We start from the raw sequence: 144,179 nt of genomic DNA on the forward strand, positions 1-144,179 counted from the left end.
GGCTGTCTTGTGCATCACAGGATTCTTAGCAAGATCTCTGGCCTCTACTCAGTAGATACTACTTCCTTGTAGCAGCCCCCCTACCCTCCCAGAAGTGACACTAAGAAATGTCTCCAGATATTGCCAAATGTTGCCAGAGGAGCAAAATGGCCCTCCATTGAGAACTGCTGCCCTATGGGTAGCCCTGTTTTGGTCAGGATGATTAAGAGTCTAAATGGTGAGCATGAGACCCAAGTGTGGCAAACAGAGTCTTTCCATGTGATCTCCATGAGGGGGCATTGCTTTTCTTCTGAACTGTCACCTGCAAAGATACAGTCCTGGGCAGTATCTTCCTGCCACTTGGAGAGAGTCTGCTTATAGCAGGAGATGATGCCATCAATATACAAACAGAAGTAGATTCAAGAAGAACTGAAAGGTGGAGAGAGTGCTATGACTACATTATTAAAGCCCATCAGTCAGATACTGTGCTAAAACAGTCACATTCTCATACACTCTCTCTCTCTTTCTTTAAGCTAGTTTGAATTGCTTCTGTCAGGACTCAGAGTCCTAATGTGGCATCCTTCAATAACTAGTTCAAATCTCTCCTCTTTCGTGGAAAACTCTCAGCACAGAACAGTAAGAATAAAATGCTTGCTTTGAATTCTTAACTGGTGGCTTGCTGGATCCCAGCAGACAATTCCATGATTCTCTTCCCAACTCTGAGTTTAGTGATGTCATATTGGTAGTTTGAAAAGGTAACAGTTGGAATGATTATACAATGAAAATCAGCAAACACTACAGATCAGGGCTCCCTTCCCTCCACCTCTTCTCCCAGCCTGTTTACCAGCACCAGCACACCCATATCTAAATACGTTCTCAATTATACCGCCCATTTGGATAGTAATCAGGTACTGATTGTGACATCTCTTGTTTTTGAAAATGGTGAGATTTGGAAGAAAAGTGCCCCTAACCATCTGAACTTCAGAATCCCAAAGGAGGGAAGATTCTGAGAAATAATTTGGTTCGTGGTCCTCATTTCACACATGAAGACAAAGAGGTCCAGAGACCTCCAGTGACTTGATAGTTGTGGAGCCAAGATAAAGAAAGTCCAAAATATTTGGACTTACACCCATTATTAAAATGTAGACCTTTCAGGCTTCCGGTCAAGATGGCAGAATAGACAGTCACCAGCATCACTCTCTCCCACAAATCAACCAATTTACAACTATTAAGAAGCAACTACAGCCAAGCTGGGGCCGCTAGAGCTCAGGGGAAGGGGAGAAGAGATCTGTGGAGTTCATGAAGGCAGGAGAAGCCACAATGAGAGAAAGAAAGGATTGCTCCCACCATTTTGAATCCCAGCTGCTTCAAGGGCTGGAGCTGGTGAGCACAAAGAGCAAGAGCTGGCAAAAGTTGCTGCTGTGCCCTTCCTATGAAGTTGCTTGGAGGCAGCAGGGGAGAAGAGGGCCTTGGTGGCCCTCAGGTCAGCAGGACCACTAACAGGGTTCCCACGGACCCACACAGGAGTGAGGAGACACAACAATTGAAAACAGGAGCCACTCAGAGGCCCGTGAGTCATCACAAGGGACTGGCGCATGGCCCATCCCATGGAAAGTGTTTGCAGTACAGGTGGTGGGGGAAAAGGGCCCACCAGGAGAACAATGGAGCACAGCAAGGACACCAGATCTGCCCCCCAATCACCACAGGCCCACTCAGTGGAGACTGGTCAGGAGTATAGAACTGCAGGGGGTGCAGTTTGCTGAAAAGACTCAGGCCTAGACCATAGTTTCTATACAACCCAGGTGTACTGGATCTCATGAGACCCAGAAGCACATACAAAGTCAACCATTAAAACCTGAGCTGCACAAAAAGCCTTCCCCCGGGAATCAGCGGCAAAGCAGCAATTTAGTTCAACCACAGGACTCAAGTGATGGTCCCCACAGGAAGTTCCCCCATTTTAGAAGTAAGCAAAGGACAACAAATTAGTTCCAGTGCAGAGTTTAAGTGGTAGGAACAGTGAATAACCCAACACAGAACTGAAAGAAAAAACAAAATATCTACAGAACAGAGACACAGTTTGATATAAACTAGTAAAGGACTCACTTCACCAAAGAACACCTATAAAACCTAGAAGGACTGGAAGCCCCCTGAGCCCCCAAGCCAGGGAGCAGGGAGGGCCAGGGGCCTAAGCCATGCCCCCCAACACCCACAGCCAGCCCAGTGATGACCACTGAGCTGCTGCAGGAAGCATTCTGGGCTCCTGAGCTAGGGCAGTGGGGAGCCGAGGACCTTGGCCACACCCCCCAACATCTGCTACCAGCCCAGCAATAACCACTGAACCATCACTGGAAACCCCATGGTCTCCCAAGCCAGGGAAGTGAGGGGTTGAGGGATTCAGCCACACACCCCTGACATCTGCATTCAGCCCAGCCACAACCAAGCCACGACTGGAAGCCCCCTGGTCTCCCCTGCAGGAATTAGGGGGTGCCAGGGGCCTCAACCATGCCCCCCTCCTTCCTCCTCTTACCCTATTTGCTTCCCCATTCCCCTTTCTCCTTTCCACTCAACTGCTCCACAACTTAGAATGTAAAAACAGATGGAGTCGGGTACTGACCCCTTCTCCTGCAGTCAGATACACCACCATTGCCATGGGGTACGCCCAGGGTCCTGAGGCTTGAAGCTGGGGACTGACTCTTCCTCCTACATCCAGGTACACTGCTGCTGCCACAGGGCCCACCCAGGGTCCCAAGGCTTGAAGTTAGGGACTAACCCCTCCTCCCACAGCCAGTGAGGCTGCCGCTGCCATGGGCCATGGGCCGTTACTCTTTCAAAAGGAGAGAAGAAATCTAGGATTATCAGAGGTGGGAGGTGGGGAGGGAGAGGGAGATGGGGAGAGATTGGATAAGGGACTTAAAGAATAAGTACAATTTGTAAAAATATATATGCTAATAATATTGATTTGATCAACATGTTAACATTGAACCCCCAAAATATGTCTAATCAATTATGATTCAATAAAAAAAAAATGTAGACCTTTCTCTTTGCCTCTTTTCAACTTTCCTTTATCCAATTTTTGTCGAGTGTTTAAAAACTATTGTTGAATCATTTCAAACAGCTGATGGCCAAGATTCAAGTTTTCAGATGCTTACTCTCAACAAGAGGCTTTGGGGCTGTGAAGTTCTTCAGAACGAGTTCATTCCAGATGGGGGTCTCACTAATATGGCAGTACTGGGGAATGAGCTGTTCATAGAAAGGACTTGCTGCCATTCCACAGACTTCTAAGCCAGCAAGGCTAGAGAATTGTTATGTCACTTGAAGGAAAAGATCAAAATAGCATCAGATTAAAAGACCATGATGTTGAAATGAATGTTGGCTGCTCTGTGAATTATGTCACTTAGAAAGAAACAAGATGCTAGTTCAACCCAAGGAAAGCCTGCAGATTTATAAAAATTAAAAATATACAACAGTTTATTTTTTGATAGAACATAAGTTCTGTTTCTAGGAACTTATTTTGGAAGTGTACATATAGATATTCACAGCAACACTGTTTAAACTAATAAAAGATTGGAAAACATCTAAATGCCCAGCAAGAGAGAACTGATTACATAAATCATTACACATATAAAATTAAGGTACTTCAAAAAGTTCATGGAAAGATTCGTATTATCTTTAATTCTGTATTTCCACAAACTTTTTGAAGTACTCTCGTATACAGAGGCAGAACTCTGTCCTACATGGAATTATCTCCAATATATATCATTTAGTGAGAAAAATAAGGAGCAGAACAGTGTGTATAATTTGTTACCATTCAAGTTTTTAAAAGGTGAGGAAAACACAAATATACATGGCTATAAAAGCATAATCTATTTTTAGAAGGATACTTATGAAATTGTAACACTTAAAATTGCCTCTGGGGAGGAGAACTGGAAAACAGTGGTGATAGGGAGACTTATTTTTCACTGTATGTCTTTTGGAATGATTTGATTTTTAAAAGCATGGAAATGTGTTACTTATTCAACACCTCTTCCTTCAATACAATAAAAAATAAAGTAATACTGTGTTGCAGTTCTTTGAAATTCTTCCTTTGCTCTTATGGATGGGTTGGATCTGGAGATGTGGCAGAGAGTTTAGAGTTAACAATAGTAAACCCCCTACAACAATAACTTTAAAAATTTTTTAAATAGCATTTCATTTTACCTTCTAAATTTGGGATAAGTATTTCCTCCATTACACAGCTGAAAGAACTGAAGCACAGTGGCAGGCCATCTTCCCAAGGTTACACATTGAGTGAGGGACAGAGTTGGGATAACTCAGATCTTGGCACCCAGTCATAAGTTCCTTCTACTAGACCACACTTAACTGGACAGAGTGCTTCAACAAGCACAGTACTTTTCATGGGAAAAAAAAGAAGAATCACAGTTCTGAGAGGCTCTTCTGGCCTAAGGTTTCAGGAAAGCTAAAGCCCTGAGGCAGTCCTAGCACAAATGAAATCAGACCAAAATAGAGGCCATTAACATTCAACAGGAAATGACCCAGAAAAGCTCCAACTGTTTCCAGATGAAACTAGAAGGCAGTTGGCTGGAGAGACTTCATTTTGGAATCTGATGCAAAAAGCTCTTGATGAGGTTTTTCAACTCAAGTGTGTGGATCAGAAATAAACAGATACTTGATTTGAGGAAATGCCCTGCTAAAGTCTAGAGCCTTCTGCTTTGTAGAATCAAGCTTTGAGAAAGTAGCCTACAAATGAGTCTAGAAACAGGCTTTGTCACATTTTGCCAGCATAATTTTGGGAGGAAATATGAGAAATAAAGGACCCATCTCTGCCTTTTGGCTGGGAAGAAAAGTAGAAATCCCACATTGAGGAAATGAAATGAGATATGATTAAACTGCATAAAGGAGATTTAGCTAGTGGCTAGAAAGAGATATTTTATTTGTTAGCTGTTGTGAAGTAGAAGGAGACTAATTTCTCCATATCTTGTATATCAAAAACCTCTATTGAGTTCTTTCAGATAACATTCAGAAGACACTTAGCTCTACATGTCTTATCCACTTGATTTACATTCACTAAATTTAATTTATTTTACCTACAGTAAATTAAAAACTTTAAAGCATATGAATATGTCTAGTATGCTATCACTATGAAGAAATAAAGGTTATACATACACATACTTGTTTATCTCTTTAAGACACATAACCTAGTAACAGTGGCTGCCTCTTTGGAGAACTGAAGACCTGAGAGATGGAATGAGAGTCAGCTTTTTTTTTTTTCACTCTATGTTGTAATTTACTGTATGTTTGCATTACATATTAAAAATAAAACACACTCTAAAAGAATCTCAAAGGGAAAAACATAACTTTATAATGAAAAGATTTGGTGGCACCTCTTAACCAAGTAAGCAAATTTAGCATTACTGAGGGTATAACAACCTGACATACTTGCTAATATGATACTAACCTGAATCTAATCAAGCCTTTAGACCTAACTTCTAATTAGCAGAAAACATATGGAATATGAGAAACTAGTTAAATGGTATACAATAAAACAATCAATTCAGAAAGCGAAACATTCTTCAAAATGTTAATATCATGCCAAAATAGAAAGGTGGTTCGAAAAATCAAGAATTAAAGATATTTGGGGGGCAATTAGAAGAACTCTGAATATAGTCTGAGTATTAGGCAATATTAAGGAATTATTAATTTTCTTATGTGTGAATAATGGTTTTGTGGGATAATGGGATAATGTCCTTATTTTTAGTAGATTCATGCTGAAGTATGTAGGGGTAGAGTCATGATGTTGGGAATTCACAGTAAAATGGCTCAAAAAATACACATAACACCATTGGTTACTATGCTATAATTTCTCAGTTTCAAATTCAGCTGTGTGATGCCAGGGCTGGGACTTGGCAAATCACATTTCTCCTTTGCCAGCTGGCCTTCTGTTAGGCTGCAAATGGGGGCACTAGAAGACCAGAAGTCTAGAGGAGTGGCAAGGAACTTGGTCCTTTCTGTTTTGCTCCTGTTGCTGTCAGTGTCACCAAGCAACAGTTCTTCACCCTGGCAATGACAAAGTTATTTCTCTTAAAAGCAGCTCATTCAAGTTTACCTTTTTTTCCACAATCCCCAAATCAGCCTCCTTATATTTCTTCAGACAACCTGTATCAGTTGGCAGATGCCCTCTCTGCCCCAACTCTGTGGGGCCCTTCATCAAAGCTTCTATGTTTAAATAATCCCAAATTATTTTCCATGTTCTCCCAGCCATAGGGATGGTAGCTGTTTTGTGCATTTACTGCCCTATTCCTTTTGCCCTTCCAGTTCTTTGATATCTGGTTAACATTTCTTTATATTAAATTCTCTCTGTGAAAGTAACTGATGTAGTTTGTGCCTGACTGAGCTCTGACTGGTGAAGAAATTGGTATCAGGAGTCCCAGGAAGCAGATCCTCAAAGACAGAATTTTTGAGGTGTTTGGGTTTGTTTTTAGACTTGAACGCAATGTTGTGCTCCTCGTCATGGAAATATGATGCTGGTAACCCACAACATGGAGTGGCGCTGATTATTCAAATTGTCAGCTGTAGATTATTATGATTTCCCTGAAGCTGGTACCTTGGGGCCCAGGTGGCTTCTGGGAATAATGATGACAATATGGTCTGTGAGGTGGGATGCTTCTTCTGAGTGCACTGGAGTGCTTACAGAAAGAAAACGTCACACTCAGCTCTTTAAAATCTCAGCTTAAGTCTCAATCAGAGAGCTAGAGTTTCTACAGCAGTCTTGAAAGTATCTCAAATCCCTTGTAGGAGCAAGAGCAATCTTGCTGAAATTCAGACACAATATTTAATTGTGATGGTTGCAGAATTAAATGTAAGCTGAATTTGTAGCCTACATCTCTCAGTGAAAGTTAGGGTGAGGACTGAAAAGAGTATCCCTGAGACTTGGAATGAGAACATCTGTGTGCCTGTGGATGTAAAATTCTTAGCCCCTAAATCACTCCAAGTCTTCCTTGCCTTCACCTTTCATGTCTGAGATTAGCCCTCCTTTGCTTGAAGACCCTGTAATACTCTCACCTGAGTCAGCTGCCTTTCGAGGAGATGCCTGTATGTATTTTTCAAGGTGTAGCCCAACTACTCCTTGTTGTCACTAGACCCATAACTAGGGTCAGATCCAGCATATTCCAAGGGAACAAGTACAAAGTCTGATCCTGAAGGAAAGATTTTATAATCAAAAGAACTGCAAGAGTTTTCTAATTTACATAGGAAGAAACCTGGTAAATACGTATGGGAATGGGATTTTAAGAGCATTAGACCAAAGAAGGCAGAATATAGCAAGCCAAATTTATGGGTGTACTTATCAAGGATTCTGGATTTAATATGCTAGCTTGTTTAAAGAATTTACTTACCTGGGATGACAAAAGCCTGGACTAAACAGGGACCCATATCTAATACAATTTGAGATTCCAGAACTTCCTGGCATAATGTAGAAAAAGGAATCCAAAGACCTAGAGAGTTTCAGTTAGTGATCAGGCAAAACCTTTTTTTCCTCTCTATATACCAATTTACAATGACTACCAGAAGCAGTTTGTTTTTATCTGGCAGAGCCAAGAGACCACTTCCACAGACTTGCCTTAGGGCTACGTCAACTTAGTCTGCTATAATATAGTCTGCAGAGATCCTGATCATCTTTACATTTCACAGAGCATCATACTGGTCAACTTCACTGACGACATCATGCAGAGTAGGTTTGATAAGAAGGTAGTAGTAGCAAGTACTTTAGATAGTCTTAGTAAAATGCATGTGAGGCAGAGTGGGAGATAAAAACAAAAATTCAGGGGCTCACGACCTTGGTGAAGTTTCTGATGTGCTAACAGTTGGGAGCATGTTGCAATATCCCTACAACATGAAAGACAAATTCTGTACCTTACATTACCTTCACTTAATCATATCTGCAAAGTCCCTTTTGCCATGCAAAGTAACATATTCATGGATTTCAGGGATTAGGACATGGATACCTTTGGGGGATTATTATTCTGCCTACCACAGGCCCTGACACAGGGACGACAATAAGAGTTCACAACCGTGCTCTCCAGACCTCTGATGTGAGGTAGCCTTTGGCTATGATGCATATCCTTATTTTAATGCTGTTACTATACTGCATCATTTCCTAAGATAAAATATAGATTTGTTAGCTTCGTCGTTTTGGATCCTGTTCTTTAGCAATTGAACTTTGTTATCATTAGTGCTGGGCTCCTCATGTCACTGAGTCAACAGGCAAAGAAGGGGGGCACTTTACTGGCTGGGGTAACTTTGATTACCAAGCAGAAATTGAGTTGCTACTACACAATGAGAGCAAGAAAGACTATGTCTGGGACACCAGTGGATGCTCCGAGGATACCTTTCAGAACTTCTATGTCCAATAGCAAACGTTAACAAAAAACAATTCTTTTCCAATGTCGATGTCTTTTATTTCATTTTCTTGCCTAACTGCCTTGGCCAGAACCTCCAAGTACAATGTTGTATACAAGTTGTGAGCGTGGACATCCTTATCTTTTCCTAATCTTGTGGGGAAGGTACTATGGTCTGAACATTTGTTCCCTCCAAAGCTCATGTGGAAGCTTGATCTCTAATGTGGCGGGTTGAAAGGTAGGGCCTTTGGGAGGTGATTGAATCCATTCATGGATTAACAGGTTAATGAACAAGTAGACTATCATGGGAGTGGCACTTGGGGCTTCATGAGAGGAAACAGCATGTTAGCTCACTTTTGCTCTTTGTACCATGTGATTCCCTGTGCCACTTTTGGACTCTGCAGAGTTCCCACCAAGAAGAAGGCCCTCACCAGATATGTTCCCCAACCTTGGACTTCCCAGCCTCCAAAACTGTAAAAACTAAATTTCTTTATAAATTATCCAGTTATAGATATTGTTATAAGTAACAGAAAACTGACTAATACAGAAGGCTTTATTTCACCACTATATATGACATTAGCTGTGGTGGGTTTTTCATAGATGCTCCTTAAGTTTCCTATATAAAATACTAATTTAAGTATTTTTTTCATTAAAGGATATTGAATTTTGTGAAGCACTTTTTCTCTGTCTATTGAGATGATCATGTAGTTTCTTTTGTTTTATTAATATGGTATATTACACTGATTGATTTTCATGTTGAACCAACTTTGCATTCCTGGGGTAAATCCCACTTGGTCATGGTATATAACCTTTTCTATATGTTGCTGGATTTGGTTTGCTAGTGTTTTGTTGAGGATTTTTATGAATATATTCATAAGGATTATTGGTCTGTAGTTTTCTCTTCATATGATGCTATTTGTCTGGTTTGGTATCATAGAATGAGTTAAGTGTTTCTCTTCAATTCTTTGGAAAAGTTTGTGAAGGACTAGTGTTCTTTAAACATTTGGTAGAATTCACCAGATGACAGTGTAGCCATCTTGTTCTGGGCTTTTGATTACTGAGCTTTTTTGGATTATAGATTCAATCCCTTTTATTTGTTATAGGTCTACTCAGATTTTCTATTTCTTCTTGAGTCAGTTTTGGGAGTTTGTGCCTTTGTAGGAATTTTCCCATTTCATCTAAGTTATATAACTTGCTGCTATTCAATTGTTCATAATATTTCCTTATAAGCCTTGTTTCTGAGGTTGGCAGTAATGTCCCTTCTTTTCATTCCTGATTTTGAGTCTTTTTTTCTTTCTTCTAGGTCAGTCTAGCTAAACATTTGTCAATTTTGCCAACCTTTTCAAAGGACCAAGTCTTGATTTCATTGATTGTCTCTATTGTTTCTCTATTTCATTTATTTTTCACTCTCATCTTTAATATTTCCTTCCTTTTACTTGCTTTGGGTTTAGTTTGCTCTTACTTTTCTAGTTTCTTAAGGCAGAAGTTTAGATTTACTGATTTGATGTTTCTCTTCTTCTTAATGTAAGCATTTACAGCTATATATTTCCCTTTGAGCACTACCTTTCCTGCCTCCGTATGTTCTGGTATGGAGTATTTTTGTTTTCATTTATTTCAAAGTATTTTCTATTTTCTCTTGTGGCTTATTCTTTGACCTATTGGCTATCTATGAATGATTTTAAAATTTTATGCAATGATTATTAAGGGTAGTTAACTTCACAATTTAGTTTTTAGGCAACAGAATACTTAATGAGACTGCTACTAAATTTGAGGAGTTGGGACTTGGTGTCTCCTCATTTTGGGAAATGACAGCATCTTTGTACAAAGGATAGTTACATCTTAACAGAACTACAAAACTATGTTTACTGTATAGAAATTCAAATATGCATAGAAGGGTATGAACAGATGTTGAATTAGCCAGAGGGGTGAAAAGTGCTGGTTATTAAGCTAAAGTCTTTTAGCTTCAAACCCACCCTCTCATACTCTACTTTATGATGCTGGGACTGGAACCCCACAAAACTCATTTCTTTATCACCTAGCTTTCTATTAGACTCTGCAAATAAGGGGTTAAAGAAAGATAGTGGAAATATATGCATAGAAGGGTATGAACAGATGTTGAATTAGCCAGAGGGGTGAAAAGTGCTGGTTATTAAGCTAAAGTCTTTTAGCTTCAAACCCACCCTCTCATACTCTACTTTATGATGCTGGGACTGGAACCCCACAAAACTCATTTCTTTATCACCTAGCTTTCTATTAGACTCTGCAAATAAGGGGTTAAAGAAAGATAGTGGAAATATAGAGGAAGGACAAGTGACTTGCTTCTTCCTCTTTTGCTTTCTATTGTATCATCTCTGTAATGGTTCTTCACCGTGGCAGTAAATTAATTCCAGTAGCAGTTGACTTAAGTTTTCAGTTTTTTCACACTGTCAAAATCAGCCTTATCATATTTTCTCAGAGATGGCAGCACCAGCAGGCTGGCACCTGTTCTTCACCCTTTTGAGCTCCTAACAATAGCACCAGTCAAGCAGGGCCCCCTTCTCAGACAAATGAATTTCATTTCCAAGAGATCCTTCATCCAAGTTTCCACGTTTTAATTACCCCAACTTCCTTTCATGTTTACCCAGCCCTTGTGATGCTAGCTGTATCCTGCATTTATTGTCTATGATACCTCAGTATCTCCTTTTGCCTTCCCAGTTCTCTGATATCTGGTAATTTTTTGAAAATAGTAGATTCTATTTGTTTAGAATCTGGTATGATTTCTGTTTCTTGACTGAATCCTGTTTGATATACGGATACCTATATATTTATATAGACAGACAGCTATGGCAAAATGTAATTTTCAAATCTAGAAAATAGGCATTTGGATGTTCATTATAGTACTCTTCCTACTTTTTGGTATGCTTAAAATCTTTTGTAATAAAATATTGGGGATAAAGGTCTCCTGAATATTTGAATAGGGCTTTTATTAGAAGAAAATGATAAATAGGAATTATGTTGCTCCATAAATCAAGCTGATGTCACTACAAAAACCCCCCAAAACCAAAACCAACAAAAGACTCCCCAAAAGTCTAGTTTTCTATTAAGTTCTTCATACTGATGTCAGTGTCACCAAAGTTCCAAAATTTAAGCAAATAAAATATGGCCTCTTGGAAAGAAATGAAAAGGTTCTGTAGGAAAAAACTGTCCAACTGTTTCATATTATAAGGGAGAAAATTGGGGCCCAGGACTGGTAAAAGCTGTCCAAAATCACATAATAAAATTAATGGAATCAAAACTTTCCCATTACTCATTCATAAAAAGATTGGAAACCAAGTACATGAGGCAGGTCTCTTGGTTGTATGTGTCAGGAAACAGGCTTCAGCAAAAAGGGAAATTTGTTAGCTCATGTAACTTTGAAAGGAAAAAGAAAGTATGACTACATTTAGGGGCTGAAGCGATGTCATGAAGAATCTTTTTCCTTTTCTTAGATTCTCTGTTGGTTTCATCCTCTGGCAGTTTCTCTGTATAAGGTAGCAAAATTGACCATTGGCAGCTCGAGGCATATCCTGCTAGGTTAGCATGTGTAGCATCTTTCCTATTAATTCCAGCAAAAAATACTGGAGCTGACTCTAATTAGCCAGCATGGGGCCATATGGATTGACAGTGGGGGAAGGATAGTTCCTCAAAGTAAAATCAGGGTGCTACTATTAAAAGAAGCAAGTAAATGAATAAATACCAAGCAGGTCAAAATGAGATGATCAGTCTGCCAGACCTCCTGATTCCCATATGCTGAGAGCTACAGAGTGTACACAGCCAGTAAGTAGCTGAGCCAGGAATCAAATCCATTTCTGAATTACAGTAAGATTTGTAGCAAATCTATACTATGAATATCCAGAGGCTATTTTTAAGAAACTGAGATATAATTCAAGTATGATAAAGTTTACCCTTCAAAAGTCTTATGTCTTTCAGATCCCCATACTGACCAGCTGCTCCAAAAATAAAAGTGTGTGTCTATTTGTTTTTGATTCTGACTGGATCATGTCTGAAAATGCTGACTATTTACCAACTTTTTAAAGCTTTTGGTGGCTTAAAAAAGCAACTGATAGGTCAAAAATCCACATGCTCAAGTCAGTTTCATAGAAAACGCTACTTATATCTTGTCTTTCCCACCCTTGTTTCCCAGCGTTTTCTTGCAGTCTTGTGGTTACTGGCTCCACCAGAGTTCTGTCTGCTAATTTTGAGCCAGGAGAGGCTCAGATGTGGCATTTTTAGTCTGAGTCAGTAATACCTTCTAGAGATGTTTAAAATCAGATATTTGGCAAAATCTGTAATGCAAGTAAGTTCGCATTCAACCAACCTGCACAGAGAGTGACATCTGCTGGTCATAAAGATTACATCTTTATACTGACTTAATTCCTTTACAAAATGTATCAATGATCTTCATCATAATAATGAAAATACAAAAAAAAAAAAAGAAAGAAAAAAAGAAAAACAAATGATCTCTTTCTTGGAAAAAAAAGACACTAACACGTATGTACCAATATATGTACCATTGTGGGAGATTATTTTTACTAAAAGAAAAAAAATCTAAGTTTCTTTATTTTATCAAACATTGCAGACTCTTTTTTTTTTTTTGATGAGGAGAAAATAAACTGTAGAATTTGAAAATGAATTAAAAACCCTAGTCAGCCATTTCCTTAAAAGTCTCCTTTGAGTTTTTCATAGCAGGAATTAATTAATTCAATGTAAGAGAAAATTCTAGTAGACTTAATGAAATACTGTCTATGAAAGGTTATTTCACCCTAGCCCTACAATTGTAATATTAGGTCCCAGGCTACGTACACGCCCTCATTCCCATCCCTACTTCTTTCCTATCTTTAGAACTGCATACCAATTAAATTTTATACATACACATCTAGATTTATTCCTGCATTAGCTTTGGAAATTTTTCCACTGCTTTTGATGTTAGATTATAATAGGAAAAATTAGGACCTATATTCTATAACTACATTTTTAAATGAAAGAAGGAATGTATTTCAATTTACTGATGAAAGCATTTTGATGGACGGTGATAAAGCTGAGTTTTCTGTAGAAAATATAAACTCCAATTTGCAGTACTCAAGTGGCATCTAAATTGGTAGTCAGGTTCCATTACCATTTAGACTTTTTTGATTTTTCCCTACTATACAAATACTGTGATTATCCAACTTAAAAATAAAACTTTGTGGCCATCCCTGATTCTTTCCACATGATAAATTTCTAGGGGGAAAAGTCCTCAATCAAAGAGCTACGAATAACCAATAAAGGAACTAAAATTAGTGCTATAATAATAAAAATTGAGAGGAGTAGCAGAAAAGAAAATAGGTGTTTTATAAATTCAATTCTTATCTATTATCTAGAGGAGTCAATATATAGCTTCTAAAGCTGATAAATCAGTTGGTAGAGTGTGGTGCTGATATCACACCAAGGTCAAGGGATTGGATCCCCTTACTGGCCAGCCCCCCACCCCCAAAAAGCTGATATATCAAAATTGCCACATGAACTTGATATGAACATATTATTTAGAGATATGGGTGAAACCACAAGGAGTTAAAGCAGAAATGGTTAAGGTAACTGGGCAGAAAGGGGATTGTGGCTTTTCCTGATAGGACTCTTATACCATTTTTTCCACAGCCTTGAGCATGTAGTAACTTTGGAAAAACATTAAAGTTTTAAAATACAAATGTAAATTTACTTAAATTTTAACATACATATGCTTCCAAATCATCTAGAAAAAGTATACTAATTTATATTCCCATGGAGAATTTTTTGATGGCCCTGAATTACTCAAATGATTTCATGTCAATTTATTTATGATTTATACTGTGGTCCACTCAAAAATTTTGAACTATCTTAGAAAAATAAATATAGAAGGCAACAGAAGTGAGAAAATTAGGGTAAAAGAAAATTAAGTGTAGGAAAAATAAGAGGAGGCCAGAGGACCAAAGAATACATTGGAACCATCTGGAAAACTGGTTAAGAATGAGGATCCTTGACCTTATGGCAGACCTGCTAAATCAGAGTCTCTAGGGTAAGCCTTGAGAATCTCCTTTTCAGCAGCCTTGATAACCTGGAGTCCTGAAGTAATTTAAAAGAAGACAAAGAGTGATTAATATGATATCAGGATATTTATTAATATAGTATTTAAAGCACGGGAGCTAGGGGAGTGGACATTGTGAGATCAGCTCCAAAGAGTACAGTTAAAAATGAGTCTTACATAAGCTAGATCATCCCTTCTTCCACTGTTATATTTCATAATCCTCTAATTTCATTAACCTCCCCATAACAACCCTTACAAAGACAGGTGGACTCACTGTCATTTTGTCCTTTGACTTCTGGGAGGTCTTCTCTCTTTCTCTTGGCTCAATTCCTAGCCTATTGTACCATTAGCTGGATATTCTAGTGCTTGGGTATCTTTTTAATGTATTGCATCAAAAGGTTAAACAGATACTCAGAATTAGAAAAATGCTACGTATCAACTAGCAGTGGTATTTAATCTTTTCTATTTGTATCCTTCTTAAAACATATTTTCACATGCCTCATTAAAAGTTAAAATTGCTGAATTTTTTAAGCACAGAATTCAGTATACCATAAATATAAAAGAAAAGAAACAGAATTACAGCTTAATTTTATGATGGTAGTAAGAATATATTAAAAATTACACATTAAAAAAGTATATCAGCTTATAGCGACTTCTGCTGTAGTTTTTGTTCAATGATGTCTGAAAAACGAGGTACTTTTTTTGAAATAGCCACACGAATGTCATCACTAACATTAAAGCAGCTTCTGGACTTTGTTTTAAAATGTAAAAGTGATGAAAATCCCAACTCACAAAGATATGTAGTTGCAAATGGCATAAGGATTTCTAGAGCTGTCTTTGCTAGGTTTGGAAACACTGTGAATTGAGCACACCAAAAATCCTCAAGCTTCATTGTTTCAAATTCCATTAGGATTTGGCCACTAGCTCGTAATTCAGCAAGATCATTTTTCATTAAATAACCATCATCAACAAAATCAAGATTAAAAAGAAATGGATCCAGTACCCATTTACTTGCCTCATCAAGATCTCCAACAGAAAAATACCCATGGAAGAAGTTGCTCAACTGTTGGAGATGCAGTGTTATTTCAGCTGCAATGCATATTCCTTCATTATCTGAAACAATTACTTCTTCGAGAAAAGGAAAGTTGGTAAAATTTCTTTTCTCAATTCGTTTTTGCCAAAATGGAAACTTCCTAACAAAAGCGGATAACTTCTCTCTGGCTGATACTGTGTTCATCCCAGTCCTTTGCAGAGAGGCACTAAGTTCATTTAGGTGTTTGAATAAATCTGCAAGGTATGCTAGGTGAATTTTAAACTCTTTATTTTCAAAGTCATCAACTAAATTACTGCTTTGGTGATGAAGAAATTGATTTATTTCTTCATACATTTCAAAAATATGAGTAAGTATTTGGCCTCGGGAAAGCCACCTCATTTCAGTATGGAAAAGGAGGACACTATATTCTATACCAATTTCTTCAAAGAAAGCCTGAAAAAGGCGATGATTTGGAGCTCGCCCTTTGATGAAATTTATTACCCTCACCACAGTAAACAGAGCATCCTTCAGCTTTGCAGGTAATGTCTTTGTGACAAGTGCATGAGGGTTCAACAAACAATGTGTGATCACAATATGAGGTACCTCTTTTTTCACACAGGCAACAAATTCTGAATTTTCTCCTAGCATAGAGGAGGCACCATCAGTACAAACAGAGCCACAAACATCAAGTGCTATCTTATGCTTCAAAAAGAAGTCTCTGAAGAGACTGAACACATCTATTCCTTTCATGGTTAACTGCAATGGTTCACAGAATAGGAATTCTTCTATGATCTCTCTTTCTTTTACATATCGCACAAATGCCATTAGCTGACTGCAGTCATCCATGTCAGTTGTCTCAGCAAGCTGAATACCCACTCTAAGAGGACTGGCTTTGATATCTTCTAGAACTTGCTGTAAGATATCCTGGCTCATTTCGTCAATTCTAGAATGGATCACATCATCTGATAAGGGTACTTGCTGAAGCTTCTTTTGGGCATCTGGTCCCAAAACTATTTGAGCTATTTCCAGTGCACAAGGTTTCACTAATTTTTCAGCTATTGTATGAGGATTCTTCTCCTTAGCACATAAATATGCAAACTGATATGATGCTTGTAATAAGGCATCCTCATTAGATGGAACTCCAAATGTTTTCAAGGTTTCACTCTGATCAGATGGTGTTGGCATATGCTTCAGGCTATTGAGATCATGTCCAGCTATACCACCATGCTGTCTGTTAAAATGGTCTGACAGTTTTGATGGTCTGAGGTCAGCATTTGAAAATACCGACTTACACAATACACATTGTGGGCGCTGAGTTCCATCAACTTCCGTTGTACAGGTGAACCAGTAACGAACATAGTCATCTTCCCATTTGCGTTTCTTCGACATGACACACAAAATTTCTCAGGTAGTAATCCAGAGATGCCACAGAACTTTGCTTTGGGAGTAAAATATAACCCACAAATTAAAAATCACCTAACAATCAAATTATAACAAAGTCATATTACATGCTATCCTGTACATGTCAAGACATACCCTGCAACATGTCAGTTTGAAGTAAGCCATGACAGCATGACAGTCTACTTTAATACCAGCAATACATAACTGGTGCCCTGCAATAAATGATTTGCAAGCAAGTCATAAGTGAGAGATTTGGGCTTAGGCAAGTTATGAATATCCATAGGTCCTTTATTGGCAAATTGCAATTATGGTTTAACTTGTTTTCAATCATGTATGTTACAAACAAATCTGGTACATTTTGTATCCCCAGAAAGGGCATCTCACTAACACCCCCTCCTTCCATCCTGCCCCAAAGATGTATGCACACCCTTGGTTAAGAATGACAGAATAGAGAAAGAAGTTATTTACTAAATACTTTAAGGAAGGGCAGATTTTGACATGGTGGCTAGTTCTTTTTAATAGTTAAGAATTGAACAGGTCTGAAAAACTATTTGATCCTTGAGCTGTTTTAACTCCAACGTAAGCAGAGAATTTCAAATAGGTCTTTTAAGTCTAATTAAGCTACCAACGACACAAAGTTAAATTACAAATTTGATCCAGAGTATCCTTGCTGCTATGTAAAGTATAACACACTATCACTCCATAACTCACATTGTCCGTGTATAAGCAAAGTAACTTGATCAGGAGAAACACAATGATTCTTGTTACCGAGACTTCAGAAAAATTCCTCTCATATGAGAGGAACCCATAAGTACAATAAAGAATTTCACAATGCTTTTTCATGACTACCCCTCAATAAAAACAATCAAGAAAGAAGCAAAATGATTTTGTTTTGTAATGTTGAATATGCTAATTATCCTGATTTGATCATTACACATTGTACACAGGTATTGATATTCAACTTTGTACCCCACAAATATGTATAATCAATTACATTTCAATAAAAAAATTGCTTTCTGAAACACAGAAAAGAAAGAAAGAAAGAAAGGAAAAAAGAAGCTAAAAACAACATAATGAACACAAGCAGCATTCCTAATTTGGCTTAACCCACGGACAGGATGTGGAAGGCAGTGGTTCCCTAGTTTAGTAAATGGAGGAATCATCTGAGCAGATTCTTCTCCCTGACTCCCCTGAGATTCTGATTCTTACCTCTGAAGTAGGGGACTAGAATCTGTATTCTGAATAAGTATTTTAGATAATTCTTATGAATAGTAACTAGAACAGTTATCTGTAATAAAAGATGACCATCACAATCACCGGGAGGTATACATGTCCCATGCACTACCTAATAAATCTTCTCCAGAGGTAGGACAAAAGAATGTGAAATAAAGATGTCCAGGTAATCCTGATACACATCCTAGTAAGTAGTCAGTTTTAAAAGAATGAAAACATATCCTCCAAGCCAATCTCTAGCTTACAGATATTCTAGATTGCCAAATGAACAATCCAAATGCTTTAATAGGCATTTAAGTTTTCTAAGTTTTCTGAGTTGATGACAATCTCCTATGAAAGCTGACGGACCTAAAAAAGAAAGCCATGCCCTTTTTTTGTCTCTCATTAGCAATGAGCAAAGGTATAATCCACAGGTAGACTCAAATATACCTTAGAAAACAATTCTATCTTCAAGATAAATAAGTGATCCCTAAAGTTCTATGCCACAGAATGTGGCTAAAATAATTTAACCAGAGACACATTTAAATCTAAATGTCCATTTTGGCCATTAAAAAAACCCACAATAAGTAAGCCAAGAATATTTACTTAATGCACTAGTTTTCTAGTCGTTCTGCCAAAACTCACTAGTTGTAAAATGTATGTCTATGTAACTAATATGTTGACCCATTATGTGGTTGTTATGAGCCAGTTAACAATTGGAGGATATCTGCCAATCAAAAAAGACGAGCTGAAGTTTAAAAAGTTGATTTTAAGTCTTCTTTTGTCAAGTAATGGGACTATTTGGAGTTTAGAGCCACTCCTAATTAATGACAATAAAATTATTACATTAGCATAAAAAATGCCCATCTTTCTATATTCTATTATATTTACCATAAATATTTAGGGAGGCAGAGGGAACAAAGGAAAAAGCTTTGCTTTAGTCTCATTAGAAATCAGTACAGGACCTGTTAAGAGTCCATTTGTATTCACACTGACTATGCTACTCAAGTATATTTTTATTTAACTGTTTTGAACAAAAGAATTTTTAAAAATCCACTTATAGTATTCTTCTCCATTTCCCTCAAAAAGGGAGAACAGGTAGCAAGAATTTTCAAGATCCTCAAAGATGAACTTACCGCCCAAGAGGCTTTCTTGTATTTTAGAACTTCACAATTTCCACTTCCCTTGTGGGACTTAGGATTACAGTACCCTAAAAAAAGTAAACATTAAAAAGGCATCATCATAATAAGGAATTACTATTAATTTAAGCAGGTGTGATAATGGAATTGCAGCTGTGTTTTAAAATGTCCTCATTTGTTAGATTATTTACAAGTAAAATGATGTCTGGGATTTCTTTTACAATATTGTACCTCAGTACACACACAAAGTGGGATGGCCATAAAAGAAATAAGACTGGCTTTGAAATGGTAACTCTTGAAGCTGGATGATGGCTACACATCATTACACCATTCTCACTATTTTTATATACACTGGAAATTTTCCATAACAAAAAGATAAACCAACAAAAAGCATTATCTTTAAATATCATTAATTTTAAGAATGATTATTTTGAGAGTCTTTTGAAAGATATCTTAAGATGCTGAATGAAAGATTTGATGTTACAAAGTAAAATTTTTTTGCAAGTTTATGAAGTACAGGTAGATAAGAAAAAATATCACAACTGAAAGAAAAATCAGTTAAAAGTGAACATTCACATAATAGGATTATTTAGGGAATGCTAAATACATATATTTCAGCAGTGAAAACACCAAGTGCAGCTGTAAACCTAAATACAATTCAACTTCTACCTAGCCACCGCCTACGCAAGTTCATGGCAGGCACAGAGAGAGGCAGAGGACTTAACCCTTACATTTTACAGTTAAAATCAATAGCCAAAAGAAAAGGGGCGGGAACGTGGTACTTGAGCACACGGTCCAGAGGCAAACGTCTGGGATCTTAAGTCGGCTTCGTCACTTACAGGCTGGGAGCTTTCCAAACTCAGTTCCTCAAGTGGGGACGATAACAGTACCTACCTTATAGGGTTGCTGGCAGGTTTAATTGTATGCATGCAAAGAACACGCGGCTCTTAACTGATAGGGCCTGAGGGTGTTATTAAGGACGGAGACTTTTGGAGCCGGCCGGGGCATGATAAGGGCGCCGGCGGCGAGGAAGGACCAAGTTCGGTCTCCGCCCGCTCGTCTCAGAGCCTGAGCCTCAGGCCCAGGGGATGCTCGGGATTCTTTTAGGCGCCCATTTCAGGCTCCAGTTCCGATCTCCGCTCAGCCTGGGGCCCAGCCTCTGGGCGTCGGAACCAGTCTAGGCCACCGTTCCTCAGGTCCGACCCCGGAGCAGGAACCTGCAGAGCGCGGAGAGAGAGACGCGCTCACAGTAACTTCCACCCCAGCCCGGCCAGGCTTCCATCCGGGTTCTCCGGATTGCTTCCCGCCTGCAGACTGGGTAAGAGGTCTCCCCGCACGCAGGCGCAGTAGCAGCTGGCTGAGGGAGCATGCCAGCTGCTACCCGGCTGGCTTGAGTAGGGAGCATGCGCGCTGGTCGTCCCCATTTTTTTTAAGGTTGTGTACGTGGAGCTGGAGGATTTTTTTTTTGTATCTGCCAGAAAGGATGAATCGTAGAATCTCAGGAATGGAAGACACCGAAAAGTCCACATAGTTCTACTTTTTAACATTCAGAGCACTGCAAATAAAATTTTATACTGTCAGGCCTTGAACTTGGAGATGAAAAAACTCCAATAACTACCATGTTCCATGTGGAGTCAATGAGGAAAAAGGGAAGGACGCTCATTGAACTCCCAAATCAAACGTTCAGGCAAATGAGGCAGGCTTTAAATTTCATTATGATACTCACAGTGGAGGATAAACTACCACCGCTTGTGTCCTGTTGCCCATGCAAGTCGCCCTCATCCTATAAGTTAAAGCATGTGGATCAATTTCCTAAGAATTATCAATCCATCTCAGAGAATAGATTTTAATTTTATATAAAATTCTTTTTAATAACGTAATTTAAAAGTAACAAACCCACATTAGAGAAGTTTTAGAGGAAAAAATCTCAAAATAGAAACTAGAAAACATTGAAAGAAACAAATCCAAATATAGCCCTCTTTCCTAATTTTGGAGTATTTCTGGAATTCTTTTAAAGTTAATGAAATGTTTATTCATTTTCGTATAGTAAGTCTTTACTTTGAAGCATTCCACAAGGCTGGTGCATGCTAGGGGGAAGTTTTAGAAGGAGTTGTCAAAGAACGTGGGACATGTGCATCATTTTCAGGTGTTGAGGGTGAACCCCGTAAACCCTGAGGGCCTGCTTAAGGTTTCTGTCAATGGAAGAAACTGCAAAGGACCAGCCATCTTGGTCCAGAAACCAGGGCCATAAATAATGAGAAAAGGGTAGGTTTTAGAATCAGAGACACTTGGTTTCATGTTCTGGCTGTAACACTATTAACTATTAGGAATCCAGCGAGCTACTTTAGTCATTAAGCCCATGTACTTATTGTAAAATAGGGATATCATCCATTATTCACCCCATGAAGTTCTGCTGAAGAATGAGAAAACATACAAATATTATAGCACACAGTTCCAGCACTTAAAAGGCAGCTATTATTAAGATAAAATCAAAGTTCTTCTCTGAATAATGTTCTGTTACCTTTTTTCCAAAAGGAAACAGAAATAAGACATGACTTTGATTATAGAAATCTTCCTAAAATCAGAGTAAATTAGGCCTCTCAGAAGAGGGAACAGAGGCCGAGAAAAGTTAGGTGAAACATTTTTTGAGTTAAAGGATGCATTTTCTAATACAAACTCACAGAAGCTAACCCAGGATCCCTGCCAGTCCTATACCACTTTTCTGCCAAATATTTGAAATAACACTAAAAACTACTCACAGTTAAGTATTCTCAAGTACATATCTTTATTAACAAAAGATAAAATACAAAATAAATACCAATGTCAGATATTATGTTGAACCATCCTATGTTAAGGAATATGAAAACAAATTTTTGATATTCTTAAAGCAGGTAAGAATTAGATCTACTTGCATTGCTGTTTTAATTTCATACTAGTCTGAATCTAGACACCAAGTATATCCACAGTATTTGATAAGTTGACTGAGTTACTCTCCTATCACCACTACCTCTGAGAAAGCCATTAAAAGTCTGCGTACTCATGTCAGGGGTTAACCGCCTGTATTCACTGATCTTGCTGTCAGTATTCTCTTCACAGCTTTCTTAGAAGAGGCTTGAGGATCATGACAATCTCAGTTACCAATAACCCTACAACCACTATAACTCTGTAAAGAAACCTGCAACTTCAGGTTTTGTGCTCAACATGTTTTACAAAGTGACACTTGCTGCTATGAAGATTAGGTATGCCAGATACTCTATAGTCTTTTAAAAATCTAATTTAATATTCATGATTGCTACATAAAGGCAATTAAACCAACAAATAATATCACAAATCATATCCTCTATGATAAAGGGTTTCTATGTCTAAAGGCTCATGTCCAGAATGGTAAAAGACCTAGTACTGATCAGTCAATACTGATTCAAGAATGAAAAAACAGTTGTTTTTCCATTCAAAGGCTAACACATTACTTCTGGATGTAAGGTACAAGGAATGTATTAAACACCAAATTGAATAAATAAATGAAAAACAGATTTATTACTACACAGATTGACATGTGGGGGAGATTCTTTACATTTTCTATAGATTTCCTTTCAGTGACCCAAAGCCACTGAAATAATTTTTTTTAACTTAAGTCCAGGAAAACCATAGAAGGCAAACACAATTGATTATAAAATAACTGCAATTATAGAGTTACCAGAAGTTTTTTAAAAATAAGGCTCTGGTTTCGAGAAAGAATAATTAATTTACCTTCAAAATGTGTACTAACACTAAATAAAGGGCCATAAAAATTGTGAAAATAAAGTTTGAGATTTAATAACTGTTGAGTAGAAGAAACTCTTGACAGGTAGAGAGCCAAGGCCTCTTTCCACATCACCAGTATAAAACTGAAATTAAAATCTTAATCCACACTTAATGTATCTCCTCTTTGTTTTTCTTCTTTGTTTTGTTTCTTCAGTGTGGAAAGGAATGAATTTACTTTGAGCCTTCTGAAAGCTTTATTAAAGTCAGGCAGCAAGACGACTATACAGGATTTTTCTATCTACAATCATCAGCAAGAAGCTGAAAAGAACATATTAGTTGTGTCTATCTTAGATGATCTTTTACGGTTAGTTACTACTGTCCAAGGAAAGAGGCCATGGGGTCATCTGGCCTCTGACGTTTCATTCTATAGGCCTCCATTTCCTCTTCAGTGGGTTCCCGAGTTTCATATATGATATTGTAAGGCCGCTTCCTCTCATCAATCTGCATGATCTCCTTGACATGAAGAAGGCGGGCCTCCTCTGCATTCAGTGCCTATAGTGAGGGGGAAAAAATGAGCATCACAGCTCCACATTAGATCTCTTTTGTTCAAAAGTGGCAGAGTATCAAAAGATTCCACTGAATATGAAGTGCTGCATCAAAAATCTAGACTGCCAAAAGAGCTTGAGTCAGCTCTTCCACTGTCAAGGTACAACTAATCACTATTTGGCTCATATGACATTTTCATAGAGCACAAAACATTCTATGACACTGAGTGTTAAAGGAATTGTATTTAATAACAATTTAACAAGGTTAATTTTACTGATACACGCTTGCAACTGATGCTTCTGGTGGAGACTGCAATTTTGACTATTCCCAAGGACTAGCTGAAATTTACAAATTATGGAGGTAGAAGGCAATTCTTTGTGGGAAACCTGTCAATAACTCTAAAAAACAGCTTTACAAAGCACATTTCTTCAATGCATAGTGATATTTATCAAATATTACAAGTTCCTACACCCACAACATCTTCATTAATGTGACCTGGACATATCACCCAGACTCAGCTCATTTCCTCATTTTTAAAATGAGCCTTTAAAGGGCTGGCTGGTTAGCTCAGTTGGTTAGGGTGCGATTTTTTAACAACAAGGTCAAGGATTTGGATCCCCATACTGGCCAGCCAACTAAAAAAACCCAAAAAATGCCTAAAATGAACGTACAGACAAAACTAGATCATTTCCTAAAGTCTCTACAAATAAAGAATACTGTTTTTGTTATTTTTACTATTTAGACTTTACAAAGTACCTTTTTCAATTTGTCATGTTTCTTTTCTTCATCATCACTATCTGAACTGCTCTTTCGGTGCTTCTTCTTCTTCTTTTTCTTCTTCTTTCTCTCCTCTTTTAGTTTTTCCTGATGCATCTGAGAGGGAGGATTGAAATACAGTGTTATTAATGTGAAAACAAAACTCCAGAGCAAGTTTTAAAGTCCTCCCTCCAGGACATTTGTTGTCCCTCAGGACAAATGATTATAGACTTACTTCCATGAGGGTTTGTGGTTTCTTCACAGATTCTTCTCCAGTCACATCATTTATAACACATTCCTCTGAATTCTGTGGGAAAGTATATATAATTTGAGTCAGGTGTCATAGTAACCGATCAACTAAGAAAAAGTTAACATTTGAAACATGAGAAGATATGTTTTATACAGAGTTTGATTTAAGAGCTTTGTTTGTTTTATGCCTTTAAGAACCAGGGGACAAATACTTACAACAATCTCCTTCCCAGCTTCTCCAGTACAATAGGAATACTTGACAAAAGAGTGACAGCATTTGTATCCCCATCGGCCATCTTTCCAGTAAGATCCCCAGATATGCTGCAAAGAGAGAGGTTACTTAAACAGGAACCTGAAATTAGGGACTTTCATACATTGTTGATAGGAATACAAAACAATATAGTGCCTTTATAGGTAATCTGGGAGAAAAATTATGGGGATTCTAGAGTTGGCTAACTGGGAGAGAGTCACCTGACCTCAAGTGTGAGAAGCAAGCATTGCAGTTACAATGGTCTGAAATTTGATCCCCAAAAGCCTAGGAAAAAATTCAGGATATCTGACTTCTCTTTCACATTTTTGCTATTTTTGGAAAAATTCCATAAAACAAAGTTAAAATGTTGAACTAAAAAAAAAAGGCATAGCAATGATTAGCTAATGAAGCTGTAATAGAATAATGTAATCCAGAGCCAAACTAATAAGGACACAAAACGATTATAGTTTAACACATACTGTGTGATTGTGGATCTTCACATCCTCCTCATACTTAGAGCAGGCAACAGCCCGCTCCTGTCCTTTGATGACTGTTCCATGTCTTGAGTACTCCACATAGTCTTCAGTTTGGGCTAAAAGCAATTCAGCTGGAGGGGCATCCAAGTGTTCTTGGCCACCATACTAAAAGGATATTGGACATTATTAAATACATTTTACAACAAAGCTTTGCATTTAAATCTCTATGAAAGAGTTCATTTCCAATCGAAAGATTAAGGGAACATTCTTTACTGTGCTTTGTTATAGAAACACAGTGAAAAAAAATAATACCAAATTTTCATAGGCAAAAAAGGATGTCTTAGTCACTATTTACTTGTGAACTGTGATAAATTACAAGATGGCCATAAATTCCTCTCATCCTTGTATGCATGTCCTTTTGTCACATGACTTTGCTTCCTTTTCCATCAAGAGATGAAGTCTGTTTCTCTATCCCTTGAATCTGGGCTTGGCCATTTACTTGCTCTGGCCAATGGGAAGTTGGCAAATGTGATGCAAGCAAGAGCACTTGTGCACTGGGGCATACTTTTTGTTGCTATTCTCTGGAACCCTGAGAATACCATGTAAAAAAGGTGGGCTAGCATACTAGAGGGTGAGCGACCATGATGGATGGGGATAAGGTATCCCAGATGAGGACCCCTTAGACAATCAGCCTGCTAACTACTCAATAATAGAGTGAGGCCATCTTTGATCCTCCAGCCTCAGCTGAGAGGGCCAAGACCAGGAGACCCAGCTGACACAGGATTGTGAAAAATAATAAATGTTTATTTTAAGCTCCTATGTTTTGAGGTGGCTTGTTTTGCTGCAAAGGCTCACTGATAAAAAAAAAAAGGTCATATCAATTGACTAAGTCAATGGAAGGAAAGGACAATCCTCCATGGATTAAAAAGGACTCTCTTTGTGTTGTATTCTAAACGTAAAATGAATGCTTATTAATTAGTGACTTCTCTTTAAGGAAAGCTCTTCTTTAGCATTTTAGTAAAAATTACCTTTTCTAGGATGCTTTCTTTCTGCTGTTCTTTGAAATCTTCTTTTTTGACTTTGAAGGACTTATACAAAAGCTCTAGTTTTGTAGGATCTGCCTGCAGATGCACTTCAGATCCCTTGTCATAGGCTTCCCAAGCAAACACTAGAGTAATTAAAAACATCATAGTAAGTTGCCAGCTACATATATTGCAAGCTTCTTAAAAACAAACTTTAAAAAACAATCCCCAATTTCCTATGAGCTGATGAAAAATGTCTTGACATCGAGTAAGCACTTACATTGTGTCTGAGCCATTGAAATGGTATCTCCTGTATATCTAACGAAGTTATCTCCTGCATAACTCACTCTGTAAATACAAATTTTAAAAAACTGTTTCAGAGATTGATTTAAGTAAAGTTAATTCGTAAAGCTGAATCTACTTAAAATGAAGACCACCTATGGCTGGGTCAGAAAAGAATTAACTTTCCCTCATCTTGAAATCTGTAAACATAATACTTACTCATCTGGATTCTTTCCTGCATTGGCATAAGGATTCTCTCTCATTGCTCTAGTTTTTGGATCATAGTAGGCAGAATTTGGATCTAAGTTCCTCAAATACTAGAAGAAAAAATAAAATGTTTAAAGAATAAATAAAATGTTTAAAGAAAGTTTACTTACAGCAAAAAAGATTTCAGCAGACTAGGAGGAGGAGTTGATCATGATCAATTAAACATGTGTGTGCATTTCTGGGGTATAGGTGAAGAGAAAAAACTGAATAGAGTGACTTTGACTATATTACCCACATACTACCCAGATATGAGTAAATAAAATCTAGGCTAGGAAGACAAATATTTTTTGTGTACGTTAACTTGGCAAGACTTACTTTTGCAATATCTTCCCGAATCCTGAGATTCCGGACAGTAATTCTTCTCTTAGAGTCAAAATTCTGTCCAGGCATGTCAATATCATCTGCATATTTATCTTCATCCTCGTCTTCACTATTATGATCTTTTTCCTGAAAGAAGGGAAAAAAATAAGAAAAAAGAGAGGTTCTTGTTTTCCTTTCCTTTTCCTTTAACCAAATCCTTATTCACTTGTGTTCTTTAAAAGCTATTATAAATTGTTATTTATTATTATTAGCCATTAGAAATTGAAAAATTTAATGTATACCCAGAGAGGGTATTTATTACCATCTGAGAATTTGGTTCCTCTTCTCCCCACTGGTGTTTTGGAGAATTCTGCATTATGAAAGAAGGAAAAGAATTTTTAATTTTATTCCACTTAGTTTAATACTTTAAAAACACAGTTAAGATAATATAACTTAATTCTAACTGAACAAATTCTCACATTACTCACTTGTAACAAGCACAGTTCTGAATACAAGTATGCCATTGTGACAATTTAATTTTATTATACTGTCTACAAAGGCAGAAAATTTCTAGAGAATTCTCGCGGATAGGATTATATCACACAATGGTAACAGGAAGATTAAGATGAACAGAGTACGCAATAAACATTAATTTCCAAATGTTTTTATTTTTAGACATACCATGTTCATTAAACCTCATTAATTTTCTATCTAGTCCGAAAAGAAAATGTTACTAGGATCACATAATAAGTATCTCTGGAGCCAAAACAGCCTTTGTAAAGTTTGGGCAACGAAGAAACCTACTCAGGTGACACAATACTGTGATTTAAGGAGACCCTCATTGTCACACAGACACTATTTTCTTCACTAGCAATTGATCAGAATATTTTCTAACTCCACAAAATGATTATAGTAAAGTGGTCAGTATTTCACCATGTCCCTTTAAAAAGGCTTCAAAGACTAACAGCATTAGTAAGGGGATATGGAAACAGTTGTGCATGTATACATAGTATACTGATGTGAACATAAATCTGTATAGCTTTCTGGAATGCTAGCTAATATGTCAACAAAATTTTAAATATACATATTCACTGCATCAAAAAGTATACTTCTAGGAATTTATCCTAAGGAGATAATATGTCAATTATATAAAAGTATATGTATAAGAATGATTTGCAGTGTTGTGTATAATACCAAAAAAATGGGGGGAAAAAAAAAACTAACAATGGATGACTATATAATTTACTGTTTTCAATGGAATATTCAACAACCATTAAAAATGATTCTACTCAAGGTGCAGGAAAATATGTACAATCTGCTAAATTTTTTGTAAAAGAAAGGAGGGAAAAGGGGGATATGAGAATAAGATTATATATTTGTATTTGTTTGTATTTACACAAGAAACTCTAAAAGGAACCACAAAATTTTTTTTAAAAAAGGTTATAGGGCAATGAGGGTTAGCGATACCATGGGTAGAAACAGGGGTAGAAGACTTTTTGCGCAAACTTTCTTATATCGTTTTGATTTTTGAACCATGAGAATTTATGTAAAAATAAATAATGCTATAGATCTATAAATATAGACAGAATAATCTAAAAAGAAGAGCAGGTTAAAAACGAGTATGTACAGATGAATCCATTTTAAAAACATGTATTATTATTATTTTTTTTTTTGGTGGCTGGCCAGTACAGGGATCCAAACTCTTGACCTTGGTGTTATCAGCACCTTGCTCTAGTCAACTGAACTAACCCGCCAGCCCAAAAACATGTTGTATTGTAACTGTGCACATAAATAGATATATGTGGGGGAGGGGGAAAAGACCTATTTTAAAATATTAACAGTTGACACAGGGGATATTTTCTTCTTTATAATTTTCTAAATTTTTTTTACTTAATATGTATTTCTTTCAAAATCAGAAGTACATTTTTAAAAAGTAATTTTTTTGGAGTTTCTGCTAGTTGCTGTTTCAAAAGAGGACATTTACATTGCTATAACAGCAGCTAAGTCTCTATACTAGAGACTACTCTACTATATGTGATTCATATTAACGTTTAAGCATCCAAATGGGCAAAAATCATCAGTCCCCTAACATGCATTTAAGTAACGTTACTGGGGAAATGAATTATATTATGCTTACAAAAAACAACAAAGAATGTTAATTAGAACAAAAGAAACAGGGCTTTTTTCTTTTTCCAGAGTTGGTAATAATCAACAATAATCACAATAATAGCTACTAATTACCAAGTGTTTACTATGTGATATGTATATAGCTTCCCAGGGGTAGGTGTGGTCACCTCTATTTTAGATACAATAAACTGAGGTTGAAAGAAATTAATTTTCTAAGAGCACATAGCTAACCAGGTACAGAGTTGGATTTTAAACTAACTAGTACTTATGCTGTTAACTTGCCTAACTTGTAAGGTTGCCTAAGTAACTGCTTACTTGGTAATTACCTCTTGAGTTTTGTTTGCTCTGTAACTCATACATGCTAAGAGTCCCTTTTAGAAATTTAAACTCGAAAACTCTAAATATTTATTATTTATTTATGGCAAGAATTTGTTAACAAAAACTTTAACAACTCTAATATGTATATTTATTCTATTAAGAATTTTTTTTTAAAAAAAGAAAAAACGGCTACAACACACATTTTATTCATATGAAAAATTTTTTGCCCACCTGTAAAATTAACACATATTCATTACAGAAAAAGTGGAAAATATTAAAGAAAAAGGACAAAAAGAAAAAGTCACTACAGGAAAATCTGAAATCCAAAATGCTCCAGTGAACATTTCCTTTGAGTATCATGTTGGCAGTCAAAAAGTTTCAGATTTTGGAGCACTTCAAATTTTAGATTAGGGATACTTAACCTGTAATTCTATGTTAAACGAAAATTGGTGTTCTGGTCTTTTTTTTTTTCCTGTGTGATAATATTATAGCATTTTTTTTCATGTGTCATTAAAATACAAGTGTTGTCCAATATTGTTAACTAAGTCCTGATAAATGCCATTTTAAGAGCTATGCAACATTCTACATTCTCCCACTCTCACCACTCCTATTTAACATAGTGTTGGAAGTACTAGCCAGAGCAATCAGAGAAGAGAAGGAAATAAAGGGCATCCAGATTGGAAAAGATGAAGTCAAACTGTCCCTGTTTGCAGATGACATGATCCTATATATCGAACAGCCTAAAACCTCTACAAAAAAACTGCTGGAATTGATAAACGATTTCAGCACAGTAGCAGGATAAAAAATCAACACACAAAAATCAGTAGCATTTCTTTTCTCCAATAGTCAACATGCAGAACAAGAAATCAAGAAAGCCTGCCCGTTTACAATAGCCACCAAAAAAATAAAATACTTAGGAATTGAGTTAACCAAGGAGGTGAAAAATCTCTATAATGAGAACTACAAACCACTGCTGAGAGAAATTAGAGAGGATACAAGAAGATGGAAAGATATCCCATGCTCTTGGATTGGAAGAATCAACATAGTGAAAATGTCCATACTACCCAAAGTGATATACAAATTTAATGCAATCCCCATCAAAATTCCAATGACATTTTTCTCAGAAATGGAAAGAACTATGCAGACATTTATATGGAATAATAAAAGACCACACATAGCCAAAGCAATGCTGAGCAAAAAAATAAAGCTGGAGGCATAACACTACCTGACTTTAAGCTATACTACAAAGCTATAATAACCAAAACAGTATGGTACTGGCATAAAAACAGACACACTGACCAATGGAATACAATAGAGAATCCAGAAATCAACCCACACACTTACTGCCATCTGATCTTTGACAAAGGCACCAAGCCTATTCACTGGGGAAGGGACTGCCTCTTCAGCAAATGGTGCTGGGATAACTGGATATCCATATGCAGGAGAATGAAACTAGATCCATACCTCTCACCGTATACTAAAATCTACTCAAAATGGATTAAGGATTTAAATATACACCCTGAAACAATAAAACTTCTTAAAGAAAACATACGAGAAACACTTCAGGAAATAGGTCTGGACACAGACTTCATGAATACGACCCCAAAAGCACGGGCAACCAAAGGAAAAATAAACAAATGGGATTATATCAAATTAAAAAGCTTCTGCACAGCAAAAGAAACAATTAACAGAGTTAAAAGATAACCAACAGAGTGGGAGAAAATATTTGCAAAATATACATCTGACAAAGGATTAATATCCAGAATATATAAGGAACTCAAACAACTTTACAAGAAGAAAACAAGCAACCCAATTAAAAAATGGGCAAAAGAGCTAAGTAGGCATTTCTCTAAGGAAGATATACAAATGGCCAACAGACATATGAAAAAATGCTCAACATCACTCAGCATCCGGGAAATGCAAATCAAAACCACACTGAGATACAATCTCACCCCAGTTAGGATGGCTAAAATCCAAAAGACTCTGAACGATAAATGCTGGCGAGGTTGCGGAGAAAAAGGAACTCTCATACATTGTTGGTGGGACTGCAAAATGGTGCAGCCTCTATGGAAAATGGTATGGAGGTTCCTCAAACAATTGCAGATAGATCTACCATATGACCCAGCTATCCCACTGTTGGGAATATACCCAGAGGAATGGAAATCATCAAGTTGAAGGTATACCTGTGCCCCAATGTTCATCGCAGCACTCTTTACAATAGCCAAGAGTTGGGACCAGCCCAAATGTCCATCATCAGATGAGTGGATACGGAAAATGTGGTACATCTACACAATGGAATACTACTCAGCTATAAAAACGAATGAAATACTGCCATTTGCAACAACATGGATGGACCTCGAGAGAATTATATTAAGTGAAACAAGTCAGGCACAGAAAGAGAAATACCACATGTTCTCACTTATTGGTGGGAGCTAAAAATTAATATATAAATTCACACACACACACACACACACACACACACACACACACACACACACACACACACACAACCAGAGGGGGGGGGAGATTAATATATAAATTCACACACACACACACACACACACACACACACACACACACAACCAGAGGGGGGGGGAAGAAGATATAACAACCACAATTACTTGAAGTTGATACGACAAGCAAACAGAAAGGACATTGTTGGGGGGAGGGGGGGAGGGAGAAGGGAGGGAGGTTTTGGTGATGGGGAGCAATAATCAGCCACAATGTATATCGACAAAATAAAATTTAAAAAAAATAAAAATAAAAAAAATAAAACTCATCCATGGAAAAAAAAAAAAAAAATTCTACCATGCAAATGCACAATAACCAATTCCCTGTTCCTGGACGTTTAAACTATTTCAATTTCTTACTATTGCAAAAAGTTCTGCAATAAGTATCTTTGTACATAATAATTTTTTCTGAAGTCTAGAAAATTCTTTAGGATGGATGAATCCACTAATTTAAATCCAGAAAAGGTATGTTGTATGTGTGTATATATACACACACATATAAATACATATATATTTATTTTATGGCAACATTCTTCCCAAAATGATTGCATCAATTTATATTCCCACGAGCCATATAAAAAGTGTCAGTTTTACTCTTTTCCCTCAGTAATATTTCTCTCTCCATTTTCTAACTGGAGAGACAGAAAATAAACTCTTTTTTCAATTTTCATTTCTTTGTTTAAAAGAGTTTGAACTTTTTTTTTTTTAAATCATTTTTATTACTTACAGCCTGTTCCACTAATTTTCCTGAAGCTAATTCTTCTTGGAGTTTCTGGGCTTTCAATGTTCGTTTTGCCTAAAAAAACAGAAGCATTTAAATTTTACTTACAACATTCAAATGGCCACTTAATTTTTATATATTTAAAATGAAAAATTTTATTGTTTTCAGAAAAGGTCACTGAACAAGGTTTCTCTTTGAGATTCTTTGTAGCCCTAGACCTTTGCCTCTAAAGAACAGGAATTATGAACTCCTGTTTGAACCAGGCCTTAACGTAAACTGAGCCAGATGGCACTAATCGTAAACTTCACAGAGCAAGCCCTGACAAAAAAAAGACAGTTGCCAGATATTACAATGTTGAAGAGAAGATGAAATCCAGATTTAAAGATGAAATCCAGATTTTTATATGAAATCTTGTGATTTAAAAAAAAAAAAAGGCACTATGACTAGGGCTTTAAAGAAATGGGGATGAGTAGGTAAAAGTCATAACAGTAAAAATTAAAGTTGAATTAAAATAAAATAAAAGTTTCTGAAATAAATTATCTATTCCCATTCTATCACCTCCAAATGCTATGTAAGGCAACCATAAAATAAATCCGTGAGTAAGCTACAGGTTGGGGGCCATAAATATATAACCACAAAAAGTCAAAAGTTTTAGATACTAGTTTGTTCTGATGCTTCCAGTATCTCTTGCTTCCTACATCAGGGAAAAAAGGACAATACAAGAATCAAAGAAGAAACTGCTGCCAATAGGGCTAGCATACTGTTTATTTCCACTAATCAATTAGGCCTACTACTACTAACTGTAAGTGCCACATTTTTCTTTTTGGCATCTGGCCAGTTTGGGGATCCGAACCCTTGACTCTGGTGTTATAATACCATGCTCTAACCAACTGAGCTAACCAGCTAGCCCCCGAATGCTACCATTTTTAAAGTGGTTCAAGACTCAAAAAATGGAGTTGCTAAATTAGAGATATGGCAAAATTTACATTCTTTAAGGACAGTAGAAAAATAGAGAATTTTGGTTACCAGATCAACTTTGGCATATTCTTCTACAATTTTCATGTGTTCTTCTGGATTGTAGCCATTCCACCGATCCCTCTTCCCATCATAGTCAAACATCAGTTGAGGCTGGACATGTTCATCTGGAGCTATATTAGTACCTGTAAATTTGGCACCAACTCGCCTAGGTCTCTAGAAAATAGAATGAGATTTAAGTTTTTCCTAAGTATCTGTAGCCCAGAGGAAAATTTCACATAACCTTTACAGAGTGTGTATGAACATATATATGACTTTGTGGTATATTCAATTATCAGTTATCTTCCAGCAGAAAATTTTTATGGTGCTGAACCCACTTGTTTTTTTATTTAACTTGTACAGTAGTTCCCCCTTAACCACAGAAGATACATTCAAAGACCCCCAGTGAATACCTGAAACCATGGCTAGTACTGAACCCTATATATACTATGTGTTTTTCTATACCTACATATCTATCATAAAGTTTAATTTATAAATTAGGCACAGTAAGAGATTAACAACAATAAATATTAATAAAATAATTATAACAATATACTGTAATAAAAATTATATGAATGTGGTCTCCCTCTCTCAAATTATCTTATTGTACTGTACTCACCCTTGTTACCTATCTGATAACCAAGATGGCTATTAATTGACTAATGGGCAGGCTGGACAAAGGGATGATTTATTTCTCGGGTGAAACAGAGCGGGAATGCACATGATTTCATCATGTTACTCAGAACAGAGAGCAATTTAAAACTTATGAATTGTTCATTTCTGGAATTTTTCAGTTTACATTTTCAGATCACAGTTGACTGTAGGTAAGTGAAATGGCAGACAATAGGGACTACTGTATCTAAATATAGGCAATTTTAGAAAGACAGAAGCAAGCTCTCTGATAAGGAAAAAACACAGACTCTGACAATAGTTCCCACAATTTTCAAAGGTGAGTTTACCTCAAAGCAGTCTTTCTTTTTGTGTGTCATGGCCCCACAATTTTCACAGGCTCCTTTGCGGTACTTGGTAATTATACAATTCTATAAATGGATATAAAGGAAAACAAAGAAAATGTTTTATCTACCTGAATAAGTTAGAAATAACCTTGGCTCTCATTATTATTTTGTCTAGTGAAATGATTTGTTAGGAGGAAAACCAGTTAGAGTCTCAATACATTTATAAATGAGAAAGTTGGGTCGGTTTCAAGATGGCGGCGGCTGCGGCGGCTGGCGCGGAGTAGCTGAGGTGGAGAAGGTGGCCACTGGGCCTCAGGCAGCCGGGAAACTTGTGGACCTTCCTCTCGCCATCTCTTAAGGGAGGACTGCTGCTGCTGGCCGGTCGTGGGGGCTCAACGCCACTTTGCCCCCGGCAGGAGAGGCTGCCTCATTTACAGGCAACAGCTTTGAAGTGTGGAGCAGGAAAAGAACTGATTCTTAGCTGCAAAAGCGAGTCTTGAAACAGGGAACACGGCGCCAGGGCTGCTGTGGATGCAGCCAGTATCCCGGAGGCTGGGGCCGCACTGAAGGCGGCCAGCTGCCCTATTCAGGATTCGAGGTTTCAGGCCGGCATTAAAGAAGACTCCTGGGAGCGCCCGAGCGGCGCCGCGACTGAACAGCCCGAGGCGGCAGCGCCGAGAACACGGAAGGCAACAAACCAGAGACAGAGCGAGCGCCCGACCTGGCACAGCACTGTGAGTGATCCCTGGCACAGCTCTGTTCGGGGGGAGGATGCCCACGCGGCTCTCCGCCTGCACCACCAGGCCACTCACTGCCCCGGTGCTGCCTCCATTTTCCCAGGTGCGGGCAGCTCCGCCCTGCTCGGCCATCACTGAGCCCATTTGCTTGGCCTGGCGCGGGGCTTTCCGGACCCTGCGGGCCGACCTCCTCTCCCACTCCCTCCACGGTTCTCTGGCAGGGCTGGGGGTGTGGGGCGTCCCGACCAGTTTTGGGAGGGCTAGGAAGTACGGGCGGGCCGACTGTCACTCCACCACACCCTGGACTCCGGCCCCGGTAAACTTCCTGTTACTGGGAGGCAGATACCATCTCTGCGACCACCAGTTTGGAAAAAAGCCTAACGAATTTCTGGTTGGGAATAGTGTGGTAGGAGAGTTCCCAGGTCTGCTTGAACCTGCCGGAGAGCAGGCTGCAGGCGGGCACTAGACTCGGTTTATACCGGGGGGATACAAAGGTGAACAAGACCCGAGAAAGATCTACACAGTGCTACAAAGGCACCCAGAGAGACCGGTTGTCTGTGCCTAGCAGAAACCTGGTAGACTTCCTGGGCGAGGCGGTGCTGAGCAGGGTCTTGAAGGCCCAGCTGATAGACGAGGGGTGCAGAAGACACGCCCCAACCCAGCACAGTGTGCACAGAGGGGGGAGACGTGCGGCCAGGGAGGCAGAGACTCGACAGAAACCATACACCCGGTGGGGTCGCCACTGCACGATCTAACAGCCTGGGCCAGAGCACACGGAACGGGGAGAAGTCCTGTACAGAAAGTGAAAGCTCAACAGAGATCACACACCCTGTGGTACGTGATCCACCAGCCCAGCAGAGTACAAGCTGACCAGAAAGGTGGATCCCCGGAGAAGCCCAAGACCCGAGGCAACCACACACACAAGACACTGAGGCCAACTGAGCAATCACGGCGGGAGCCATACCAAATTGGCAACCACAGCAACATCCTAGTTAGTCATTAGTCTTAAACCGGTGGACTGTGAAACCCCCTGCCACAATGAATAAACACCAAAAAAAAGACACCAGAAATACAAAAAATCAAGAAAGTACACCACCAAAAGTTAATAAATCTCATACTCTAGATCCTATAGAACAAGAAGCCCTTGAAATAACTGACAAGGAATTTCGAGTGATAATTCTAAGGAAACTGAATGAGATACAAGAAAACTCAGCTAGACATCATGATGATATGAGGAAAAGTATACAGGATCTGAAAGAGGAAATATACAAGGAAATCAATGTCCTGAAAAAAAATGTAGCAGAACTTGCTGAACTGAAGAAGTTATTCAGCGAAATAAAAAACACAACGGAGAGTTTAACCAGCAGGCTTGTCGAAGTTGAAGAGAGAACCTCTGAACTTGAAGATGGGCTGTTTGAAATAACACAAGCAGACAAAAAGAAAGAAAAAAGAATCAAGGACATGGAAGAAAATCTGAGAGAGATATCAGACAACCTCAAACGCTCAAATATCCGAGTCATGGGTATTCCAGAAGGGGAGGAAAATGGAGATTCCATTGAAAACATATTCAACAAAATAGTGGCAGAAAACTTCCCAGGTATAGGAAAAATCACAGATCTTCAGATCCAGGAAGCTCAACGATCTCCAAACGTATTCAACCCAAAAAGGCCTTCTCCAAGACATGTCATAGTCAAATTGGCAAAACTCAGAGACAAAGAGAGAATCTTAAAAGCTGCAAGAGAGAAGCGTCAAATCACCTATAAGGGAGCCCCAATCAGGTTAACATCAGACTTTTCATCACAAACCCTAAAAGCTAGAAAGGAATGGGATGATATTTTCAAAATACTAAAAGACAAAGATTGCCAGCCAAGAATACTCTACCCTGCAAGGCTATCCTTCCGAAATGAAGGGCAAATAGTATATTTCTCAGACAAACAAAAACTGCGGGAGTTCACTACCACAAGACCACCCTTACAAGAAATCCTCAAGGGAGTACTGGGTTTGGTTCCTGAAAAATAACTACCACTGCCATAAAAACCTAAGAAAAATCTAAACCCGCTAGTACAATAAAAATGGCATTCATGAAGAGAAAACAAGCTAACAAAAACACTATCTACAACCTAAGGAACCAACAAACAAAGAAACCAAACAGTAAATCAGAAAGCAAGGAACAAAAGACACCTAAGACAACCAAACAACCAATAAAATGCTAAGAATAAATCAACACCTTTCAATAACAACTCTTAATGTTAAAGGCTTAAATTCCCCAATTAAAAGACACAGACTGGCTGACTGGATCAAAAAGCAGGACCCAACTATATGCTGCCTACAAGAGACCCACCTCACCCATAAAGATTCACACAGACTAAGAGTGAAAGGATGGAAAAAGATTTACCATGCAAACAGAAAAGAAAAACGAGCTGGAGTGGCTATTCTTATATCTGACAAAATAGACTTTAAACTAAAAACCATAAAAAGAGACAATGAGGGACACTACTTAATGATAAAAGGACTGATCCATCAAGAAGACATAACAATCATAAATATGTACGCACCCAATGTTGGAGCAGCCAGATTTATAAAACAAACTCTATTAGACCTAAAGAAGGAAATAGACACTAATACCATAATAGCAGGGGACCTGAACACTCCACTGTCAATATTAGACAGATCATCTAGGCAAAGAATCAGTAGAGAAACACAAGATCTAAACAAGACTCTAGACCAATTGGAATTGGCAGATATCTACAGAACATTCCACCCAACAACCTCAGAATATTCATTCTTCTCATCAGCACATGGATCATTCTCCAAGATAGATCACATATTAGGTCACAAATCAAGTCTCAATAAATTCAAAAAAATTGGAATTATCCCATGTATCTTCTCAGACCACAATGGATTAAAACTAGAAATTAATAACAAACAAAACTCTGGAAACTATACAAACACATGGAAATTAAACAGCATTCTACTTAATGACATATGGGTCCAAGAAGAAATCAAGCAGGAAATCAAAAAGTTTATTGAAACTAATGAAAACAATGATACATCATACCAAAACCTGTGGGATACTGCAAAAGCAGTATTGAGGGGAAAATTTATTGCATTAAATGCTCACTTCAGAAGAATGGAAAGATGGCAAGTGAACAACCTAACACTTCACCTTAAAGAACTAGAAAAACAAGAACAATCCAATCCTAAAGTTAGCAGACGGAAAGAAATCATTAAGATCAGAGCAGAACTGAATGAAATTGAAAACCAAAAAACAATTCAAAAGATCAACGAATCAAAAAGTTGGTTTTTTGAAAAGATAAATAAAATTGACAAACCATTAGCATGGCTAACAAAAAAAAGAAGAGAGAAGACTCAAATAACAAAAATTAGAAATGAAAAAGGCGATATTACAACTGATTCATCTGAAATACAAGGAATCATTCGAGACTACTATAAACAACTATACGCCAACAAATTTGAAAATCTGGAGGAAATGGATAAATTTCTGGACACACACAAGCTCCCAAAACTGAACCGTGAAGACGTAGAAAATTTGAACAGACCAATAACAATAAAGGAGATTGAAGCTGTTATCAGAAGGCTCCCAACAAAGAAAAGCCCAGGACCAGATGGATTCACAGCAGAATTTTACCAAACATTCAAAGAGGAATTGACACCGATTCTTTACAGACTATTCCAAAAGATTGAAACGGACGCAAATCTCCCAAACTCATTCTATGAAGCAAACATCATCCTGATACCAAAACCAGGTAAAGATATAACCAAAAAAGAAAACTACAGGCCAATATCCTTGATGAATATAGATGCAAAAATCCTCACTAAAATACTAGCAAACAGAATACAGCAACACATACGAAAAATTATTCATCACGATCAAGTGGGATTCATCCCAGGGATGCAAGGTTGGTTCAACATACGCAAATCAATAAATGTGATACACCATATTAATAAACTCAAACACAAGGACCATATGATCATCTCTATAGATGCTGAAAAAGCATTTGATAAAGTTCAGCACTCATTCATGACAAAGACCCTCTATAAGTTAGGTATAGAGGGAAAGTATCTCAACATAATTAAAGCCATATATGCCAAACCCACTGCCAATATCATCCTGAATGGGGAAAAGCTGAAAGCTTTTCCTTTAAGAACAGGCACTAGACAAGGATGCCCACTCTCACCACTCCTATTCAACATAGTGTTGGAAGTACTAGCCAGAGCAATCAGAGAAGAGAAGGAAATAAAGGGCATCCAGATTGGAAAAGATGAAGTCAAACTGTCCCTGTTTGCAGATGACATGATCCTATATATCGAACAGCCTAAAACCTCTACAAAAAAACTGTTGGAATTGATAAATGATTTCAGCACAGTAGCAGGATACAAAATCAACACACAAAAATCAGTAGCATTTCTTTTCTCCAATAGTGAACATGCAGAACGAGAAATCAAGAAAGCCTGCCCATTTACAATAGCCACCAAAAAAATAAAATACTTAGGAATTGAGTTAACCAAGGAGGTGAAAAATCTCTATAATGAGAACTACAAACCACTGCTGAGAGAAATTAGAGAGGATACAAGAAGATGGAAAGATATTTCATGCTCTTGGATTGGAAGAATCAACATAGTGAAAATGTCCATACTACCCAAAGTGATATACAAATTCAATGCAATCCCCATCAAAATTCCAAAGACATTTTTCTCAGAAATGGAAAAAACTATTCAGACATTTATATGGAACAATAAAAGACCACGAATAGCCAAAGCAATGCTCAGCAAAAAAAATAAAGCTGGAGGCATAACACTACCTGACTTTAAGCTATACTACAAAGCTATAATAACCAAAACAGTATGGTACTGGCATAAAAACAGACACACTGACCAATGGAATAGAATAGAGAATCCAGAAATCAACCCTCACACTTACTGCCATCTGATCTTTGACAAAGGCACCAAGCCTATTCACTGGGGAAGGGACTGCCTCTTCAGCAAGTGGTGCTGGGATAACTGGATATCGATATGCAGGAGAATGAAACTAGATCCATACCTCTCACCGTATACTAAAATCAACTCAAAATGGATTAAGGATTTAAATATACACCCTGAAACAATAAAACTTCTTAAAGAAAACATAGGGGAAACACTTCAGGAAATAGGACTGGGCACAGACTTCATGAATACGACCCCAAAAGCACGGGCAACCAAAGGAAAAATAAACAAATGGGATTATATCAAACTAAAAAGCTTCTGCACAGCAAAAGAAACAATTAAAAGAGTTAAAAGACAACCAACAGAGTGGGAGAAAATATTTGCAAAATATACATCTGACAAAGGATTAATATCCAGAATATATAAGGAACTCAAACAACTTTACAAGAAGAAAATAAGCAACCCAATTAAAAAATGGGCAAAAGAGCTAAGTAGGCATCTCTCTAAGGAAGATATCCAAATGGCCAACAGACATATGAAAAAATGTTCAACATCACTCAGCATCCGGGAAATGCAAATCAAAACCACATTGAGATACCATCTAACCCCAGTTAGGATGGCTAAAATCCAAAAGACTATGAACGATAAATGCTGGCGAGGCTGCGGAGAAAAAGGAACTCTCATACATTGTTGGTGGGACTGCAAAATGGTGCAGCCTCTATGGAAAATGGTATGGAGGTTCCTTAAACAATTGCAAATAGATCTACCATACGACCCAGCCATCCCACTGTTGGGAATATACCCAGAGGAATGGAAATCATCAAGTCGAAGGTATACCTGTTTCCCAATGTTCATCGCAGCACTCTTTACAATAGCCAAGAGTTGGAACCAGCCCAAATGCCCATCATCAGATGAGTGGATACGGAAAATGTGGTATATCTACACAATGGAATACTACTCAGCTATAAAAACGAATGAAATACTGCCATTTGCAACAACATGGATGGACCTTGAGAGAATTATATTAAGTGAAACAAGTCAGGCACAGAAAGAGAAATACCACATGTTCTCACTTATTGGTGGGAGCTAAAAATTAATATATAAATTCACACACACACATACACACATACACACACAAACCGGGGGGGGGGGGGGGGAAGAAGATATAACAACCACAATTATTTGAAGTTGATACAACAAGCAAACAGAAAGGACATTGTTGGGGGGGATGGGGGGAGGGAGGAGGGAGGGAGGTGGGAGGTTTTGGTGATGGGGAGCATTAATCAGCTACAATGTATATCGACAAAATAAAATTTAAAAAAAAATAAATTAATTAAAAAATAAAAAAATAAAAAAAAAATAAAAAAAATAAAAATATTAGCAACTCAAAAAAAAAATAAATAAATAAATAAATAAATGAGAAAGTTTAAGGACTTCAGCAATATAGAATTTACATAAGAAAATACAGAAGCAAAAGTAGTATGCACTGTGAATTTCAATACCAGGTAAAGGGTTATATAACCTGTTTCTACTTTATATATAACCTGTTTCTACTTTATATATAACCTGTTTCTACTTTATATATATATTTTGCATTAAAGATTCTTATATTATATTCTTAAAATAAAATCTCCATATCCATGAGAACATATACAAGTTGCCTTCATACCTCTTTTACACCCCTCTTATACCATTCTCCAGAAGAGCTGAACTGCTTTTGTTTCTCTGGCTGTGGTCTCTGATGCTTTAACGTAGGTCTTTTCGATGGATCAATATACCATGGCACTGAAGAAATATACTGAGGAATATGAGGGTTGATGTCTCTGTAATAAAATTTTTTTAAAAATTTTAAGAATAAAGTTTGAAAATAATATTACAATTACAAAGGTAGCATATATACAGAACCTAAGAACAGAAATATTGTGGGAGTGGGGAGAATATGGCTGCCATCTCTATAATATCATAAAGAACAATTAAAAATAAAGAAGTAATTTATATTATAGTGAAAAAATTTCCAACCAAGAAACTAAGAATAGGGATATAGCTGAAGGGGGAAGAGAGCAGAAGGAAGATAGGAATGTGTGTTTGTGATCTAAGTCTTCTATCAGAGCAAGAAGTCTAGCTTCAGATAATGTCTAGAGTCAATTGATAAAAATAACTGTGTATTCAGAGATGTGAAGGTAACAACCAGAAAAACTCACAATAGAAAAGATTTAAAAGTAGCCACTTCTGTAGAGTTGGCCAGGGAGTGGGAAAGATGGAAAAGGACTGTTGCTATGCATTATAACTCTTCAACATTATTTGATTATTAAACTTTCTGAGTATGAGATTGATAATATATGTAACAAGACCAAAAATCATGTAAATGGCATAAAGTTTCTGGTCAAAGCAAAGGATGAGAAATTGATAAACTAAGCAGACATGAATTTGAATTTTGAATTCAAATACTAAAGTACTTACTTTCCTTCTTCATCAACTTCTGCTGGAGCATTGCCCAATTTTCGCTGTTCTTCTAGCTCCTTCTTCTTTCTCCAGTCCTCTCTGGTCATCTTCTTTGGTTCCTCCAAACTCATTTCTTTGGACCCCGACAGGGGTGCAGCATTAACTGTATCCACAGCTGCAGCCATGGTTACCCAACCTCCTCTAAGAAAAGGAAGAAATGTTAAGTTTACAATAGAAGTAGGCCTTCATGAGTTCATCACTGAAACTACCACAAATTCATCCTAATAACACATACTGTGGGTTATATATAATGTCTCATATGTTCTTATTCTTTCATAGTGTCTGCAGGGAAGGGTCTCTTTCCCCTTCTCAAAAGTCTCTATGTACTGTTAGCACTGTTTCTCCCTCAACTCTAATTTACAGAGAGAGACATACACACATGTACTTAAAATTTCACAGGACTCATACATATATATGAGTTTTGTGTTTTCAAAACACAAAATTTGTTAATCTGTCCTACTGACCAAGCTTAAAAACCTCCAATGCAGCACTATCTAAGAGAAATATAATGCCAGCCCCATACATAATTGTATGTTTTTTAATAACTATGTTAAAAAAAGTAAAAAGAAACAGGTAAAATTACTTTTACAGGATTTTACTTAACCCGATATATCCAACATATTGTAATTTCAAATTTCAATCAACATAAAAAAACTGTCTCAGTCTTTAAAAGACAATGTGGATTTTACACTTATTTCACCTAATCACATTTGCAGTCTCAATAGCCACAAGTAGCTCGTAAATATCATACCTAACAGTGCAGTTCCAATGGATCTTATTCTTACTCTAAAAACCAACATCTTTTTAACACACCTACTTGGTCCACCATGGTCTGGCACCTGCCTACCTTCTAGCCTCACAACCACAACTGTCCTCTTCTTCATTCTCTAGCAACTGCACAGAACTTCTTGTAGTTCCTCTAGCACACCATGCTCCCTGTAAACACACTGGGCCTTTACACAAGCTCTTTCTCTATGGGAAGTGCTCAATGGCTAGAAGTCTATGAGGCTACTCAAAGGTGTTCTTTTCCTGTGTCGGATCTATAGAAAACCTCCACAGATGTTTGTCATATATGAACTGATGATGGCCTAAGTATACTGTGAAGTGGAGGACAGTGGTAGATTTAATCATCTGCATTACAACAGCTATCATTTCCTGAGCTTATCATGCACCATCTCATCTAATCTTTACAACAATTAAGTTTAATAAGATCATTAAATAGGTCTGATTAACCCCATTTTACAGTGAAGAAACAGGTTCTGACAAGTAAGACCCTCAGCCATGGTCACACATGCTACTAAAAGACAAAGACCTCAAACCCAAGCCTGTCTGACTCCAAAGTCGGTTCTTTAAACCATTGTTATACTCTCTTCATAGGATATTGGCTTGTGGGCATGCAATATTAAAAATCAAAACTGAATAAAGTATTACAGTCACCAAGTTGAACTTATTCAGTTCCTTCGCTGTGGAGCGGCCTACTTACTCCAGGTGAAAACAGTACTCCTAAATAGCTCGCACTTACTGAGTGCTTACTGTGAGACACTGCTTAGCGCTTGACATAGATGATGGCTTTTACCCTCATAATACTTCATTGAATAGGGTCATCCCTACTTAACGAGAAAAACTGAAGCTCAAATTAATTTTTCTGGTGAGGAAACAGTTTGTCAGCTTGGGTACTGAAAGATACCATTCTCGCTCGCAATCCGGGGGCCGCTCAGGGTCTCCGAGAATTTAAAATTACCAAGACAAAGGGGACATTCTCACAGTTAGCCTGCCTCTTTTCCTAAAGACACAGACTTGATCTGGCTGAACACAGGTACCATGCCTGCGTCCTAGGACAGCAGCGTCCTTCTCGGCCCCCGGTCTTCGCTCCCTCCTCAATCTGGGGCTCATCACCCCCGTGAGGATATTTATAATAATTAGGAGTCTTCCACTCATTTTCTGAGATTTCCCTAGTTCCCCATCATCCGCAAGTTCTCGGAATACTCTTACCCTGTCCACCACAGCTGACTCCAAGACCATCCGACAGAAACGAAGCCAGTCGCTCAATGTTTACTTCCTGGCTTTCAGACCTCTCCCGGAAGCCACTGCCGTAAGTTCCGGACGACCGGCACATGCGCACTAACAACTGTCTGAGGCTCTGGCTCTCTGGTGCTACGAGTGTCGCGAGATCTCGAGGCGTGTCTGTCGTGCTGTTTAGCCCGGCGGTGGGAGGGGTTAAGGTTGAGCGGCTTCTTTACGACTCCTACCTGGGATCTTTTAGCGTGGCGGAATGTTAGGAGGTCAAAATGAATAAGTCAAATTAAAAAGTTTGGTACCCGGAATAGACAACAGCTTAAGCCTCACTAGAAGACTATGAAATGAATAGGGAAGTTCGTGACGCCTTAAAAAAGCAATTAAAATTAGTATTAATTAATAGCCAGGCTGTGTAACAACGCTGTAGATGTGAACACAAGTGTCTTTCTCTCGAATTTACACGAGTGAGAAAGACACAAATAATTATTCAAATATGTAATTTACACTTGTAAAAAGTCGTTATGAAGGGAATACGGGGTGCTATGGGAACATAAGGCGGGTTTCCGTAATTGTGACACCTTTCCCCGAAGTGAACTTGCGTTTTATCGTTAGAATAAAAAAAAAAAAATACTATGAAGCTGTTTCCACTTTGGAAAAACAGTGCTATCAATGACATCCCAACCCTTCTTTGAAAGTATACATATGAAATAAAATACTGGAAAATAAGCAGTGTTTTTGGTGGTAGAATATCCTGTGATTTTTTTTCTTCGTGCTATCTGTTCTTTTTTTTTTTTCCCCCCCTAAAATAACGTGCATTCTTATTCAAATGTAAAAGTTAAGGTAGCTAACATCCCTGCATCCATAAAAGAGCCCAAGGTACTGAATCTATTTTTTGTGTTAAGTATTATCAGTGCCTGGAGTTTAGGAACATAAAAAATAATTGTGATTTTACAGGGAGGTAGATGAAGGAACAGAGACTAGCCTGAAAGTGAGTAGAAGCAGTCTATCAATCACTTTTTTCCCCACTTAAAAAATTCCTGAGATTTGCTTGGGAGCATTGAGGCGTAATTAGCTGTAAGGAAAAAGAAACAGTTTAAAACTAGAATAGCTTAGGTTCACTTGCCTCCTATTTGTTACAAATGGGCATGATTCCGCATGTTTGTTAGAAATAAGGTACATAATGAGTGGTGCAATTGCGCACGAGTGCCCGTTTACTGATTCAGCATGTTTGTTGTAGTTACCTTATGCATTTGGCTTGTGGCCACTATTGTGTACTAGTAATATAAAAGAGACTGCTCTGTACAGCTGGTCGGTGGAGCATGGAGGGTCAGTGGAGTAGAGCTTGAGCTTGTGTCTGAGAATAAAACATATCTGTGAGGCTCACATCTGGAGAATAAAGTATGTCTACCTTGCAAAAAGCTGCCAGAATCTTCTTTCATTTACCTGATCCATGACCTACCCTTGAAGGGGCAGAAGGATCTGAGATTCCAGCATGACATTAGCCAAAACAAAAAATGACCAGGCACAAGCCAGAAAGCACATCTCCCAGAGGAATTGTAGAACTTGCTGGACAAGAAAGTGGAATCTTTTCTAAGGTTTGAGTTCCCTCTGGAGGATTCTGAGGAGGGTTTATGGAAGCAGGGATCAGTTCTTGGATGGGTTGCTGTTTATAAAGCAGGATTAGGAGAAACTGGGATTAACTCAGGACTAGTTGCTGTTATGAGTTACAGTGGTTTAGGAATTGGGTATTCCCAGTAATAGTTGGGAATAGCAAAGCTGCTCTGGGAGAATCACTACTAAGAAAACAGTGGTCATTCAAAGAGAAGTTATGGTTTACAGCTGCTGCATGACTTTGGGAGAAATAATACTTCCAGTTGGTGAGAACAAGAAGGGGAAGATATCCTAAGGAAACACAAACCTTGTACCCCCAAACCTTAGTATATAGAGAATACTCACTTGGAAGCTATAGATGTTATACAGATTTAGTCTCAAAAGTTAACACTTTTGTGTGTTGATGAGGACGGACATGTGAAATTAAGAAAGAGATAGGAAGAAACATAAGGCATGGTGGGGACAAAAAAAAAAGGACAGGGAAGGGACAGGTATGTGTGATTTTTTGTCCTCTCTTTTCTTCACCTTGAGTTAGCAACTCTTCTTCTCCATGTCTAAAATAGCACCCAGTGTTTATTAGATATTCAATAAATATTTTCTGAATGAATGAAACAATCAATTTTGGTCCTGAATTGCCAGGGAAGAGGAGGTGATGAACCGGCATATAATGAGAACTATTTCTATGCCAGGTGTAGTGTTAAAGCTTTTGTGAAAGAGTAATGCAGGGTTAACTCCTCTCTCCCAACTTATCTGCAGGTTAAAATATATATGATGACCTGTGGAAAGTAGAGTTTGGATGACACAGGTTAGCCTTGATCTTTTGAATTTATTCCTTTATCTTGTATTTGTTCAATATATTCCCATCTACCATAGAAACAGGAAAAGATTATCAACTTTTTCAAGCAAACTTTCTCCTTATTTGGGAAATTGAAATTCCTTTTCTATATCTTTATTTTTCCTCTGTCTTCTCTTGTTCTCCTGCCAGACCTTCCATGCAGCTTTGATGAGTAGAATATATTGTTGAGATGTTAGAAGTTTAAAATAAATCACTATTACATGATAGTGTGTAGAGCTAGGGCTGGATCCGGAGCTCACAGACCTCTCAAGCCTGTGTCCAGACTGGGTCACAAACCCTTCGCATGCAGGTCTATGAGCTAGGTAACCAGAAAAAAGGTCCTTGGAGCTGTAGGTGAAGAAAGAGTAGTCTTTTTTCAGCACACACACATCTAAGAGCTAGGCAGTCCAAAGAGAAACTCAGAAACTCAACTGCTACCAGCAAACTCCCAAGAAAAACTGAGCAGCTGCCAGCAAAGTAAACATGCTCTACTTTTAGATACGAGCTCTCTGCCGGCCAGCACTGCTTCATGAAACTTAAGAACACACGCTAGCAACAAATTAAAAAGACACATGGGTATGCATGCACACTAACTCCATCCACACACAAGTTGTTTACAAGGAATGTGCTGCACCACCCCCAACTGGACCTGAGGCACGAGGGCCTGACTAAACTATTTTACTTTCCTCACGTGGTGTTTTAAAGGAAGCCTGAATTATGTATTCATCAGGATCATCACTTTGTTCATAAGACAGACTTGTGGTGCTGTAACAGAGACAGCATCTTAGTCTGAAGTGTTGAGAATAGTCCTGCACTTAGGGAATAATCAGTTCATTCTTAATCACAATCATAATGGAAAAACTCAAGCACTGCTGTTTGATCTATCTGTACTTACATTTCTTCTTAATTTTTTTTTTAATTTTAATTTTTTGGGGTTTTTTGGTGGCTGGTTAGTACAGAGATCTTAAACTTCTTAATTTTTAATTCCAGTTTGCTAATTCTATAGACCCAATATTGGTTGTTTTCCTCAACTTATTTTGTATGTATTTTTTCATATATCTAACTGAAATAAAACAATTATTTGTCCGTTTTTTCTCATTTATTTATTTTTCTGTTGGCTATAATGTCCTTCCTCCAATACTGTCCCTTGTTTTTTATTTGAACTGATCTAATACTCTCTGGACAAATAGTTGATTAGTTGAAGTCATTAGGAAAATGGTTTTGTCATCACCTTGTCTTGACATTTTGAAACTCATAATCTTTTAAGAACGTGATGACCAAAAACACAGCTCAAGAAGAAAAATCTCTGTATTTTGATATCATATGAGTAATAATCATAACATTTACTTCTCGGAATTGGAAGGCATATTCACTTCCTTTCTATCCCTGTGGGGAGCAGGTTAAAGATCTCTGTATTTGCATGTTCCATGATTAAACTACTTCTAAAAAATGTTTTTTGCAGGGTACTTGTCGGAAAAAGAAAAGGTAAAGTTAGATTTAACTTCTTTGTAGTCTTTTGACGTGGAAAAATTAAAGGTATAAGTTTTTTAATTGTAAATTTAGAAAATAATTCTGCATTGTATAGATAGTGTTATATATGATTCTGTATATCTGAAACTCTTCAAAATAAATGTTTCACTCCTAAAATTGTATCAGCACCAAAATCTTTGCCTATATCACTTAAAAACTTTTCTAAAAGCTGTGAGGCAAAAGTTTGATCCAGTGCTTTTTTTTTTTTTGGAGGTGGAATTCACTTAACATACAGTTAACAATTTGAAAGCATAAAATTCAGTGGAGTTTAGTGCATGTACATTGCCATATAACCGCCCCCTCTCTCTAGCTTCAAAACTTTCTAATTACCTCAAGAGAATACCTTATTTCCAATAATCAACCACTCCCCATTCTTCCCTGTCCCCATCTCCTGGCAGCCACCAATCCGTTTTCTGTCTCCATGGGTTTGCTCATTCTAGATATTCCATATAAAAAGCATCATACGATACGTGATCTTTTATGTCTGGTGTCTTTCATTTAGCATGTTTTAGGGTTCATCCATGTTGTAGGATACGTCAGTACTTCATTTCTTTTTAAGGCTGATTCACATGCCATTGTATGTATGAGAGTCTTCAAAACGTTCATGGAAAAATGTGTATTATTTTTTACTCTATTTTTCCATGAACTTTTTTTTTTTTTGTCTTTTTCGTGACCGGCACTCAGCTAGTGAGTGCACCGGCCATTCCTATATAGGATCCGAACCCGCGGCCATTCCTATATAGGATCCATGAACTTTTTGAAGTACCTCTTATATAACCACAATTTGCTTGTCCATTCATCTTTTGATGGACATTTGGGTTGTTTCCACTTTTTGGCTATTATGAATGATGCTGCTATAAACACTGTTGTACAACTTTCTGTGTGGACATATGTTTTCATTTCTCTTGGATATATCTAGGAGTGGAATTGCTGGGTCATATGATCATGTTTAACTTTTTGAAGAACTGACAAAATTCTTTTCCACAGCAGGCTGTTTTACATCCCTACTCTGATGATTTTTTATTGTGTTACTTTATTAATGCTAACGTTACTGAGTGCTTATTATTTGCCAGATCATTATCTCAGATTGTCAAAGTACTATCATTATCCTCATTTTACAGATGAGTAAACTGAAGAATGAAGAGGTTATGTAACAGTTTGACATAAAGGAGTCCAGATTCCAGCCCAGTTTTGTTTTACTAGAAGTCATTTTAAGTACTACTATATATTTACTTTAAATATAAAAAGTAAATTAAAAAAAAATGAAAACCAAACCAAACCAAAAGAACCAAAAAAAAAGAAAGAAAAAAGGATAGGAAAAAATAAAACAATACAAAAATAGGAAAAAAAGGAAAAAAGATAAAAAAACAATAAAAAAATAAAAAGAAGTAAAAAAATATAAAATTATTTAGGTTCTTGTTTTAATAAGAACATTTACTATGTGCATTAGTCTATTTTCTGTTGCTTATAACAGAATAACTGAAACTGGGTAATTTACAAAGACATGAAATTTATTTCTTACAGTTTTGGAGGCTGGGAAGTCCAAAGTCCAGGGAACACATCTGGTAATGGCCTTCTTCTGGGTAGTGACTTTCTAGAGCAACACAGGGTGTCACACTATGTAATCCTATTATCAAATCAAGAGGTTAGAGGTCAAATTTTTTTCAGACTAGTGAGGTAGTATAGTTGGAAAAATTCATCTCCCCTCGTACCTGGACCAGTGTTGAAGGTAGTTTTGTTCAGCTTAGTCTCCCCCCAACCCCCAAGAAGATTCTGTGTTTCAGTCTGTAGAAGATAAAGTAGATATGTATTTTATCCTTTTAAAGTAATTACTTATGTTCCATATATTGAGGCCTAATATAAACCATTAATAATTTCATGTAATATCAATATTGCAATCTAATGCCCAGTCCACAAAACTCACACTTTAGTGTGCGTTAGATTTACCTGGCCCCTTTTCAAACAGAGATGCCTGGCCCATTCCCCAATCGCAAACTACAAAATCAGAGTCTGGAGGGGAGGGGGACCCATGTGTCTGTATTTTAACAAGTTCTACAGCTGATTCTTTTTTCCCCTACAACAGCTGATTCTGATGCACATCAAAGTTAGAAACTATTGTCCTACTCAGTTCCTTAAAAGGCCCATTTCTGTCTTCTTTTTTTTTTTTCAAAAAAGGCCCATTTCTAAACAAAGTGAATTTTTATCCTATTTATTTCAATTTGAAGATTAACAGAAATCTAGGGGAATTTATTTTTAAAGAAGGCAATTGGCAAAGCAAAAAGATTGAAAACTCATTAACCCAAATAAAGCAAGGGAATAATATGAATCTTATTCTTACGAAACCTATATCTAAGATCTAAGTTAAAATATATTGTTCTGGGCTGAATTGTTTTCCTTCAAAATTCATATGTTGAAGCCTTAACATCCAGCATGTCGGAATGTGACTGTATTTGGAGACAGGGTCCTTAAAAAGGTTAAAATGAGGCTAAGGTGGACACCAACCCAGTCTGACTGGTGTCCTTATAAGAAATATAGATTAGGAGATGTAAAGAGACACCAGTGATGCATGCACAGAGGAAAGACCATGTGAGGACACAGTGAGCAGTGGCCATCTGCAAGCCTATGAGAGAGGCCTCAGAAGAAACCAAACCTGCTGACACCTTGATATTGGACTTCTAGCCTCCATAACTGTGAGAAAATAAATTTCTGTTGTTTCAGTCACTCAGTCTGTGGTATTTTGTTAAGACAGCCCTAGCAGGCTAAGACATCTCCTATCTGACCTTCCACAATTATAGCCCCATGTACAGCTTCACCCTATTACGAATCTTATTCCTAAAATACTTGTGCTAATTTTGCAATGCAAAAGGCAATAAAGCTATTTTTCTCTGAAAAAAATATTCTTTGTATTCTTAATAATATGGTTTTTCCTTTCCTAATTTCTATAGAATTGAGATTTTTGGTTGTCCTCTTTTTTTGTTAAACTTATGCTGTTTCCTACTAAGGAAGAAATAATTTGGGCCAAGATACAGATTCCTGATACCCAAGTGTAACAATCCATACCTTTAATTTTAATAAAAAATAAAACTCCTTTATTTTACTTGAGAAAAATTCTCCCTTTAGTTGTACCTCCCTTTTCACCCCATTGAAAGGTTAGTGACTCACAATATTTGTGCAGATGACATGGGTGACCAGGCCACCTACCTGTGTGACACCAAACCAGGATGAGTTTTTGCTCCACTCACTACTACCACTGACACTAAATAAAAATTCAAAGGGCAAAATGAGAAAAAGATTTTCTTTTTGTTTTCCAAAAAGCACTGGCAAAGTTCATGCCAGTATTAATTTGCCTTATCAATTTCTTTTCTTTTCTTTTTTAAGTAGTCTTTTATTTTTAATTTACAGGAAAATCGAGCAGAAAGTACAGAGAGTTCCCACACCCCTTGTTCCTCCATATGCACAGCCTCCCCCACTATCAGCATTCCACACCAGAGTGGTACATTTGTTACAACTGATGAACCTACATCTACATATAGTCTCCCAAAGTCCATAGTTTATAGTAAGGTTCACTCTTAGCATTGGACATTCTATGGTTTTGGACAAATATTTAATGATATGTATCTACCATTAAAGTATCATACAGAATAGTTTCACTGCCCTAAGAATTCTATTATGTTCTGCCTTTTCATCTGTTCCTCCCCCCTAATTCCTGGCAACAACTGACCTTTTTACTCATTACTGTTTTGCCTTTTCTAGAATATCATATATTTGGAATCATACTATATATATAGCCTTTCCTGATTGGCTTTAGTTAGAAATATACGTTGAAGATCCTCCATGTCTTTTCATGGTTTGATAGAATATTTCTTTTCATGCAAAATAATATCCTATTGTCTGGACATACCACAGTTTTATCTATTTACTTACTGAAGGATACTTGGTTACTTTCAACTTTTATTAAGTATTAATAAGGCTGCTATAAACACTCATGTGCATTTTGTGTGGATATAAGTTTTCCCACTCAACCCATTTGGGTAACTATAAAGAAGAATAATGGCTGGATCATATGGTAAGAGTATGTTTAGTTTTGTTAAGAAACTGCCAAACTGTCTTCCAGAATAGCTGTACCATTTTGCATTCCACCAGCAGTGAATTCCTGTTGTTCCACATCCGCATCAGCATTTAGTGCGGTCAGTGTTTTGAATTTTGGCCATTCTAATAAGTGTGTAGTGACATCTCATTGCAGTTTTAATTTGCAGTTCTTTAATGATATATGATTTTGAGCATCTTTTCATATGCTTATTTGCCATCTCTATATCTTCTTTGGTTAGGTGCCTATTCAAGTCTTCTGCCCATTTTTTAATAGAGTTTTTTGTTTTCTTTTTTTGAATTTTGTATTTTAGAATATATTTGAATTTCTGTATTTTAGATAACAAAACTTCATCAAATATGTCTTTTGCAGATATTTTCTTCCAGGCTGTCTCATTTTCTCATTCTCTTTACCTTTTTTTATTAAAATTTTTTTGTTTGAAATTTAAATTTTTGAATGGTAATTCAAAATTAGATATACAGGTACATTAGATGTACATGGTAAAAAAATGAAATCAAACAGCACAAAAAAGTACACTGTGAAAAATAAATTTCTTTGTACCCCCATCCTGTACTTCCTATGTTCTGCTCTCCAGGGGCAACCATTATTACAGTTTCATTTCTGGAGATGTTTTATGCATATACAAGCGTGTACTCAGGTTGGCAGGATGATAGTTTTCCTCAGATAAGTAATACTAGCTAACATTATTAAGGGCTTACTATATGCTAGGCAATATTGTAAAACACTTTCATATGTTCTGTCATTTAATCCTCACGAGAATACTACAAGATGGTTCTATCATTATCATCTCCATTTTACTGGAGAGGAAACTGAGGTTCAGATGTTAAGAAACTTGCTGTGAGATTGTGCACTTCCATCTCTGTCTCCCCTAAAGTCAAGTCCCACCAGTGACCCTCATCTAGTCTGTGTCTGGAGCCAAGAAATGTCATTGATCTTTTCCTTTTTCCCCTTTCCTGTGTTGTTAGTTAAAAGCTCTAGTCTCCACTTCTCTTAGGATGTTCCTTTTTCTTTTGATTCTGAAGAACCTCCTTGGAGGTCAGGAGAACTGTCTAGGAAGACAGAATTGTCTATGCAGAGATCCTGCAGTTAAAAAGAGTTTGGAGGTTTTGAGGAAGTGAAGAAAGCCCATGTGTTTGGAACAAGGGGAGAAGTGTCACAGAATGAGATTGGAGGGAGAGGCAGGAGAAATATTGGATTATGCAGGATTTTGTAGGCCATGTTAAATTTTGCTATTCTAAGTGGGAAAGAAAGCCTTGTTGAGGCTGTACCACCTACCACTCATGCAATAGCGTCCCTGTGGCTCTGTACTTTTGATGAATTTGCAGAATCTTGACATTATTTTACAAACTGAATGTTCAGCAGGAGAGAATTGATGAAATAAATCACGGCACATACTCCTACCTCCCACTATCATGTAGCCTTCTAAATGTTCTCAGAAATATACAAAACTACGGACATAGGAATATGGTCATAAGATTATATTAAGTGTTGGAGCAAGCTAAGGACTTGTGTTACTAAGTAAATTTAGTTATACATACATAGGAGACAGGCTGGAGGGAAACACACCGATACTCATACGTTAACTGTAGTTATTTCAATGGGAGTGATTGGGCTTTCAGGTGATCTCCATTCTTTCCTTCAAACCTGCCAAATTCTACAATATTTAAAAATAAGAAGAAATAAATAGAAACATAATAAATATAAAATAAATAGAATTAAAAGTGAACATACAAATATTAAATAGAAATAAATGTTTCTACAGTATTTATTTTGAATCCTTCTACCGTGCCATTTAAATAAAAAGACCTCAGAGCAATAAAACATAGTTATTAGGCCAGTGCCTCAGTCCATGCAGATCAATACTACGGAGAGCAAAAAAAAAAAAAAAAAAAAAAAAGCCTGTCAGGTTTTTTGAATATAACGTGATCCTAGTTTTTTTCTTCTCAGGAAACAAGCCTCAGACTCCCGGAGAAATAGCTTTCTGGGCGGAGCCCTGACAGCTTAGCTTCCTCCCATTGGTTCTTCCTGGAGACTCCGCCCTTCTGTCCCCGCCTCCTGGGCGGACGAGCCAATTGGGTCGCGAGTTGTGGTTTAAACTGTGAGTCTGCGGAGTCCGCTCGCTGCGGAGTGCTGGTTGGGTCTGGCTGTTGAGAGCAACGCGAGTGAACGGTAGGGTCGCGCGGTTGGTTAGGCGGGGAAAGAGGCGGGTTGGGCTCAGGCTTCCCCCGGGCGTCCACAGCTTCGAGCCGGGTGGACCTGCAGCCTCAGACTGCCTTCTGGACCCACGACGCTTCTCTTCTGGTGGGGGCCGACCCCAAACCCCTTGCTGCTCAGGTTCTTAGAGCCTCTGCAGAGACTCAGGCCTGAAGATTTAAGACTGGATTAGGTGCCCGTTGGCTCAAAAACGGGCTTCTCCCTCTGCTTAGCTCTTGTCGTTTCTGTGTGTACTTTCCCAGGTTAGAAAGTGTGTACTGTTGCTATACCTTAGCCTCTCTTGCCTTCCCTAATCCTCAGTATCTACTTATGTGTGTCTCCCTCCTAGAGTAATCCAGAATGGCTACTCTGATCTTTGTTGATAAGGAAAACGGAGAACCAGGCATCCGCGTGGCGCCTAAGGATGGGCTGAAGCTGGGGTCTGGGCCTTGTAAGTATAACAGTGCTACAATCAGATACACAGGGATTGTGAATGAATTGGGAAGGTGGCCTGCAGCCGGGCGAGGTGTTTACTGTACTTCGGAGTCAATTGGAGTCAAGTTTGTTATCGGTCCCTTATCATGTTCAATATCTTAATGAGATAATTAAGAGAGTACTGAACTTCAGTGCTATTAGAAATGTCATGGCCATGCCACTGCCAAAAATGTGGGTTGGGTTTGGGGATGAAAATTAGGTCAAGTTTATATACACAATCAGCATACAAGTTGCACAGGTGTTTACTGTCTGAATATTCTTATGATAAAACTTTTTCTTCAGCAGTCAAAGCCTTAGATGGGAAATCTCAGGTTTCAACACCACGTGTTGGCAAAATGTTTGATGCTCCACCAGCCTTACCTAAAACTGCTAGAAAGGCTTTGGGAACTGTCAACAGAGCTACAGAAAAGTCGGTAAAAACTAATCGACCCCTCAAACTTAAACAGCCAACCATCTCTGCCAAAAACGTAAGTGTTGACTGTAAAGACACTGTATAAACACTTCAGCACTCTTGTCTTTTAAAATGACGATTGGCATCCTACCTGGCTTTCTTTCCTCTGAATAGAAGGAATATAGGGCAGCAAACAGAATAGTAGAGGAGAAACATATTGTCCTTGGACTTTTCTGTACCTCGCGGTTGGAAGTCTCAGATGCAGCGAATGCATATTTTTGCCTCACCTGTTCTTAACTAATGTCTTAAAACAGATTGGTTGGTGCTATCTACTTTCAGATATGTAAAGTACTAAGAGAAGAGAGTACCATGCAAGAGAGAGGTCAGTAACTCAGGTGCTGTCATCCTTTTTCCTGCTTCCCAGAGTAAGCGCTAGTTTGTTAGATGACAATTTGCTACCGTGTTGATCCTTGTGTGAGTGTGGGTTGTGAGGTGCAGGTCAATGTATCCCAAACCGAGAGGATTTTGTTGTGAAAGATGACTTTAGCATGTGGATTAACACTTTATTTGAATTAGGGCCGGCCTGTGGCTCACTTGGGAGAGCGTGGTGCTGACAACACCAAGTCAAGGGTTAAGATCCCCTTACCGGTCATCTTTTTTTTTTTTTTTAAAAAAAAAAAACACTTTATTTGAATAATCATTTTGTTTAATGTGTATTAGGAAACAAAAATGAGTACTTTATATCAAACCTGTAGCTTAAATGTCGTGCCACGTAGGTCTCTTTAAAAAGGTGAGTTGAAGGGCCAGCCTGTGGCTCACTCGGGAGAGTGTGGTGCTGATAACACCAAGGCCACAGGTTCGGATCCCTACATAGGGAGGGCCGGTTAGCTCATTGGGAGAGCGTGGTGCTGGCAACACCAAGTCAAGGGTTACGATCCCCTTACTGGTCATCTTTAAAAAACAAAAAACAAAAAAACGGTGAGTTGACTTGAAAAATGTTTGGTACAGGTATTGCAAAGATTCGGCAGAAATAATGAGAATGTTACACAGCACTGAAGTGTCGGAAACCCTGCAATAGGGATTTCCTCTAGGTATGCACATGTGAGGTAAGGTAAATCAAGAATATGCAGGCTTCCATTTTGGCCTAAGACTGTAGTAGACTGTCTACCTGCCAGACTAGGGAATTATCCATGGTGTTCTTCTAAAGCCCTTGACTGTCTTTTGCTACCTCTTACTCAGTGTGTATATTTGGGGAACACAAGCTTGTTTTTAATATTAACCAAGCAAATCATTAAGGTAGCATTGATAGAAAATCACACTTCTATAAACCTAAAATGGCTTCTAGAATTAGGTACTATTCTGGGTGATTTCTCCTCTGTTAGGTTGAATAATTGAGTTGATTAGCTCTGAATTAACTCTGCATTCTTGATAACTTATGCTGACAGGTGCTAATACTTAAATTTCAGATTTTTTGAGCCATGCTACTAGAATTGTATTTGAGTAATATTTGAATTATACTTGGGTGTAATCATGAGAACTAAGGATTACGGCTTCTTAGAAGGCAGCATGAAATTGACAAATTTTAAAACGAGGTGAAGCAGTCCTGTGTTTGGAAGAGTCCCTATAATCTATTGTACTAATCAGCTGGCAAGGCTTCCACACTCACTAATCGGTATTTTCTTGGTTGTAGATGACTGAGAAGACTGTTAAAGCAAAAAGCTCTGTTCCTGCCTCAGATGACACCTATCCAGAAATTGAAAAATTCTTTCCCTTCAATCCTCTAGGTAGTATTTTTTGGTATTGCAAAAGATGCTATTGGCCTTTAGGTTTTCTTATAACTCAACTCAGCTGTAACTTGATGTAAATATGATATATGACACAAAACTATAAAGAGACTGTATGAATTGGGGTTGCTTTGAACAAATATCCTTGTTGGTGGAATTATTTGCAAGGTATCATCTTAGGTCAGGAGGGGGAAATAGGAGCATAGATGTGGAAGATATTGTTCTTGTCCTCAAAAGCTTAGCACCTAGGGGGATGTAAGATGTGTTCACTAACATTGAACAGTCTCAATGTGGACAGTCTCTCTAGCAAGGCTTTTAGAAATGTGGAGTTTATGTCAAGTTGAGCAATGCCTAAGAGTGCTTTTGTAAGGTTAAGTATTTCTTTGGTTAGAAAATGTGTTTTAAAAAATTTTTTAAATTCCTTCAACCTGCTACATGTATCTGAAATATTTTCTGTTGTAGAACCAGCTTTTCAAATTTAAATCTACTCAAACATTTGAGGGGAGGCTATTGTGTGCCAGGCACTATTAGGCTTTGGATGCAGTGCTTAGCAAGACAGGCCCTGCCCTGAGGGAGCCCATAGTTCGGAGGGAAAGTCAAACACTGACCAAATCATCTCACTATGAAGTGAGCAAGAAGGAGCTTTCTAGATGGACAGTATGTGCAAAGATGCTGAGGTAGGAAAAGGGACCGAAGTGGATCTGGGAAATGAGAGAGTGAAGGAAGACACAGGTGAAGAGTGGGGGTAGTTCAGGCAGGGCCTTACAGATTTATGAGCCAGATGTTTTTCCCTTTTAGCCAAAGGACATTTAGTCATTCTTACACTAATATATAATTAGATTGTTCTGGCTTTTATATGTTAAAAACAAGTCTGCAGTTAGTATTCTTGAAATTGCTTCGTTAGTTTGTGAGTACATGGTGGGGGTAAACTTTAAGAAAGATTGCTGAATCAAAGGGTGTGTGATTAAATTTTGATAAAATGAGGTGCATCCATGCTAGTGGTTACCATTCAGCCCTCAAGGAAAATGAGGTAGATTTATACGTATTGACCAGAAGGAGGACCACAGTATGATGTTAGAGGAAAGAGATATTGCCAAATGGTCCTCCAAAATAAGAGGGTACTTCACAAAGTTCAAGGAAGATCTGCATTATCTTTTAATTCTATTTTTCCACAAATTTTTTGAAGTACACTCGTATTTGATTATTGGCCATCTATAGTTTTTCTTAACTTCCTGTTTGTGTTTCTGTTTTCTGATTATGTGACTTTCTCACTTTTTTTTTTTTAAAAGAGCTCTTTGTAGATAAGATTAGCCCTGTAGATAAGATTAGCCCTGTTATATTGCAGACTTCTTTCCTTGGGGTCTTTTGTCTGTTCATGGTTTTCTTTACAATTCAGTGGTTTTAAATTAAGTCCTCGCGTGTCATTCAGTTCCTTTGACTTCTGGGTTTTAGGAAGCTTGAAAAAGAGCAGACTAATTCCTCAATACTTAGGCTTCATAGAACTTTACATCTAAGGACAAAGATGAGGAGAACCATGATTTTCTAATCTTTCTGAGAAAACACTCAACTTGAAGAGAGAAACTTAATGTTTAAATTTACTTTTGTTATTACCAAGAAAAGTCAGTTTTTTAAAATAATTCTTAAGTAGTAAGGCACTTGGATTTTAAGAAGGAATGTTACCTAAAACAGTGATTCTCAATTTTTTTGGTTTCATGACCCTTGTACACTCCTAGAAATTACTGAAGACCCCAAAGAACTTTTGCTGTGTGTTCTATTTCCTGTATTAGAAATTTAAAATTATATACTTCATTAAACAATCCATTACATTAATGTAAATAACTTTTTTTCTACAATAAAATAACTTCCAAAACAGAAAAAAAAAAATAGTAAGAAGAATGGTGTCATTTATATTTTTAGAAAATTTGCGTAATTTGGCTTAATATAAGACAACTGGATTTTCATCGAATTCTGTAGTCAATCTGTTGTGTCTGTTTTGGTTAAAGTACATGAAAAAAATCTGTCCTCATGCAGATATATAGTTAGGAAAGGAGGGGCTGGCCGGGTAGCGCACTTGTTTAGAGCGTGGTGCTGATAACATCAGGGTCAAAAGTTTGCATCCCCGTGCCAGCCACCCACCAAGAAAAAAAAAAAATAGGAAACGGAGGAGCATTTTAATAGTCTTTTCAGAAGTGTGGATAAGTATTCTTTGATACTTCACTAAAACCCAAGTGGCTGTTTCTGAATGTATAATTACAATGTGGAATCTGAAACCTTGTCAATGAGTTATGTTCTGATAGTAAAATCCATTGGTCTATTTTGCACTTGGAATGTGTCTTTTACATTGTCATTTATCACACATTGGTCATTTAAAAATCTTGGTTCACTGAGATATGTAGATAGGCAAATATTGAAATGTTTTATTATGCAATATCAAAATCACGTTCATTAATATGACATTCATTAATATGACTTTTCAAAAGAAAAGTATCTCAAAGGAAAAGTCTTTAAGTATAAGCTAATGCTTGCAAGTTAAAAGTTTTCTAAACTAGTGCCAAGCTAATGATTACAGATCAGTTTTCCAAAATCCCAGTTTTTTTCTTGACATTTTGAATTTCTGTCATTGGCAACAAAGACTGTTGGGTTTCCTTGAAGCGATAAACTTTTCGTTCCTTTGGGAAAATGTGTGACAAATACCCAAGTCTGAGTGGCCATAGTTTCTTTTAGTTGTTCTCTCAAGCAAAAATGCTATTCTAGGAAAAAAGTCTTCTAGCTTACAACTCAAATTATTGCACAAATCCTTTTTCTTTGAGATGACCATCATATTTTAGTGTGCAACAGAAGTGCTTTATGGCATACTTCTCATTTTATCACACAGAATATTAAAAAGACATCTCAAGGGTTAAGAACTAGTAAAATTAATACTTTTTACTGCATATGGTGAAGTGACATTAAGTGAAACTGGCTTTTTTTTCCTACTACAAGTGAATAGTTGTGAAGAATGTAATGACTAATGTAGTTTATTGCAGCTGCCTTGGTTTGTGCTAAGGCACCAGCAATTTTAACCACCATTGCCTTTGTTTTGTCATTGCAAATGTCAGCGTAGAAGGAACAGGTATTAATATTATCATGAAAATAGTTTTGACCTCATGAACCTTGTGAAAGGGTCTCAGCCCTCCAGGGCTCTGCCGATCACACTGAGAACTGCTGCCCTGACAAAAAAAAATTCTCTCTGTGACAGATTTTGAAAGTTTTGATCTGCCCGAAGAGCACCAGATTGCACACCTCCCCTTGAATGGAGTGCCTCTCATGATCCTTGATGAGGACAGAGAACTCGAAAAGCTGTTTCAGCTGGGCCCCCCTTCACCTGTGAAGATGGTCCCTCGGCCATGGGAGTCTAGTAAGTGAACAAGAGCCCTTCTAGAAGGGCTGCAGATGACTTGTCTCATAACACCTCCATTACCTTGGGGACAGATTTGTGCAGAAGGTTAGCCTTTGAGTAACTTCTGTCCTTCAAACTATGGGGATAAAGTTTCAGAATAATGAAAACTATTCTCGATTAGTTTTGCATCTTAGTCCCAAATGCCATGGTAAAGTTAAGTTATTCTTGAATCTGGACAGTCTTAAGTACCGCAAAAAGAGATTAAATTTAACGTATAGCTACTTAGGCTGTGAGTTGAAGTGTATAATAAACTTGTTTGGGATGAGATGTCCAAGTTATGTCCAAAGCTAATATAGGATCAAGAAACTGGGTTTTAGCACAGAATGACTGTAATTCCTCTGCAGAAGGTTTGAGTGAAGGTTTAGTTTGAACTGGTGGTCAAAAGCCATCATTTAGTATGTATTCTGTTTGTTCTGATGGGATAACTTGTGCTGTCTTATGCTATATTAGTGAGACTGTTAGCTCTTACTTTCATCTCTAAGAGCAATAAAGGTCTATTCTGGGGCCAAGAAATGTGTGTGAGAGGGTAGGAGTAGGGATTCATTAGACAGGGAAAGACATGAATTTATTAAAAGTGACAGCTGGGTTGACATGGACAATGACTTGGATTTGCAGAAATCTAATAAGAAATTCCTGTTTTCTAGATCTGTTGCAGTCTCCTTCAAGCATTCTGTCGAGCCTGGATGTTGAATTGCCACCTGTTTGCTATGACATAGATACTTAAATTCCTTAGTGCTTTATAGTTTGTGTGTGTTTGTATTAATAAAGCATTTCTTTGACAGATTCTTCCTAATATTTTCGTTGGTATTTCTTGGAATTTACTTAAAATGGTATGAAAACTAACCAGTGTTTCACAGACAAGAATTTATAATCTGACAGTACAGATTTGTCAGATTATAAAAATTTACCTTAAATCCCTTTGGTTTGTTTTAACAGCTTATTTTAGAAGCTGCCACTCTTCTCTGCCCCTCAATATGTACTTTATTGCCTTTTTGTGGCCATTAACAAGTGACAGTTATTAGATCTCTTAATTAGAAGAGCCACTGCCAGCTCATTAAGTATCTATTGCTAGTCATTCTTTCTTGCTGGTTCTATTTAGTTTTTAATGACTTTAATACTCAGTGTTCAGTAATCAGAATTTGAAAGACTTTAAATCTTCTGAGAACTCAACCTCCTTAGGATCTTTAATTAGGTTCTTTGAATATCACTGCAGATAACTTACTGATCGTTTAAGATCCACTCTCCATCCACAGGAAATTGTATTTAGTTGTTTACCCTGTGTGGGATATTAAGTGTTTGATAAGCAGTATTGTGTTTACTGTCTATGACACTATTTTTCAGATGAGGACAATGAGGCTCAGAAGTTCTGGACATCACTGATTTGCCCAAGGCTTGGAGAGCTAGAAAACAGGGTTGGTGTTCTAACTCCAAATCTGAGACTGGACTCAAAATAGAGACTGCAAATTGTCGCTGGTGGATTTTCTTTTCTGGGGAAGGGAGTAGATGATATTTTCAAAAACTTAATTGCTTCCACTATTTAAAATTCCAACTATTTGCCTATCTGGTTTTGGAGCTTCTTTTGGAAAAGCAGATCTGGCAGTATTTAAAAGGCTTTCTGTCCCACAACACTACCTTAGATGGCCTTAAAGGGGAACTGAAGTGTTCCTTTACTGTCTCTCTTCTCAGACCTTGCTTGCTTAACTTTACTTTTTACTCATTTGGGCCATGTAGTCAGTTGAATTTGATCCTTGCTTAGATATGAAGTTATATAGGAAGCCTTTCCCCTGAAATCTGTAGCATTAGTAGTCACGTTAGAATGGGAACCCTTTCTTTGCCATTGTTACTGGAGAAAGATAAGATACTAGGTATGAAATACAAGGAACACCTACAGCCCCCAAATCTGACTTTAAAACTTTTTAACCTCTAACCATGAGGGTGCTTCAAAAAGTTTGAGGTCAGTCCTCCACAGTGCCCCACGTCACCTCCTTCTTCAGCTATCTCCTTCCTCTGTCTTTTTTTCCCCAGTAGGCTCCACTCCATCACCAAAAATCCTTCCTTGTCGGTTTCACTCAGGTGTCAGATTGTAAGAGTTCTGTCTTGGCCTCTTTTTTCACTCTACAAACTCTCCCTGTGTGATGTTATCAACTTCTGTGGTTTAAAATACCATGCATGTGCTGGTGACTGCACAATTATATCTTTAACTCAGGCCTCTCCCCTGAACACCAAGACTCCTATCTATGGTTGCTTACTTGAGATCTCAGGTCTGTCATGTCTAAAATGCTCTCTTGATTCTCCTGAATCTCCCCTCTGCTAGCCTTCTCTGCCTCAGTAAATGGCACTTCGTCCTATCTCAAACCTGGGAGCTATCCTCGTCATTTGTCTCTTCTGTATCCATTCTGAAACCAGGCATGATGGTTCTGCTTCTGGTATATATACCTAGTTTGTTTGCTTCTTTCCATCCCTCACATGCAGGCTGTCATCTCTCATGACACCCCAAGTCTTCTAACTGGTCTTCTACTCATTCTCCTTCCTGTGCATTCACTATCAACCAGAGTGCCATTCTAAGATGCAAATCTAATTGTCAATCCCCTGCTAAAAGCCTTCCGGTAGATTCTCCATGTGCCTTGGATAAACTCTGAACTTCGTCTCCCTGGCCTTGAGGCTCTGCGTGAGCTGGGCTCTGCCTGGCACTTTGGTGTCACCTTGTTCTACCTTTATCCTCCCAGAAGCCAGCTGCATCAGCCTACCAGTTGTTGAGCACACTGTTCCTACCTGTAGCTTGGTGCCCTGCAGGACACATGCATCTGCTTTCATGACTGTGGCCTCCTGAGTTGCATTTGTTGCTGAGATTTCCCCACCCGTTCTTGATTCCACTTCAGGAGTCAGTTGGGGCTCTCTGACCTCACCTCAGGTTGAGGGCCAGCTTGCTTCTCTCCTTTGAATGTCTCACCTCCTGGTCCTCTTCAGCTTTCTCACTTCGCACCTGTAAGTGCTCACCTAGTTCTGCCAATCTCAACTCTTAATATTTCAGAAAGGCCCAATTCTTCCCAGCTCTGCAGTTCCTCCGTTTCAGACCACTAACATTCTCACCTGACGTGTTCCAACAGCTCCCGATTCCTACTCTAACACTACCCCCAAGTGCATTCTGGGGAGCCTGGATGAGCTTTTCCATTCACAAATGTAATGGTATCGTGTACTCTTAACTTCAGACATTGTAGTTTTCAATTCCAGGAGTTGGACTTGAGTCTTTTAAAAAAATTTTTTTAAATATCTTCCATGTGTCTACTTAACTTTTTGAATAGATGTTTTCAAAATTTCTTTTAATGTCTTCATCTGCTAATTCTCTTTTTAAAAATTTTTTATTTTTGGCCATAAAACAAGTCTCAATATATTTGAAAAGACTAAGATCATGGAAAATATGTTCTCTGACCACAATAACAGAAGGAAATTTAGAAAATTCACAACTGTGTAGAAATTTAACGATACTGTCCTAAATAAACAATGAGTAAAAAGAAATATCACAGGGAAATTAGTACTTTCAGATAAAAATCAAAGCAGCATATTAAAATTTACAGGATGCAGGGCTCATGCAGAACTTAGAGGAAAATTTAAATACTTATAAACACCTACATTAAAATGGCACATTGTTTTTTTAAGATATTAATCTCTTTGTAAATGTCCTTCATATCCTAGATTTTTTTTTTTTCTTGTTTCATTATGTTGTCTGAGTCCTCTCCTGTCTCAGTGAGTTTCCTTAAGATTATTGCTTGGAATTCCTTTTCAGTCATTTCAAGGGTTTCCTGCTGTATAGGGTCTGGTACTTGAGAATTGTTATATTCTTTTGGTGTCATATTTTCTTGGGTTTTCATATTTCTAGTATCTCTACATTGATGTCTGGTCATCTGGTAGAGCAGGTTGCTTCTTCCATTACTCTTGAGTGGGCTTTGAGGAGAGAGGTGTCCTCTTTTTCTAGTGTCCACTGATGACTCTCCTTGCATCTGTGTAGTTGAGTGTTTGGTGGGCTGTCTGCGTGGTGGCTGTGGCTACTGCTGTGGCATCCACCGCTTTTGTGGCAGCCATGGCTGTGGAGGACCACCAACACAGAAGCAGTGTTTTTGGTGTACTCCTGTGGATGCTGCCCTTGGCTTCTGCCTAAAGATCCCTGGTGTGCTCTGTTGCTTGCCTATGTCACAGTGACTTTGTCTGCTCGTTCTAACATCTTTGTCAATTCTGGGTCATATTTTCCTACTTCTTTGCATGCCAGACATGAGTTTTACCTTTTTTTTCATGCCAGGTATTTTTACATTTCTGTAAATATAGTATTCTTAAATCTTGTTCTGGAATATTTTTAAGTTACTTGGAAACAATTGACTCAAGTCTTGCCTGTAGGGTTTGTTAGGTGAGACCAGAGCAGCATTTGGCATAAGGCTAATTTTCCCCTACTACTGAGATGTAAGACTCCTAGGACTCTACCCACTGTTCCTGGCCCTGTGTGAGCTCAGGGCATTCTCCCCTGTGATCCTTGTTTTCTCACATGCATGTGCTGCTCAGTGCTCTTCTCAATACCAGAGGGAGATCCTCTGCAAGTCTCCAGGGTTCTCTTCGTGCAGTTCTCTGCTCTCTGTCCTGCACACTTCCAGCTGCCTTGGGCTCTCCTGACTCCCTGCTCTGTCTCTTCAGTTCAGGGAGTCCACTGGGCTCTGCCTGGCTTCCTCTTCCTTCCCTATGCTGCCACTTGGAAACTCTCAAAGTAGTAAGCTAGACAGTCATCGGGTTCACCTCATTTATATCCAGTTCCACAGGGATCACTGTCCTTGTCTGATGTCCACTCTCCTGGATTCTCTTTCATATAGTTTGTCCTGTTTTCTTAGTTGTTTCAGGTAGGAGGGTAAATGTGGTCCCTCTTACTCCATCTCAGTTTGAATTGAAAGTTCCCATCAGGTGTCATTTATTTTGAAGAAAATTCACGTAACATAAAATTCACCATTTTCTTTTTTTTTTTTAAAGATGACCGGTAAGGGGATCTTAACCCTTGACTTGGTGTTGTCAGCACCATGCTCACCCAGTGAGCTAACCGGCCATTTCTATATGTGATTCGAACCCGTGGCCTTGGTGTTATCAGCACCACACTCTCCAGAGTGAGCCACGGGCCGGCCCCAAAATTCACCATTTTCAAAGTATACATTTAGTGTGTGCAGCCATCACCACAATCTAATTTCAGAATGTTTTCATCGAGCAGTCACTCCCCACTGAATTTATCATTTGATGGCAGAGGGGCATCATTAGAAAGTTCCTCAATCTGGCCCACAAGCTGCGTGCTGGCTCCTAGGGAGGTGACATTTCCTCTCCTGGCTTGCCTGGCTCGCACCCTTTAGGTCTCTGCTGAGGTGCTTCTCTTACTGGAAGCCTTTCCTAATATCCCGAGATTGGGCTAGGTGCCTCCCAATTAGCTCAGTGAGTGCCAGACACTTAAACTTCTCCTAGCACTTAACACTAAGTTGTATCTGCTGTTTGTCTGGCTGTCTCTTCTGCCACACTGGGAGCTGGGTGGGGTCCGTCCTGTTCACTGTTGTGTTCTCAGGCCTGGCACGTGGCAGGTACTCAGGGATTTGCTGAAATGAGTGAATATGCCATCAATCCCTGGGGCTCTGGTTCCCAGAGCCCCAGTGACTGCCCTGTGCCCACTGTTAGCATCACGCAGTATCAGGGACAAGGCGCCTGCCTTCCATCAGGGTTTTCGTAGAGAGCAGTGGGGACAGAGCACGAGTCTAGGAGCTGCTTCCCACCACCCCTGCTACACAGCTCATGGTTCTGTTAATCTCACCACCCAGTTCAGCTATAACCTGTTTCCTGAGAAGGTCTGGCTGCTCAGGGTGGAAACGTGAGCTGGTTTTCTTCAGTAACTGCTACCAACTCTGTTTTGTTGACCTCTCCTCCCTCCTGGGTGGTGGATGATGCTTAACAGCATTCCAACAGATTTCATAGCTTTCCCATTACTTTTGGTTAAAATTAAATTTTGGTTTGGAATGGAAGCCTTAGTCCTGCTCGTTTTAAAACTTGAGGCTCAAACTCATTTGAGGCTCTTCTCCCTCTCCCCTGGCACAGGTGAGAGCTGGGCCAAAGCATGTGTATATGTTCTCACACACCTCCCCTCTCCCCTGCAGGTGTGGGGACCTTGTGGGGCCTCACTTCAGGCCCATGCCTAGGGGGGCGGCTGAAGGGAGGAGAGACTCTGCTTGTGAGACAGGCTTTGTTCTGGGTACGATGTTCTGTACAATGCTGGTGGCCTCTGCTCTCACACAGGTCTCTGTCGGGTAATCACATGTTCCTCTGTGGCTGAGGACCCTTGCCCACCTGAGAATGGCAGCCATGCCTCTCTTTCCATGCCTTTCCCAGATGGGTCCTCCCATTGGTTGGTCCAGGGGCCATCCGTGGCCCCTGCCCTTCCATTAATAACCAATAGGGTCCTTCCCATGCCCTTTGAGGGCCACCAAGAACTGAGATGGGGTGAGTGTTTCCCAGGCACACCACATCAGAGGATCTTCAGGCTCTGAGGCCAGGGCTACTCCAGGCGTGTCCCACCTTGAAAAATCTCTAGACCCGGAGCAGATGTCAGTTTAAGTTCAAGTAAGTCCCCACCTGCCAATGATCCATTCTCTCCACAGTGCTGTAAGAACACTGAAAAACATCACCATAAAAACCACTGAAAAAAACCCCCACCATTCTGAGGCTTCCAGAAGTTTCCTCTAAGCACTCTCTCTCTCTCACCACGCTTGGCTCTGTTGGTGTTACCAAGGTGGGCCTACAATTTCTGCAGCTCAGCAGATGTGCACCTGGGGATGCCACTCTCCTCTTGAAGAGCCCAATCTTTAAATGCTCATCTAGAGCTTCTCGTGGCTGCAGGAAGGGGAGGAACCTTCCTCTTTCCACCATGGACACAGCTTTTCTCTACAGATACCCCCAATGCTGACCCCTCCTCTCGAGGGTTGATGCTCAAAGGGCCAGCATCTCTAAGTAAGGCCAGAGCTAACTTTAGAAGATGCCACACTCAGTGGCTGTGGGAGACCTCAGCCATGATGCTCAAGCAATGGGAACAATCAAATGGCAGATCTGTCCCTCCTCTTCAGCTAGAGTGAACTCGTACCCGGTGTTTTGTCTTTGTGGTCTCCAAGTCCAAAGTCGTGCCTGGAGTAGACAAACAGTTTGTGGAACTGAATTACAGCAGCAAGAATGAGAGCAAAGTGGCCCGCCTTTGTCCCTGTGTGCACAGGCTCCCGGGAGGATTCGTTCCTACACTCCCTTATGAAGAGGCCTCTTCTTCCTGTAAGAGGATCCTGGGATTGATGAGACACTTCTGTTCTTGGAATACACAGTGGAACAGACCACAGTCCCCACCTTCCTTTGGCACTCAAGGAGCGGGAGGGGGTTTCCACAGCAACGGCACGCATGTCACTCACTTCCATCTTGCAGCCTCACTGCAGGGGAGGAGCCGCCTGCCACTAATATGTGCTCAGAGCTCAGGCCACAGCCAGCACCTGGTTTCCTGCACACTTGCTCGGCCACAATAGCAGGGACGGCCCATCGGAGCACTGGGGACACTATCCCAGAGGTGTAAGGCAGGGGCAGGGCACGTGATTAAGGAGCATCTTCACCTTCCTAGAAAGATGAAAAGCTGGTTGAGTACACTGTTCTTTATTTTGGGGTTGAAAATTGGACGTGTAACTAGAGCAGTACAACAAGTTGTACTTCAGCCCTGTGTATGGTTAGAGGCAGAGGGATGCGGGAGGTAGGGTAAGAAGCTGAAGGAACAGTCGAGTGAAGAGAGATGGGGAAAGGCAGGCACGGATTCACACCCTGGAAAAGGGAGAAGAAACCGAGAAAGCAGCAGACATAAAAACCTCACAGTGCAGGTGCCTGTGGGCGCTCAAACTCGGGGCTGTTGGATTTTGTGGGAGGCATGTGTTCCTGAAGATCTTGTGTGATTATTAAGGACTTATGTAATTCAAGACTAATCTTGACACTGATGTTGTATAGTACTAGAGCCGCCGTAACAGAATACCACACACTGGGTAGCTGAAACAACGGACGTTTATTTTTGCACAATTCTGGAGGCCAGGAGTTCAAGATGAAAGTGTCAGCAGGGTTGGTTGCTTCTGATGCCTCTCTCCTTGGCTTGCAGATGGCCACCTTCTCTCTGTGTCCTCATATAGTCTTTCCTTTTGTATTGTCTGTATCCCGATCTCTTCTTGTAAAGACATCAGTCATATTGGATTAGGGCCCACCCCAATGACCTTACTTAATTTTAATCATCTCTTTAAAGCCCCTGTCTCCAAATACAGTCACACATTCGGGGAATTAGGACTTCAACATATGAATTCGGTGGCAAGGGGAGGGACGTAATTCAGCCCCTAACAGATGTCATGTGTTTCCATTAAATAGGCAAAGCTATGTGTCAGTGGTATAAACATAGTTTACATTTTACTTTTAAACTTGTTAAAACTTTGAAATGAGGGGATTCTTGATAAATTCTAGAAAATTGGTACGTGTTTTAACTTTATGTAGAAGGAGATCTAGTAATCCTTTATTATTTCAAATTTGCATAATCCAATTTCCTGTATTTATACAGAAAATACTGAGTGGCCACTACATGCTAGGCATTGTTTGAAGTCCTAGGCATATGGCACTGAACAAAACAGACAAAAATCTTTGCCCTCCTCATGAAACACACTGAATAATAGTAAATTACACTGAATGGTATAAAATGATAGGTGCCATGGATAAAAAGTAGGGAAGGGGTAAGTAGGTGGGAGAGTTGCAATTTTATTTTATTTTTATTTATTTATTTTTTAATTTTTATTGAATCGTAATTGATTATACATATTTGGGGGGTTCAATGTAGATATATGTTGATCAAATCAATATTATTAGCATATATATTGTCATAAATCATACTTATTCTTTATGCCCGTTGTCCAATCTCTCCCCATCCCACTCCCCCTCCCACCACTGATAACCCTAGATTTCTTCTCTCCCTCTGAAAGCGTAATGGTTACTCTGTTGATTTGTTGCCTAGATGATCTGTCCAATGCTGAGAGGTATGTTCAGTTCCCCCAATATTATCATAGAGCAGATGCTTCTTCTGTCACTCTGAAATGGGCTTTGTGGAGAGAGACATCCTCTTCTTTTCTTTGGTCTCTGCTGGTGACTCTCCTTGTGTAAATGCACTCCAGTTGCTGGTGGACAATCTGTGTGGTGGTTGTGATGTCTAGCCACTTTTGTGGCAGCCATGGTTACTGTGGTGGGCCACCCACATGGAGGTGATGTTTTTGGCATGCTCCTTGGCATTGGTGGTGTGCTTGGGCCAGAACTAACTTTTTGTCCTTTGCTTACTTCTAAAATGGGGGAACTTACTGTGAGAACCAGTACTTGAGCTCTGTGGTTGAGCTAAATTGCTGCTTTCCTGCTGCTTCCCTAGGGAAGGCTTTTTGTGCAGCTCAGGGTTTAATGGTTGACTTTATAGGTACTTTGGGCTCTCCAGTGACCCAGTGCACCTGGGTTGTGTAGAAACTCTGATCTGGTCCTGAGTTTTTTCATCAAACTGCACCCCATGCAATTCTATATTCCTGACCAGTCTCCTTTGAGTGGTCCTATGCTGATTGGGGGGCAGATCAGCTGTCCTTGCTGTGTCCCAGTGTTCCCCTGGTGGGCCTGTCTCCCCCACCACCCATGCTCCAAACACTTCCTATGGGACAGGCTGTGGGCCAGTTTCTTGCGATGACTCACTGGCCTCTGAGTGGCTCCTTTTCTTCAGTTGTTGTGGCTCCTCATTCCTGTGTGGGTCCACAGGAACACTATTAGTGGTCTTGCTGGCCTGGGGGCCACCAAGGCCCCCTTCACTTCTGCCACTTCTAAGCAGTGCCATCCAAAGGGTACAGCTGTGGCTCCTGCTCCATGTGCTCAGCCGCTCCAGCCTTAATGTGGCCATGGCCCAAAACGCTCTGAGCAGTTTTTTCTTTCTCTCACCGTGGCTTCTGGCAACTTCATGAACTCCATAGGTCTCTCCTCCTCTTTCTCTGAGCTCTAGCAGCCCCAGCTTGGCTGTTGTTGCTTTTTTATAGTTGTAAATTGGTTGACTTGTGGGAGAGAGTGATGCTGGGGACCAACTATTCCGCCATCTTGACTGGAAGCTGCCCATGATTTTGGAGAGCTGAAATTTTAAATAGTGAGTTGTTATAGAGGGCCTCAGTGAGAGGGTACTTCTCAACAAAGATTTGAAGGAGATGAGGGAGAACCCTGAGGACCTTCTGGGCCAGCAGTATTCAGGCAAAGGAGTAGAGCACCTGCAAAGGCTCTGAGTTAAAATGGACTTGGTATTTTTGAGGAATTGGAAAGAGGTCAGCTGGTCTGGAGAATAGTGAGTGACAGGGAAGGGGTAGGAGACAATGCCAGAGAGGTGGGCAGGGGCCACATCATGTAGGATCTTAAGGGCCATGTAAATGAGTTTGGATTTTAAGTGTATGCCCCTAGGAGACCAACAGAAGGGGACACGGTTCTGTTGAGCTGGGAAGATGGAGAGTGTGGTACTTGAAGATCAGATAATCAGATTATGGAGAGTTCAAAGGTTCTGGTAGTGACAGTGTCTAGGAGATGACCAGGGAGTGGGTAACTGCGGTAGAAGGAAGGCAAGCTCATTGGAGAATTGTCAAGGAACTGTGAGGGCAGGGTCTTGGAAGGAATAGAATGAAGGAGCAGTGTTAGAAAGGTGGTTTAATTAGGACCAAGATCTTCAAGGAGAGAAGGGAGTGAGCCAAGTGTTTGCAACAAGACAGAAAGTGGATAGTATAGTCTGGTGATATGAGATTCCAAGCTGGAGTTTCAGGGCAGAGGGAGAGAATGTGGTCTGGAAGCAGCAATGAGGATCCAGGAAGACACTATCTCATTCCCCTATTGGGGGATGGGAGTGGATCAGCGGTCCCCTCTTCACTGAGTTGATGGGGAGGCCAGGTGAGGATTGGTGATCAGGGGCATATGGCAGCCAGGTAGCCAAGGTTCCCTCGTAGTAGGAAATATGACATCTATTATGGATTGAATTGTGTCCCCCCCAAAGTTTAATGTGTTGGAGCTTGGTCCCTACCATGACAGTATTAAGAGGGTGGGAAATCCTATTATGGTAATTGAAAGGTGGGGCCTTGAAGGGGTGATTGGGTTGTAGGACCATGCAGTAGTGAATGGATTAATAATGGTGGTCAGGGGTGTGATTCTGAGTGTTTTAAAAGGACAGCATGTGAGAGTCTCTTACTGCTCCATCATTTTCTGCAATGTGAGACCCCTGCATTGCTGTAAAGCCACCACCAGAAAAGCTCTCACCAGATGTGTTCCCTGGACATTGGACTTTCTGTCCTCCAAAACTGTAAGCAATAAATTTCATTTTCTTACAAAGTACCCAGTTCCATGTATTCTGTTATAAGCAACAGAAACAGACAAATACAACATCTTTTAGAGTACTGCTATTAATGATTCATATTTATATGTTAAACATCTATGGGGCTATCACTCAATACTGAGCTGCTTAGTCTAGATGAAATTGAGTGAGGATTTTCCAGAACTTTTTCTTTCTTTAGAAATGGGATAATAAGAATGAACAGTTTATGTTCCTTGGTCTTTCTATAGAGGCATGTAGGATTAAGACAGAGCCCTTCTTTGTTGCTTGAAGGGTTCCATCTCAGGGCTAATCATTGTCCTGACAGGCTGCATCCAGAGTACAGAGAAGAAAGAGTGGACTCAGAAGATGTGCACTTGCTAGGAAAAGATCAAGAATGGAGGGAAAAAGAGGAAGAAAAGGAACTTGAGAAGTCAAGAAGAAGGTTACAGGTGGAATGAACCCCCAAGAGATGTGACTTTCAGCGGGGCAGAACCATTTAGATGTTACAGAGCAGTGGTTCTGAAAGAATCAGAAGATACCAGGGGTCCCCATGACCCTGTCGGGAGTGCATGAGGTCAGGACTATTTCTATAACAGTACTAAGATGTTATTTACCTTTTCCACTCTCATTCTCTCACAAGTGTACAGTGGGGTTTTCTGGAAGCTACTTGAAGTGTGATATCACAGCAGAGTGAGTGCAGAAGCAGATATGAGAATCCAGCTGTCTTCTTTTAAGCCAGATATTAAAGAGATTTGCAAAAATATGAAACAATGTCAAGTCTTCTCGCCACATGTTTTTATGTTGTTGTTTGGGAAAATAGTTATTTTTCATATAAATATGTTAATTGTGTTAATGTAATAGACTTATTATGGTAATGTTTAAATTAGTTGGTAAATTTAAAAAAGTTCTCAGTTTTAATTTGTAATACTGTAAATATCGATAGATATAATCCTTACAAACAAAAGCTTTTGCAGTCCTTAATCTTTTGAGAATGTAAAGAATCCTGAGACCTAGGGCTGGCCCGTGGCTCACTCAGGATAGTGCAGTGCTGATAACACCAAGGCCACAGGTTCGGATCCTATATAGGGATAGCTGGTTCACTCACTGGCTGAGCGTGGTGCTGACAACACCAAGCCAAGGGTTAGGATCCCCTTACCAGTCATCTTAAAAAAAAAAAAAAAAAAAAAGAATCCTGAGACCAAACAGTCTGAGAACTGCTGGTCTAGTGGATAAGAGCCTAGAGCTGGTGTCCCTGGGTTCAACCCTGGCCCCAATGATCTTAGGCAAGTGACTTAACCTCCCTGAGACTTAATTTCCTTACCTGTAAACCAGGCTACCTCATACAGTTTTTGTGAGGCACAGATGAAACTGTGTTAATAGTACTGGGCACAGAGTAATCATTTTATAAACGTCAGTTATTACTTCATCAAATAATTGATCAAATGTCTGTTGCCTGCATGGCACTGTGCTAAGTGCTTCCTGGTGGTGGCTTTACTTGGCACTGTGATAAGTGCTCTGAAGGACGTAAAATGGCATAAGTCATAGCTCCTATTCTCAAGAGGTTTGCTATCTAGGGAGAGATTTACAGACTGTATTTAGCACCTTTGGGTTCAGTTCCCAGAACCACCCTTGACAAAGGTCCTGACCTTGAGGGAGCCGCTTCCTGTCAGGTAAAGATAATAAAGGTTACTACAATAGCCCACTGAGTATAGAAAATAAATTCCCACTTGTATCTCTCAGGCATCACTGCCTTCTTCCTGCTTCAGTTTAACACCTGGCTTTGTCCTTCCCCTTGAAAATTACGTGAAGTCCTCTGCTTTCCTCTCCTAGAATTCACTTTTCTTCCCGAGGTAATGTCACTATGCCACTAGAGGGCACCTCCGGCCTTCTTATTCATTCATTTGCTGCTTTACCTGGAAATGTTCTTTTAGCTGAGATGGGAGCATCCCAGAGATTTGAGATCTTTAGGACATCTTCATCTTGGTGGGTGTGGTAAGTTTTGTTTGAAAATCCTGACTTTTTTTTTTTAATCAGTCAATATATATTTACTGAGACCTCTTTAAATAAAACGAGTAGGGAGGTTGGTAGAAGGGAGATCATTGCTGCCACCAGCATCACCTGACATTTATAGAACATTTCCTTCCTGCCATATCCATGCTAACACTTCACCCACATCATCTCATGCAGTCTCAGAGCAACACCATGAGGCGTGGGTACGAACAAGCATTCATTTTGACAGCTGGAAACTCAGGCTCCGATTGGTTAAGTCACTTATTCAACATGCAGCTAGAAGGTTCACTTGATTCTATGAAATGGTCTCCATTGGGGCTTATCCTGCCCTGGCTGTAAATAAAGCAGGGAGCAGGTCTTAGTGCCCTAGGGCAGTTCTCAACTTCATCAGACACAAAACCCCCTTTCTGTAACAAGTACTGTATTTTGTAACATACCCTTTACTATCCTGAAGTGAAATCCATAGGCAGTGTATACCTATGCTTACGTGTCTGCTTACATATAATACGATGGAGACATAAAAGGACAGTATTGTACATCATCATAAGTATCGAGCTTGCCTCTCTATACTAGAAGGTGCTGACGCTAATTTCCATACCTCCCATCAGGGGGCAGTATACCTCTTCCAGTGCTGTGAACTGCTGGAACAGTCAGTCCCTCCACATTGCATGAAACTGTTTCCCCTTCCCATTGTAATTGCCTGTTAGACTCCTCCTGAAGTCCCCTGAGTGGAAGGGGGAACCAGGGAGGAGTGAAGAGAGGAAGTCGCAGAGCATAGAGCTGACCCCAAGTTAGTGTGATAAATTTCTAGTCACATGTACCCACCATGAGTAGAGTTACACCATGAGTTTTAGTTTCATTACTGAGTCATTTGCTTAAAAAATAATTCTGAAATAACATGTTTATTTGAATTGAAATTATTTTTCTGGTTATATTATAGCAAGCGATCAGAATGCATTTAATATTTTTTTAAACTGACTCAATTTTTCTTTAACCTAAATACATATATTTAAATGGAAACTTTAAATTAATGTATAAATGGAAAACTTGTATCACTTGACATAATTAGAGGATAACCTGAAAAAAAAAATAAGAAAAAAGAAAACATTGTTACTGAGTTTTTGCTGATACTATTTCCCACCAAAGATCCATTCTCTCTCTTAAAAGGGAGTTTAACAAACGTTAAAGAGCTGTTAAAGGCATATTGGCACTGAACTGAGACTTTCCTTAAAGTCAGAAGGACTAAAAGAATAGAAAAGGGAAGTTTTCTCATGTGGATTAATGTTATTTAAAGCTTTATGTACTCCTAAAATCATCTCCGGTACAACATGGACAAAACATCTCGCACTATGGAGATGTTGGTATGGCAGATGGCTTCCTGGACTTGGAGTCGAAGGACTACTTACTAGCTGTGTGTCCCTCTCTGTGCATATACCTTCTCTGGGCCTCTCTGCCCTCATCTGTAAAATGAGGAAGTTGGAAGAGATGATCTCTAAAATTTGTCTGGATCTAAGAGTCTCTGAAGCCCCGATTCTCATTGGAAGGAGATATAGGACTTAGGAGTAACATCGTCTTGTTTTGTGCTTAGAATCTTTGAAGGGGGGCTGGGGAATGCTGCAAATTCTCAAAAACCCCAACTGACACCCCCTTCTCCAGAAAGGCAATTTAACTTGTTAGGGCAGCTAAGTGCTTAGACCTTGGAGTCCAAGAGACCTGGATTTAAATCCTTGCTCTGCCTCCTACTAGTTTTGTGACTTTGAGCAAGTTGCTGAACTTCTCTTGCCCCAGTTTCCCAATCTGTAAAATGGGAACAAGGATAGTATTCATCCCTGCTGTGAATATGAAATGATAATGTGCAAGCCACGTGCTTACCACAGTGCCATGTGTTCGCAGCTATTCCCGTTATCACCATTCCTAAGACTAAAAAAACAAAAACAAAAACTGGGGTATCCTGGAAGCAAGCCATGGAAAATTATTTGGTGGCTCTACCCCAATATATTTAAACTGATAAAATGAAATAAATATCATAAGCACTGAAGATAGGTAGGTCTTGTCTGATAAATGCACAAGGCTGTCGTCTCACACACATGGCCTTGGTGGTAATGTGAGGAACAAGTGCACTTGTGTGGGTTTTAGGCCTTTCAAAAAATATTAAAACTTTTTTGTTTTAAAGCCCTAGCTGAGCAACTTGTGACTTTCCAGCCCACATACTTCCTGAGTCTCTGCTTGGCTCCTACGCGCAGGTGCCTGCAAGCGTGTGTGTAGAACAGGGGAGAGTGGCGGGAACGGTAGGGGGATGGTGTTTACCCCCCGCTCTGGAGGCTCTTGATCTTCCTTACCATCAAGGCAGGCCTGTTCTGGCCTGGGCAGGGCTAAATGAGGGTTAGGTGGCTGCAGCAGTGGAAACCTGATGTTTGGAAAAGCAGCATTGCTCATGCTGGGAAACTCTTTTTCATGAGGTCTTTGCTGCCCATTCTGAGACATTCCTGACTAGGTAGAATTATGCTGATGGAGATATCTCATCGGCATGGTAATGGGCATGCTACCTAAAGCATAGAGAGTTCTGTCATTTGAACCATGGACCTGGATTTTTTATCCTGACTTGGCAGTTAATCAGCTCTGTGACCTTAGCAAGACATTGAGCATCTCTGGTTCTTTCTTTCCTTATTTGTAAAATGAGAAATTAGACCATACCAGTGGTTTTTAAGTTAAAATGTATGTGTATATATGTGTGTGTGGTAGGCAGATCCCAGTGCCTTTTGACAAGCTGATGGGAGTTATAACCCGTCTTCAGAAAAGTGTAGATCCCCAAAACATTTTATATAAAATATCAAGGTGTTTCAAAGACCCTCCCTCCACCCCTCAAAAACTGTTCATATGTTCCAGGTTTCAAACTACTGATTCTTTCAATTTATAATCTTTTTTGAAGCCCATGGCTTCGAAGTTGGCATCTCGACTCAACCCAAACCAAATGAAGATTCTGTTCATTTGTAAACTTGTGTTTAATATACCAACTCAGCCATCCTTGGCCCAGCACGGTCTTGGAGATGTGCTACCAAGACCTTCGCATACAGCAGTTCAGATATTGCTTGCACGAGGCATCCCAGCTGCTTGCCAAGCCTTTTCCTAATTCACACAAAGGAGAGACCCCACCAGCAGCAGCCTTTGCAATGTGTACTTGGACACCACAATGTAAGGTACAGCAGGAGAATCTCCATCTGAAGGCTTGAACCGTGGCTGGTTTTCCCTGTATGGCTCAATAGACAGTATTAATTAATGGCTGGGGAGAGGCTAGAAATACATGCTTAAAGAAGATTCAGGCAAGGCCAAGCTCCTTGAACTAGTTAGGACTCTTGTGGAAAGTAACTGGATCCATTGGAGTTCTTAGTTGTGAGCAACAGAAACCAATTCTGTCTGACTTAAACAGAGAAGGAATTTGAGAGCATGTCAGGTTCAGAGAAACGCTGGGGAAGCTACCGAAGGGGCACCAGATAAAGGGTGGTAACAGGGAGGTCGGGCCTCAGGCAGGGTAACAGTGTGAGTGATGATGGCACCAGTCTGGCATGGATGCCACTGCCACCCAAAACACCAGCTTACACTGCTGCCACTGGTGGCATCGGGTGGAGGATGTTGTTGCTGTCACCACCACCATTAAAATGAATTCCCTAGGGCCTCATTTCATTGCACGTGCACATCTAACTGGGTGAACCAGTTGCAAGGGACACTGAGAAAGTGAATGACTGACATTTCAACTTCTGTAGTGGGAGGTGCTCTCTGCTTCCCACCAAGACTCTAAGTGGGGAAATTCTCCAAACAATTGAAAGGCAGTCCTCCAAAATCAACAACAATTCTGCAGGAACAGAAACCAGCTTGAGCTAGCTTCACTAAAGAACACTCTTATAGGCTATAGGGTGTTTCATGAAACCAAGGACAGGAGAGGGAAGCCAGACCTCTGGAAGGACCTGGAACCAGGTATGTGAAAATCAGAGAACTTCTCCAGCTCTCATCTCATTCTGATGTTTTACTTCCTCAGTCCAGGAGGTGGGATCATGTGGTACAAATAGGGTCTTCGAAGCCTTCCTCCCATGGCTCAAAGGGTACCCCACAGAAAGGTGAGCCAGGCATTCACTACAAGGGGTGGCTCTAACCCCTTCTCACCTTATTCTGGATACCCACGATAGATCTCTGCTGTTCTACTGCTGTTTTCTCCTCCACCCTCTGCTGATGTTCCTTTAGATAGCCTGAGCATCCTTTCTTGTGAGTCTCTGAGGCTATGGTCAGCTGCTTATATAGTCCTAGAATGTTAAGACTTCCTCATTTTACAGATGGAGAGTCTGGGGTCTGAGATAAAGTGAGTTATTCAAGATTCTGGCTTCCCATGAATGAGTTGGTGCATAGACAGTACTTAGAAGAGTACTTAGCATGTAGAAAGCTCTCAATAGATGTTAGTTATGTCATTGGGATTTCTTTTTATCTAAAGCACATTTATTTCCTCCTCCTCCTCTCTCTCTCTCTTTGCTGCCTTCCTCCCTCATTCATTCATTCTTTCCAAAAATGTGCACCGAGGGCCTTCTGTGTGCCTGGTGCCATTCTAAATGCTGGGAACTCGTCCATGAGTCAGACAGACAAGATTCCTGCCCTCCAGGGCTTTTATTTCAATGGAAATCAAGGAAACAAATAAAATTATTTCAGGTGGTCATAAGGGCTCTGAAGGAAATAAACAGAGAAGTGACAGGGCTTGGCTCTGGGGGAGGGCTACTTTTGACAGAATGCTCAGGGAAGATGTCTCTGAGTTGGTGATTGGGAACCGAGGTCTGCAGGAGCTGAGAGAAGAGGGAAGGGCACGAGCAGCAGCCCTGAGGTGAGAAGGAGCTGGAGTTGTTGGCAACAGAAAGCAAGCCCCCATGCTGGCAAAAGACAGGTGTGAGAACAGTGGGAGAGGAAGGCAAGGCCAGATCAGGAAATGGTTTTGTAATGGCATGGTCAGTCTAAGTTGAAACAGGGGAAGAAACCATGGGAGTGATTCACGTAAGAGAGTGTCATGATCTGATTTAGATTTTAAAAAAATGTTTTTATTAGACAATTGCAAATTGAGGGACATTCTGCAAACAAACTATTTAGTAAACAACAATGACTGCAGCCCAATTGATCCACACTCTTCGAAAATGTCAAGATCGTGAAAGACAAAAAAGGTCCAAGGAACAGTTCCACATGGAAGAGATATGACAGCGGCATGCAGTTAGCGATTGTGGACTGGATCCTGGACTGGGAACTACAGTGATATAAATAACACTACGGGGCAACTGATGAAATTTAAAAACACTGTTTCTTTTTTAGAAAAGAGGGTTATGTTATTGCTAAATTTCCTGAATCTGATAACTTGACTGTGGTTATGTATGAGAATGTGCTTGTTCTTAGGAAATGCATGTGAAAATGTATAGGGGTAAAAGGGCATGAAATCTGCAACATACTCTCAAAATATTCAGGAAGAAAATGTATATTGTGTATTGAGCAAGTGATAAAGTGAATATAGAATAACATTAAAAGTTGGTGAATATGGATAGTCAACACTGTACCCCACAAATGTGTATAATTGATTTTGTTTCAATAATAAAAAAAGTTGGTGAATCAGCATGAAAACTATACTTAAGTTCTTATCCAACTATACTTTGAGTTCTTACTATACTTGAGTTCTTCCTCAAAACTATTCTTTGAGATTTTTGTACCATTCTTGCAACTTTTCTTCAGCTTTGATTATTGATATGGTTAGATTTAAGTCTGTCATCTTGCTGTTTTTCTATTTGTCCCATCTCTTCTTTGTTTGCCTTTTCCTCTTTTTCTGTCTGATTTGCATTGAATATTTTAAAAATGATCTTCTTTGTTGGCTTATTAGCTCTAACTGTTTTTGTTTGTTTTTAGTAGTTGCTTTAGAGTTTATAATATACATTTTTAACTTATCACAGTCTACTTTCAAGTGGTGTTATATCACTGCACATACAGTGTGAGAACCTTGCAATAATGTACTTCCGTTTCTCCCTTCCTGGTCTTTGTGCTATTATTGCACATTTTTACTTTTTAATATACTATAAACCCTATATTTTATTGTCACTACTTTGGTTTAAGCAGCTAATTATCTTTTGAAGAGATTTAAGTAATAAGCAGAACTTCTTTTATGTTTTTTGTATACTCTTTCATTTCTTTGTGTAGATCCAGATTTCCATCTGTTATCTTTTTTCTTCTGTCTGAAGAGGTTCCTTTAATGTTTTTTGTAGTGTGGGTCTGTTGGTGATGAATCCTTTTAGCTTTTGTATGTCTGGAAAAGTCTTTGTTCTAGAATTCTAAGTTCACAGTGTTTTTTCCTTTCAGTACTTTAAAGATACTGCTCCACCGTCTTCTTACTCGCATTTTTTTCAGTGAGAATCTGCTGTCAGCCTTACCCTTGTTGCTCTGTATCTAACGTGTCTTTTTTTCCCCTAGATCCTCCCCCCCACCCCTTTTTAGCACTGATTTTGAAAAATTAGATAATGATTTGACTTGGTGTCGTTTTCTTCATGTTTCTTGTTTTTGTGGTTTGCTGAGCTTCTTAAATCTCTGGGTTTATAGTTATCATCAGATTTCACAATTTTTTCATTCATTATTTCTTCAGATAGTTTTTTTTTTTCTATCTACCTCCCTGTCTTTGGGGACTTCAATTAATGTATACTGGGCATCTTGAAGTTGTCCCATAGCTCACTGATACTCTGTTTATTTTTTCCAGCTTCTCATTTCCATTTTGTATAGTTTCTATTGCTATGTCTTTTTTGTTTATTTGTTTTGGTGGCTGGCCAGTATGGGGATCCAAACCCTTGATCTCGGTACCAACACCACACTCTAACTAGGCTAACTGGCCAGACTATTGGTATGTCTTAAATTTCACTAATATTTTTTTCTACAATTTCTAATCTGTTCTTAATACCATCCAGTGTATTTCTCATTTTAGATATTACATTTTTCACTGATAGAAATTTGCCTTGGGTCTTTTAATAATATCTTCTATGACTCTACTTAATTCTTTGAATGCGTAGAATATAATTACTGTTTTAATGTCTCTGTCTGCTAATCTAACATCTGTGTTAGTTTTGGGCCAGTTTTAATTGATTTGATCTTTCTCCTCATTATGGATATTGTTTTCCTGCTTCTATATATTCCTATATGTGCTTTCATTGGATACCAGACACTGTGTATTTTAACTTTTTTGGGTGCTGGATAGTTTTGTTTTCCTGAAATATTTTTATTATTCTGGATATTTGTTTTCCTGAAATACTCCTGGGCTTTGCTCTGGGATACAGTTAAGTTACTTGGAAATAGTTTAATCCTTTGAATCTTTTAAGATTTGTTAAGCAGGATCAGAACAGCATCTAGGCTAGGGCTAATGATTTCCCTGTGGGCAAGACCCTTCTTACTACTCTATCCAATGCCCCATGAATCATGAGGTTTTCCAGTCTTGCTGGAGGGAACAGACTCTATTTCTGGCCCAGAGTGAATGCAAGGTACTCATCCTACTAATACTTTCAGGTGGCTCTTTCCCCAGCCTTGGGTAGTTTTTAAATACACATTAAATGAATGCATTCAGTACCCTCCTGAATACTCAAGGGAGACCCTCTGCAGTGCTCTGGGGTTCTCTCTCTGTGCACCTTCTCCTTTCTCTGATGCTCTCTCCCGTGAACTCTAGTTACTGTGGACTTCAAGGACTCCTGGCTCTGTCTTTTCAACTCAGGGAGTTTGCTGGGCTCTGGGTGCATTTTCCTGTGCTATGGCCTGGAAAGTCTCATGAGGCGGTAAACTGGGAAAGTTGAGGGCTCCCTTCCTTTGTTTCTATTTCTCAGGTATCATATTACTGTCTTTATTGTGTCCTGTCCAGTATCTTGAAAACAGTTGTTTTATACAAACCATTTTGTTTGGTTTTCAGTGTTTCAGGTGGGAAAGGAAATCCAGTTCCTATTATTCCATCTTGGCCAGAAGTAGATGTTCTTCTATAGGCTTGACATTATTTAAAATAAAATAAAAAGTTTTAAACATAATCCTAGTTGCCATATTTAGGGAAAGAATAGAAGCAGGAGACCAGTGGTCCAGAGAGAAACAGTGGTCACTTGGAATTGGATGGTGACAGTGGAGATGGAAAAAAGTTGGAGAAAAGGGAATTTGTTTTGGAAATTGTCTCAGTCAGCTTGGGCTGCTATAACAAAATGCCATAGACTGGGCAGGTTAAACAACAGAAATTTATTTCTCATAGTTCTGGAACCTGGGAAGCCCAAGATCAAGGTGACAGACAATTTAATTCCTGGTGAGGGCCCTCTTCCTGGTTTGCAGACTGCTGCCTTCTTGCTGTATCCTCATATGACAGAGAGAAAGCAAATTTCCTCATGTCTCTCCTTATAAGAACACTAATCCCGTCATGAAGGCTCTACCCTTCTGACCTCATTTAAATCTAATCACTTCTCAAAGGCCCCACCTCCAAATACCATCACATTGGGGGCTAGGGCTTCAACATACAAATTTGGGGGGTGGGGCACAATTCAGTCCATAGAAAAAATGGAATTTACAGGACTGACTAATGAAGTAGGTAGGTAGGAGTGGGTGTGAGGCTTGGTTTGAGAGGAATGAAGGAATTAAAACTTTATCCTGCCTTCATGACTGTTTGCCTCTTAAGGTTTAAACTTACTCTTGACTTAAAAATATTCAGCAATATAAAAAAAAAATTCAGCAATATGGTATTTCAAGAATGTACTTCCTAAAGCCAAATGGCATAATCCTGGTATTACTTTTTGGAAAGCCAGATATTTGTAAAGTCTATTTAAAACTGCAATCAAACGTGTCACACGGCCTGTGACTGTGTAGTAAAACCACTGGTACTTCTGGAAAACATTTGTTTTTAAGTTACATAAAGACTTTCCAAGTTTCTGCTTTTCAAAGACTGTGTCCATATTGAGTAAAACCTCCCTTCAATTTTAAGGGGCCAATAATCTTTTTTGGGAAGGAAACACATGATGTCTGTTGAAAAGGACTTTGCACTGGAGATCTTTATCAGTGTTCTATTAGGTGAGTCAGTGACAGAGCTTTTCTTCTTATCACCCCTTTAAAGGTGAATCTAGTCCAGTCAGAAGAGGCATTCTCAGGATGACCAAGGGACTCTGGTCCTTAGCCAAATGATGTTGCACCAGGCACTTAACCCCAAAGCAGCCAATGAATGGGTCTGTAGCAGCCTGTAATGGGGCCTGGCACACAAAGATGGGCTGGGCCATTGGGGGTCTCTCTTTACCAAGACTTTTTATCTAAGAAATACCTGAGAGAGCTGGAGTAGTCCTGATGCAACAGGTGAGAGTTATGCTTTTTAGTGTGTATAGGAATCACTTTAGATGCTTATTTTACATGCCAGTTCCCAGACTTCAGCCCCAGAGGTGCAGATTTTATTATTCTGGAGTGGGACTCAGGCACTGTTTGGTATTTTGAACCAGTCCCCAGGTGATTCTGATGCCTCTGGTCCAGGACAACAATTTTGGCCTTCAAAAAAATTAATTTTGTTCCCTGCAATCTTATTTTTTTAACTTAAAAACATTTTCAAACTTAAAAGTTGCAGGAATAATAACTTCTGTACACTCTTTAACCAAATTCACCAATTGTAAACATTTTGTCAGATTTGCTTCTCTCTCTCTCTCTCTTTCTCTGTACACACACACACACACACACACACACACAATTTTTTTCTGAACTGAGAGTGGTTTGTATACATCAGGCCCCTTTATTCTGAAATCATTCACTATGTATTTCCTAAGAACAAGGCTCTTACACTATCAAAGTACAGTGATCAAATTCAGGAAATTTAACATTGATACAATACTATTATCTAATCTTCAATCTGGTATCACTAGTTATCCTGATAATGTCCTTTATACAGCCCAGGATCCTTGCTAAAGTCAATAATTCCACTTAATTGTCATGTCTCTTTAATGTCCCAAGGACCAGATTTTGAGAAACACTGCTGTAAAGCCAGTTGGCAGGGGGAGGAGAGACGCAAACCCGCTGAGAACAGGTGAATTACAGGAATGGCAGAGACCAAGTGCACAGGCCTCCTGCTTTGTGTCCCTGGAGCCTCCTTGGATGAGAGCCAGCACCTACAAGACTGACCTCTGGAATGTTTCTGCCCTTCCTGATGCCAGCTTGGTCTTGGGTTCCTGTGTATGCTCCCCATTATTAATTCCCTGGCACTTTCTCCCTGACCTCCATTTCATGAAGAAAACAAATAAGTCTCTATTAAATGCAAATGAGTGGGAAAGGAACGGGAAGATGAATAGAGAGGAAGAGAGTGGGAGAGGTAAGTAGTAAATCAGCGTAGACAAGCTATCCTGCCCTTATAAATGTACAAATTGCTAGCTGATCGTGGGCAAGTTACACGAGCATCAGAACCAACATCAAAATAGAATTGGCTCTTACTTACTGTGTCCCGTGGATGAGATAATGGTTAAGAGGGCCTTGGAGGCTGTTACTATTGCCAAATGAAGGGATGGGCAAAGCCTACAGACAAGGTTCTGTACTTATGAATGTCCCACTTCGTTACACCAGCATATCCACCCTCACGTGAATGTTCGCATGAGAGTTGTTTTTTTAAGGGGGTGAAAGGAGGAACTCAGTGCACATGACATTGGTGGGGCCGAAGGAAAATCCCTATTTAGAAATCTGATACCAAAAGCAAAGTCATCGTTTTCAAATCAAAACTTGGCTCTGCCTCATTGGCCTGACTTGTGCTTCTGCAGAGGCTTTCTGGCGAGGCTCCCAGGCTCGCGTGTCTGGAGGCAACCCTTCCAAGTGTGCAAACTGGAGCTGTAGGGGTAGGGGCTGCTGCTACCTCATGTGGCACTGAGAAATGCCTGGAGAGTGACTCCTTTGTGTGAAGTTCAGACACATTACATCATGGTCTGGTCCCTCTGTGGCCTCCCTTCTGCCCTCTCCCCACTTCCCATTCTCCATCCTCTTTAGCTTCTCCAGATCCCAAGGCCATGATGCTTGCTGTTTTCTCTTCTGGGAATATTCTTTCCTGATTTTCGCCTTCTTAAGCCCAACTCCTCTTTCTGTTATCAGCTTTGAAGTCCACTTCCCAAGGCTTCACCGACAACCAAGATTGGAGAAGGTGCCCCTATTTGAAATCCCAGTATCTCATGAATTCTCCTATCAGAGCATGATTGCGATTGCCTGTTAACCTGCCTGGACTCCCCAGTAGATTTTAAGGTGTATGCAGTCAAGGACCGTGTTTTCCTCCGTGCAATATTTCTGGCTGAAAGCACACAGGTGATGCACAATAGGTGCTCAATAAATACTTATGAATGAATTAAAGAGAGCATGCTCAGGGTTCTTTGCAGGTTGGAAATGAAAACATTGTGTTAGGCAACATGACAAGTAATCTCAAAAACTGGTCACCAAATTGTAGATAGTACAGATCGCAGGGTCACTGAGATTCCATCCTCTCATTTCCATTCTTACTGCCATTGCACTCATCACTTTCTCATTGGGTTAAGAAATTCCACCGCTTCTCCACCTTCGGTAGCTGCTTTGTTCTGCAAGCTCCTCGTCATAGTCTTTGAAACCTTACCTGATTGACCCACTGGTCTCCCATGATGGAGGTCCCTACTCTGGGTTCTTGCACATTCCTCAGACATCCTTATTGCTGCATTCTTTTAACTCATGTTGCTTCCTCAGCCGGGAATTCTCATCTTCCCTTCCTCCCCCGCTCTTCCTATTGAGGTCCTACTTATCTGTCAAGACTTAGCTCGGATTCCTCTTCTAATCTTCTTAAGACTAAGGAGGTCTCTTACTCTGAATCTGTTTTGTTCCTGAGTTCAGATAGTATGTTTGGATAGGGAAGGATGGTGGGTTATCAAAAACTAAAAGGTTCCTGATTTTGAGGGAGCAAGTAGCTAGAGTTCAGATAGAGAATGATACCTGTCATAAAAATGGCCCATGCTTGTCACCATTTATTAAGAATTAGGGCTGAGCATTTCACCTGCTTTCTCTCTCTCTCTCTCTCTCTTTTCAGCTGCTGGCCATACGGGGAATCAGAACCCTTGACCTTGCTGTTATAACACCATGCTCAAACCAGCTGAGCTAACTGGCCAGCCTCTGTTATGTCCTTTATTTTTAATAACAGCTCTATGGGTGGGAGGAGTAGGCTCTTTGAATGCCCTCATTTTTCGAATGAAGAAACAGGGGTGATCTGATTTCCCACAGTCACCCTGGAAGGAAGTGGTGGATCCTTAGTGCACCTGGAGTCTATTCTACTTCCCTCCACAGCTTGAGGTGGTAACTGCTGTGTTCTCTCAAAGAAGAAGCCCCATCTTGGGCATCCCTGCATGGCTAGTGCACACAGCATGTCACTGTGTATATAATAAATTCTTATCAGTCTTTTAAATGGATGAATGTTTTCTAATTGGTATTGACAGAATACGATCTTTCATTATCTTCTGTCATTAATATTGATAATAATATGGCACATGAACATAGCCCTTTTGCTTATTTAAATAGAAGTTCTGCACATGAATGATAAAAAACTTAAATAGTACAAGAGCATATACAATAAAAATAAAGTGCCATTTCCTTTTACTTAGGCCTTGTAGTCTAATCCCCAGCGCAGTGGCTAGTAACAGCTTCTTGTTTATCCTTCTGGAAAAATTCCATGTATAAATCAGCATATGTGAATATAGATTTCTTTGAAAAAACCCAAATGGGAGGCTGGTATACATTGCTCTGCATCTTTGTTTTTTCATTTAGAAATGGGTTCTGAAGAATGTTTTGTTTTGCACATCCAGATCTACTTCATCCATTTTAAGGGCATCCCAGTATTCTATAGAACGGATGTGCTCATAATTGATTTAATGAGTACTGTGTTGGTGGACATGTAGGTTATTTCCCCTATTTTGACATTACTGTAAAGGATACCCTTGCACATACTCCTTTGCCCTGGGGTATATAATCTGCATCCCTTTACATAGAAATGTGTCCCCTTGTGGGGTAGCTCTGGGCAATAGCTCTCTTTTGAATAATGGAACACAGAGGTTTTTAGGAATTTTTTTTGAACAAAGGACTGGAGGAAGGAGGTCAGAAGCCCCCACATTTTCAGAACAGGGTCAGATTGGAAGGTTTAATTATGAAAGATGATGGTACTAGCTCCCATAAGTGAAAATCATAAATTTAGTATAAGGAAATCCAAAAAAGCTCAGATGTTTCCCCACAGGGACCACCTTGGTGTTTTTGTTGAAGTATTGATTGCTTTTAAAACATTCATTTTTTGGCATCCCTGCTGTTCTGGGACCGCCCAGTGCAGGCTTAGCCTGCCCCCTGCTCTGGCTGGGAGTAAGGAATGGAGCAGCACAGGGAACAGTGCGTCCCAGGCCCTGGACCGCCAGGGGCCATGCTCAGGGAGGAACTCAGCCTGAATTTGCTGCCCTTGTCCCAGCCACCAACTCTACAGATGAGAACAAAGACCCAGAGAGAGGTCATGCCACCGTCAGAAACTAATTGATAGCATCTCAACACAAGTCTCCCAATTATCAGGCTGGTGGCCTTTTAAAGTAAGTGAAAACCTAGGCAACCACCCTTAAATAAATGTAGCCTTGATTCTTCAGTTTTATTTCACAAGTGCAAACAGGCAGCATCAAGAGACTCATAAGCCTGCTCTAGGTCAATGGCATGTTAAATATCAGCTGCCCCCTGCCCCTGAAAAGAAACATCACTCAAAATGGAGCTGTGATTTATGGTGCTCTGATGGGAGATGTGGAGAGCCCCCGTGAATGGGTTTTGGGGCCTAATGTGTGCTGACATTGTCCATCACTCAGACACTCTGATGGCCACATTGGTAGCCTGCAGGATGACCTTCAGCTGTGTCTTAGATAATATGTCAGTGCTGGCAGTGGTGTTATCTCGTGCCCTGTTGACATAGCTGCAAAAGCTCCCAGCCACTGCACTGAGCAAGCAATACTTCCTGTTGAAAGAAACTTGTAAGTTAAAACTTTCCAGAGGAGATGGCAGATGTGAGCCCCTGGGGACAATGAAACTCCTGGGAGTTCCTTGGTCTTTACACGCATAGGAAACTCCTATTTATTTTTCCTTCATTCTGGCCCAAGTACAGGCAGTATAGGATGGTGCTTAAAAGTAATCTCAGGAATGAGGACAATCTGGTTTCAAATCTTGACACCAAGACACACTGCAGTGTGATCTTGAGTGAGTTCCTTAAATCTCAGTGTGTCATTAGCCTGGAGCAGGCTTCTCATTCTCTTGATGCTGTGTGTGTGTGTGTGTGTGTACACGTGTGAAAATAAAGTTACGGATTTTGGACTATGATGACTTACTAGTGCCTTTTTAAGATTTTACTTGCTTTAAAAAGCCCACTGGCCTGAATGGGAACTTGAGTTAAAGCTTGGTAGAGTTCAGAGCATGGTCTGGGACTAGTCTGCCTGCATTTGCATCCACGGTGCGGATTCTTCCACCGTCCCACCATGTGACCTTGGACAAACTACTTCACTGTCTTGTGCCCAGGTTCTCTCAATTCTAAAAGGGTGTAAAAATAGTACTCACTTAATTCACAAATTATCATGAGGACTGCATGAGATGCAAGTGTGAAGTGACACAAACAAGTCACATGAAATATGCAGCATAGTTATATGCAAAGATCTTGTTTTGAAAGACAGTGGCTATATCTGTAACTCCTCTGCTCCCCCCTCCAAATATAATATGACTTTCCTTTTTCCTACATTTTAATTTACTTTAATTGTTAAAAATATGTATATAATAAAATATGCTCACATATCTGAACCTATGAAATTCATTCATATTTATTCATTCAACAATATGAATTAAGCCCTTACTCTGAGTTGATTACTATGTTCTAGGCACTGGGGACACATCTGTGAAGAAGACAGACCCAAATTCCTGCCTTGGGGAGCTTACATTTTAGCAGGGGGGAGACACATAACGACTAACACAATAAATAAGAAAGTTATATAGTATGTTAGAAGGTGATAAGTGCTATGGAAAAAATGGTGGGGAGTGAATTAGAGAGAAAGGGAGCTCTGGGATGTATATGCTGTTTAAAATATGGGCCATCTCTTTGAGAAGTGAAATTTGAGCAAAGTCTAGAAGGAGGTAAAGGAGTGAGCCATGGAGACAGTTGGGAAGAGAGTTCTGAGGAACAGCAAGGAGGCCTTTTTCACCCACTGGAGAGGGCAGGCGGTGGTGGCAGTAAATAAAGTCCCAGAGCTAAGGGGTGAGGTGAGGTGCAGATTTCACTGGGCTGTGTGGGTCATTGGGAGGAATTTCATTCTTGCTGTGAATAAAACTGTGTTCCACTGGAGAATTTTGGGTACAGGAGTGACATGATATGATGTAATTTTAAAAGAATAATTTAAAAAGTTTATTCTTTTGGCACTGTTTGAGTAAAGACTAGAAACTAGATGCTCATCAGTAAGGAGTTGGTTAAATAATCACAGCTATAGATAAGGAAGCATGACATGTATGGATATGATACATACTGTGGACTGAATGTTGGTGTCCCCCACAAATTCATATGCTGAAGCCTAATCCCCAATGCGATAGTATTTGGAGGTGGGGCCTTTGGGAGCTAATTAGGTCATGAGAGCTCTTTCTCTCTCTGCCATGTGAGGATGCAGCAAGAAGGTGTCCATCTGCAAACCTGGAAGAGACCCAACCATGCTGGCACCCTGACCTCAGACTTCCAGCTTCCAGAACTGTGAGAAATAAATGTTTTTTTTTATTTAAGGCACCCAGAATACCATCCTATGGTTTTCTGTTATAGCAACCTGACCTGCCTGAGACAATATGATGTCGAAGATATGTTGTCAGGTAAAAAAAAAAAAGCAAGGTGCAGTGTGTGTCTTATGCATATATAAGGGATCCCTGTATTTGCATTAAACATCTCTGGAAAGAGGCACAGGAAGTTGATAGCCCATGGGGAACTTAGATTCTACTCTGGAGGACAATGTGAGTAAGATACTTTTTACTGTATATGCTTTTGTCTCTTAAATTTTGAACCTATTCACAATGAATTATTTTAAAAACAAAAGTAAAAAGTATACATGCTTGTACCAAGTCAGATGGTATCATTTCTATATAAAAAAAAAGTTAATAGTTGCCCCCTCTGTCTTCCAATCGCACCCCCTCAGAAAACCAGTGTTGTGTGTCTTTTCACACATTTCTCTATGTTCAAACATGAGTTCACAAAATATATAAACACATGTGCAGTTTCCTCCTAAAACCAAGAAACAAACAAGAAATGGGATTATATTGTGTTCATTAGTCTGCAATTTGCTTTCCCCTTATGCTTAACCAAACACCGTGACCATTCTCCAGACCAAGCCAATAAAGCTGACATTTGTTATTATTATTATTATTTTTAATAGCAAAAGCATCCATTTTATTAATGTCATAGTTTACTTACCAACCCCTCTCACATGGAGTACATTTAAGTTGTTTCCAGTGTCTTCATGTGTGCGTACTCATGCCACTTGTGAAATTGCAGTAATGAACATCTTTATTCATAAAGACGGGCCTTTTAAACAGATTTTAAATATTCCACGTCAAATGTTAAAGGAGTCCTGTGGGGCTGGGAGCAGGCAGTTAACCTTCCCATTTGTGAAGCACTGTAATGGGCAAAATGAAGAGCTGGGTTTTAGTCCAGTTCTGCCACTAACCAGCTCATTGTGTAACTTTGGGCAAGTCCCTCCCTCTCTCTGGATCTCAGTCTTTCCATCTGTCAAAGGGAGAATTGGACTAGGGGGTCCCAAAGGGTCTGCAAGTTCCACAAGGAGAGGGACCATATTTGTTTTATTCATTGTTGTTTCCTGAGCATCAGGCACATAGCAGATCCTTATTGAATATTTGAACAAATGCATGCATGAATTCTTTGTCTTAAGTTCATGTAGCTCAATCGTAACAGACCTGTGTTAGCTCCTGTTTTTTTTCTTTTTTTGCTACCACATCTCGCTGCCTCCCACCTCTTAAATATCTTTGCCCTTGACCTTTACATCTTGTAACCACATGGTCTTTTGCTCCTTACTGATACTCATGTGATGTGCATTTCACTGTCAATGTGTCTTTTACATATTAGATCAAGATTCTAATCTTAGCGCCATCATTTATTACCTGTCTGGCATTGGGCAAGTGGTGTGACCCCGTTTCCTCCTCTATAAATAGGAATGGAAGTTCAGTACTTAACAGGTAGATGTGTTTTGAAGTGAATCATGTAGGAGAATATGTATGAATTGCCCAGCAAAGCTCCTGGTGGATAGGAGGTGCTCAATAAATGGTTGCAGCTGTGGTTTGAGCAGGTGCAGAGTAAATGATGGGCATTGCAATATGACAAGTGTGCATTGGTGTCTGTTGGAGGTGAGACACTGGCCTAGGTGTTGGGGTGATTCAAAGCTGTGTGATTCATGTTCCCTGTCCTTCTAGCAGGTCATCGCAAAATCCCAGAAACATCCATTTTGTAGTGGAATTTCATCAAAATGGACAAGTATATTGTTGCCAATCATATTTCCAGCCTTCTCCTCTTGAGTAGTTACTAGATTAAAAGACACATACATACACACAGAACACAGAGTTTTATTCACTTGACTTAGTTTCTATATTTTTCTTATTCCAAACAACTCAACCATTTTCCATGTTATGTTGTCAGTTTTGGAGGGTACCTTGGAAACTGGGGTGGGTTGAAATAGTGGAGGGAGGAAAAGGTGAAGGCAACTGAAGGCTTATTTTCTTTCATTTTCTTCATAGAGAGTGACATTCAACTCTTCATCAAATTCTACTGATGTTGAGAGTGCCTGGAACTTGGTCAGGGTGCAGAGAAAGAAATGCAAAGGATTATTCATGTCATAAAAGTGAATTGACTAGGGTTTCTTATGCGCAAGTTATGGAGGAGCAAACCTAACTGGTTTAAATAACAGAGTCCATTGCTTCCTATAACTGAGATGTTTAGCAGGAGTGCTGGCCTCAGGTGAGGCCTGGTCCAGGACGCCAGTGATGCCACCAAGAGCTTTCTTTAGTACTGGCTTCACTTTCAATTCTTACATGGGACTCTGTGGCAGCTCCAGACTCTTCTGGAGACTCTTCACAAGCCCCAGGGTGGCTTCTCTCTCATTTGCCTGAATTAGGACAAGGGCCCTTTCCTCAAACAATCATTGTTGTTCAGAAGCACGGTTTAAGCCAATCAGTGCCCACCTTTGGAGGTGAGAGTAGGAGCAATTCCACCCGAACTAACAGGGTTGAGAAGAGGAGAGTGAAGATTTCACGAAGGCAGCCGGGAAGTGTTAGGAAGGAGAATGGGTGCTTGGCAGCCAGACCATAATAACTGCCCACTAGAAGAATCAACTATTTATTTATAGAGTGCCTCCTCCGTGTCAGACACGGCTCTGAACATTTTACATGCACCACTTCATTTATTGCTAATAAAAGCTCTGTGAGATACCACTGTTTCTTCCTATCCCCAGGATGATGTAATGGAGACAAGGAGATCAAGTAGGTGGCCCCCTTGGCAAGCAGAAGTGCAGGAGCTGCAGCCTCGGCAGCCTGGCTCCCCCGACCCTCGGCTCACAACACAACGCCATGGTTTTTATCAGGTTCAGGTTGGGTCCTACAAGTAGTCCTGCTCCACAGAATCATTTCCTTAATACTATTTGCTGTAAACTGTATTTTACCTTAGGATGCTTTTTGAAGAAAATGTTCCCATATTGCTCTGGATCATTCCACTTAATTGAAAGCTTTTAGGTAGTTTCAGGATACTTTCATGCCTTTAGGAGTACATGGGAAAAACAAAACAATTTTTACTTAAAATTACCCTTAAATTGCACTTACCTTTGATCTATAAATATTTATTATCTGTTAGTACATCAGATATATATTTCTAGTCTTTTGTCTGTAATCTTTTACTGGCAGCATGGCTAGTGTGGTTTTTTCCTTGCCCAGAAACTTTGAAGAGGCAGAACAGAAAGGTTTGTAGCAGGGGAAGCAGCTCGGTGGGAAGAGGTCTATGAACTCTGCTTTCTGATCTCCTCTCCTTCCTTTTTTTCTTTCTCCTCTTTCCTCTCTTTCTTCCTTTATCTCTCTCAAACTAGTATTTCCCTCTTTTATAAAGTGTAGCATGCTTTCATTTGTTTTTTTTTAGATGTAGAAAGCAAAGATGAGAAAAGGTGAGAAAGATCTCACACAGTCCCATCTCCCTTCTATAAATAACTACTCTTATCTTTTTGGTATATTGCCTTCACTTTTTTCTTACAGAAGTTAGATGACAACCAAAAGCATTTTATACTATTATTTCCCTTTTAAAAATACATCTAGAAGATTAAAAAAAATATTAAGCATTCTTTAGCATCATCATTTGAAGTATAAGGATACTTCAAAAAGTTCAGGGAAAGATTCGTATTATCTTTCGATTCTATTTTTCCACAAACTTTTTGAAGCACCCGCATAGAGTGGATGAGCTTATCTTGTAGATGCACCATCATTTATTTAACCATTTCCTTATTTTGGACAATTACATTTATTGCCAGTATTTTGATGTTGAAAGAGCCTTATACAGGAGCATTTGTCTGGCTACATCTTTGCCCACGTTATTGAGGAGGTCCTTAGTTTTCTGAGTCAGAGTGTGCCCCTTTTGGAAGAAAGTGCCTGTCTTTCCTCTGTTTACCTTCTCAGGGGGTGGCCCTCTGATCTTGACCCATGGTGCCCCTGTGTTTTATCAACAGTGTTCCAGCACCTGTCAACTTCTAAAGATGGGGATGCCCTACTTCTCTTTTAGGTCCACTTCCTTCGTTTCCAACTCCAGAGATGCAGAGATTTTCCATTTACACATTTTCGGTTTCTGAGCAGACTCTCAGAAGGCAGGAACACAACCAGTATCATTATTGTTTTCCTGCATGTTTATATAAACAGTGTAGCATGATCTCTTTTCTTGGCACAAAGCTGTACATAGCTTCTGGATGTCCATCTTGGGGAAGGGCCACACAAGAAACACAACAAAGATATTTAACAGGTGATCTTTTTGGTCTGTCATTTTTAGGGCCTGCTATGGACCATGTATTATGTTTGGCACCTTACGGGCTTTTAAAATAAATTTAATCTTTAATGAGCCTCTGTCGGGTAGATGTTATTTCTGATTTTATTAGAAGAGTGGTTTAGAGAGGTTAAGTTAGTTTTTCTTGGCTGGAGTCTAAAGTCCAGCTCTTTCGACTACTTCCTGTTGTGTTTACAGGTGTTTAAACCAGTTGGGGAGACAAGTTGTGCACAAATGAAAACTTGAAAACGTTGTACAAGGTATATATGCCAGACAGTGATGAAAGAAGGGAGGGAGAGTGGCAGCCAGAAGGGCTTTGGGTGAGCATTGTGCTTTGTGTGTAGCTCCTGGGGCAGAAGGGTGTTTGGTGTAGGAGACTAGAGGCAGCCCAGCAGGTGCAGTCAGTCCTCACTTGAAATTGCAGAGACACGGGTGAGCTGAATCCCAGCTGAACTGCAAGCTGATCAAGGTACCAGCTCTAACCCTCACCCCAACAGCGGCTCTCTATTTGGGGGGTTTCCTGGGTTCAAGAACTCCAAGCATCTCAGCTGCCAGAGGGCTGGAAACACAAGCATCATCATGACACTTGGGGGTATTTTTCATAGTTGTCTATGTCACAATTTCCTAGTACCAGATCAGAAAGTCTGAGGACCAAAGAACTCAGGTGGAGACATAGCTACAGTTCTCAGGGCATACTTGAAGGTCCTCTTTCCAGTTTTACATTTTTGCACCTTTGAACCCACACTGTGACATTTAAGGTGAACTTTAGCAAGATTCTCAAGCCCCCTGTATGTGCAATCTAAAATAAGTAGCAAAACCATCCCTTATACATGGAACCAGGTAGAACATCAGGGACACTGGACACTGTGTATAGGTGCTTTTCAAGGGCTCATGGGAAAAAAAGTTGTCTCCGAAACTCAAAAAGAAAACTACAGAATCAAAGCCAATAAATGTTTAATTAAATGCTTCCCCAATGTAACAAGTTTATTTGTTTATTTACTTATTGACAGCTGGCTGGTACAGGGATCCAAACCCTTGACCTCGCTCTAACCAACCGAGTAACATCATAACATTGTATTAATTTATCAACTTTAACTCTTATATCAATGTTACCACAAAACAGTGTAAGTTGAGGACATGGTTCTTATAAATGGGAGTTTCAGTTAACACAGGGCTGTGTAAAATTGAGAACAGCCTGTACATAATATTTACTGTGGGATATGGGTGCATTTGGAAATGTCTAATAGAATGGTGGTAGGTGAGGGGAGGGAGTGAGGTATTGAAAAGGAAGGCTGAGGTTGCTTGGAATTAAAACAAAACAATGCAGGGCACAGACAACTTTACACCAATGTTGAAGATTGCCTCCCAAGTAGGAGGGTAGAAAATAGCTCCAACACCATCATTTAATTAATTTTTGCCTTTATGAGCACCTGTAAGGAAGGTAGCATGACATTTCATTAGATTGGGGCTCCAAACCAGGAAAAACAGTGTTCTTGGCACCAAGGAGGATTCATACTCATTCAACAATTCCCCTCCTCCCAGCATGTCCTTACTAACACTGTAACTCTAAGAAGTAAACTTCTGAGCTCCCATGTTCTCTACATTTTCATCTGTAAAGTGGAGATGATAATACCCATTTTACAAGCATTAAATGAGATAATGGTGGGAGAGTGCCCAACACTTTGCCTGGCATGTAATATAAGTTCCATAAGTGGTGTTGAAGCTCACCTCCACTCTACCCCCCAATAAAACAAAACAAAAATGATGAAAACCTGTCTCAAGATTTTGGAGTCTATTCTTCTTCAGGCAAAAGGCAGACAGTGCAAGTGCATACAGCTGGTAGCTAATAGCTATTTAAATCCTGGCTCCAAGCATCCACTTGCCTGTTTCTGGAAAACCATACCAAATTAGCCCCAGGTGTTGTAAAGGAGCCCTTAGGAATGCAGAAGTCAAGTTAACTGACTGGAACAGGGTAATGAACTTGTTAGCAAAACCCAGCCAGGCCTGCGTTCCTCCTGTTTATTCCATTTTAGTCTAGCCCCAGTAATGGATCCAAATGACTTCAGATATCTTTAAACAGGATCGTCACTAATTGATATTATACAGCTCTTAACCTTTTATAAAATCTTCACAAATAGGTCATTTACTCCTTAATACAACATGGGAGGGGTTAAGGGTGCTCATAACTCTTCTGGTGACCCTTATCATTCCTCCTTTCCATCTACGCAGTCTTTCAGCAAATGCTTAGTGCCTGAAGGTCTGCTCAGAACCAACTCAGATGCCTGGGGCCCAGCCAACACCCGTAAGAAGCCCCCTTTCCAGTAGGAGAGAATCTCACATAAGGAAATAGTTTTGAGTGGACCCCTTGAGTGGCAGTATAAGGCAGAGTATGGGGTTCAGAGATTTGCAGACAGCAAACCTCAGTTCAAATCCTGGCCTCTGCTCTTTTCTAGCTGTGTGAGCCTGGGCAAGTTTTTGAATTTCTCTGAATCTTTGTTTCCTCATTTGTAATCTGGGGATAATAATAGTATCTACATTTTAGGTTGTTGGGAGGATAAATAAAAACATGTGTGCATGTACAGTGTCTGGCATATAATAAGTGCTCAATAAATATTTGCCTTTTAAAAAGTTATCCATAATAGAAGTTCAGACAAACTTTTTGGGAGCTCAGCAAGACGAACACCTTGTGGGGAGGTCAGGGAAGTGAGTATTTTTACCTGTAAGCAAAATTCTTTGAACTGACTCCTTTCTGTCCATGGGCAAATTTCCAATGGAGGGAGGCTTTACTTACCTTGAATAGGAATTTGAATTTGCAGTTGCATATTCCAAGGGCCTTGTGAGGCCTTCCCAGTTTGGGAAAAGGAGCAGTGAAGGGCGCCCATGGAAGCACTTACTAATTGGGAGACCTTAGGCAAGTCATCAAAGATGAAATTCCCCTGTCAGTAAAACGGGGATGGTAATACTAGCTGCCTGATATGATTGCTGTGGGATTAGGGCAGACCATGCACGGGAAACATTTAGCAGAGTGTCTGATGCCTAGCATGTGTTCATTAAATTTTAGCTTATTACTATGACAGAAGACTGCCTCGAATTTCCACATTTCTGGAGAAAGGTGCTTGGAAAGAGATGTCTGGATCTCCTGCTCGCCCTGCTGGTGTTCACTTCAAGCAGCCGGTTTACAGTTCAAAGCATTCCTTTGCTCACATGTGGAGCAAATTCAGGCCTCATGTATCTGCAGCAACAAAGAAGAGCTTTCTGCCTGATCCTCACCCTAAAGGCCACTTTCTCTCTCTCTTTTTAAAAATGCCCGCACATATTATTTATTTATTTTTGGTTAACGTTAAATTGAGGTTTTGGCCGAAACTCAGCGTGCGCGTACTTGAAAAGCCAACAGGCTCATTGGGCAGCCGATAAAGCTCTCGGGATTTCCCCGCAGAGCTGCGGAGAGTACAGACAGGAAGCGCGGGGACCGAGCGCCTGACCAGAACTTCCTCGGGGGAGGCCGGGGGGGGGGGGGGGGGGGGGGGGGGGGGGAGCACGAGCGTCCTGCACAGAACTCTCCAGAGCGTGCAGGCCAGAGCAGCCGCTGCTCCCAAGGGCGTGGGTCTCGCCCCGACCTGTGGGTCCGGACCCTGCAGGCATCAGGAGGCAGGTGGAGGCTTCCCCTAGGGAGAGGCGGACGCTGCTAGGCTGGAACCTTCCATCATCCGGAGGTAGCCTCTTCCTCCCTCGCGGCGCCTAGGAGGGATCAAGAAGGGACTTTCCAGAGAGCGTTAGCGTGCAGGGTGTGGAAGTGGAATAAAAGCATATGCAAATAAGCCTTTGTGTGCCTTCTTCTACCCCGTGAGCAAGAGCCTTTCTCCAGGGAGATGCTCTTCCTCCAAGACACTGGGCAGCTCTCTTCTTCCCTGGATGGCAGCAGCAGGGCCAGTTGGAGTGGTAAAAACCCGGGCAGGAATCCCTGCCAAATGGGTGGGCTGGGTGGACAGGAGGAAGTAGCAAAATGAGGAGGGGGAGAACAGACGCTGAATTGGAAAAGATAAAATAAAATGAAATTTTAGGAGCTCGCTGTGTGTATGAGCTGGGAAAAAAATAATCATTGCAAGCTGATTTATTATGTACTTATCTTCTGTCTGAGAGGCAGCAAGCTTTTTGTACAGTGGATTATTGCAGAGTAAATGGCACATTAAAGATATAATCAAGATGTTTAAAGCATATTGAATGACATTAGAGTTAAAGTAGGTGAGACTTTCGTCATGGTCTATAAATATAAAAATGTTAGTGGCCTGGAGGTATTTCCAGTGCTTTAGTTAAGATCTGGCTCCATTTCCAAAAAAAAAAAATTTTTTTTTTAACATTTTGTTATTTTCTGGGTGGGGTGGGGTTGGGAAGTGGTTTAGAACCTATAGGGATGATAAAATAATATGTTTTAAACCCTGGAGTTGTAGACCGTGGCCTCTATTTAGCAAGTCATAAACTTTCTTGCAGTAAATAGCATGAAAATATTGCACAGGAAATATGGTGCACTTTGGGAGGCTTGAGTCCGGGCTGTGACTTTTGTTTATTGTATTCCTATTCTCAATCTCATTCAATCTTATCTGGATATTAAGAATTTTTTAATTTTAATTTTTTTTTTTTTTTTTTTAAAGATGACTGGTAAGGGGATCTCAACCCTCGGCTTGGTGTTGTCAGCACCATGCTCAGCCAGTGAGCTAACCGGCCATCCCTATATAGGATCCGAACCCGTGGCCTTGGTGTTATCAGCACCACACTCTCCCGAGTGAGCCACGGGCCGGCCCTTAATTTTAATTTTTTGAAAGAATTGTTTTTGCATGCTGAACTTGACTTGTGTATTAATTGGCAGAGAGTGTAGCTGTTCTTTCTTGAAGCCTTGATGGGCTTAATTACTGTATTATTGTATTTTCTTGTCATTTGGAGCCTTCCTGGTCAGTGTCCATTATTTCTTTGGTCTACCCTGGTTCTGCTTCGGTTTTAACCCAAACCCTTGATTGCAGGACTGTGCTGACATTTTGCCTCCAAGTTGTTAACAATGAGTTTTTGAACAGAATCTTCATTGTTTGTTTATTTTTAAATCACTGTCCTTATGCATAGCACTCCCTGAATGGATAGGCAGCAATGTAAGAAGCTCTTTGTGGTGGAGCTCACAGAGACAGAAGAAGGTAGAAACTTTGACTCTGGGATTTGCTGATTGTTTGGATTTGCTTGGATTGTCAGCACGTGGAGTGGGTGGTGTCTGGTGTTCACTTCAGGACCCCACGAGGCCCAGGCACGGGATGAGGCGAGGAGCCGACTGGAGGGCGGGTGGTGCATTCTTGGTCCTCTTCTCATTTCTGAATTCCTAGAGTCCTGCTTTCCGCAAAGCCGCGTGGGAGCAGACAAATGGGCTGCATCGACTCTGTGTTGTCTTGACTTCTCAGCGTAGGCCTGTGGCCTAAATCTGTAGTAAATATTTATTTTCTCTGGCTGTCAGCAATTTTTAGTCATGGGCGTGGTCTCTAAAAGCCAGCTTTTGGGCACTTTTTGAATTGCAATTGTGATTCCTCCCTCTGGTTGTTCTACAATCTGGCAAAAATTCCGTATTTTGGTACAGGCTTCAATCTTTAGTAATAATAATACAAATTATTTTATTTTAATAATAACTTATGAAGTATTTTTGGTGATTTACAATTTGTAAAGCATTTTCATTTGTCATTGCATGTAATTCTTCCATAACATTTGTAAGGTTAGTGGAGACAGTAGAATTGGCACATAATGGGAGCTTATTAAATATTTGTTGGATGAATGAATATCCATCCTCAACTGCTAAGGCAATTGAGACTCAAAGAAGTCGAGTGATCTATCCAAGGTCCCACGGCCCAGTAAGGTCTCAAACTCACATCTGACTTCTCTCCCATTTCTCCCAAAGGAGAATGTCCCTCCTAAATCTAAAGCTAATTAGAGAGGAATGCCAATGGGTATTCCCCTCAGGCCTTTCCCTTTGACTTCGGTAACCTGACAGTCAAAGCTTTGGTTGTGAAATTTCCCCCAGAGGAAAGCTGCGAAAACAATTCTGGTTATTTCTTTACTGGACTGATGATATTCCTTGCCTCTGCAATATGCAATGATACTGCCATACAGGTAGTTCAAACCTGTCCTTAATGTTTTTTGTGCCTTGTTGAGAAAGGCCTTCCTTGAGTTAAGGTTATAGAGATTTATTCTCTTATATTTACTTTTGAAACTTCCATAGTTTCTGTTGTTATCAAACTGTTTATTTGCAAATGCCTTTCATCCTTCTGAAGTGTATTTTTGGATACAGTGTGGGACAGATCTGATGTTAATTTTTTCCTGAATAGAAAAAAACCACTTTTTCCCTCCAGTTTTTTTTTAATGAGTTTTTAACTTTAGGTTAGTTTTAGATTTATAGAAAAGTTGCATAGATAGTACAGAGAATTCCTGTACTCTCCTCTCTGCTGCTTTTTGTTGAGTTCTTCTGCTTTGAAAGGATATTTTTACCAGGTCCTAAATTCCTGCATGTACGCAGATGTCTTTCTAGAATCTCACTTTTATTGTTTATCCATTTGGTATTTCTGCCCCAATATCATGTGTTTAATTATTATTTCTAGAGATTTCTTAGCTTTTGATAGGGAACCTGAGTTTTCACATGGCTTTTAAGAAGTCAGACAACCTTCAGGCAAGTAAAGTACTACCAACCCTGTTTATGAACATAGGTGCTGCTGAGATGACCTGCCAGGAAGTTACACAGCTAGTAAGGGGGGGAAGGGGGTGATCACTGGTGACCTGCCTCTTGAACAGAATGCGCTTTTCTCTGAGCACGAGCCTTGGGCACAATAGCAAGCACCAGGCTATGGAGCAGGGTTTCTTCACCTCGGCACTGCTGACATTTTGGAATTGATAATTCTTTGCTGTTGGGGTCTGTCCTATGCATTGCAGGATGTTTAGCAGCATCCCTGGCCTCTATCCACTAGATGCCCCCGCCGACTCATGACACCCTGACAATGACAACGAACTTATGACAATCAAAAATATTTCCAGACATTGCAAATATTTCCTGCAGTAGAACCCTTCTTCCCCCCTTATTGAGAACGGCTACTCTGGAGCCAGCCTGAGTGTCAGCCCTGTCTCTACTGTTTGGTAACAATGTGCCTCCGTTTCCTCCTGTGTAAAATGCAAAGAGTAATGGTGCCTATCTCCTGGGACGCTCTGGAGGACCAAAGGAGCTAATGCACATGAAGCACACAGAACAGACCCTGGTAGGACAGACCAGAGCTCGTTGTTAACCATGACGTTATTTTTAAAATCCTTTGTATTTGCTCTCATGCCTAATAAATGCACAGACTTCGCATTTTTCTTCCACCTTCATGTCTTCCCCACTGTGGAGCAAATGTGTTTAAATCACAATAATATGCACCAAAAAAATTACATGTCTAGTTAATGAAATGGAACTCTATTTTCAGGACTCCGAAACTGCTAATTAATCAGCTCCCATGATAAACTCATCTGAGCTGTGTGTGAATTTTATTTGCAGCTACAGAACAGCAATTCCAGTTAGTTAACAGGCCTTTAAATGACAATCCAGCTCTGTGGAACAGCAGAAAGGCCCAGAAATGATTCTCTAAGCAAGATGGTAATGACAGTGGGGAAGATAGAAATCTCGGATAAGGAGAAGACTGAAGATTTAGTTGATTCATTAACTTGATGTTTTTGGGAACGCTGTGTTCATTTACCGTTAAAAGACACTAAAAGACACCATCATCTTGCAATTCAGAGGGGGATGGCTGCAACACTTCCAGCAATTCATGTTACTTACTTGCCCAGAAATTTTTTTCTTTTTTTTGCCTTTTGTAGCAACAGTTATTGTAAGACCATTATGCTTTCTATTAAGCTTGCCCAAGAGCCCCTCTCGCAGGGATGATTACTTCTAGTGTGCAAGAAGATCTGGCTGAGAATGGCAGGTGATGGCTGTCTCTGCCTTTGTCCAAAGGGCTCCCTTTCTTCTTCCAGTGAAATTGATTTGGTTTGAAGAGGAGAGGGGAGTGCCTTGACCTGATCAACAGGGGCTGTAGGATGAGTCCGGCTCCTTAGTTGATGACCTTGTTGATGCTCAGTTAATTCATTTAGCCAGTGCAAAAGCCTAGTTGGGAGTCTGGCTTCTGGAGTTGGAATGAATAGGTTGAAATCTCAGTTGCTTAACTTGCCAGCTCTGTGGCCTTGGGCAAACCACTAAACCTTTCCAAACTTCATTTTTCTCATCTATAAAATGATTTTGACAATAGTACCTACCTCCCACTTTGTTGTTAATTGAGATAATTTAGCCCAGTGGCTGGCACATAATAAGCACTTAATGTATCTTAGCTATGATGATAATTGTTATTACTATGATTTGAGTGCCTCCCCTGAGCCAGGCAATGTGCGAGGGATGAAGGATACATTCAGATCAGATACGACATTTGTGCCTCCAAAATATTTATACCCCGCAGATTGGAATGAGAGAAATGTTTCCACAGAGGTAAGCGTTGAAGGCTGTGGATGCAGGGAGGGAGTTAGAGAAGTTCTTCGGGAGGTGTGACCTTAACAGAGGGACTTGTCCCTGATGCTGGTACCTTAGAAACTATCAAGGTAATGGATGCTAGACATAGGCAAGGCCTATACACATAGGGAGAGATCATCAAGACCATGGAAACAGGGGTGTAAAACTTAGAATTTTTTCCTCCAAGGTAGAAAACAATTACTAGGTTTGAAATGGACAGGCTGGAAGACCAAGGAGAAAAGTATTGGCTGCTCCTGCTTAGGGAATCCAGCCATCAGATAGTTTTTGTGACTTTAAGCATGCTTTGTGTTAGGCATTGTCTGATTCTCAGCTGACTGGGCCCCAGAGCCTGGAGATGCCTGGACAAGGTGCAGGGCCTACAGTGATTTCTTGGGTGAATTGTCTTTCATAAAGTCTCTTTTCTTTTTCTGTTTTTTTTTAAGGGTTGCATAAATTTAATGCCGTCAACTACTGACTATTGACAATTAATTACAAAGACGTTTAGCAACACACAAAACATATGTTTCATAAGCAAAACATACAAACAACAAATATGCAAGAGGTCTTCAAAAAGTTTATGGAAAGGTTTGTATTATCTTTTAATTTCATTTTTCCATGAAACTTTTAAAAGTACCCTCGTACACCCTAATTATATCTACGTATTTGTAAGTTGGATGGATAAAGATTAGACAGGAACACATATATATGTAAAATAAAAACTCTAATTGGGTGGATAGAATTACGAATGAATGTCTTTTCCTAGAATTTCAAAAAGTCTCTTTTCTCATTGCAAGAACTGAGTTTGTTTTACACACAGGAACAGCAAAGTTCAATACTGGACAATCACCCTGCAATTTCTTTTTCTTGGCAAAAATTTGTTGACCCCATTTCTTTAATGTTTCCATGTCTGCTCCTAAGGCTATGTGCAGAGATCTAAATGAGATAATTATGCATACTATTAAATTTTTTTTTAAGTAAAGTGCTATTAAGGGATTAATTTTTTTTTTATAGCAAGCATATAAAGCAGTTTGGATGCATCTCCTTTCACCTTTTGGGAGTGAACTGGAAGATTGGATTCATTTAGCTTTGCACGGATATTAAATTTGTAAAGTTATGTAAGATAAGAATCTCTCTTAAAAGCCTCCCCCATTGGAAATCCATTTCTTTATTCTAACTCTGTATAGCAAGAGCAAAGTTCCACACTAGTATTTTTTTTGGTGGGGGGGAAGGGGTCTGGCAAAATCATATTTATAACAACTTTGGGTTAGTTTTTAATTTTCTCTAAAATGGTGGGAAAAAAATATGTAGAAGGAAAAAAGGTGAAGTTTTGGAAATAGAAATGAATAGTTCCTCTAATGTAATGCGGCATGACTAAATGAGGAGTGAGATTTCTTTTCAAAGGATGTTATACATTTGTCCAACAGAGTTACCATATAGAATTCTGTCTTAAAAGAGAATTCAGCTTTTTATTGATTTTATGCAGGTACAGTTTTCTTGTGCTCTGCACTGGGGAAATGCTAACAATGGATGGAGCCCTTGTGGTGATAAATGTAGATGGTCAGTGGCTAAAAGACCTTCATATTGTTCTTTTGTTTCCATGTTTTCTGACTATAAATCTCATGAAATTGACAAAATGGCTCATAATATGGAGTATGTTCTGGTAAACAGGGGGCAACAGGCAATCACTTTGCTATGTTGTCCTGTTCTCTTCTCCATTGTGGCTAAGAAATGGTTGTGGCTTGCAGTTTAAGTTCATTTTGACCCAGATGCTTCTGCAGCACCCGAACAAACTAGTACCTCATTGGAGATACAGACTCACAGGAACCGGAGGTTGCAGGGTCTGGGTGATCAGGTATAGGCTGTGGTAGGGGGCTGCAACTGGACCAAGAAATGGCTCACCATTCAGATACTCATGGCCTCTGATATCCAGCTTTCCGTGCAATGCAAAGACTCTTCAGGGAGCTTGTAAGGAGGTCATCTGAAAGTTATAATGGTCTTCAGAAAAAGAATGTGTCAGTCAGGCAGAGGGTGGGAAAGTGGGGACAAGAAGGGATCTTTCAGAAGGCAGAGAGAAGGAGGTGTTAATCGGTAGAAGTGTAGAATTTGCTATTACAAAATAATTACTCAAGACATGTTTTCTGATTGTCTGCTACATGCCATGCACTGTTGTTGGGGAGAGGGGGTTGAAAGAGGTGGAAAATGTGATATCTATCTTTGAGAATTTCAGTCTGCCATGACTTTCATGGGTGGGTATAAGACCTCGCAGGACCACGTGGTAAATTGCATGATCGAATGGTGGGTTTGTGGGTCTGTGGGTCTGTTTCGTACCCTCCTTTCAATTGTTCACCACACCCAGCCAGAATATTTTTAAAATGCAGTCTGGATCACATCCCTTCCCTGCTTCCTCTGTCTTCTGTTAAGGTCAACTCCAAATTCCTAAGCACAGCCAACGTGAACTGGCCCTTGCCTGCCTGGGCCTCCCCTTACCTCATGCCATCCCTGTTCTTGTTACTGACCTCAGCGGAGGGGCCCCTCTCTGTCCCCACTAGTGTGCTCTGTCACATAATATTTTGATGTGTTTAAACGTCCTGTTCCCTATGCCTGGGATTTCCTTTGACTTGGTTTTCACCAGACCACGGCCTACTTATGCTTCAGGATTTCTCCTTAAATGTCACTCCTTTCTGACCACCAGGTAGATCTTGAGCCTTTTTTTCCATAGGATCTTGAGCTTTTCCATTGGTAACACTTATCACATTTGAACTCACTGGTTTGTATCATTATCAATGAGATAGCAGACTCTCCTGTTATTTGGTGATCTCCAAAGCCTCATCTAGCACAGGCCTGACATAGCAGGTACTCCTTAAATGAGTGATGAATGAATGGATGAGGAAGGAGAGATCCTGCTGGGTCAATGCTGTTGTCTTTTCAGAGCACTCTGTCTCTCCTTTGTCCTTTGCACTTGGTATGTTGTACTAAACATCCTGTTTGTCCACCCTTACATGTCCATAAGCTTCCAGAGGGCAGGGATTGGATCATAATCATCTTTTCATCTCCAGAGCCTGGCTCACATAGGAACTCACTGCAGGTTTGTGGGATAAAGGAAAAGAATGAATGGAGGGGGCTACTTATCTGGATTTTGAAGCGTGCCTGGGGATGAGGGTGGAGGAAAAGTGAATTTAAGGATCCAATATAGCAGTGGAAGCTAGGATGCAAAACAAGATTATGTTTTTTTTTTAATGCTGAAAACCAGAATTAGAAAAATACCAGATAGTCACCAGACACATCATGACAGGATGTACACATGCTACAGAGATTGAAGGGTTGGGTGGGGAGGAGGCTTGGAATTTCCCTAGCTGAACTTTGTACCTTGGAGGATGTCTTTCAGCTTGCTGCTCTCCTCAGGAGTTTTATCCATTCAGCAACTATTTATCAAGCACCTATTCTGTGTATTCTCAATAGGGGAGATATTTGCCCTCTCCCCCACCCCCAACGGGTATGAAAGTTGCCTCTGAGGGGGTCAAAAATATGTATATATAAATAAATAAATAAAATATGTATATATGTATAGTGTATCTGTGGTGTTAACACTTTAAATGGTGGTGATCAGGAAAAAAAGTCTAAAAAGGATCGTTAGGGGGATGACCATAAAAAAAGGTTGAGAAATGGATTTACTCTATGCTAGGCATTATTCTGGTCAAAATGTGCACCCCCACACCCGGAAGTGTGGCAGTAAACAACTAAGTAACTGTAACTGTGAAAGAATAACACATTCTTTGAAGATGAAGAGTAGGGCAAGGGATTAGAATATCTGGGTTAAGTGTGGGCATGTCTATGGTTATTTTAGGTAGGATGTTAGGGATGGACTCTGACCAGGTGACATTTGAGAAGTGTCTGGAAGAAGTGAGGGTGAACAGTTGAAATATTTAGGGGAAGAAAATTCCAGGAAGAGGCAACAGTTTGATGCAATTAGGAACAGCCAGGAGGCCAGGTGGGCAGGAGTGGATGCGTGAGGGAAAGATTATGAGACTGGGGCTGGAGGGAGGGTCCGGGTCACGTGGGTCCTGTAGGCCATGCTAAGAGGTTTAGATTTTGTTCTTCATGTTTTGGGAACCTCTTGGAGAGCTTTATGCAGGGTAATGACATGATGCAATTTACCTTTTAACAAGATCCCTCTGGCTGCTGTTTGGAAGGTGGACTGTAGAGGCAGGAGTGGACACGGAGACCCACGAGGAGGCTGTTGCAAGGTCTAAGTGGGAGATGATGGTGGCTTGGGTGGGGGTGAGAGATTCCAGGTGTGCAGGGAAGGTGGAGCATGCAGGACTCGCAGAGGGATTGAATGAAAGCTGTCCTTTCCACCAGCTGCTGGCCCCTCTTGCGGAAGCCAGGCTTAGTACATGTTATACTTTGCCTTCTATGGATACTTACTTTTCATCTGTATACCTTGCTACCTTATCTAGTCTTTAAATTGCTTAGGGAAGAAATCAAGAAGCAGACAGTAAGGTTGAATGATTAATAGGGTTAGTTGTGTGTGAAAAGTGGGTACTTAAACTGCTTCGAGTCTCCTCATCTTCCTTTTTTGTTGGTGTTGGGTGGGGCCATACCTGCTTGTTATGGCTTTGAGAGAGTCAAGTGAGAGTTGTGCATATGAATTGTCTTGTTTGGGTTACACAGTTAGCACTTGGTAAGTGGTGATTATTATATTGTGTGGCTCCCACTTTTCATTAAATTTCTCGTTGCTGGCTGTTGAATCTCAGGGTCACCTGAGTTGGAGTACTTTAGGCTGAGGGTGTCACTTTTTCCCCCTGCATGTCTTGGTTTTCTTTTGTTAAAGGCGAGGCAAAGCTTACTTAAGAGATTAAACAGTAGAGACCTTCAAATAATTTACATTGTATTCAAAGTATAAAAGGCCCCATTGAGTTGAGGAAGATGGAGAAGCCATCACATGCCACCCGAGGAAAGCAAGTGCCAAGTGGATCATTTTGAGTAAACAGAATTGATGCTGCAGCATGAGCACTATAAGATGTCTATATAGTAATCACCAAATTGTGTGGATCCAACCACAGTAAAAAATGCCCGGAGCTTTGGCGTAGGGCCATGGATGAACAGGAGCGTGAAGCCTGGCAGGGAACAGGAGTGAAAGGCATGGATATAGCCCAGCAAAAGACATGAGTAGCTGTCAGTTTAAGTGGATATGAAAGCAGGAGGCTGCTGCTTTCCCGCTCTGTACTCAGCGACTTTGAGCTGGAATTAGAACCCTAGCAGCCAAACTCCAGAGCCTGTTTTCTAATCATTACACTTTACTGTCTCCACATATGCACAGATGCTACCTCAGATTCCTTCCACCTGGTAAATTAGTTACCACTTGCTTTATTAAGATTGTGAGATTCAGGTTCATACTATGGTTGCCACTCATTCATTCATTCATTCATTCATTCATCTGCTCATTTATCAATTAAGCAATACTTTGTGCATCTGCCATACGCCAGCACATGGTAGGTGCTGGAGACCCAGAAATGAATAAGATACAATCCTGACACTTAGTGGAAGCAAGTGTCTAGTACTCTCAGTGGGTGGGAGGACCCAGGATTTGTGTGATTTGAGGCCAGTTTAATGGTGCCCTTCCCTGCATTGAATCAGAAATTTTCCCAACTGGTGATGGAAATCAGCAACCATCTTAAAGATGAATTATGATGCTCCATCATGTACCTGGGACCAGAAATTGGCCCACCTGCCACCTTTTTCTGACCTGGCTGTTTTAGCTATTTGACCCTGGGCCTCAGTTATATAACTCATGTTCAAGCAATGCTTTCTTAGTTTACTTTGCTCCTTGCAGTACCTGACTGAAGAGAGAGAGGGCCATTTCCTGAGGTGGTCTCTGATGTGCAGAGAGGTTATGTGACCTGCCTAGTTCACATAGCTGGTAGGAGACAACTGGGACTAAAACCCAGTTCCATCTTCTATCTCCTTGATTTTAATATCTTATCATGCTGCCATCTTAATGTCTTTAGGCTATCAGTTTTCCCATCTATAAAATAAAGAAATTAAACCACAGGGTCTCTAAAAGTCCCTTCCTCCCTCCCTTCCTTCTTTACTTCTTCCCTCCCTCCCTTCCCCTTCCTTCCTTCCTTTCTTTCTTTCATTCAAATTAGTAGAGTGCCTATCATGATCCAGACATTGTGCTAGAAGCTGAAAATAATGTTATGGAAAACACACACACACATCATTAAGAAAGTTAAAAGGAAGGGGCTGGCCAGTTAGCTCAATTGGTTAGAGCACAGTGTTGTAACACCAAGGTCAAGGGTTCGGATCCCTGTGCCGCCCAGCCACCAAAATAAAAAAAAAAAAAAAGGGCAACCTACAAAATGGGAGAAAATATTTGCAAATCTCAAATATGGAATTGTATCTAGAATACATAACTTTTAAAATTCAATAATAAAAAGACAAACTACCCAATTAAGAAAATGGCAAAGGATCTGAATAGACATTTCTTCAAAGAAGCTGTACAAATGGCTAGTAAGCACATGAGAAGATGCTCAACATCACTGAGACTTCAGGGAGATGCAAATTAAAACCACGGTGAGACACCATTTTGTACTCACTAGGGTGGCTATAATCAAAACAGATAATAACAAGTATCGGCCAGGATGTGGAGAACTGAAGCCCTCATATGCTACTGGTGGAACTGTGGAGTGGTGCAGCCACTTTGGAAAAACAGTCTGGCATTTCCTCAAAAGGTTAAGCATAGAGCTTACATATGACCCAGAAATTCCACTCTTAGGTATACACCCAAGAGAAATGAAAACAGAGGTTCACTCAAAACGTGTACATGAGTATTCATAAGAGACTTAATCATAATAGCCAAAAAGTAGAAACAACCCAAATGCCCATCAACTGATCAATGTCTAAACAAATGTGGTATGTTCATATGATGGAATATTGTTTATCCATAAAAAGGAGTGAAGTATTGATACATGCTAAAATGTGGATAAATCTTGAAAACATTATCCCAAATGAAAGAAACGAATCACAGAAGGCCACATATTACAGAATATGAAATGTACAGAATAGGCAAACATACACAGACAGAAAGAAGATTAATGATTGCCCAGGGGAATGGGGGTGTGGAGAGAGGAGATGGGGGGTGACTGCTAATGGTTCCTAGGTTTATTTTGGAGATGGTGAAAATGTTCTAAAATTGCTTATGTGGTGGTCACACAACTCTGTATATAATAAAACCAATGAATTTTACAGTTTTAATAGGTGGATTGTATGGTATGTGAGTTATATCTCAATAAAGGCATTATATATATATATATATATATATATATATATATATATATATATATATATATTAAGAAAGAAAAAAAAAACACTAGCATGGTCTCTGCCCTTATGGAAAACATAATCTCATTGGGGAGATAAATATTAATCAAATCATTATACAGAGATCTAACAGTTATGGTAAGTGCGACGAAGGGAAAGTGCTGGATATTAGGAAGAAGAATAGCAGGAGGTTAATGGGGGTTAAAGAAGAGGTGTTAGTAGATCTGTAACAGTCAGGCACTCTAATAGAGATCCCCAGGTAACAATGGCTTAAACACGGGAGGGGTTCCATTCTCGCTGATACAGTAGTGCTGGTGTAAGCAGACTAGGACTCATAGGGAAGCCCCACAATTTCAGGGGTCTTCTAGCATGCTGCTCTGCCCTTCCTTGGGGGGTTGCCCACATGTGCATGGTCCAGGGTGGCTCTCCACCATGTCTACAGTCCAAGCCTGAGCAGAGGGAAGGACATGTGGAAAGTTCATCACTTCTGCTCACATCCAGAACTTAGTCACACGAGGCTAGGAAATAATGTCTTTTCACTGGATGTGCGTGTGTCCAGATACACATTAGGGGTTCTATTAATACAGAGGAACAGATATTGGGCAAACAATTAGCAGTCTCATGGCCTCTCTGAAGAAGTGACATGGAAGCTAAGAACCAAAGGATGGAGTGGTGTTAGAGAGAAGGAATTTTCCAGGCAAGCGGGACAGCGTGTGTAAGAACCAGGAGGCAGGAAGGGCCAGCCCTCATGTTTGCTGATGTTTAATGATGCACATGTCCACGGTGCACATTCCCTCCAGATGCTTATGACTCATGAGTAGCTGGTCCTGGGAAGCAGCTGCTCTGCATTTACCAGACCTTTTTCTCTTGTATCTTACAGAGCTGGGACAGGCCTGGACTTCAAGGAGTGGGGTTTTGTGCCATCTCTGGAAAGCCTATGTGTATCCTCAGCTTTGAGAACTGAATTCCATGGGTTGTGTCAGTGTCAGACCTGTGAAATTCAGTTCTTCAGCTGGGATATCTCTGTCATCATGAACTTGAGGGACACTGGAGAGAACAGGTCCTGAAGAACTTCTTCAGTCTGTTGAGGAGCTTGGAAGACTGGAGACCGAAGGGCAAAGTCTCAGGCTCTGAAGGAATCAGGAGTGCAGGCTCATGTGAAAAGCACTCATTTGATTGTGCGAAGACTTGGATTCTAGGATGAGCAGGGTTCTAAGAAGCTAAATAAATGATCTCAGCAAGTTGCCCCTGCTACTGCTGCTGCTCCTACTCGTTTATGTTTATTGATTACTTAGAATGATTCAGGTACTGTACTAAGTGCTTTACATGCTGTTATAGGAGACCCTTGGGAAACATCACTTTAATGAAGCTTGAGACACATGGCATTGCCATGCAGTGCTGTTTTTCCCTATTCATGGGATCAGATGGAATGAATAGAATGTGACAATTATTCTTTAGCATGGACTGGTGAGGTTTCTGGTCCCTTTTTAAGATCTGGGGTGAAAGAAGATGAGAAACATGGGTACATCCGTCTTCTGGTCCCCCTCTCCCTTTATCTGAATGTTTACTTCCTTGCCTTCTATAAATATATCAGGGCTACGTTGTCCCTTTGTATTACAAACAAAGCAAAAAGCGGTTATATTTACAACGACCCCCCTTTTCTCCTTGGGAAAAGGAATACAAAAGTTTTGAAGGCCCCTTTATTGGCTAACATGGTCAGGTGTATGCTGTGGGCCAAGTCCTTCTGTTGCCAACTTCTATCACCAAGTGAGCTATGCCTGCTGTGAGGCTTGGGTTTGTTCTGATGATGATGATTTCTACTTTTAGGCAGTGGGCTAGGGGCCATGTAAGTAATGTCTGGACTTTATTAGGCTTTGGATTTGATGGGGAATAAGGAGTGTGGTTTGTCTTTTGGGAACTCATCTTTGATTCATCTCTGTCTCTTGGCATTCTGGAATTTCCACCTCATTTCAGCTACAGAATGAAAGCATAGTCTGCGCCAGAGAGAAGGGAGGCTGGCACAAGGTGCGAGACCATACAGTATGCCTATTTTCACTCTGTCTTCTTAATGACACTAATGTTTATTGAGTGTCTACTATGTGCTCAGGGCTTTGCATGCATGATTTCAGTCACTCTTGCCAAGACTCATCTGGAAAATGGGGACAAATTAACAAAAGGTTGTCAAATGAAAAGAGTGTAACCATGTTCTACAGAAGCAAAGGGCACTTGGTTATTATGAAAAACCCCTGGCAAGGGTATGGGACATGGGCGTGTTCTCTGGGCTGTAATCATTCAAATCAAGGACCTCCCCACCCTTCTCACATTCTGCCCACTTCCGCCCTTTGCTTATCAGACCTTTAGCCAGTGACTCATTCTAGAACTAGAACATTGGTGAGTCTCAATTGAGACCAGAGATTGCTGTCTTCATTCCTAGACTTCTAGAGTAAATCCAGAATTTACAACAGAAGCTTCAAATGCTCTGGGTTTTGGCTCATCTGTGCTGTGGACACAGACTTAGACCTAGAACTCTGATTTACTACGAGAGGCACATTGTTATTACAGATGCACTTTTCCTAATGCAAACCTGATAAATGAAATATGGAATTCAACACACATACACACACTCTTTCTCTCTTAAAAAATAGCCTGGTGTATCTGTTATGAGGAGGCAAAAATTTACTATTATAGAGGAATGCTTCATTTTATAAGAGGATTTGTGTTAAGATTTCATTAAACAGTACATTTCCCAAAGATTTTTGAGGTTGTGTTTGCTTTATTAAAACATATTTTATGTAAGTGGAAAAAACAGGTTACAAAATAGCTTGGACTCCATAATTCAATTGATGTAACATTATAAATGTATATAGGAATATATGCATTGAAAGATATATATCATTTTGTTAATGGGGATTATCTCTAGGGTGATGGGATTTGAAATGTTTTCTTTGTGTTTTTCTCTATCGTTTGAATCTTACACTGAGCATGTTAATTAAAACAATAAAGTTACTGAAGAAAATTTAACACTCAATTGTGATGAATCCAGACAGTACTAATGCTGTGCATTTGTGAGAAATTATGTAGCAGAGGTGAGTCCTGAATGAATGGAGAGAGGTTTCTGATGTGTTGTTCAATAAAGGAGGTAAGCACAGGGAAATATGTCGTGTGGTTTTTTTTTTTCCCCCTGCAGGAGGAGAAATGTGTGTGTTTGTGTGTGTATGTGTATCTGTGATGTGTGTATGGAAGTCCAGTGGGTAGTGGGTGGTAAGGTAGCAGGTGATTTTTTTCTCTCTCCTTTATTTATGCTTTTTCTGTTCAAATGAGAAGAAAGAACACCCAATGTATATGCTACTTTCCAAGAATCCGTCCATTGTGTGCCAGTGGTTTTTAAATATGTTTCCTGGAGCAGTAGCATCAGTATCACCAGGGAACTTGTTAGAAATGTAAACTTTCAGGCTCCACTCAAGACCTACCAAATAAGAAACTCTAGGGGTGGGACCCAGCAATTTCTGTTTACCAAGCCCTTTGGCTGACCTTTACACACACCGAGGTTTTAGAATCACTGGTGTCAGTCAAAGGCCATCACTATTCCACTGATCTGACATGAAAGATGCTGGCCCACTCCTACAAGTGTGTATGCAGATATTTCGCAAAATTTATCCCTGAGAGAACAAAAGCAGGAGCACAAAACTTCAAGATCACTACCAGTGATCATTTCTACCAGTGAATAGTCGATCTCTTAAGTTTTTAAGGTGCAAACTTCAGGAAATCACCTGAAAAAGCTGTTAATTAAGGCAGGTTCCTGGACCATAACCCCAACCCACAGACTCAGCACTTTCAGAGATCTGTCATCTAACCATCATTCATGATGGATTCCATCAAGGGATTTCTAGGACAGCACTTTGAGCAACTGTTTTAGGCCTTTTCAGACTTTCTCTCATTTTTCCTGTACACTTAATGCTGCTTCTTTCCAGTTCATCCTTTCCCTTCCTGCTGTGATCGATGAGGTCTCAGAAGCAGATTCATCATCCTTTCGGCTCTGTGCCTGGGAGAGAACAGCTCAGATGCTGCTGGAGAGGCGCCTTGGGAGTAATAATAATAATAATAATGGAAGTATTGATTTGCCATCCTCAGAAGGTCATGATTTATCAGTTCACACTGATGGCACATGGTGGGAAGATGGACACACTATTCAATAGTCTGCCTATCCATGTTACCAGGTTGCTGTGATTTGGTGATTTAGGGACACAGTGGCTTCCCAAGTCCTCCCAGCATCCAGACTTTTGTTAATTAAAATGGATGATTCTTTTTTCATATTTTTTCATATCTAGATTCTCTTGCCCCCTTTCCTGATAATATTTCAAGGAGGCAGCTCTGAGCTTGGGTGTTCAGGTGGTCACAGAGTCTGGAAAAATGCCCTGGAGGTGCGGGAGGGAACCAGGCACCTTGTCCAGTTGTTTGCTTTTCTTAGCACTAAGGTGATCTCACAACTTATTTTTTTTGGTGTCAGGCCTATATGGGAATTGGAAACCTTGACCTTGGTGTTATCAGCACCATGCTTTATCCTAGTGAGCTAACTCTCCAGCCCTCCCAACTGTTTTTTCAAGGAAGTTTTGCTTCTATCTCCTGGGGAAGCCCTTCCAAGTTGAAGAGCTAACACTGATCATCCCTGAGAAAGTGCGGAGAGTATAATGAGAGCTTTCCTTTACTGGGAATTTACAGTGTTCCAGGTGTCTTATATTAAAAAGATACTATCCCCACTTTCTAGATTTGAAAGCTGAGGCTTGGGGAGGTTATTGTGGCGCTATGGCTAATGTCGGAATCCTGCGGACGTAGCCAATTGTAAAGCTCTTTTAACCCTGTTTGTGACGCCAATTGTAAAGCTCTGGCTCTTTTACCTGACAACTAATCCTTCCCCGACTGGGCCAATTGTCGAGCTAGGGCTGAGTCTGGAGCTCACAGGCCTCTCAAGCCTGTTCCAGACTGGGTCACAGGCCCTTCATACACCAGGTTGGGTAACTAGACCCCTCACACGCAGGTCTATGAGCTAGGTAATGGCAAATAGGTTATTGGAATCCATAGGTTGGAGAGCATGGCTGCAATTGCGGCGGCCCCCGGAGGCAGTAAACTCCAGCCAAGGTGGCGCCGCAGGGCAGGTGCACTAACTCCGCCCACACACAACCTGCCCACAAAGAATGCTGCATTGCCCCCAACCTGCCCTCAGGCAAGGGGGCCTGATTAAATTATTCTATTTTCCCAACAGTTATATACCTTGCTTACATTTCACACACAGCTGGAATGTCAATCAAGACTACCTAATCACAGCCTATGTTCCTTTCACTAAAGTTTGTACTGAATTTACAGTTGGTAATGCACTATAACACACGTCAGTATATTTGCTGAACATACCATTCCCTGGGGAAGTAGAACTTCTTATAATCCTAATTTTGGAAATGGAAAAATAGAGTTTTCAAAAGATTATGCAACTTATTTGTCCCCTGAGCCATGCAACCGGTAACTGGAGAAGCAGAGCCTCAAAGCCAAAATCTTTATGGTAAAAAGATCATTATTATCTAAAAAATTCATAGAAATATACATAAACTTAGAAGGAAGGGAAGAAAAAAAAATATCCTGCCTCAGTTTCTCCAATGTGACTGAAAACAAAAGAGTGTACACTAAGGCCCACTCTGACTTATTCCTCTGCCTGTGCCTTTAGTTACAGGAGTGAGCTCTTATACATGACTGATTCTGCCTCCTGGGACCCAGTTATACTTTAAAATATATTGAAATTACATTGTTGGTAGCTTTTAAGAAACCACAATGTACTTTTGCTCCGGGTCTTGCAATGCTGCTAAGATTGGTCAGATTCCATCTGTCTCTGGGCAACAAATGTGTTTTCTTATTTTAAAAACTAACTTACTTTTCTTATTATTAGATAAATAACATGGGTTTATTGCAAGTAATTTTGAAAACACAGCAAAGTATAAAATAAAAAATGTCAAGTTATTAAATTTTTTTATTATACAATAATTATGTATTTTTTTAACCGGAAATCTGGAAAATTTAGAAAATTGTAAATGACAAAAATGTTATTGATAAGCTAGCGGATCACCATTTTGGGTTATTTCTTTTCATCCTCCCCCTTTTTTTATCAAGTTGGGATCATCTTGAATGTATTTTTTTGTGTGCATGTATTCTATTTTTTATTTAACACACTTTATCATAAGCATTTGCCCATGTGTTTACATGGTCTTTTTATGCATTTTAATTTATTTCATCTTATTTTTGGCAGCTCGCCAGTACAGGGATCCAAACCCGTGACCTTGGTGTTATAAGGCTGTGCTCTAACCAGCTGAGCTAACTGGCCAGCCCTTTTTATGCATTTTAAATGGCTGCAAATGTAATTCATGGAGTGGACGTGCCTTTGTTTATATAATTGTTTCATTATTATTGGACATTTTGAACCTGGGTCTAGACTCCAAATTTGTGATGGCTTCAGGAGTGCAAAAAACAACCTAGTATCTTCTTATTTATTAATGCTAGTGTTGAGGATTTACTGTGTGCCAAGCTCTATTTCAAGACTTTGAACAGATTCTCATTAAAGCCCCCACCTCCCACAACAGTAACTACTCTTATTATTCCTGTTGTACAGATGAGATCATGGAGGCACAGAGATGATAAGTATCTGAATGCACTCATTTGTGTCAAGCAAAACATCCAGCTTACAGAGCCATATACAGATAAGAATTTATTTTTTCTCACCCAGTCTGAATATGGGCAACTACTAGCATTGGTTTTGAGGCTCAGTGACATCAAGGCTGCTATCACTGCAGTCCTCTTCTCCCATGCCTCTTGGTTTTAAGATGGCTGTGACAGCTCTAAACATCACATCTCTATCCAGGGCAGGAAGGGAGTGAAACAGATGGTGCTGACAGACCATATCTGCCCCTTTTATCAGGAAAGCACATTTTTTTCCCAGAACCTCCTCTCTTCCCCCAGCAGAATTCTACTCTTGAATCATTGTGTTTTACATGACCCACGCTAACTGCAGAAGAGCCTGGGAAAATGATTATTTAACGTTTCCAACCTCTGTAGTGGAAAGTGACTAGGAAAGGGGGGTTTGGGAATGACTTTTGGATCAATTGACTAACAGTCATGCTATGGACTAAATTGTGTTCCCCCAAAATTCATATGTTAAAGTCCTAATCCCCAATGTGACCGTATCCAGAAATAGGGTCTTTAGGAGGTAATTATGGCAAAATGAGATCATAAGGGTGGGGCCCTAATTCAATAGGACTATGGCCTTGTAGGAGGAAGATCTCACTCTCTGTCTGCCATGTGAGGACACAACAGGAAGGCAGCCATCTGCAAGCCAGGAAGAGAGGCCTCATCAGAACCTGACCATGCTGGCACCTTGACCTCAGACCTCTAGACTCTAAACTGTGAGAAAATAAATTTCTGTTGTTTAAGCCATGCAATCTATGGTATTTTGTTATGGCAGCCCAAGCTGACTAAGACAAGTGGCGACCACCAGAGATTTGCTGAGGTCAAGTGTTGGTCTTATTTGACCCTAGCAGCTTATTTTGTTCAGAGACCAGCCATCATTGGGAATTGCTGTTTCTCACATCTCTAGCCTAGACTAGAAGTGGCCCACAGCTTGCCAAACCTCATCTCTCACTGAATATAAAACCATCTAACACATGCTAACATTTTTCATCAATGTTAGTGTCACTGCAAAGTGCCATTAAAATAGAAGTGGTTTCATACATTATTTATCAGCAGTGTGTCCACTGAATCATTTTTTTTTCCCTGAAAAGCTGTCTCCCTGGCATTTATAAGCTCAGTAACAAATCTGCAGCTCACCGAGTTCGTATCCTTAGGCTCTGATTGGGAGAGGAGCATCTGTGAACTGTTTGGGCTGAAAACTAGTTGCTGCATCTTGTCTCTCAGCCCTGAGCACATTTATTAAGCAGCTGGTTGCAGGTGATCTAAACTAGGGGTTACAGAGTGGAGATTCTGAAAATGGTGCTGCACCCCACTTCATTCTGATTAGACGGGGTCCAAAAAGAATCCATCATTCATTCATGCTTTTCAATTGTGTTTTTTTTTTAGAGCAGAAGTTCAAACTAATCATTCTAGTCACTGGAGATACCATAATAAGTAAAATAATTATTATTGTTCTAAAGGAACTGACATGCCAGTAAAGGAGAGATTTTATATATAAAACTGAAGTTTTGGCTTTTTGAAGTATCAGAAGACAGACAACCCGGGCTGGCTTTTCTTCATGACAACCATCACCCAGATCCTGGAAGCTGCCTCCCTTTTAGATGGGGCATGAACTCTGTAGTTTGTCACACTCCCCACCACTCCTTATTGTCTCATTTAATTCACATGGAATCCCAATGGAGCAGATATTATTATTATTATTATTATCACCATTTGCAAAGAAACTGAGGCTCAAAGAGTTGAAGAGACTGGCCCAAGGTCTTCTGCCTGTAGAAAGTGGAATGGAAAAAGAACCCAGTTCTATGCAACTTCAGAGGCCTAGATCTTTGCCACTGTGAAGAGCAGTGATTCAGGAGGCAGGAACAGAGAACTATCACCAAGCAAAAGCATGCAACCTATATAAGATCAAATTAGAGCAGTGTATCAGCAGGAAACAGATGGCACCCTCAAATTAGGATAACTCAAGCAGAGTTTCATAAAGAAACTAATTACAAAGGCGTGGGCAGAGTGTAAGGAAACCACAAGGCATAGTGTAGAACCCCAGATTAGTAATAGTAGGGTTCTATTACCACTCTTAAGGCTCTAGGGGCAGATGAGGGGGTGGATTACTGGAATTGGGGAGACAGAGAGGACTGTGGAGGGAGCTGTCTTATTTGAGCTGAAATCTTTGGCAGTGGGACACAGCCAGTCCTTGAACACCCCACAGAGAAGGAAATTGGAGAATAAATACCCCAACCTCACTCTCTAAGTTCTCTTTACCCTTCCCATTCCTCTCTAGCCAGTGCCAAATCCAACTGTAAGTTAGACAGCAAAGAGCCCATTGATATATCTCTACATGTCAGCTCCTGGGAGCACAAAATAGTGTGGAGAAGAGCAGAGAGTGGCTCAGGAGGGGCCAACAGAGGACACACCCAGCACAGGGGCAATTCAAAGCCAAGAGCATTTTAGGGGATGAGGTAGTGTAGGCAATCAGAATATGCCATCTCAAAATATGCCATTTCAGCATGAGGATTATTTTGAGCTGAAGGCATTTGAGGTTGAACAGATACAGAAAGAAGCCTTCCTGAAGCTTCTCTCACCTGACAACGGAGGATTGCCATAAATCCCCTCTCCTCGGGAAGTTTCACAGCCGTGAAGACGATGGAATGTCATGCTAGGATGGACCTGCTGCACAAACCAACCTTGCTAAGACAGCTGACTCTTCCGTTAGTTTCTCCTATATATTTACCTTTCTACAGTTTGCCTCCCAGGAAGCCTAAAACCCCCTTCCTTTTGTCTTGCCACTTCTCTGCACGTTTAACGTTCTTTGCTGAAATGGTATTAAAGCCTCCAAGCCCAGCTGCTTTTTTGCGGGTTTTCTTTTGCTCACGATCCACTCTCCTTCCCAGCCACAAAAAACTTATAACATTAAGTAAAATTTGTATGCTTTTTTCCCCTCCTGTTAATCTGTCTTTTGTCAGTTTACTTCGCAGGCCCAGCCACTGAACCTAAGTGGACAGAGGAAGCCTTTTCCTTCCCTACAGTAGTGATAAGGGGAAGAAATAAAGATAAGGGTGAATTCAAGGTCCAGCTTGGATGGGACTGGAGAGAGAACGCCTGCCCCTTCTCTCTCTCTTTCTTTCAGCCATGTTCAGCCACCTGTCCACAGAAAAATTATCAATTCCACATCAGATATTCCTAAAGTTTGCAACACAGGGCTTGAGACCTCTGTCTTAATGACTTCCCAAAAGAACAAATAGCTGAACTATGCAGGGTGGATGGTATTGTTACCAACAGACCAGGCTCGGCATGCCCTCTTGCATTAAACAAATGACCTGAAAGTCCAAAAGTTGGTGCAAGGATTGGAAGGTTTATTCAGATTACTGGTACTCAGCTAAATGTCTAACCAAGCAAACAAACAAAGAGAAAAGAGGAGCAGTAGGGTCCAGTTTAGCCTAGCTAGTCCCAATAGGAGGGGCCAACCTTTTCCACTGACAGTAATTGATTAGAGCAGTTCTCCCCACTGTTGTTGGCATAAAGAAGAAAATACCAACCAGATTTATTTTTATTTTATTTTAAAAATTTAATTTAATTTTATCAATGTACAATGTAGTTGACTTTCGTGTCACTTTACTGAATCCTCCCTCCCTCCTCCATCAATATCATATCTGTTCGCTTGTCTTAACAAGTGCAAGGAATTGTGATTGTTGTGAAATAAGTCAGGCACAGAAAGAGAAATACCACATGTTCCCACTTATCTGTGGGAGCTAAAAATAAATAAATAAATACACAAACAAATGGGGGGGGCAGGGAAGAAGAAGAAGAAAGTGCCAACTAGATTTAAATCTGAGAAACAAAGCATAGCCGGGAGCCCTACAGGGTGCACCTACATAGTAGTGGATACAGTCCAACCAAACAGCAGAAGAAGGCTCAGAAAATCAGAGAAACGTGAAGAGAATAAAGCATTGCCTTGTCAGAATTTAGGCTGGGGACTCCAGGAGAGATCTACCAGCAGCAGAGACATGGGAGCAAAATAGTCCCAGTGGCCACTTGTCTCTTGCAGCTAGAGTCTTCTTTGGTGCCCAAAGCTTTCCAATTTTTGCCGGTGATTAAATTAGGCGCTCAGATTCCAAAGTCATAGAAATGAATAATGTACTCAGCAGTAAAGCAAGCAATGCTTTATTAAAAGAGTAGATAGACTTATGCATTAGGGGGATAGCGACAGTAATGCTAGCCCCCCCCCCAGGGGAGCTGTTCAGGGTCTTTTATAGGGAAAGGAGTTAAGGGGTATAGGCCAGTGTCACTGGAGGTGGTCCATTCTGTTCTTCCTGGTTGGGTCATGGGTGCATGCTCAGTAGGTCCAAAATGGCAGTGGAGTTCATCATTGTCACCCCAGGAGGGTTATTGTAGCAGTCACCTTGATGCTTTGTGCACAGATGGGAATTCCTAAAGGGGTCTTAAGGTTAATCTGTAACTTTTACAATTATGGTAAAACAAGCCTTGGGGAGGGGTTGGGGTAATCACTTGCCGTGGGGGTCTCATGACTGAGGAGTGGAAAAGTAACAAAGTGTCCTCTGCAGGGAAACTGGAGTTCAGTTTGGTTCACAGGCCTAGCCTTACTCTGTTTCAGTATCTTCTTCCAGTCTTTTTAGAGGAGTGTAGAGGGCATTGAACTCAACCTTTGGAAAGCTACATCTTAAAACACCCCAAATGGGTCTGTGTGTTTTTCATGTTCCCCTCTAAAATCTATACAGCTTAATCCTTCTTGTCAAACACCGCGTATCCTGCTAAACCGACCAGCTATTACTACCTCTGAAAACCATTTATTTGCTTGCTTGCTTTCAGAATTTGCAGTTTCTGAAATCAACTGGACCATGGTTTGGATCTTTAGTAAAGCAGATTTTCTTCAGTATTTTCATCTTTACAGTGACATTTCCCACAGCCCATCCCAGCAGTATTTATGACTATCACTGTCAGCATGTAAGAATAACAAACTCAGTAGCACTTTAGCTGACACTTTAACAATTCAAATAGTCTATGAACCTAGTGCACCTGGTTCAGAAACAATGCACTTCTGAGAATACGTGGGATGGGGGAAGGGGCACGTAGGATTGCTGCGTGAGAACATTCCGAAGAGTAGCATGGTGTCATTAATAGATCTGCAGCATAACCAGCGCCACTTTAGACAAGCCCAAGTACAAAATGGTGCTGCCCACCTCCTCCCCTCCCCTATCCCTTCCCTTTACCGGAAGCCTCCTGACTTAAACAGAGACCCCTTTTGCTTCCACAAGGACGCAGTTCTGCACCCCGATCCACATTAGCATAATGACCCTCCTTGCTGGTATCAGCCAGCCTTTGGCATACTATACAAGCTCTACCACCCCCACACCTGGTGCTGTCCACCATTTTCAGGGCAGCCCTGGGCTGTTCCCCATTTTGAGCGCAGCCCCACAGATTCTTTTCCTTTAATAAAGCTTGAATGGTACCTGGCATCTCGGCTCTCTTTCTTTCAGTCATAAGTAGTTTAGGGACTAGTTGTGACACTGTTGATTATGTACCTCTGACATTTTGCAATACAGTGTGTGTTTAGTCTTTGTCCTGTTCCTGTCCCTTTTCTGGCATACAACTTCTACAGTCCTTGGAATCTCCAAAGTTGTCTCTTTGTATGCTAATGAGTTGACTGATGGCTGACAGCTCCTGGGTAGCTTCAGGATGGGGGCTGGTCACAAGAAAGACCAAGTCAGGATGAGAGGGTTGATCTCTCATCCCTCCAACCTCTAGTAGAGGGGCTGAAGGTTAAGTTGATCACCAGTGGCTAATGGTTTAATCAAACATGTCTACGTAATGAAGCTTCCATAAAAACCCAAGAGGACGGGGTTTGGGGAGCTTCCAGATAGCTGAACATGTGAAGGTTTGTGGAGGGTGGTGCACCTGGGGAGAGCATGGAAGCTCTGCACCCCTTTCCTCATACCCCACACCTCACCCTCTCCATCTCTTCATCCGTATCCTTTGTAATGTCCTTTATAATAAATGTAAGTGTTTCCCTGAATTCTGTGAGTTGCGCAGCAAATCAATAGAACCCAAGGAGGGTGTCTAGCTACAGCAAAGCTAATGTCTGGCTGTGGCAATTGTAAAGCTAGGCGACCATGCCAGTTGTCAGGCTCTTTTACCTGTCGGTAATCCTGCACTGACTGGGCCAATTGCTGAACTAGGGCTGGGTCTGGAGCTCCCAGACCCCTCAGGCCCATTCACAGACTGCATCACAAACCCTTCATAGGCCAGGCTGGGTCACCAGACCCCTCCACACCAGGCTGGGTCACCAGACCCCACACATGCCTGGCTGGGTCACCAGACCCCTCCACTCCAGGCTGGGTGACCAGACCTCTTACATGCAGGTCTATGAGCTAGGTAACCGGCCAAAAGGTCCTTGGAGCCATAGGTTAGAAAGCACAGCTGCTCTGGGCAGATGCTCAAGGCCAATGCCCACTTGCCTGCTTCACTAAAACTCCTCTCTCTCTCTCTCTCTCTCTGGAGAAGAACAGAAGAATCGCAACAAAACTAAAAAGACACATTGGTGTGAATATGCACTAACCACACACACACACACACACACACACACACACACACACACACACACAATTTGCTTACAAAGGATGCTGAACCACACCCAACTGGACCCAAGGCGAGTGCCCTTACCAAAGTATTCTATTTTCCCAATAGAGGGAGTTGTGGGAATTCTGATTTATATCTGATTGGTCAGAAGTTCCAGGGACCTGGATTTGCAACTGGTGTCTGAAGTGGGGGACAGTCTTCAACCTGTGGGATCTGATGCTATCTCCAGGTAGATAGTGTCAGAATTGAATTTAATTCGAGGACATCCATCCGGTTTTCACTGCAGCATTGCTTACTTAGTGTGTGGGGAGAACTGCACACCCCCCACCCTACCACCAATTTGGTCACAGACGTCTTCTGTATTGTTGCTAAGTAAGAGTACAGGAAAAACTCTTTGTTTATGTACAAGTATATATATTTTTGGAGTACCCATGAGCCTTTCCCCCTCTTTTTCCTTGTTAATGGAACCCCAATATTGTTCAAGATTGAGTGTAGACAAGCCATGTGCCTCAAAGGAGCCTCCCCAGCCCCAGGGAACAAATCTTTTGTTTTAGCCAGGCTTGGTGACCTCCCCCTCTCCTGGTGATTGGATTAGCAGTGGCATGTGATGTAGTTCTCCCATAGGCTGAGAGAAGTCTACTGGGGATGTTTCTGGTCTAGGTTTTTATTGCTGCTAAAAAGAGTCATGTAGGGAGAAATAGTTGCCTCTTGTTCTACTGGATATTATCATAGCAGCTTGTGATGCTTAGGACCATGATAGACAGGCAACGACGTACGGAGCCAGATCTCATGCTGAGAATGGGAAAGTGCAAAGATGCTTTATGATATTGCTGAGCCACTGAGCTAACCAACCAAAGTCCTATCCTACCTCAGGTCTCCTTATGTGAGACAGTAAGTTTCTTACTGTTGAAGCTGGTAGATGCAGGATGCCTGGACATTGACGCATCCTACAGATGCATGAAATTCAAGAGTTGGAGGGGAAGGGGAGGGGTGGCTGATGATTTTAACACATTGTTTTCCTAAATTTTTTGATTAATAAAGTAATGTGTAAATGTAGAAATTCAATCAAAATGGAAGTATTAAGAATAGAAACTGGAAGTCTTCTATAATTTTTCGTTTCCTACCTACATAAGTTAATGTAATGCTAAAAAATAATAGGATTGGAGTAGATACCTAAGAGTAAACCTTAGTCTTTTATATTAATACATGCATATCTACCCCATTTAAAAAAAATAACTGTGTAATATTCCACAGTATAGATATATTGTAATATTTTAAATCTAATAAAATTGGTGTTTTCTAAAAACGTGAACTGTGGGCTCCTGATCTCCCCCTTTGGTCATTTTCAACAAGTCTCACTGTCATTCAGAGAGGCACACAGAGGGAGAAGCTATGTGGTTTAACAGAAGGGGCACAGGATTTGGGGTCAGGAAGATTGGGGCTGGGATTCAGCCTTGCTACTTACTAGCTCTGTGATCTTGTAAAGTCTTAAATCCTTTATGTCTCAGTTGTTTCATCCCTAAACAAAGACATAATGAAACTTAACTCTAAAGGTTGTTGTAGGAGTTAGAAATAACACAATAGAGGCTGGCTGGTTAGATCAGTTGGTTAGAACACAGCCTTGTAACCCCCAGGTCAAAGGTTTGGATCCCCGTGCTGGCCAGCCACCAAAACAAACAAACAAACAAACAAACAAACAAAAAAACACACCCCAAAACACAACAAAAAACAAAACAAAAAGGAAATAATGCATTAAAGCACCCACCATGCAGAAGGAAAGGAGCTACCTTCATGACATAGTGTAACTATCTTTGGTTATTCTCACTAGATACATGGATGCATATTCATGTGTACTTGTTAGATAATTCCTTGAAATTATTAAGCAATTGCCACCCAAATTGTGCAAGCTAGGTTCATGGAAACAAATAATCTACATTTGCCTTGTGTCAACCCTGTAAAGGAGATAACTTAAACATTGAACCTCCATTTCATCGACAGAATTTGAGCAATTTATCAAATAGACTGGAAAAAGATATCACTCATAATGGGAAGATCTCAAGAGGCTGGAGTGACGGGCTAAATTAAACAAGGTGAACTATTTTTAGGGACAAGTGTAAAATTTATGTTTGGTTCTGTTTCTTTCTTTCTTTTTTTGCACAATACAAAATGGGAGAAATGTGACTTAACAGCAACTATGAAAAAGGGTTAGGGGTTTTACTTGGCTGAAATTCCATGTGAGGCCGTAGTGTGATCCAGCTGTCCTAGAAAGCAAATGCAATCTTAGGCCCCATAAAGAAAAGTAGGAGGTTCAGATTGAGGAAGGCGATGACTCCACTCAGTCTGCCCTCGTCAGACCACATGCTCTAACAGTAGGGATGGCAAGTAACTGGTACATCAGCTGAGGCTTCTGGTTTGCATGCTAATGGCAGATACCACTAATTATATTCTGCTGAGTTTAGATGTAGCCTCTGAACCCCTCTCAATAGTCTTTAAGGCAGCTAATATTTTTTGAAAGGAGCTGGCATGCAAGATGAAACCTGTGGGTAGCCAACGGACTACAGGCTCTTCCAATGATCCTTCTAAGGGGGCAGCTCACACTTACGTCAGATAGTCCAACATTTTGAAAGGGACCCTAGCCAGAAAAACAGCCATCTTTGGGATAACTAAGACCAAGCAGAAAGTTTCAGTCAGCCATTAACTTGGAAACTGGTAATCATCAATTCCTCGAGGTTAGAGGAATTGAGAGACTGACCATATGGCTGAGACTGCCCAGAGATGCAATCACTCCTCTTATGTTGACTTACTTCAGAGGTTGTGCACCTACAATTAAGGACTGAAACAAAGTTTCTTGTTTTTCATACCTCTCTAATCAGCTGCAAACAAGAGGAGATACGAGAGAGAGAGAGAGAGGCAAGACAACCTAGCTGATTATAAACTCTCCCTCTTACTTTAAGGAAAACTGAATCCACGTTAATTAGAAATCCAAGTCAGGTATTTTTATGATGTTTGACTGAGGTTATTATCCTTGAACTCTCCCTAGGAGATGAGGACTCTGACCCCGTGATAATATCATTGGCTTGAAGCTGACTGCAGACTCTGTGATGCTGAAGTTCCCAATCCATCATGGGACCCTGACGTCTGACTCAGATCATCTGCTGATCCCAGCCTCCCCCCTTCTTTTCAGAAAAATAGACCCTTACCTCGTCTTCCCACCTCTTCCTCTTTATAAGCCCCAGAACAGGCATCAGAAGGCAAGATGATTTCAGCCTGGTCATGCCCCAGATGCCGGTTATCTGAGTAAACCTTCCGATCCTTGCACCAGCTTCTGGACTTTCAAGTCATTTGTTTAATGTAAGAGGGCATGTGGAGCCTGGTCTGCTAGTCACACTTTCACCAGCTGTAAGACCCATGCACCATGCACAAATCCCACAGACCGGGGTGGCTCACTTCACAAAGACCATGAGACTGAGACCGATGCAATCAAGCAAGAGGGACTTTATTCCAGCATGCTGGGGTCACTTAGTCTCCTGGACAGAAGCGACCCTGAGTTTACAATACAAGCACTTTTTATACAGTTTCTCTGGACAGACCTTTGTGACAGGATGGGTTGTTGGTTATCTGTGGCACCTTTAGATTTATGGGTAGACTTTAGCAGGCTGGTACCCCGATAGATTTGTGGCACCTTTAGATTTACAGGTGGGCTTTAGCAGGCTGGTACCTCGATAAGGAACAGCGCATTTCTCAATCGTTTATCTTCCCTGGGGCCTGGCCAGGTGGCCTTTAGATAAGGAACTAGTCAGTTCCTGGAACTGGATGGGGGTCATTCCCTTCCTTGGAATGTTTAGTGTGCTCAGGCCTGACCTTTATATGGCCCCTTAGAAGCTGCTTTACTTAAAATGTTTTTAGCAAGCATTTGTTACAGAACTGCGTATACTAAAGTTATATTTTTCAACAATTCCACTATAATTTTCTATGTCCCCTACACAGCCACAAAAGACTGGATGAGAACCCAGGGGCTGCCAATCTATAGGCTGCTTTGAAGAGCTTTATCCACATTGGAACGAGCTCATGCACTTCAATTGTCTCTTTTGGGAATTTGAACTGGGAACAAGAGAGCAAGTCAGGCAGTTGGTGGCAGGCCCAGAAGCTGAAATGTTCATGGAGAGAGGCTGTGCTATTGCGGAAGCCAAGAGGGACATACAGAAATGTAAGAAAACAGAAACAAGAATGAGGAAGCAGACGCTATGAGGTACAAAAAGTCTACAAGGGGAGAGAGGAGAAGGAACAGTAGAAGAGGTGGAGACAGCTGAAGGTTCACAGACCCCTGCTGCTGAGGGACTGGCAAGATCTCTTGTCCTCCAGGTAGAGATCCAGGTGCTTCGCCTTCTCCCCTCTTCCCAAGAGGCCTCATCAACCTGAGGTCCAGTCAGGCTGGCTATGAACGTGAGGTTCCTCTCTTTTTCAAGTCCACTTTCCCTTGAGGTATCCCGAGGGATCTTTGTTCCTTGTCACCCAAAACACGTACTCAAGGTTCCTTGCCTAGTTCGGGGTGTTGTATTGGCAAACTGGACTACAGGAGACAGATTTGAGTGGAAAGAGGCCTGGGAGCTCTCACACAGCAGGAGTTTTCACAGGAGTGGAGTGCCTGTCCAGAGCAGTAGTTCTCAGAGGGGGATTCCCAAGCAGTATCAGTGGCATCTTACAGATATAAATTTCTGGGCCCACTCCAGAAATACAGCATCAGAAACTGTGGGGGTGGAGCCCGGCACTGTGTGGTTTAGCAAGATCTCCATGTCTGGTGCATGCTCAAGTTTGAGAACCGCTGGCCTAGAGAAGGGAAGACCCCAGCAGAACAGGAGGATGATCTCCAGTTATTTGAAGGAGTCAGGAGGAGGTATGATTTGGGATCCTACAGGGCAGCGCTGGAACCAGTGGCTGGAGAAAATAGGGAGGCAGATTTCAGGGCAAGAGAAAGAAGATTTTGCAAGTAATTAAGGGTGTTGTGAGAAGGGTTTGGATTGGTTGGGTGGTAAGCTGCTTGTCTCTGGTAGCGTTCAAGGAGGGACTGCATGAGCAGCTGTTTGTAGATATTACAGAGGGCTGTGAAGTCCACAGGAGAGAGAGGAGGAGACTGAAAGCAGAAGTGTGAATTAGGAAGACTGCAAATTAGGAACAGCAATGGAAAACTGGCATCCTAGGTCCCTTGTTGCTGTGGTAACAGTAGGGGTGAGGGCAGTAACAAGCCAGTTGTGTGTTTGTGGGCCATAGATGGAGCTTCTTGCCAGGTACTTTCCTGAGTTAAAAGTGGACCTGGGATCCTGGTCTCTGCCATGCAACAAATCCTAACTCCTAGGTCTAGGATCCCACTTTGGGATTTGCTTGTATCCCTATCCCTAGATTCTAGCTCCTCATTAAACTGTCTTGAGCAAAGGCAGAGACTCCAATATTGGAGCAACAGGTAGAGGAAATCCAATCACCCACTCAAACATCTTGGGACAGGAAGCTGCATCTAGAATAATGCACACTAATATCGAATCTACATATTGTGATTAGTGGGTAAAAGTGTTGGCTCTGGAGTCAGAAGGTTGGATATGTAATTGCATAACCTTGAGCGATTTACTTTTCTCTGTTTTCTATTCCTTGTCTCTTAAAATGAGGCTTATCCTAGTTCCAATTTTATAGCAGTGTTTTTGGATTGAGACAATAGCATTGTGCTCACTATGTGTGATAAGCACTCTATGATTTTAACCATTATCATTGCTATTATTGTTTTATCTCATTGAACTTCTAAAGTGCCCATGAGGCGCGTAGAGTAGGTTCTATCGGCCCCATTTTACAGCCCCAGAAACTGAGGCAGAAGATATTTAAGACCCAGTCTGACATCACACTGCTTTAGTATTACTGGCAGAATAAAATTAGGACTTAGTTTTCCTGACTTCAAGTAGGACGAAGGACAGATTCTGTGTGTGTGTTCTAGAAAGGGGAACAGAATTTGTTTTTTGAGAAAGCAATATATGCATTTGTACTGGATTGAATTATGTCCCCTCAAAACTCATTGAAGGTTGAATTGTGTCCCCCAAGTTTCATGAATTAGAAACTTGGCCCCCACTGTGACTGTTAAGAGGGTGGGAAATCTTATTATGGTAATTGAAAGGTGGAGCCTTGAAGAGGTGATTGGATTGTAGGACCATGCAGAAGATAGTGGATTAAAAATGGTGGTTGGGGGCACAATTCTGAGGGCTTTAAAAGAATAGGAGAGTCTGTCTTTCTCTCTCTTTCTCTGCTCTCTCTGTTTCCACCATCTTGCAATGTGGGACCCCTGAGTCACTGTCACCACCACCAGATGAACTTTGGACTTCCCAGCCTCAGAAACTGTGAGCAATAAATTTCATTTTTTTAAAAATAAATCACCCAATTTCAGGCATTTTGTTACAAGCAACAAAAATGGACTAATACAGCATGTAAGAAAAATTCTGCAAAAAGGCATGCAGTGAAAGATAAGTCTCCTTCCCACCCCCCACCCCCCTACCTCCAGTCCCCTGGTCCCTTCCTGTTGACTGAGCCTGTGTATCCTTCAGGAGCTGTTTCATGTGTATACAAGCCTAGTGTGTGTTTATCCCTGAGGATTTTTTTTTAAACATAGATAAAATGGACAAACTTTTAATGATGCACAAACTACCAAAAATGACAGAAGAAGTAGAAAACTTGAATAGCACTACCTGGGGACTATTTCTAAGGTCCCATCCTGCTCCTGTCCTCTGATCCATGTGAGTGCACACGTACGTGTGTGTGTGTGTGTGTGTGTGTGTGTGTGTGTGTGTGTGTAGGGGGTAGGGGCAGGGTAGGCAGGGTGAGCAGAGCTGACCCTGGTGGCTTGATGGGGGCAAAAGTGGTCGTTTGGGATCTGACTTGCCTTTGGAAAGAGGACAGGCCAAGGCCAATGCTGCTTCCACCTCCCTCGGGTCCGGGGACCTTTGAGTTCCTGAGTGTGTTCAAGAAGGCACAGGAGGGTGGCCTGGTGGTGTGAATGCTGGGCCACTTCCCCCTCTCTTCCCCTGGCTTTTATCTCCTGATGGGGAGCCCTGGGTCCCAAGCTGCCAATGGTCAGGCCTGGCACACAGGCCAGGCCACAGGGGTGCAGGCCACAGGCTGAGGGAACCTCATCTTCTTGGCTCTTCCCCTCTCTTCTGTGGCCTCTGCTCACTTGATTTCTGCGGAAATGTCAGATTTGTTTAGCTTCAGTAATCCTGCCACTTTCAGATTATGAGGACAAATCTCTGAGTTTACTAGTAGTAGTACTTAACCTCTAGAAGCTATTCCCTGACAAACACAGAATGGCCTTGGCTGCCTGTGCTCTTGGTCAGGAGACAAGGGCCAGGGCCAGCTGAGAATACCAGTCCTTTTTGAGGTCTGCAGGGGCGGGCAGGGACAGGCCGCAGATGAGACCATCTGCTGCCGGAGCCAGTTCCCACAGGTGTTCAGGTGTCAATGCAGATTTCTGTGCTCCCTGGTTTTCTCCAGCTTTACCCTCTGGTTTCCCATTTCCCTGGCCTAGGAATTTAGAAGAGTGCTGGGCTGGGCATTCTGCTGCGTGGATTCTCTGAGCATCCTTCAGCAGGACCCTGCCTCTCTGATGCCCGAAACGATGAAAAAAACATCCCTGTCCGTCAGCTCCTCCCTAGCTGATGTTGGCTTGAATCTGTTCAGTTGTGGGGAATTCACCATTTCCTGAATCTCTCCATTTCATTCTTAGATGGTTCTAGAGAGAAGAGCAGAACTGGAACTTGTGGCTTGGGCTGTTGGAATTGACAGCTACTGGGCTCTTAGCTTCAAATTCCTCTTTCACTTAAGCCTCCTGTGGGCTCCTGCTCTTAGCGTCTCCAGCTCTTTGGACATTTCAGGTCAGGTTTCCAGTGGTCTGTCTAAAACGTGAGGAAGCTGGGCTCATTGTTAGTGGGAAGGGTGTCAGTGTAGGAGAAACCCACTTGTCACAAGACAGAATCAGGTAGAAGATGGACACGGTGAGTTCTCAGGTTCCATCCTTATGCATTTAGCTCCCACCCTCCCTCATTCTATGGAGCTGCTGGGGTCTGTGAGTCTTGGGCCTCATCCTCATTGTGAAGAAAACAAGTTGGAGAAGTTCTGGTGTCCTGGGATGAGCCCAGCAGTTTTCTTCCTGTTCTCACTCTGCTTTGCCTCTCTCCTCCCCCCACCGTTTCCTGCCTGGGGCGAATACAGCCAGCAGCCAGAGCTCCAGAGCCCTGTTATTTAAAAATTCAGCTGTCACCATGGCAACCTGCATCCTGCTCCATTTCAACCAGAGATACAAAGAAGCAGTGAAAGGGAAAGTTTAATAAGATTTTTTTTTTTTTTTTGGATCTCACCGACAGTGTCCATCTTTTTGAGAAACAGAAATGTTCCATTTTAGTGGCATTAACAAAGTGTCATTTATTTCATGCCCCATAGCTTCTGGGGGGTCAAAGGCATGGCTTGCTTTCTAGGGCTGCTGGTGTCACTCCTCCCCCTTCAGGATGGATGAGGGGTCTTATTGGCATCTAGAATTTTTTTTTGGTAGTTGGCCAGTAAGGGGATCCGAACCCTTGACCTTGGTGTCATCAGCACCACGCTCTAACCAAGTGAGCTAACTGACCCTGCGCATTTAGGCTTTTTGAAAGGATTTGGGGTTGGGCTAACTCTAGAGAGTGTCCGTGCCTTTATTCTCCCTTCCATTTTCCTGGCATCAAATCTTAGAGTCATATCAGAGTAAAAAAACCTGGAACAGTCTATAAAGATCTCTTACTCTGCACTGCTGTTTTTGTTTTCATGTGTCTGGCGACTATTCCCCAACATTCTGAGAGTGCTGCCTGATCACCCTCTGCGGAACTTGGCCTCTGGTGGTGTCCGGCTCTGTGATTTGTGTGGAACTGAGAAGTTCTCCTGACAACTGTGACAGCTCATGGGTGAGCATGTGGCCCGAAAGCTACCAGTGAGGGGCAGTTCTGGGCTTTTTGTCTGCTATGACTGAGAGAGCCCCTCAATTTTTCCACTGTGGGAGTGACAGCCCAGAGCTTCTGGAGACCCCCACAGAAAAGCAACCTGCCCACAAGTGAGGTGAACACCGAGGGAAGCAGAGCTGATGGACGGGGAGAGAAACCAGGCTTGGAAAATGTGGCTTGACATCCTGGACTGAGACAACTCTGAATCCATGGCTTTGCAGTTGCATGAGCAATATATTTCTTTCTCTCTCGTTAAGCCGGTTTAAGTTGGGGTTTCTGCTACCTGAAAACCGTGACTTTGATGTTACATTCCCCACGATCCTTCTCTTACAAACAGGACAATGGAAACCCAGTGCAGGGAGGCACCATCCAAGGTTATGCAGAGGTGGCACCGCAGATCAGGTCTAATGTCCTTGCAGACTTTCAATCTGCTGTCTTTCAGTTCTCAGTTCTCAGGCAGGGACGAAAGCTGAGCATGTGAGTGCCCACAATCACAAAGTATAATTATGGTAAAGACACCTGCCCGGGCAATGGCAAGCACTGGGGTGATATTCAAGGGAGGTCTCACCCTCAGAGGTTTATTTGCCTTTTACAGGCTAGCGGAATCCCAAAACATGGCAAGAAAAGCACTTATCCCACAGTTGTCTGTGTTTATCCCCGCCAAGAGACTAGTGTGCCTACTTTCTCCATTGAGATGAAATCTGTTTTTTTTAGTCTGTAAACAAATATAATACAGTCATTCAACGAACACTTATTTTTATTAATTTAATTGAAAAGTATTAATTGAGGACCTCCTATGTGCTAATCACTGTTTCAGGGGCACATATTCAATAGTCAACAAGCCAGTCTCAGTGCCTTCTTTACTGTGGGCATGAAAATATCAGAAAAATGTAAAATTAGGGACTGTGAAAAGTCTTGGGCCGGCCCATGGCTCACTCAGGAGAGTGTGGTGCTGATAACACCAAGGCCACGGGTTTGGATCCTATATAGGGATGGCTGGTTAGCTCAATGGGAGAGCGTGGTGCTGACAACACTAAGTCAAGGGTTAAGATCCTCTTACCGGTCATTTAAAAAAAAAAAAAAGAAGAAGAAAAAAAAAAAAAAGTCGTGCTGGGAAGGTTCCCAGTGCTGTGAAAACCTAAGTGCCCTCTCTGCTGAGTCAGAGGAAGCTCTGAGCTGAGAAGGGCAGAAGGGGCAGGAGTTAGCTAAACAAAAGGAGGTGAGGGTGGGGATTCTGGAACTGAACATTGGTCGCAGCCTGTGCAGAACTGGAGTGAGGGAAGGCAGGACTTTGAATTCATTCATAGTGTTGAGGGGGGTCACCATATGCCAACATCCTCCTCTTTTGCCATTTAAAATCTTTCTGTTCCTTCCCTATAGATTCCCTGAGACCCCTTATTCCCATGAGTCCCTGAGTCAGTCATATAATCTATTTTTCAGTCCAGGGTTCTTGCTGCCCAGGTTCAGATCTGTTGTGGGTTAAAGACTAGTTAGTTGTGTTTTTGTGTGTGAGGTTAAAAATCCTTCCCATCATAAGGAGGCCTGCTTTTCTAGAGAAAGATGAGGGTTGCCTCTATCCTTTCTCAAAAGTATTCTCATCTAATTTCCCTTCAATTTGTTGTCTGCTGCTGAACGTGACCGCAGTAAAGTGTGTTGCCACGAGGGGGCAGGAGCTCCAAGGCAAAGGACTCTGGCCCGAGACAGTCTGCAGATAAAACTGAGACAGCCCGACAGGGTCTGCACTGGTGTGGGACGTGACAAGTTCCAGGTCCAAGCTCTGGTGTCTCGGTTCAGACATATCCATTCTACATACTCTGATGATTTCATTCTGCACACTATGATCACTATAGACGCTAGTGCCAGAAGTTTCCTAATGTCTATAAAACAAAAGAATGGTGTCTTGCATTAGAATTCAACATTTACAAAAGGGGCTGGGGCCGGCCCCGTGGCTGGCCCCATGGCTCACTCGGGAGAGTGCGGCGCTGGGAGCACCAAGGCCGTGGGTTCGGATCCTGCATAGGGATGGCCAAGTGTGGTGCAGACCCGCACCATGCCAAGGGTTGCGATCCCCTTACCAGTCAAAAAAAAAAAAGAATTCAACATTTACTAGTCCTTCAAAATATGCATAGTAGTCAGAGGGCACCAGTCCTGGTTTGCAATGTGCTGTGTGACCTTGCATAAGAAACGTAACCCCTCTGGGCCTAACTTGCTCCTTCAAAAAAGGATGACATGATGTGAAAAGTTCCTTCAGACTCAAAGAATCCAAGTGGTGAAGACTGGACACCTGCCTTCTTAGATGCCTACTTTTGTAATTTTTAACCTTGGTGGCTCTTTAATATTGAGAGTTTTGTTTTTCTGACTCATACATCTTTTCATTTTAGCAGAGGAATATGCTTCAACACACACAGGAATAAAGAGCTAAGGGTGGAATTTGGCAAGCAGTGAGAGAGGTACTCTCAGCTCTTTCAAATCACACCTCGACAGTCAGTATTCTCTGTGCCTTTGGTGGGGATGAGGCATTTGGATCTGATATGGGGGAATCTGATTGTGAATATCTTCGAGAGTCAAATCTGTCCCTGAAACTCAGCTGAAACCCTCCATTATCCAGGAATCCAGAGTCTTATTCAACTAGCTCATGAGGCTGCCAGCTTGAGACGAGCTTGTAAACAGGACTGCTCTGAGGGCGAGAGATGATCTGCATGGCCCTTTTCTGCCTCATCATTCTAGAATGAGATAAGACTATCTCTGGGAGGCTGGGCCGCACTAAGAGATGGAGCTTCTGCCTAAAGCCACAATCTTTTTTCTAAGAACAGCCCCAATGGGACTGGATCTCTAAGGACCTACGTACCTGTCTTCATTCCTCCTGCTGCCTCAGATGGGAGAAAGATGGTGGATTGGGCTCTCCCTCACCTACTCAGCCATGAAACACCACGAAGACAAACATCATCAAAACAAATCAGAAGAAGCCACCACACAGATCCTGTATAAAACCCTCTTTTCTCTGGCAGCCCATTTCTGGAATTCACATTCCCAGACAAGCTAGTTCCAAAATAGAGGGGGAGGGGTCAGCAGGGGTGAGATGGGGCTCTGCTTGGATTCCCCTTGCTCCTGAGACCTTTGCGGAGCCTCCTGCAGCCCTCTGTGGGCATTCTCTCCCATTCCATGGCAATGGCAGCTTCGAGCTGCTGCTGCTGTTCTCACTTAGCAAGAAATTATGAATACCTTCAGTCGCAATTAATGTAGATTAGCACCATTCATTTCCTCTATAGACTATTTTCATGGAAGTTCATTTTTTGTTGGGTGGCATCAGCACTCCCATTTTTACTGATTGCAGAGTGTTCTATTATGACTGCTCCTCGGTTTTCTTAACTGGCAGCTCCCCGCCCACCCCACCTGTGGCACATCCCACAGATCGCCTCTCTTGATCTTATGACGGGTGGCATCACAAGATCTTAGGAATCATCCTAAGATCTAACCCTTTCATTTTACAGAGAAGGGAGATGGCTTCGAGTTGATGGCAGACTAGGACTGGAATCCGGGTTTTCTGGTTTCCCACCTGCTGCCCTTTTTACCATCAAGCTTATTGCATGTGGGCATGAAGGGAAGTCAAAGGGACTTCACGGTCCTATGTGCTAGGCAATTTACAGACTATTAAGAAAAACTTCCCCTCTTACACATTTTTGTATTCTCTTTCATGCTTCTAAGAATAAGTGTACAAAATACTGTCCCCAGCAGGTGACTTATTGTACATATTTGGTTTGACTCTCCTTCCTGTGCCCCAAAGCAGCATTTAACCCCTTCCTTATCCTCTCCCTGTTCTATCCCACCTTTGCCTACCCCCAGGATTAAATTTCCCAAGGGTAATTGCCACACAGAGGTAACAACCCAGTCACAAGATGGCTAAATAGAAATGGTGCAGTCCACAAATGAGCCTTCGCAATCGTCCGTTCCTTTGTTTAGCTTCTCGTCCTCCCAAATCAGAGGAGGCTCGAACATCATCCATGCCGGGCAGGACCTCTTGGGCGTTTGTGTCTACGAGGAAAAACCAAACAAATGAAGCCTTGCTGTGAGCTGATCATTCCCTTTCTCCAGTGGAGCAGGGCCTGCTTTTTAGATAAAGCTGACAATCCCCAGGCTTTGATTTCCAAAGCAAATCATCGTGAATCACATCAATATTGGAAATAGATGCAACAGTCTGGTCAACCAGCTGTGTACAGCCAAGTAGCCAGGGACATAGAACCAGGGACTAAGAGGTACTGGCACTGGAATATGTCTTGTCCCCACTTTCTCTGCCTCCCTCAGGAGAGGACAGGGACACATGTTTTCAGGTGGGGCTTCTGATCCAGTAGTGATATCTGATGTGGACTCAGGTTTGGTGGGTGTTAATAGGCACGCTGCATATTTGCCATCTGTGATTTAGATGAAACCAATCCCAGTATGTAGGATTTCTTAGCACATAGGATGATGCAGTGTCTTCAGGAAGCTGCAGGCTTAGCTGAAGCTCAAAGCTGTCGTGTTGAAATAGCCACATTGCTGGAGACCTCAGGAGGACTGGTTTTCCCAGAGACTGGAGGTCCACTTCAAACCTTGGGTGGTAACATGAGCCAGAAGGACCTGGAGTTGGATCTCCATCATGAAAGGGCACCGCCAACACCATTGCTCATCTGCTGGCGGGTTCTCAATCTTCATCCTAAAAGAACCCTTATGAGCACTCCGTGCTGCTGGCCATTTCTTCCTTCCCTTGTTGAGAACACTGTGGTGACTTTCCTTCCATCTCTCTGTTCTCTCCTCTGTTTCTCTTGAGGTTCATCCTCCTCTGCCATTAAATATTATGGCTCCTCCTCAATGCTTGATCCCACTTCTTTCCTCACTTTGTATTCTCTCCCAAAGTGGTCTCATACAAGCCAGTTTCTTCAGTTTCCACGGACACGTATATACTTAACATTTCCCATCTTGAGCCACACATATTCCTCGGCTCCAATGGCCTGTTTGACATCTCCTCTCGGATGTCTCCAACTCGGTGTGTTGGGAAGCGAGCCTGTGTTCCCCCATCTGTGCCCTGCCTGTGTGGATCTCTTCTGGTGTTCTCATCAGACAATACCACCGTCCAGTTACATAAGCCAGAAACAACACCCCGGACACATCTCTTTCTCTCTTTCCATATCCAATGCATCACCCAGCCCTGACGATTTTATCTCATAAGTATTTTTGAATCTGTCCACTTTCTCCTTTCACAACCACTACCCTATTTCAAGCTACTATCATCTCATGCTTGGGCTACAAATGGGCCCAACCCCCCTAATTTTTTTTCTTTAAATTTGTTCCAGCTCCCCAAAGTCAAAAAAGGCCTTTATCTAAAAGCAGATTGAATCACCCACTCTCCCTTCCCCCCAGGGCTTCTACTCTGACATTTGCCTCTGGTTTATGGTGATACTTGAGGATGGTTAAAATCCCAGCATTCATACGGTGCTCACATTTTCAAAGCAAGTTTGTTCACGTTATCTCATCTAATTCTCAACTAGCCCTGTGGGCGAGTTACAGTCATCCTATTTTAAGGACTTATCTGTATTCCTTGGAAACAGTCTCACAGAGGTGCATTAGCTCTTCTAAGGCCATCCAGCTGGTTAGTGAGAGAGCCTGAGTCTTCTGACTCCTTAAGCTAAACTTGTTAGTTTCCCTCATAGTCAAGAGAGGGCTTTGGATTAGACATGCCCTTTTAGGCCTAGTCTAGCTCTGTGATTCTGTGGTTTGCAGGGTCAAAGAGGAAGCTGCAAAAACATTTCAAAGGGAGCTTTACAGATGAGGAGGAGAGAACAGGTTCAAAGTGAAATCTGTCCTTCTCCAGAGTGAGCTTTGGGTCTGAAAGCAGGGATGACAGATCAATTCTCTCCCTCTTGTGGGTTCTTTGTCATTGGCCTCCCAGTGACTGTGGCTGCAGACTGGGTCACAGCTTGACAGTTGCCAGAGAAAGGCTGGCTGAGGGGTTTTTATCCTGCTCAGGAAAAAACTGAAATAGGAGGAAAGGAAACCCTCCCTGTTTTGACAAAGAGGGTCAGGAGAAGTGAGGACAATCTACTGTGAATGAGCCTTTGTGACAACTTAAAATAAAAGCAGGTAGGCTATAGAAATGAAGACTTTGAAGGAAGAAAGAGTCAAAGCAATGAAGGGAATACAGGTTCCCAAGTGTGACCCATACAGCTTCCATCTGAGAACACACCAGAAGGTTCTGTGTCTGGTATAGGTTGCTGCATCTGCTCTTAGTATGTATGAATTAAAGACTTCTTAAGCTGCAGAAGATCACTACTGGACTGAATGAATAGGAGGAACTCCCTTTGATGAGATGCAAACATTTCGCTAGACTAGAAACAAAAAACATTTCCCTCTCATGGACATGAGTATGACAGATGGCCACCTATAGACCATGAAGAGCAGGCGTATTAAACAGGGTTTATTTCCTGTGGTATCCTGCTTGTTTGAAATGATGGGATGAGAAATATTTGAAAGCCGAATGTGGTCTTGATGGGGAACTGTGTGACAGTTGTTTAGCAATGTTTGCCATGACCAAGGAATGAGGTGGTGGAAGCTAAGTACCGACGTGAAACACTTCTACGCAAAGTGTGGTCTGCTGAGGGGTCCAGGTCTAGGGAATATTTGTTACTCATGATGCAATGAGTATGGAAATGAGGAGCAAGGGTTTAGGAACCTTTGTAACAATTTGACATTGCTGCCACATCCAAGCGTATAATTTCTGTATTTTATAAAGTATTGATCTGTGATGGATTAAAAAAAAAAAACAACCTGGCCCTTTTGTAGAGGTAGTTTAAGAAGCACTGACCGAGAGGACTGTATTTGACCTCATTGGTTCCGCGAAAGACTTAGAAATGCCCTGGACATGAGGAGCTCATGAATGCAGCTGCATGTCAGCATTTACATGGAATCATTTACTGAGCATGGGTGTTTGCTGGTTTTCTTGCTCTTGCTTAGCACAAGGATTAAAATAATAATCACCCAGAGATCACCAGAAATGCCTTCCCGGCCTCTTCCTGTTTCCACTTTCCATTTATTCTTTGCTAATGTTGATTTCTTTCATAGCACATCAGGGAGGCCAGTAAAGAGGCTATGTCACTAAAAATACTGAAGGGAGATTAGAGAGAGCTGTCCTACATCAGCGTTAAATTGGCCTGGGTGGCCACTGGGGTCTCATGCATTAATTCACCCATTTATTTGCCAATTCATACGTTCTTACTCATTCATTCTGTCATTCAACAACTCTTTGTGCAGTGCCAGCTATGTGTGTCCTGGTGCCAGGTACTTGGGATAGGATGATGATCAAGACAGACAAGTTCTATGCCCTCATGATAGCAACAGTGTAGTAGGAGAGACTTCATAAAATCAATAATGTACATAAGTAGCAATATAAATCCTGGTGGGTGCTTCACTGGGGATACATTGATTGCTCTGAGAATACTTAGCAGGTGTCTTATCCTAGCCAGAACATCTTGGAAGGGCCCACAAGGACATGGCATATCTGCTAGCATGGATGGATCATGGTAAGTGACCAGAGAACCAAGGAGGTGACTTGAGATGATCCTGGAGGGATCCCTGCAAGGGAGCGACGATGCAAGACCTTGCAGGCTGCAAGAGGAGTTTGTACTTGATACCAAGAGCAGTGGGGAGACTGAAGGTTAAACCATGGTCCATCAGTCTGGTGGGGGAGAAAAGTACCTAAGCAAGTAGCTGTAGGATAATGTGGTCTGGGTTTTATAGAGGTGAACATACAAGTGGGAAATGATGTGGTTAGAAAACAAAAATGATTTATCAGATGAAATCTGACCTTGTCACTCTCCAGCTTTAAACAGTTTTGAGCTGTCTCTGGTCCTTAAAATACAGACAAAATCTTCTTACAAGCCCCACTGTGACCCCCTGCGCCCCCCTCCTCAGGCTCTTCTAGGGTGCTCTCTTTGTCTCTCTGCTTCTGGTTTCCTGACTGATCTTTCTTTAGTTCTCCAGATACCCCAGATGTTCTTCCTATCATGTGGCCTCTGTGGATGCTATCCTTTTGTTTGGATGCTCTATGTCCCCACCCTACCCCTGTTTGCCTTGCTAATTCTCTAATTTTTCAGGTCTCAGTTTCAATATCCCACGCTCCCCAGAGGACCCTGTACTTCTCCCTCATAGTGCTTAGGACAAGTGTGATTATTTATTTGTATGATTAGCTAATGTCTGTCTTGCCTGATGCAGTAAGTACTTGATACATACTGAATGAATGAATGAATGGGCAGTACTGGTGTGAGGGACACTGGATATGGGGTGTGGATTTGGGGCTGAGCATAGAGGACTGAGCATAACCAGTCCCAGAACACAGCCATCTCCTCTCTGTTGGCTTTTCCTCTCTCCCAGGCATGTGTGAAATGAGCCACAACACGATGTGATGCTCTGAAAGGCCATGATCAAGGGATTATCAATGCCAATCTTTAGCTCTTTAGGGAAAGCAAACATCCCAGGTTGATAAACTGTGCTTAGTTCTATCTCTGTGAATTATAAGAAAATCCTTCATCCTTAAAATTGCTCAGCACTAAAGAGCTCCTTTTGAAATACGTTGCTCTGCAGGGCGATGAGCCTGTTGGAAAGCTGAGGGCAGGACAGAGTCAAGCACAGCCGCCCCTGCCACAGCCCCACCCCCCCAATTCTCCTCTGTCCTGAATTGATGAGGCCTTGCTGGCCTTAAGGTTTTTGTTTGAGAACCAGGAGGCCTGGTATCTGTAAATATCCCTGTATGAATCATCTGTTGCTGTGTAATAGCTTATTCCAAAATTTAGTGGCTTAAAATAATTCTCATCATCTAGTATCTCTCACGGTTTCTGCAGGGCAGGAATGCAGAGCACGGGAGGCAGGATTGTTTCTGTTCGGTGACACCTGGGGCATCTGCTGGGGTGGCTCGAAGGCTGAGTGCTGGAATCATTTAAAGGCTCATTCACTTACAAATCTGACGGTTGATGCTGCTGTTGGCTGGGAGCCCCTGGTCTATCGGCTGGAACACTCACGTGTAGCTTCTCCATGTGCCTGGGCTTTCTCACAAGGTGGTGGCTACATTCCAAGGACAAGCATCTCATGTGAGAGAGAGCCAGGTGGAAGCCATATCCTTTTTAGAACCTAGCTCTGGAAGTCACAGGGCATCACTTTTGCCACATTTTATTTGTTAGAAGGGAAAAGAAATGAGACTCCACTTTTTACAGGCATATTTTAAAACCACCACATTCTCTTAAAAGTGCAGAGAGGACCCTGGAATAGTGATATTAGTTCAAAGGTGAAAGAATGGTGTCATAGAAAAAATTTCACTTCTGAGATCTTGTAGGACTCCACCCTGGACAGTGTTTTGTCAGCTGTCCCTAACCCCCATCTCTTTTTAGGGAAATGCACTGGCTTCTGAGAAGCATTTCCACCCTTGATTAAATAAATGTAGGACAATCTAATTTTAGCCTGTGTGTGTGTGTGTGTGTGTGTGTGTGTGTGTGTGTGTGTGTGTGTGTGTGTGTGTGTGGTGGGGGGCAGGGTTCCTCCTGACATCCATAGTTCACCTGGAGCACTGTAGACTCTGTCCTCACTGTCTTCGAGCATTGGGCATATTCTCAAAGTTAAATTTGTAATATTGTAGAGTTGCCCAAAGAGAAAATAAATAGTCACACGAATAGTGAGGAGTTATATTAAAAAGAAGGTTATTCGACTAAACGGGTTTAAATGTTAATTTTATTACTCAAGAGGGCACTTTGGAATTCCCTGTCATTAAAGAACAATTAAACTGTAGTTCCTTATTAATTTTTACTGCCTTCCTAGGGTAATTAGTAGAATATAATGTGAATTGCATCCCATTAATGAATAGATTTTTGAACATAAGTGGGCAGAGTCTTTTATTTGGCTATCCAAAAAGAAAGTCCTAAGAAAGGAAGAAGGATGGGCCCTTCCCAGAATAGAGGGTCTCCACAAACTTCTCTGAGTCTGGAGTTAACCCTGGCAATGTGCTAAATAAAGCACACAGTCATCAAGCTTTCAGGGAGGTGTGATGGTTCTGGTTCCCTCCTTAACCATGAAGTTGGCAGTCAGAAAATGAATAGTTCTTTTTAGAGCAAAGATTTGGAAACCCAAAACAGTCTTGAAATTCCTGAAGTCCTAGCAGCTGATAATCACTTGAGGATTCATCTTTTTTGGTTTGTTTAAAGTGGCACTTAAGAAGCACCTAATATATGCCTGGCACTTTCCTAGGCAATATGAGTTTCTTACTTAATTCTTAAAAGTGCTTCATGAGATCAGTATTATTTTCTCCATTTTATAGATGAGAAAAATTTGTTTCAGGCTTAAAAACATAAGCTTCTATAGTAAGTGGCAGATCTTGGCCCTCAACCCAGGTCTGACTGAGTCCAGAGCTGGAATTCTCAACCACATTGTACTGCCTCTTGGTTGGGCTGTATCTTTATTCAAGTCTTCAAGAACTCCATTCTTATTTGTATAAATGAGGAGGCTGAGGCCCAGGGAGAAGAATGGACCATCAAACCAGAGAGACAGTAGTGACTCTTATTCCTGGGACAGCTCAGGTAGTGGGAGTTGTGTCTGCCCACGGTTCCCCTGGTTCCAGCTGTGTCTGCACAATCTTCAAATCCTTATAGATCAGCCTAACTCTGGCTTCCCAGGTTGGCTTCTCACCAACATCATCACCTGCCCAGAGAATCTGGTTAGGCCAGCATTCCTCTGGGTGGGAAAACTGTAGCCAATGCTGTCTTGTCCACTTGCAACCCAAATGTCACCAGCCCGTGAAATACAAATTATGTTGGCACTAACTCCCACCTGCTTGACTGATGGCGTTTGCCTCCTCAAAGTATTCCCTGGACTTCTGAGGCTCATCTCAGAGCACCACAGCAGACCGTCAGCCACAGCCTCCACACGGCCCCCTTCTCCTCGCTTCTGGTTCTCACCTGATTGAGTTTGCTGCCTGGCCAGCCACCTGCCAAAGCCTCCCTAATGCCCTTCAGGAGAACGTTGTTACTTTCCATGCCAAAGGGGCTCTGTCTGGATGCTCCTAAAGCTTCCAATTCCTTGTGGGCAGAGCATGGCTGGGTTTTGTGGGGACCCAGTCCCATGCCCCGTTCT

General features: G+C 40.8%; 3 protein-coding genes across 4 annotated transcripts; 1 reads left to right on the top strand and 2 right to left on the bottom strand.

Moving 5' to 3' along the window:
• Nucleotides 1-15,031: 15,031 nt before the first annotated feature.
• Nucleotides 15,032-20,505, bottom strand: FAM200C (family with sequence similarity 200 member C). 2 transcript variants are annotated; one of them, XM_063087288.1, is made up of 3 exons: nucleotides 20,110-20,505; nucleotides 19,213-19,286; nucleotides 15,032-16,896 (listed from the first exon to the last, which is right to left on the bottom strand). In XM_063087288.1, the coding sequence occupies exon 3, from the start codon at nucleotides 16,850-16,852 to the stop codon at nucleotides 15,074-15,076; it is 1,779 nt and encodes a 592-aa protein (XP_062943358.1). In that variant the 5' UTR covers nucleotides 16,853-16,896; nucleotides 19,213-19,286; nucleotides 20,110-20,505; the 3' UTR covers nucleotides 15,032-15,073. The 2 variants fall into 2 exon arrangements, with proteins under 2 accessions (XP_062943358.1, XP_062943356.1); XM_063087286.1 differs by having other exon boundaries at nucleotides 15,032-16,901.
• A 1,538-nt stretch (nucleotides 20,506-22,043) lies between these two features.
• SLU7 (SLU7 homolog, splicing factor) lies at nucleotides 22,044-45,015 on the bottom strand. The gene is made up of 16 exons (XM_063086119.1): nucleotides 44,926-45,015; nucleotides 42,892-43,074; nucleotides 42,101-42,254; nucleotides 34,754-34,834; nucleotides 33,807-33,971; nucleotides 32,787-32,855; nucleotides 27,427-27,474; nucleotides 27,120-27,251; nucleotides 26,757-26,854; nucleotides 26,536-26,603; nucleotides 26,262-26,401; nucleotides 25,237-25,398; nucleotides 24,724-24,828; nucleotides 24,494-24,565; nucleotides 24,259-24,375; nucleotides 22,044-23,508 (listed from the first exon to the last, which is right to left on the bottom strand). The coding sequence occupies exons 2-16, from the start codon at nucleotides 43,056-43,058 to the stop codon at nucleotides 23,329-23,331; spliced, it is 1,758 nt and encodes a 585-aa protein (XP_062942189.1). The 5' UTR covers nucleotides 43,059-43,074; nucleotides 44,926-45,015; the 3' UTR covers nucleotides 22,044-23,328.
• A 10,133-nt stretch (nucleotides 45,016-55,148) lies between these two features.
• Nucleotides 55,149-62,102, top strand: PTTG1 (PTTG1 regulator of sister chromatid separation, securin). The gene is made up of 6 exons (XM_063087780.1): nucleotides 55,149-55,202; nucleotides 55,576-55,677; nucleotides 56,004-56,188; nucleotides 57,803-57,896; nucleotides 61,135-61,293; nucleotides 61,980-62,102. Exons 2-6 carry the CDS (start codon nucleotides 55,587-55,589, stop codon nucleotides 62,057-62,059), a joined length of 609 nt encoding a protein of 202 aa, XP_062943850.1. The 5' UTR covers nucleotides 55,149-55,202; nucleotides 55,576-55,586; the 3' UTR covers nucleotides 62,060-62,102.
• Nucleotides 62,103-144,179: the final 82,077 nt, after the last annotated feature.

This window comes from Cynocephalus volans, chromosome 2, assembly GCF_027409185.1.
Source record: "Cynocephalus volans isolate mCynVol1 chromosome 2, mCynVol1.pri, whole genome shotgun sequence".
Classification (NCBI taxonomy): Eukaryota; Metazoa; Chordata; class Mammalia; order Dermoptera; family Cynocephalidae; genus Cynocephalus; species Cynocephalus volans.

Coding starts and splice junctions, on each gene's coding strand:
- FAM200C (XM_063087288.1), bottom strand. CDS start 16,852: ATGTCGAAGAAACGCAAATGGGAAGATGACTATGTTCGTTACTGGTTC.
- SLU7 (XM_063086119.1), bottom strand. CDS start 43,058: ATGGCTGCAGCTGTGGATACAGTTAATGCTGCACCCCTGTCGGGGTCC. Junction 32,856..33,806: donor AATATGCCAAAGTTGATCTG/GTAACCAAAATT, acceptor CTGTTTTTTTAG/GCAAAACGAACATTGAAAGC. Junction 25,399..26,261: donor AAGAAAGCATCCTAGAAAAG/GTAATTTTTACT, acceptor ATATCCTTTTAG/TATGGTGGCCAAGAACACTT.
- PTTG1 (XM_063087780.1), top strand. CDS start 55,587: ATGGCTACTCTGATCTTTGTTGATAAGGAAAACGGAGAACCAGGCATC. Junction 56,189..57,802: donor CAACCATCTCTGCCAAAAAC/GTAAGTGTTGAC, acceptor TCTTGGTTGTAG/ATGACTGAGAAGACTGTTAA. Junction 57,897..61,134: donor CTTTCCCTTCAATCCTCTAG/GTAGTATTTTTT, acceptor TCTCTGTGACAG/ATTTTGAAAGTTTTGATCTG.